Source organism: Pistacia vera, unplaced genomic scaffold (genome assembly GCF_008641045.1).
Source record: "Pistacia vera cultivar Batoury unplaced genomic scaffold, PisVer_v2 Contig1086, whole genome shotgun sequence".
In the NCBI taxonomy this organism is placed as follows: domain Eukaryota; kingdom Viridiplantae; phylum Streptophyta; class Magnoliopsida; order Sapindales; family Anacardiaceae; genus Pistacia; species Pistacia vera.
In genome coordinates, this window is record NW_022195122.1 from 1 (window position 1) to 133642 (window position 133642).

A 133642-nucleotide genomic window follows, 5' to 3' on the forward strand; every position below is an offset into this window, starting at 1 on the left:
TTAGCGTCTAAATGTGACTTTCTGCGTCTAATTTTGCTAGACGCAGAATGCCAGTTTTCTTGTAGTGAGATGAAGCAATGGCCCTTGATTAATCACCAAATTATCAATACGTAGCGCCTGGAGAAAATTGTAATTCCAAATGGTTGACTGGTAATTTGCAGATCGTCGTGGATGTGGAGCAGTGGAAGTTTGTGTAGTCACTGTCACTGAACATCTAACTTGTGGAATTATTAAAACGCCATCATGCGCTGTTTGTATATGGTATCTAGGTCGACCTCTGTAAAGACTCTGAACCTGGGGCTGTGAATGAGGCATAGGCAAGCAAGAGAGATGGAGTGCCATTGCAGTTGTTGCTAATGTTTGTAGTTCAAATGATCAAGTTAGAGTTAGTTTGGAATAGTGTATGTTACTAATTCAGAGGTGTTATGGTATTTTGATTAATGCCTGAGAGTGTCCAACGAGATTCACATGCGTGAATTAGGTACTGACAATATGCATGGAGTCAGCATTTTACAAGGTGATGCATTTTACACAATGACAAGGTGATGGTTAGTAAACCGTAAAATATACTCCCTCTGTTTCTTTATAAAAGTCATTTTGAGAGTATTAATTTTTTTCAAAATGATTGACGTTCCCTTCTTTCAATGTTTTCTGACTCACATCTTCATTCTCCACCCTGCCCCTCATCTCTTCTCTCTACCTTTTTCTCTACCCTGCCCCACAATCCTCTCTCTCTTTATCTATCTCTTCCCCTTGTTTCCTCTCTTTCACAATTTCTCTCTCTTTATTTTAATATTTCACACGTGTTGCAGTGAGGAAAACAAAAATTTCCCACCTGCAATACTGTTAAGAAAAATGGGTTATTTTGTTTTATTGTTTATTAAGGGTAGATTTGTCTTTTCATTATTTCCTTTGTTTAGCCTATATATATCTTTGTATTTAGGTTAAATCATAATTTTTTGTATTCAATTGCATTGTGCAGTATCAATGAAACCCTAGCCTCCTCTTTTTATTATTTCTTTGGATTGTTTAACATGGCATCAGAGCAAGGTTTCATGGGATGAGACTTAATCTTAAACACAGCTTACGCGGATCCAACTGTAATCTGGTATTTCGTTTTCCTTTCTTTTGCATTCTGGTTTTCTTTGTTTTTTGAATATGGCTACTGAAAGAGACGTTCACTTTAGTCTGTGAGTGTGAGGTTAGATGACAGGAATTATTCGTATTGGAGTTATGTGATGAGAAATTTTCTTAAGGGTAAAAAGATGTGGGGATATGTTAGTGGAACTTTTGTGAAACCTAAGAATACTGATGAAGGTTATGATGCTTTGATAGCTGTCTGGGAAGCAAACAATGCAAAAATTATTACTTGGATTAACAATTCTGTTGGGCATTCCATAGGTACACAGTTAGCAAAGTATGAGACAGCAAAGGAGGTTTGGGATCATCTGCAAAGGTTATTTACTCAGTCAAATTTTGCAAAGCAGTATCAATTGGAGAATGACATACGAGCTCTTCAGCAGAAGAATATGAGTGTTCATGAGTTTTATTCTGCTATGACAGATCTTTGGGATCAATTGGCTCTTACAGAATCTGCAGAATTAAAGGCATGTGGTGCTATATTGCTCGTAGGGAGCAGCAACGGTTGGTACAATTTTTAATGGCACTTCGCAGTGATTTTGAAGGACTTAGAGGTTCAATTTTGCATCGTTCTCCACTTCTTTCTGTTGACTCAGTTGTCAGTGAGTTATTGGCTGAAGAAATATGTCTTAAGTCTCATTCTGAAAATGGAATTCTTTCTACTTCTAATCCTTCTGTGTTAGCAGTACCTTCAAAACCAGTCTTTAATAATCAGAATAAGCCTTACACAATGGTTGCCTTTGACGAGTGCCGTTTCTGTAAGCAAAAAGGTCATTGGAAGGCTTAGTGTCCTAAGTTGAGGCAGCAGAATCAATCGCAGCAGCAATCTTAAGCTTGGAAGCCTGGCAACCAGTCACAATCTAATGCTCATAGACCACCTCAGGTTACAAACCACCACAATCTAATACTGCAGCAGTAGTTTCATCAGGTCCTTTCACCGATCCTAGTACTCTGGCTGAGCAATTTCAGAAGTTTCTCTCCTTACAGCCATAAGCTATGTCTGCTTCTTCTTCCGTAGGTCAGTTCCCTCATAGTTCTTCAGGTATGTCACATTCTGTATGGGTTTTGGATTATGGTGCTTCACATCATATGTCTCCGGATTCTTCATCTTTTGCTTCTGTGTCTCCTTCGTCTTCTATTCCTGTCATGACTGCTGATGGCACTCCTATGCCTTTAGCAGGTGTTGGTTCTGTTGTCACACCTCACTTGTCTCTCTCTAATGTTTATCATATTCCAAAACTTACATTAAATCTTGCTTCTGTTGGTCAGTTATGTGATTCTGGTAATTTAGTCACCTTTTCCTCTTCTTCTTGTTATGTGCAGGATCTACAGTCTCAGAAGCTGATTGGGACAGGCCGTAGGAAGGGGGGACTATATATTTTGGATGAGTTAAAAGTGCCAGTTGCTGCTGCTGCTACTAGTGCTGATGCTGCCGCTACTAGTGTTGATTTGTCTTCTTTTCGTTTGAGTCCTTCTTCTTCTAGTTTTTATTTATGGCATTCTCGTTTAGGTCATGTTTCGTCTTCTCGTTTGAGATTTTTGGCATCCACAGGGGCTTTAGGAAATTTGCAAACTTGTGATATTTCTGATTGTAGTGGATGTAAACTGGCAAAATTTTCAGCTTTACCTTTTAATCGAAGTATTTCTGTTTCTTCTTCTCCATTTGATTTGATTCATTCTGATGTATGGGGACCTTCTCCTGTTGCCACAAAAGGAGGGTCTCGATATTATGTTTCTTTTATTGATGATCATACTCGTTATTGTTGGGTTTATTTAATGAAACATCGTTCTGAATTTTTTGAGATATATACAGCCTTTCGAGCTCTTGTCAAAACTCAACATTCTGCTATTATCAAATGTTTTAGGTGTGATTTGGGTGGGGAATACACTTCTAATAAATTTTGTGAGTTGCTTGCATTAGATGGAACTGTTCACCAAACCTCGTGTACAGATACTCCTGAGCAAAATGGTGTGGCTGAAAGAAAACATAGGCACATTGTTGAAACTGCTCGTTCTCTCTTATTGTCTTCCTCTGTTCCTAGTGTGTTTTGGGGTGAAGCTGTTCTTACTGCTGTAGGTTTGATTAATACAATTCCATCTTCTCATATTTCAGGTTTTTCTCCTTTCGAAAAGTTGTATGGGTATGCCCCTGATTATTCTTCCTTTAAAGTTTTTGGTTGTACTTGTTTTGTTCTTCGTCCTCATGTAGAACGCAGCAAGTTGTCCTCTCGATCTGTTATTTGTGTCTTTCTTGGTTATGGTGAAGGTAAAAAGGGGTATCGTTGTTTTGATCCAATAACTCAGAAACTTTATGTGTCTCGTCATGTTGTTTTTCTTGAGCATATACCTTTCTTTTCTATTCCATCCACTACTCATACCTTGACTAGATCTGATCTAATTCGTATAGATCCTTTTTCTGAGGATTCTGATAGTTTGTCATCTCAGGTTCCTAGTACTGATCATTCTGCAGGTACTGACACTTTACTCTCCAGCACACCTGAAGCTCCCTCTTCTCCTATGGTCACTCAAGCTTCGTCTGAGATTGTGGATCCACCTCTACGTCAATCCATACGCATTCGTAAGTCCACAAAGTTACCAGATTTTGCTTATTCTTGTTATTCTTCATCTTTTGCTTCTTTTTTAGCTTCTATTCATTGTCTCTCTGAGCCCTCTTCCTATAAAGAGGCAATTCTTGATCCTCTTTGGCAGCAAGCTATGGATGAGGAACTTTCTGCTTTGCATAAGACAGGTACTTGGGATTTGGTTCCTCTACCTCCTGGTAAGACTGTTGTTGGTTGTCGTTGGGTGTATAAGATCAAGACTAATTCTGATGGATCTATTGAGCGATACAAAGCTAGGTTGGTTGCAAAAGCGTACTCTCAACAGTATGGTATGGCTTATGAGGAAACATTCGCTCCTGTTGCAAAAATGACTACTATTCGTACTCTTATTGCAGTAGCTTCGGTTCGTCAGTGGCATATCTCTCAACTTGATGTTAAAAATGCCTTCTTGAATGGAGATCTTCAAGAAGAAGTTTATATGGCGCCCCCTCCTGGTGTTTCACATGATTTTGGGTATGTTTGCAAGCTGAAGAAAGTGTTATATGGTCTTAAACAAGCACCTCATGCTTGGTTTGAGAAATTTTCTATTGTGATCTCTTCCCTTGGATTTGCTTCTAGTAGTCATGATTCTGCTCTTTTTGTTAAGTGCACTGATGCAGGTCGTATCATTTTGTCTTTATATGTTGATGACATGATTATTACTGGTGATGATATTGATGGTATTTCAGTTTTGAAGACAGAGTTATCTTAATAGTTTGAAATGAAGGATTTGGGTTCTCTACGATATTTCTTGGGTATTGAGGTAGCCTACTCACTTAGAGGTTATCTTCTCTCTCAATCGAAATATGTTGCAGATATTCTTGAGCGGGCTAGACTTACTAATAATAAGACTGTAGATACTCCGATTGAGGTTAACGCAAAGTATTCTTCTTCTTATGGTTTACCTTTGTCAGATCCTACTTTATACCGTACTGTTGTTGGGAGTTTGGTATATCTCACTATTACTCGTCCAGATATTGCATATGATGTTCATGTTGTTAGTCAGTTTGTTGCTTCTCCTACTACAGATCATTGGGCAGCTGTTCTTCGTACTTTGCGATATCTTCGGGGTACAGTCTTTCAGAGTCTTTTACTTCCATCCACCTCTTCCTTGGAGCTGCGTGCATACTTTGATGCTGATCATGGCAGTGATCCCATGGATCGCAAGTCTATTACTGGTTTCTGTATCTTTTTGGGTGATTCTCTTATTTCTTGGAAGAGCAAGAAACAATCAATTGTTTCTCAATCTTTAACCGAAGCAGAATATCGTGCTATGGTATCTACTACCAAAGAGATTGTTTAGTTACGTTGGTTACTTGCAAATATGGGAGTTTCTTTTTCTCATCTCACTCCTATGTATTGTGACAACCAGAGTTCTATTCAGATTGCTCACAACTCGGTTTTTCATGAACAAACTAAGCACATTGAGATCGATTGTCACCTTACTCGTCATCACCTCAAGCATGGCACCATTACCTTGCCATTTGTTTCTTCTTCTTTGCAGATTGCAGATTTCTTTACCAAGTCGCATTCTATTTCCCGTTTTCGTTTTCTAGTTGGCAAACTCTCGATGCTTGTAGCCGCCACATCGTGAGTTTGAGGGAAGATGTTAAGAAATATGGGTTATTTTGTTTTATTGTTTATTAAGGGTAGATTTATTTTTTCATTAGTTCCTTTATTTAGCCTATATATATCTTTGTATTTAGGTTAAATCATATTTTTTTGTATTCAATTGCATTGTGCAATATCAATGAAACCCTAGCCTCGTCTTTTTATTATTTCTTTGGATTGTTTAACAATACGAGGAAAAACATCAATTCTCTGTACAGTTTTTTGATTTATTAAAAACTGTGTAAAAACTTAAAACAACAATTATATTGAAACGGAGGAAGTATTATTCTTGGAATCATTTCCATTTTCCAACCACAAGAAAGACATATAATGATTTACTAATTATAATAATTTCTTTATCATCACCTTTCATGGAACACTGTTTATAAACTCATTTTGATAGAATTTGAAGTAATAAAATTTCAGAAATATGTATAATCTCAAACTATTTATGTAATTTAAGTTGTTAATGCTGATTAAAATTTTTATTAAAAAAAAATATATATTTAGTTCACTCTATATAACTGAAACGAAAAGATGAAAATGAGATGATACATAATTTCTAATGACAAAAAGTTTGAGATATTATTTGAGATGATTGAAAAACATAATGTAAAATAAAAATTATAAAATATATTTTGAAAAGTTTGAATTCAAACTTGTAATGGAGAGCGACTAAAGATATTTAAACATCCAATAAGAAGTAAAGATAATGATTAAGATTTAAGTGTAAACTGTAAAAGATGAAATGAGTTGTTGAAACTTGAAAGTGAATGAGTTGCTGTCATTAGCTCGTGTTGGAGATCTAAATGTTATTTAAGTCAAACCACTTCAACAACATTGTATTAGTGTTACGGTAATGTTACAGTTACCGACAGGTGTGTACCGAATTTATATACCGAATGACGTAGTTAAATCCTGACTGTTTATTTATTATCAGTTAATATTAATCAATAGTCAGGATTTTGTTACGTCATTCGATACACAAATTCGGTATAAACTTTTCGATAACTCTATTATTTTCCTTAGTGTTACTGAAAGTCTGAAAAGAAGCTTCGAGCCTTTGATGACGTTACTTTAAAAAAAAAAAAGACAATAAATCGTGGCCCAAAATCCAAATATGAATAACGTGTACTAATAAAAAAAAAAAAACTATACATGAAATTAAGAGAAAACGTCTTTTCAAAGATTTATGTGTGTTTGTTTTATTAGTTTGAACAGCATTTGTTTTTTTAAATTGAGGTGAATGATTATCACGAGGATAAAATTTAAATTAAAAAATGTATTTGATAAGATAATATTTTAATCATCTATATTTGTTAATTTAGTTAAACACCCTCTATAATAAAAGTTTTAAAATTAATAAAAACACTTTTACCTGCCTACTAAATGCCAACAGCTAGCCATTACCGACAGAGGGTGACCAAAAATCATCGGAATGGCGCACGACCGGTTGGTTGGGGGTGTTTAATTAAATTAATAAACTTATCCGTTTAGTTCTTTATTTTCTACCATATTCCCAAAATAACTGTTTGTTTTATTATTTATGAAATACTATTATATTTTATTTAATTCTTTAGACCCCTTAAGTTTATTAATTTAATTAAACACCCCTAGAAAAAAGTTTAAAAATTAACAAAAATATCCCCACCCACCCATAGTTGTCAGATTCCGACAACCACCATCGATAGTGGCCGGAATCTGTCACAACGACGTAAAAATGACCGGAATTGGCCGGTAATTCACCGATCTGACCTTTTCTGGCCAGATCCATGGTGGATCTAGCTGTCAGCGACGGCCAAAGAAATGGCCGTCATTGACAGTCAACGACTGCCATCTCTTTGGCTGTCTCTAACAGCCAGATCTGGCTTTTGCGACCGTCGACGGCCAAATCTGGCCGTAGATCTAGCATTTTTTGACCAGATCGAAGCATGACTAGCCAGATCCGATCGGTCTGAGTCTTAACGCCAGATTCCGGTGGTAGTGGCCGGAATCTGGCACTGTGGGTGGGTGGGTGTGTTTTTGTCATTTTAAAAAAAAATTATATATTGGGGTGGTTAGTTAAATTAGCAAACCTATTAGGTTTTTTGTTAAATTTTAAATTTTATCTCGTAATAATCACCGTACTCAACTATCCAAAACTATTTCCAAGATCCTATCTAAAATAACAAACCAAACGGATTTTAAGTTGAATAGAATATAATTGGATTTTGAAAATAGTAAAACAAACACAGCCAAATTTGTTATTTAATTCATTAAAGTACTAACATCATTATGTAATACTTGAATTCGATTTAAAATCTTGTTAATTTGATACTTTAATTTTAAAAATATATATATATTTATTGAAATCTTAAAAGATACTAGAAGAAAATAAATTTGAAAAATTAATGTATGAAATTTAAAATATCAAATAGGTATAACCGTATAATATTAATTATACTTACAGCTTGAGCACTGGTCAATGACTGCAAGGTGTCATAATTCCAAGTGCTTGGTTGATAATTGGCTGACCGTCGGTTTACTGTTAATTGGGAATTTTGAGGAGCAACTGAACAACAAACCTTGAGACTGCCATGACGATCTCTGTGACTGTGTGGCGGATAAAATGTACAAGGTTTGTGAAACAAAGAGCAAGGATGCTGCAAGCACAAAAGCTCAGAAACCATTGTTTATGCACTAATACTAATGCAAGTATTTAACTTTGGTCAAATTAATGGATACTGCGTGTGTTTGCTAAGGCACGTAAATATATAGAGGGTGAAATGTTACTAGAACCTACACCTCTCAAAATCTGGGCCTCAAAATTTTGCGTGCTCCTAATTCACTGTAATTTCAATTCAACGGATAAAAAAATCTAGGTATGTGGACGAGGTTATGTGTGGAGTGGAGCCAAAATTGTGTTGAGAATCTAATTAATCATCGAAGTACGAAAGATTGATGGCCACAGAAAGTTCCTGAAGATAATAGCAATTGAACACTCTCACTTAGTCACACCATACTTACGTTTTGTTCTACGTGTCTGTACTCTGTAGTCGTGATTGATGCGTCTCCATATTTTGTGGTCGATTTGAGTAGTTTAATTTTTTTTTCAATAATATCACATCCATAACAATTTATGTCATACTTAAATATTCCTTTTTTTTTTTCTTTTTTCTTTTTTTTTTTTTGTGTTGGATTTATTTAACAATCTAGAAACGTTGAACCTTGTTTACAATAAAATTATTTTCAAAATAAAAAAAAATAGTATACATTACTTTCAATGGCATATACTGAGCGGTGAGCACTTTCATACCCAGTCCATACCTACCAAAAAATTTGATTTTAATCATCTTTAGAAACTATATATAGCAAATAACAATATTGAATTCACCTATAAACTCATAATAAGGTATTCATAATGTTAATAGAACTTGTTCATGACGTATGAGATAGCTCAATATAAATCAATCGTTATTGAAGAGTATAAAGTATCTTATCAGAGATTTATAATTTAACGAGGTTATGTGTGGAGAGGAGCCAAAATATTGTGTTCCTCAAATCGTTAGGCAGTGTTGAGAATCTAATTAATCATCGAAGTACGAAAGATTGATAGCCACATAAAGTTCCTGAAGAAAAGAGCAATTGAACACCATACTTGCGTTTTGTTCTACGTGTCTGTACTCTGTAGTCGTGATTGATGCGTCTCCATATTTATGGTCGATTTGAGTGGTTTAATTTTTTTTCAATAATATCACATCTATAACAATTTATGTCAGACTTAAATATTCCTTTTTTTTTTTTTTTTTGAATCCTTATCATGTTTGAACTTTGAATCATTACTGGTCACCTTGTTTTTACTTTTATTAGACTGTTTCAAGTATTGCATTACGGTAGAAGATGTATAACCATCCGTCCATCTTTATGGATTACAATTAGGGGTGAACACGAGTAGCGGATAGAATCGGAACCGAAACTGGAACCTACCCAGAACCTGCACTGTGCAGGTAGGTTCCGGTTCCAATTTTTTGGAACCGCTACTGTGCAGTTCCGGTTCCGGTTCTTGCATGTGGAGGAACCAGAATCGGAACCGAAACCTGTAAAAAGGGTACCCTGTTTGGAACCTGTAAGGGGTACCCGGTTTGGAACCTGTTTTAGAACCTGTTTGGAACCTGTTTTGGAACCTGCTTTGGAACTTGTTTTGGAACCTGTTTGGAACCTGTTTTGGAACCTGTTTTTGGAACATGTTTAGAACCTATTTTGGAACCTAGACTATAATAAAATATTTGTGAAATGTAAATAATGGGGGAGTTTCTATTATTTTACATATAAAAAAAGTTAAAATAGAAAAAGTTAAATTTTTAGAATAACCTAATTAAATAAATATACGAATACAATTATACTTATTACATATAAATTACACCATATTAAAAGCTTTAATATATTATAATACATTAATATTAAAGTTTTGATCAATTAAGTGAATAATTGGAATTATGATCCAATTAAAAGTGTTTTACATTTTTAATGTTATTAAAAGAATTATTTTTGAATAAAATAGTATATTTGATTGAGTAATAATATATTTAGTTATTTACTTCAATTATCAAGTTCTAAGTATATCTATAATAAATTAGTAATTAATTAATTATATATGATAAATTGATAAACATTAATAAATTTAATTACTAGTTAAATATCATACTTAATCAATTATAACATTACATTATAGTTAAATGATTACTTAATTAATTATAATTTTATAACATTACTTAATTGATTTATAGTATAATTAATTATAGCATTACATTAATTGATTACTACTTAATTAATTGACTTATCATTAGAAATTTAATTATTATAGCATTACGTTATAGATTTATATATATTACTTATCAATTATAATATTTATTATAAATATTAGTACAAACTTAATTAAATGATTAAAAATTTATTAATTATAATATTACATTAAAAATTTATAGTATGATTACTTATAGTTATTCACTATAACATTACATTAGTATGATTATATATTAATTATAACATTATAATATTAAATAATTACTAATTGATTATGTCTTATATTATAATATAGTAATTACTATTTCTACATAAACATTAGCATAATACTTAATAAATGATAAGAAATTTAATTAATTATAACTTACCTTATAAACATTTCATTATAACATTACATTATAGTTAATAATTCTCAATTAAATTATAATTTATTATATACTATATATTATGATCACTTACTAATTATAGCATTATATAGTTAAATGATTACATAATTAGTTATGAATTATAACATTACATTATAAACATTAGTAATTTATAATTTACTATATTTTACATTACTTAATAAACGATTAAAAATTCAATTAATTATAACATTACCTTATATATTTTAATATGATTACTTAATCAATTATAACATTCCATTTAAACATTAGTATATTAATCAATGATTTGAAATTTAATAATTAAATATTAAATTATAGATTTTAGTATGATTACTTAATTCTTATAACATTACATTATACTATTATAGTATGATCATAAATTATAAACATTACATAATTAAATGATTACTTATTGATTATGATTTTGTATTATGTTTTAAACATTAGTAATTACTAATTTATTACATAAACATTAGCACAATATTTAATTAAATGATAAGAAATTTAATTAACTATACATTACCTATAAACATTTCATTATAACATTAATTAAACTACATTATAGTTAAATAATTACTCATAAATTATAATATTATTATATTATATTATATATTATGATCACTTACTTAATTATAGCATATATAGTTATTGTACATGATAATAATTAGTTATGAATTTATAACATTACATTATAAACATTAGTAATTTACTATACTATTACATTACTTAATTAAACGATTAAAAATTTAATTAATTATAACATTACTTTATATATTTGTAATATGATTACTTAATCAATTATAACATTCCATTATAAACATTAGTATATTAATTAAATGATTTGAAATTTAATTAATTATAATATTAAATTATAGATTTATAGTATGATTACTTAATTCATTATAACATTACATTATACTATTATAGTATGATCATATAATTAATATAACATTACATAATTAAATGATTACTTAATTGATTATGACATTATATTATAAACATTAGTAATTTACTAATTTACACAATACTTAATCAAATTATTATAATTTTATTAATTATAACATTATATTATAAATTTATGGTATGATTATTTAATTAATTATAACATTCTATTATAAACAATATTACAATACTTAATTAAATGATTAACAATTTAATTAATTATAATATTACATTATAATTAAATAGTATATTACTTAATTAATTATAACATTGTAGTATGATGAATAATTGTTTGTGTTTTGGTTTTGATTGACGAATTTTATGTGAATTGTGATGAATTGATTGAATTAAAGTGTTGCTTAGAGATTATAGGTTATGAGTTACATTGGACATAAATGAATGAATAATGAAAATTTGTTAGAGGTGTATTTGTAAACTTATAAGGTGTTTTTGTTATTTTTTAAACTAATAGGGAGGTAATTGATTTTTTACAGGGTACCCTGGAAAGGAACCGGAACCTGCATTTTAGGTTCCGGTTCCTTGAATTGAAGAACCTGCACTGTGTGGTTCCGGTTCTGGTTCCTTTTTTTGGGAACCTGCACTGTGCGGTTCCGGTTCCGGTTCCCTCGGAAAATACAGGGTACCCAGAACCACTCACCCCTAATTACAATATTTGAAAAGCAAAATTTCCCGATTAATTATTTTTGATATAAGTAGGAATCCAGAATTCTTCTTTAGAATCATTTTTAAGAAAGCAACAAACACTTGCATAGTTGTTTCAATCAATTGCCTGAAAAAATTAATAGGTGTGATAGAATTTGATTGATTTCCAGTGAATATTTCTTCCATACAGATTATATATCTTATGTATTTAAAATTCACAATTTGAACGACATTATAATAATCAGATCACTTCTAAAATTAGAAAATATATATAATCGATATTTGCATGAGTTATTTATTTATTTATTTCTTAATTGTATTGTTCTTTTATTCTTCTTACTAATGCTTCATGAGTTGGATAAGTTAAGGAGACAATTTTTACAATGAAAAAACTTTATTTTGGATAAAACTATTTGTATTTGAAAACTATCTTGAAGACTTCTTTATAAAATATTTTAAAGGATTTTTAACACTCAGCAAATGAAATTTTTTGACATTCCGGCCCGACCCATTTAATTTACAGCATTAGCAGCAAGAGATCGTTGATTCGGGTAGAGAAAGCAAACGAAGCGGGAGAATACTTCTTCGTATACGGACGCTCCACCAGAGTTTTGATTCGCAACAACAGTAGAAAAAGGTTAAGATTTGGCCTTGCCCGATTTGGCCTGTAGATTTTGCAATTGAGATTCTATTGAAGTGAAGCTTAAACGGTGCTCTTGGATACTAATCCAAACACTGCCATTTCAAGCCAATTCAAGAGTCAATCTTGGCCATTGCTTTCAACCCAATCTAATGGTCTTTATCAATCAAACAAGTCAACCTATTTAAGTAACAAAAATTGGAGATTTGAGTTCTTATTTGATTCTTCACAATAGAGCCTCTGTTAGGGTTATTCAAATCAGCTAAAATTCTTGTAATCTTTTGCAATCTGTGTAATCATGTGTTGGGGGTTTTGTTGTTCTTCAATGGTTGAGAAACAGGGTTAGATTTCTCATAGGAAAGGGGTTACAATTAGGATTTGAGGGAGTTAGTAGAGTGTGTGATTATTATGTAATTTGGAGAAGTTATACATCTTGAATCTCTTGATCTTTAGTGCAGCGAGTCCCAAGTTTACTTGAGCTCAACGTGGATGTAGTCTATCCAACATTGGATAGGTGAACCACGGTAAAATTTGGTGTGTGTTGTTTCTGCCCTTTTTCGTTCTTGATTCTTGATCTGTGGTTGTGAGGTTTATTTTGTTGGTTTAGGAAGTTGATAATATCAGGTTTAATATAACAGTGGTATCAGAGCCCGTGTTTGGGGGTTTGTCAATCTTAGGGTTTATGTTCTTCAAATCTAGGGTTGTCAATTTTTTGGGGTTTCTTGTTAATTAGCCTCGGGGTAACCTAGGGACAATAAATTCTCAAATTAGCGTTATTAATTTCTTAGATATAGAAATCAATCTTGATTTCTTGTGAGTCTTCTTGGTTTCTTTGGTTAATCAAGAACTCAAACACTTTAAATTACCATGAGTACTACTCGAGTCGAGATCACCCAATACGATGGGAAGATCGACTTTAACAATTGGAAAAAGAAGATGAAGGCGCTACTATCCCACAATAAGGTGGCACTCGCACTGGAAAAAGACGCGACTAAATGGTCTGAGGAGAAATTGAAGAAGAAGGCAGAGATTGATGAGGAAGCTTACAACCTCATCATAATGAATCTCTCCAACAACGTTTTGAGAAAGGTAGATGGTATTAAGACACCAATTGCTCTCTAGGGTAAGCTCGAATCCCTTTATACTTTACAGTATGCACTTAATTTAGCATATTTGAAATGTGTGTTATTTTCATATAGAATGGATAATTCTAGAATTGTGGAGGAAAATTTGGACGAGTTCTTGAAAATGACCATAATTGGGAAGGGTACTGATCAAGAATTCAATGAATCTTGTTTAGCAAAGATCCTGTTGAACTCACTTACAGAAGAATATTAGGTTGTAAAAAATGCATTGCAATACACTGGTACAGACCCTACTCCCTAGCATTGATTTAATTGTCTCGGGTCGAAAAGCTAAAGAACTAGAACTTAGGGTTCAAAAAAGGAATGAGAATAACTTGTTTGTAAAAGCAAAGGCAGAATCGAGTCAGATGGGTAATAACACTCACTATAACATTGGTCCTAGGAATAAAAAGAAGGGTAAAAACACACACAAACCAAAAGGGGAAAGTAGAAAGTGTTTTTATTGCAATAGGACATGACACTTAAAAAAGAACTGTTTTGAGTGGATTAAAAAATAGAAACAGAATAATACTAAGAGTAATTTAGTCACCACTAAAAACAATATTGATGAATCTGAAGTTCTAGCTGTGTCTAGGATGAGCTTTCCATGGTGAAAAATCATACCTTTGAAGTACTGAAATCATTGCAAAGTCGAAAAATCACAGATGGCCAGCGCAACAGACTATGGTAATTTTCTAATGAGTCAAGTGCCTCCCTGGTGATATTTTGATTCATTAAAAAGTAGGAATGAACCAGAATTAGAGTCCCCGATACTGATCGCCACGCATTGTCAAGATATTCCTCGAACGTTGGCGTGTATTTGTTGAAACTCCATTTTGCTTCTTGTAAAAATGCTTTGCACATATCAACCCACTGAATCAACAGAAAAAGTTTCATTTCTTCGCGTTAGGATGGAGAAATGATACAGAATGCCAACGATACAAGAAATTGAAATTAAGCATTCAAAGAATACTGCTTTCTTTAGGTACGGAATAATGTTCACTCCCTTTTCTTTTAGAGTGTCATAACCCATCTCATTTACACTGTTGTAAAGAGCTAGGAAGCACAATTTCATATAATCTGGAAGTTGATTTACGCAATTGATATCCCATCTAAAACCACCATTGACAACTTGAATATAATTATCAAGTAAACAGAGAATTGATGAAAATAACTCAGATATGGAAAAATGATATTGAATTCATTTTGAATTAAGAAAACAGAGTACAGCAGTGTATTCTTTATATACAGCAGACNCACATGGCCACAATAACAAATTATTGAACACAAATTCCAAAAATTAATTTCTAACAAAATTAGCTTTCGAAACGAATCATACAAAAGATTGAAGTCAGTGACGGATCCAGGAATTTTACTCGATGGGGGCCAAAAAAAAATTTTAAAACCAATCATATTCATACTTTTTTTTTCATTATGATGAGCTTCAACAAAAAGTTATAAAATACAAATAAATATCTTCAAAAAACACAATTTTTGTAAAAATAAAACAATTTTTCTACAATTGTCCTCGACGAGTTTTCATATTTTGTTGTAAAAATAAAACAATTTTTCTACAATTGTCCTCGACGAGTTTTCATATTTTGAAAATGTTGGATAATTATCTCATCATGAATTATATCAAATACATCTTTCTCAATATAGGTGACCAAGCAATCATTCATCCATTGATTTCTCATTCAATTGCGTAACCGACTTTTCACAAGATTCAATTGTAGAAAAAGTCATTTCAACAATCACAATCGCAACTAATAAACCAATGCAAGTTTCACAAGTTTAGACACCAACGAATACAAAATGTCTTTTTTAAACTGAACTAAAATCTTAGCCAAACCACCAATTCCTTCTAAGTCAGTAAAATTCATCATAAGAACGCCTGCCAATAACATAAGTCCTAGTATGATTCTCAAGTACCATTAACTCAAGTGCAGAAAAATCAATTGGATAAAATTGGGCAAAACGGATCAACTTATGCTTGTCAAAAGCAAGGAATGAAATACTTGGATCTAAACATGTCATACAAAGAAGCAACTTAGTACTAACCTTAGTGAAACGAGTCCTAAGTTCTTGAAATTGCATATCTATTAGTGTATAAAACAATTCAACTCAATAGTGATGCAAATTTTTCATGTGCTCAACTCTTCATCGTGACCGCCTTTGAATCACAAACATATCATCCATCATCCATTATCCATATTCAAAATGGCAATATCATGTTTTTGACAAAATGAAGAAATTTCAATCAACAAAGATTTCCATCCTTCATCTCTCAACAATTGTAACCATTGTTTTAGAGACTTTGACTAGGGCCATAGCATTTACAATGTCTTGATCTTTTCTCTACAATGCTTGTGAGTTGTGACAACTCATTAGTAATTGCCGATATACTTTTCATCATATGCAAGTTAAATGCAAAATCAAAGGAATAGATTACATCTAATAGATTTAGGGGTGAAATCAAATCAGGTTGAGTACTTGGTAAATCGAACTCAACTCAATCTCTATAGTACCGAGTTCAAGTTCGAGTTCAAGCCTGATCGAACCTAAGAAATCAAGTTCAAACTCGAACTTGGTACTTGAAATTGGAAATTGAGTTCAAATTCAAGTTCGTATAATCGAGCTTTTTTCGAGTTTTAATCGAGTTCAAGTTCGAACTCGATTTCAAGCTCATCTAACAAGGGTGGATTTGCAAATTTTATAACTTTTAAATTATATATGACCCTTATTACTTTAAAAACTGTCAACTTAATCATCGAGCTTGGAAATACTCGCAAATATATTGACTCGAGTTTTACTCGATTAACTACTCGAACTCGACTTGACTAATGCGGAGTCAAGTTCAAGCCAACATCAAGTATAGTTTGAGTGGCTCGACTTGATTTTCACCCCTAAATAGATTACATGCTTCACCCCTTTCTTCAGGATTTAAACCATTACGTGCAAACCCAACTGTTCTTATTCCTTTCATTTTCACTCCCAATCAAATTAAAAACTAATAGATCCCCGTGCATAAAAATAAAAATCACAAAGAATATGTAATAAATATATTAGAATTAAAAACGGGGTTTTACAAAACAAAATCCAAACTTACCGTGGGGGCCGGCTATTCCGTTCTCCAAATCTCAAAGATTTATAAGGATAAAATTTAAATAAATAGAAATACAAATACAAAAATCTGAAATTTTAAAAAATTCAGTGGGGGCCGTGGTCCCCACTCGTCATTCATTAAATCCGCCCCTGATTGAAGTTCACATATTAAATATCAAAAAAAAAAAAAAAAAAAAATTCCTTCAAAAGTTAGCAAACAAAATTTTCAGCATANCGTTGAACCTTGTTTACAATAAAATTATTTTCAAAATAAAAAAAAAATTGTATACATTACTTTCAATGGCATATACTGAGCGGTGAGCACTTTCATACCCAGTCCATACCTAACAAAAAATTTGATTTTAATTATCTTTAGAAACTATATATAGCAAATAACAATATTGAATTCACCTATAAACTCATAATAAGATATTCATAACGTTAATAGAACTTGCTCATGACGTATGAGATAGCTCAATATAAATCAATCGTTATTGAAGAGTATAAAGTATCTTATCAGAGATTTATAATTTAAAAAAGAAAATTCCCTGCCCGTGGATCTGGGTAATGTAAATGTAGTTCATAGAGCTGCCAAACGCCACAAAAAATGACCAGTAGAGCGAGAAGAGATACCACACACACAAACATTACTAGCTTCTAGGTTCTATACTTTCTATTCACGCAGTGACAAAATATCTCTTACTCTGCCATTTACACATTGCCACATGGCCACAATAACAAATTATTGAACACAAATTCCAAAAATTAATTTCTAACAAAATTAGCTTTCGAAACGAATCATACAAAAGATTGAAGTTCACATATTAAATATCAAAAAAAAATCCTTCAAAAGTTAGCAAACAAAATTTTCAGCATAACCAGAGAAAGCAAATGAAAAACTTTCAAGAGCAAAAAATAAAATGACGAGGAATACAAAGCAGTAACATATTCTAAGCACTCTTGTCAGCCTTTGCAGCAGTAGCTGCTGCTTGTCCTCTAAGACGACCAGTCCTCCTGGCAGCAATGAGACCAACCTTTTGGCCAGGAGGAGCATCTCGGCGAACGGTACTAGCATGCCCAATGTGTTGGTGGTTACCACCACCATGGGGATGCTCAACAGGGTTCATGGCAACACCACGGACCTTGGGCCAGCAGTTCCTTTTCACTCTGAACTTATGATATGCATTTCCTGCCTTCAACAATGGCTTCTCAGTTCTGCCTCCACCTGCAACCTGGCCAACCATAGCACGGCAACCACTTGGCATAATTTTCTTGGCACCAGATGGAAGCTTAATCCTTCATAAATACAAAATTTGAAACAACAGTTAAAAGCCATTATAAAGTAGGAACAAGATCAGAACGAAGAGCAAGAGAGCAGGGAGATAAAACATGCAGAGATAAAGAATCGGCTGAAGAAGAAAAATTCAACAGCAACACACAAAATTTAACAAATTCTCAACAGAAAGATGACACCTAACAAAGTGATACAAAACCTCAACAGAAAGATGATATCTAGTAGAAATATTAAGTAATGAAGATAATTGGCATAATGCTGACCAAAGCCATTATATTAAACAACAGATTAAAACAAGCATACGTATGCATGCCTGCAAGAGTCCACCAAAATGCTAGGACAAGTCATATAAGTCACTTATGAGGAATCACACGGTGATATCTGCCAAATGAACATGTAATTTCTCAAGGAAGTTAGAACCAAGTATAAGGCAAGAGTAAACTGAAACCACCCAAAAGAAAAGGTGCAAGACAAGAATTTCACCACATTGGCCTAAATGGAAGTTATAAGAAAATTAAATTTAATATCAATTGATGAAGCTTTGGTTTAACAGATAGAGGAGTCATTATTCATAGGAACAGCATCTTCTTACATCCATCTTAAGACACAAATGATGAAACAATTAATGGCTCAGGTAGGAATAACCCAACTGCACTAAACAAAGAAAATACAAGGACCATACTTTAACAAATTAATTTTATGTGAAAAAGAACTTCATAGCTCTAAAGAAGTAACTATACTACATGTATGATGTACCACATTGGCCTTCACTCAATCCTTCTTAATTGTCGCTTTCAAAATCACAACAGAAATCCTAAATAGATTATGGAAGAACAAATCAAACAAAACAAAACTTCAAAATACCTGGAGGTTCCATTATCAGGATTATGACTGATTACAACAGCATAATCTCCCGAAGATCTCGTGAACACGCCGCGATCACAAACGTGATGCTCCACATTACACACAACCGCACCTTCAGGAATCGAACGCAAGGGCAAGACGTTTCCGACCATCAGATTTGCCTTCTTTCCGCAGTACACGAACTGCCCGGTGTACATCCCTTCAGCCGCCACGAACAGCTCCTTCTGGTGCTAGTATCGAAAAGGGTATCGAAATGTTACACGAGCTAAAGGTGCACCCCGACCCGGATCGTGGATAATCTCTGTTACCACCCCCTTCAAATACCCGTTCCTTTCACCGAAATCAAGCGAACGGAATCGGGCTGGACCCTTACGGTGGTGGGTGTGGGACTTGAAGACAGAGCCAGCACCCTTTCTCTGAGCTCGGATGACTCGACCCATTGAGTCGAACCGGTGACTCGATGGTTTTAGGGTGTTGGGGGCTTTGAAAGGGGCAGCAGCGGCTGGAAGGGTGAACGGGGGGAGGGTTAGGGCCTATACATGTGCAGGGTTTATGGTTTTAAGGTTACTTTACAGTATTGCCCTTCATTGTATTAGATAATTTAGATTTAGGGTATTGAGATTAATCAAACTTAATTAATGAGATTCAGATAATCATTTCGATCTATTTTCCAAATAATATTAGATAAATAAATAATATTTTAGGACGGAATTGAATTTTGTTTTGTGATACTAGTCTTAAGGACATTTAAGAATAGGAAAATAATACAGTCACCGACGGTAGTGCACTGAATTTGTGCACCAAATGACGTAGCAAAATTCTGACCGTTGATTTATTTTAGCTTAATATTAATCAACGGTCAAGACTTTATCACGTCATTCGGTGCACAAATTCGATACACTACCGTCGATGACTGTAGCATTACTCTTAACAATATCTTTATATCATTTCATTCACAATTTCTCATAGTATAACATATATTGTCATTGAATTAATTCCACCATTCTATGTTTTCATAGACTTTTTTATATCTTATATAGGCAACATTATTGTATTTCCATTACTATATAATAGTTAGTGACATCCCTTTACCAAATATTTGGCAATGGAAAATGAAGGGCATTTGAAAATTGAAATTGCATTTGCGTCCATAACTTAATCAGATTCTTTCTTCAAGATGGTGGGTAATCCAAACTGACAGTGAAATCAAGGAGACTACGTAATGTTAAAAATATTGATGATGAAAAAGAGAGCACCAACTGCCACAATTCAATTATTGTTTACTCCATTTCTGACCTTCCGTTTAAATGTATTTAACCAAAGGTTTCTAGAACGATATGATATTCTGGCCTGGAAACTAGCTCCTTTTGGAGTGGTAAATCGATTCTACGACCTACTTTCTATATTGAGAAGGCCTTTTCTAATTTATAACTGGATGAAATCTAAAATAGAACCTATCCCTCATTCTAATGCTTTATAGAGGCTTTTCTTCCAAAGCTACTGAAAAAAAACGAAATGCTTGCAAACTTCCAAGCAACCCCGCCCTATATAATGAATAAGGGTCAAGAACTATCCCCTGCTGGAGATCCTTTACTCAAAACCTGGAAAGCCTTGCCACGAGCTGGTCTCGAACCAGAGCTTCCGGATGCGAAAAGCATTCTATTTTGAATCTGGAACGGGGATCGGAAGCTCCTTGTTACTTCTCACCAGGGATATTTGGAAAGGTCTACTTCTTTGGTTCACTAGTTGATTCTATGGATTTCTGCTTCACTATTGAATCTTTATCATGTTTGAATCATTACTGTATTAGACTGGTCACCTCGTTTTTACTTTTATTTGACTGTTTCAGGTATCAATAATGTTACACACCGATATTTTTACACTGAAATCTTATACCGGTCTACGTGTCCCGTGATTCACACCAACAAACTAGACACGTTTTACGTTATTAAATTTTTTTCTAGTGAACGATCGTTCATCAACTATAGATGATTGTTCATCAACTATGGATGGGAGTTCAATTTAAAGGACGCCCGCCCATTATTAATGGTTTTAAAAAATTAAAAAAAAAAATTAAGAATTTTCGTTCATCAATTATGGACGGTCGTTCCTGAATTTTGGACCGACGTCCGCAAATAAGAGACGCCCATCCATAATATAAATATCAGTCGTTCATTTTAAGTAGACGATCGTCCATATTATATGGATGATCGTCCACCTATAATGGATGTCTGTCCATAATTTAAACTAAAAAAAATTAAAAGCAAAAATCATGGATTCCCGTCTATATATTATGGATGGACATCCCTACTAAATAAATGGGTGTCTTTATTAGATGAATGTCTGTCTATGGTTTAAATTTTTTAAAAAAAAAAAAAGCATTAGACGGGCGTCCATAGCACCTGCTTTATACTTTATTTTCATGGCACCTGCTTCTTGACTTTTTTTTCCATGGAATTATTCCCAAACCTGTAAAGAGTCACTCTTTCAACAACTAAAGTTGCTCTGACATTTTCAACAAACAACACTCAAATTCAGGCCTGCTTTTTCAGCTTACACAACTTTGATCGGTGCTTTTCTGCAGTTCATGAATCTGATCTCATGCTTGCAGATGCTTTGCAAAGAAAAATTCTTAGTATGGACGGGCGTCCAAGTCAAAGAAGTTGAGGGAAGCTTCTTTAAGTATATAATGCCCATCCATTATTTTTCTTTTAAAATTTTGTGGACGAGCGTCTATTCTTTATGGATTGTTATCCAAATCTTTTTTTATTTTTTAAAAGCATTGTTAATGGATGGACGTTCGTTATGAACGCCCATCCATTAATTTTGTTTAATAAAATTTTATTATTAAAACATTGGATGGACGCCCGTCCATTTTTTGGGACGACCGTCCCCAAGTTATAGACGGTCGTCCCTTAATTTTGTTTATATTTTTTATTCCATTTTACTGATGGACGGACATCCTTTAAATGGGGACGCCCGTCCATAGTAAATGGACCCCCATCTATATAATATGGACGAGAGTCCATGTAAGTAAACGGCCATCTATATTTGATAAACGGCGGTTTACTAAAAAAAAAAAATTAATAACGTGAAACGTGTCTAGTTTACTGGTGTGAATCACGAGACACATACACCAGTACAAGATTTCGGTATAAAAATGCCGATATTTGTAGCATTATTGTTCAAGAATTGCCTTACTGGAGAAGATATATAACCATTGGTCCATCTTTATGGATTACAATGTTTGAAAAGCAAAATTTCCCGATAAATTTTTTTTTTTTTTTTTTTTTTTATATAAGTAGGAATCCAGAATTCTTCTTCAAAATCATTTTTAAGAAAGCAGCAAACACTTCCACAGTTGTTTCAATCAATTGCCCGAAAAATTAATAGGTGTGATAAAATCTGATTGATTTCCAGTGAATATTTCTTCCATACAGATTATATATCTTAAGTATTTAAAAATCACAATTTGAACGACATTACAATAATCCAATCACTTATGAAATTAGAAAATATACTATAATCGATATTTGCATGAGTTTTTTTTTTTTTTTTTTTCTTAATTGTATTGTTCTTTTATTCTTCTTACTAATGCTTCATGAGTTGGATAAGTTACGGAGACAATTTTTACAATGAAAAAACTTTATTTTGGATAAAAATATTTGTATTTGAAAACTATCTTGAAGACTTGAGGATTTTTAACACTCAGCAAATGAAACTTTTTGACGTTCCAGTCCGGCCCGGCCATTTAATTTACAGCATTGGCAGCAGGAGATCGTAGATTTGGGTAGAGCAAGCAAACAAAGCGGGAGAATACTTCTTCGTATACGGACACTCCACCAGAGTTTTGATTCGCAGCAGCAGAAATTGGCCAGTAGATTTTGCAATTGAGATACCATTGGAACTTCAGTACCTCCGAAGTTGCTAGTTACGTCGTGCTCAAACTAGGACCATTTTTTTGTTTCTATTATTTCTTAAAGGTGTCTTTCGTAATTGAATTTCTTGATGTTCTTACGATTAGTCAACATCTCATTCTCCAGTTACTATTGCAATTTTCCATGTATTAGAGATATGCGAGTTCACTTGTTTATTGATTTTAGTTCTCATTTCAATCCAAGTGTTAATGAAATTTGTCACTGTAATTTGTGCTATCGTCCTATTGTCATAGTTGATTTCTTTTAGTTTTGACCACTGATGAGGTCTCTTCAGTATCTGTTTTTTGATGTTGTTAATTTTGTTATTGATATATGATAATTACTGCTGCCTTCTTAATACTTATGCTCCCATTGTTTCCGTTGTCATTGGCTTGTAGCCAATTAATTTCTGATTTTGTTGTTTGTGACTACTTCTTTTATTTGTGTTGCCGTTGTTTCTGAAATCCTGTTACTGACGGTTACTGCTATTTTTTTCCATAAGATCGCTAATATAGCCTTGTTGGTAATGAAATTTTAATGTAATGTCAGCTGAGCAAGGAATTTCAATTAGTGAAGTGGTTTAATGACATGAAGAACCCAAGTTTCAAGTGAACTGAAATATATTCGAACCCATTATGATTTTGCAGTCACTTTTGTAATTTTAGTATCTGAAATTGTGAAGTTATTAAAATAATTGTGGTACAGTTTTGGATGCCAGATGGGGGAGCTGGCAGTTGATAAACATGTAAATACATAATATCAGTGGAAAAGGTGTGTGTTAGCTTACTCCACTCAAACACTTCCACACACATCCATTAAGATATACAGTTGAGGTTGTTCACCAGAGTGTTATGGTTATATATTCATTGTTTTCTTAGAAAAATGATACTTTTGAATCTGTAGTGATGGAGCATTTGAGAATGAAAGGGGCATATTGGGGATTGACGACTCTGGATCTTTTAACTTTTAAGAAAACTTGATATTGTATATAAACAAGAAGTTATTTCATGAATGATGAAGTGCCAACGTGAGTCTGGTTTGTAGAGAAGCCTATTTTTATACAAACATTGATCTTTTATTCTAGGCAATCGTGACAACTCTCTCAATTTATCCATAAATGCTCACATTTCTTCACACACACACATATATACATATGTATCTGGATGAAATAATTAATGCTTATTACTTGACAGTTCAAGAAATCTAAACCATACAGCATTGACTGATACATTTTTCATATTATTATCAGTTAAGAGATCAGGGTGTTGATAAATTCAGATGATAATAACAAAGGGATGGATGATGGAAATTTTTTGTTATGTAGGTGGATTTGCTGGTAATATTGGATATGATCCACATATACTGTTTACCCTCAGTGCTGTCAGATTTTCTTGACATTGATAAGCCAGATGTTCTTGACATTGATAAGGTGTCAAATTGTATCCTTATTGTTTGGAATTGGAAATTTGTTTGTCGGATTGTCACTCTTCATTACAAAGCTACTTCACCATGCAATCTATAACACTTTGCTTCTCAGAAAATCTTTGAAATACAAAGTTCTAGTTATAATCATGATTTTCTTTCCACATATGTAGAATTCATTTGATTGACATGGCAATTAGTGAACCGTGATTGTTATAGTTGTCACTTCTGTTATGTTCTTGCTTACTCAAGTATGAAGAAGTAAACAGGCAAACAGATTGGCTGCCGGAACTTTAAATTTTAACCCTTTGTTTCACTTAAATTTCAAGTCAGATATTGCTGGGCTGCAAAATGAAGATGGATCCTTTCCGGGGACGTGGGGCAAAGTGGATACACGGTTTGGTTTGCCAGATTCTTTGTTTTACATGCATCCAGTGCATTTTTTCTCCTCCACCATTTTCTTTTTCTTTTGTAGATTCTCATGTATTGCCATATGTTGTCTCTCAAATATTACACCGACTAGAAAAAATCAATGTAGATAAGGTTGTGAACTACATAGTGAGTTGCAAAAATCTGGATGGTGGATTTGGATGCACTCATGGTGGGGAGTCTTATGCATGGATTTCCATCATCTAGGGTGCTCTTTATTATTCTGTACTTCAGGATAGAAAGCCATAGAATTTGCATGCTGATTCTTATATGACAACAGCCTCATCAACTATGATAATGGGTTGAATTTCCTGTTATCTCTCGGAAATTGTTTGATCTCTATCTCCGACTTGTCCTTGTAAAATTCTTGCTGATTGCAATATTAGTGTGCAATTCTCCCAGTCTGTTTAGTCCTTTAGTATCTCATTTTCACTGTAGTCTTACTTTTATCATTTGGGAATTTGCTCTCCATCCCTTATCAAACTGCCAATTTCCTAATTTCAATGCAGTACTTGTAAGAATAGTTTTTACAACTACAGAAGATTCAGACTATGAATTAGAAATTTATTAGGAAAAACAGGGCTTACTACAGTCAGCTGACCTAGAACTTTTAAGTGTTTACTCAATTTTTTTCTTTATTTATTTATTTGCGGGGCTGGTTGAATATTCTCTTTTCTACTACACCCCCTGTAACTTATTGGTTTCAAACATTCAACAATTGTGAGACATTTCATATACAGTATTTTGCATTTAGTAAATTTCATTTACCAAGGCTAAAGTCTTTTTTGTTTACCATTTGATGCAGGACTTTTATTTCTTGAATATCCTGAATTGAAAGCAATTGATCCAGCTTATGCTTTGCCTGTTGATGTTATAAATAGGATTTTCTTTGGCAAGTAATGGATATATCATTTTATAGTGTTAGCAGCAATTCCCGTACTTAAATTATTTCTCTGATAATCGCGGTAACATACATATGTTCTCGGTTTCTCCATTTTGTTTGTTTTCACACAAGATGGACCTGAACCAATCATCTCTGAGGCGATAATAGATCTTGGATCTCTGATGAAATCACGCTCTATCTACCACTGAGTGTAATGTTCCTTTAGCATATCATCTTATCTGCTGGTTAGGACACCCATAAATCTCCAACGGAGAATTTTATTTATCCCCAAGCCTAGGAAAAGAGATTTTTGTGCCCCCATTGCTGTTGGCAACACGTAAAATAATTGTGAGACATATATCAGATCAGTGGTTCTCAATTGGATAAATGGTGGTGGATCCTGTCACGTTCATCCATGGTCATTAGTTCACCGACGGTGATGGTGGCTCCCACGATTTGCTTTTGCTTTTTTTCTTTTTTTCCTTGGACTATTATATCAGTCCGGAACACTCACAACGAAAGATGAAAAACTGATGGCTTCAATTTCAATGCGGGCTGGTCGTTGAGCCCTCCAATGCGAAAGTGGCCACTGTAATTTTATTAGTACGAGTTCAATTGTTTGGAAATTACATTCACTTTGGTTTCTGTAGTGTCTCCAACAAAAGATTCAGCTGTTTAGTGTCGAATGTGAAGGATTTAACTCTCTTCATTTAATCTTCCCCATGCCAACTGAGATCTACACCCAGCTATTGGCAAATTATAGTTATAAAGGAGAAAGACAAACTGAAACAAGACTAGAAAGAAAAGTAGTCTTTGAATCGTATGGAGATGATAAATCTTAAGCACATGAGAGTGACCAGAAGATCCAAACATATTTAATGTCGGTACTGCAAGCAGTGAAGATTGTTATTCAGTTTTGTATTATGAATGAAGAACTCGCCATAAACATCAATTTCATAGCTAGATAATTGCAAGAACAACATCCGAACCAAATTAAATTGCTTGCTTCCAAATCCAATTCCACTGTGTGTGGTACAATAATGGAGGGTTTGTTTACTTGTGATCTCGTGAGACAGGATGATCCCCAAATTCCACAACATTGAAACTAATAAAGCATCACGTGCGAAATTGTGCAGCCTCCCTCCTAGGCTTGGCTAATACAATACAAGCCGTCACCACCGTAATATAATATATAAAAATAAATTTCAAACACATTTCACGTGCCACACAGAACAAACTTGTCCATTACTCTAATGTAGGATTAAATAATTGTTTGTGGGCAGCCAAAGTGAAAGAAGTCACAGAGTTTGAGAAACAAAATGCATCAAGTTGGATAAGACACATTTACGTCAAGATGCGTGCACTCTACCACCTAATCCCTGTGCATTCACAGTCGTTTTTGTTCAATCTGATTCTGACGTCTACTCATCTTTCCTATCAAATCTAAATATTTACCTAAATTACAAGGAAGATACCCATTTTCCAAATTTAACTATTGCTAGGCTAGTAAGATTGGATTTCTTGATTTCAATTTACAAAGTGCCCTGTTGAGAGACGATACAGAAATAGAAATATGAAAGCATCAATGCAAAAACAGCTAGCTACTCTGCTCCCTTCCCTACCCTCTATACACGAGATGAGCTCTTCATCATCCATTCATTTCATCTCGAACTGTACTTCACCCTCTAATTGCATTCACCGATAATGTTATGTATATTCACAAACTTATTAATCATTTTATTAACCTTTGTAAATATAAAACATAATATGAATATCATATATAAATAAAATAGATAATGCTTTTAATGTTCCACTACAAATTCAATTTTCCATTCGGAAAACTACAGTTGTAATCATGATTATTTTAAGGAGAGAGCTCGTTTTTCCATGCACTTTCAATCTCTTTTTAAAAAAATATATCATTCTTGTGATAAGCATTAGGGGGTTCAGCACAAGTAATGATTTTTCTGACTCATACATAGGATTTTTAACTTTAAAACAAGATTAAATTAGAAAATGGGTAGCATAAACTTGAAGTTCGATCTAAAATTCAAAATGCAACAACTGGAAATAGTCCAGCCGGGTCTCATCGAGGAACGGGAGTGTACTATTTGAGTACTTGATGGTCACGAAATAAAATATCTAATTTAGCATGTCAGAAACCTTGACAAGGTTAGAAATTAGAGCAAGAGAGTGAAGATTATTCTTTGTGGATATGCGTGCTTACTTAAAAGTAATTTCCAGCTTGTGTTCGTACAATTATTGTCTTGTATCTTCATTCATGCACTATTTTCCTCATTTTACCCCTACTTTAATTTATCACTTTAGTTAAAACTCATCTTTCCACTAAAAGTCATTGTTTGACCACCATTTGTTAAATAGGTTATTGATTTTTCACTTAATTACTAACACTGCTCTTGGTCTTGGGGTTAATTCATAATTATGATTATAAAAGTGTAATGATTGATAAAGAAAAAAATGATGTAAAAGAGAAAAAATGATGATTAAAAACTAATAAAATGGTGGACCACCCTTTCCTTCATTAACCTCTAAAATATCTTTTACTCGCATATTTCCAACACCTGCTCCACCTCCACTTGTATTTTTTTCTTATTATAATATTGCACGCATCTCCACGTACCTTATATATTTATTTTTTGGAATTAAATTCCCAACTTTAAATGAAATTAAATTTTAACTGTAAAGAGATATGGCATTCTAATTCTATAATGCTCTTGTACTGCCCAGCTGGCATTTTTGTCAGCAAAGTAAAACCAAAAAACAAAGGTGATAAAGTCAGCTACTCTCTGCTCTTCCATATTTACTATACTCACTTTCCTTTATTCGTTATTTTTATTTTTCATTTTAGTTATTTAAACTTCAATAAACACTAGTTTTCTTTTTAAAACATATTAAATATTTATACATCAATTACATTTTGCCATCTGTTTTTCTATTTAAATATTTTGTTCATCCAATTAGAACTAAAGTAATCCATTGAAATTAGTATGAGATGATACTAATTTCAATGGATTAGTATAATACGGATCGGTAGAAGTTGTAAGTGGAGGAAGAGAGTAGAGTGAATTATATATCTTCGAGAGTATGAAAGTTTTATAAAAGATATTTCAAAGCGTGAGAAGAAAGGGGGACCCTTTTTTTTATTTTTAACTCATACTGCCATTGACAACTGGACACATAAGTGAAACAGCTGTCTCTCACCACTTGTCAACTCTTCATTCGTCTAGATCAATACTCCAATCCATCCCTTATTTTAAACAGCGACATGTCGTACCAAGTGCAGCCCCACTGCGTCCACTCCACAGTTCACAGCTTTGGCCAGCTAATACCTAAATCATGCATAGCAACGGCTACATTTTTAATTTTAGCTTATTTGTCAATTTATTCATGTCTCGAATCCTACGTGGGATATTACATGGCATGAGAACCGGATGACGTGGCCAATAAGATAGTAAATGGTGCTTGTTAAAGAAGCCAATAGAATTGGCTATAAAATCCCAGTGTTCTGTAAACTCTCAGCAGAGCATTTCACAGAAAAAGCTCCAACTCTCTCGGCTCTCTCTCTCTCTCTTCCTCTTCCTCTCCAATGGCTAAAATGTCTGTGCTTCTGGGTTTCTTTGTGGGTTTTGTTTTGCTTGGTTTGGTTAGCTCAAGAAACTTTGAAGAGCTATACCAGCCTAGCTGGGCTCTTGATCATTTTACTCAAGAAGGGGACACTCTCAAGCTCAAGCTTGATAACTATTCTGGTAAATAACAGTTATCTTTGTGTTTCAAGACCATTAACTTCCTTTTATGCATTATGTTGTTCATTCAGCTATTTTATCTGTTGATTGTTCTTTGAAACCTCATTATACTTTTTCTCCTGGCTTTCATTTGAGCGATGTTTTAAGAGTAATAATGAATAATGGGTTGCTGATTTCAGGTGCCGGATTTGGATCAAAGAGCAAGTACATGTTTGGGAAAGTCTCAATGCAAATTAAACTAGTCGAGGGAGACTCTGCTGGAACTGTTACTGCTTTCTATGTGAGTGTTATTCATGTCTCATAAAAAAATGAATGAAAGATTATTCATCTTCTTCTTCATATTAGCCCCATTTTAATTTTTTTACCTTAACTCATTTTCTCTACCTACTTTACTTTGATTATTTGGTAATAACTCAGCTTTATCTACTCCTTGAGGCGGGACCCGATTTAATAATGTTAAACGCAATTAAGCCAAACCATTGAAAAATTTTCATTTACAGACAAAACTCAAAGTTTGGCTTTATTTGGAGTCATGAAATAGTTATAATAGCCAAGCTAATAACTAGTAACACTTCGTCTAGCACGGTTACCGACTCCTGTCACCCTCATGAACTTCATTAATGTTAATATTTATTTAATCACAGTCCCATCATAGCCCTGCAACCAATAATATCATTTCGAGCTGCATCTTCTCTTCTACCCTTCGTTTGAGTAATCGTCATCACGGAGAACCAAAAATCAATGTTCTTTCCATATTAGCTGTAGAACTGTTAGGCTCCATCAATATCCTTTACTCTCTTGTTCTGTTATAATTATTCCTTGTGTGTTTAATTTACATGTTTCTGACTCTGATATTTCTTTTATGAAACCCAGATGTCATCAGATGGTCCAAATCACAACGAGTTTGATTTTGAGTTCCTGGGGAACACCACAGGTGAACCCTACCTGATCCAAACCAATGTGTATGTGAATGGCGTAGGTAACAGGGAACAGAGAATGGACCTCTGGTTCGACCCCACCAAGGACTTTCACACTTATTCAGTCCTATGGAACCAGCGCCAAGTTGTGTAAGCACCATCTTTTTCTTCTTCACTAAAAATATATAAAATTACAGGCATAATATTTGTATTTGTTATGGATGTACTTGTATATTTGGGTGCATATTAGCTTTTTTTTACCTTCAGGAATCTGAAAAGCTCTAAATAAAGGGGAGGGGAATAATAGTGCAGTATTAATAATCAGTGACAAGTGAAGTAACATAAACAAATTATTTAACATGAATCGTGTGTGCACAGTGGGTGACATTAGATTTTGGTTGGTATAGAAAGGTCCATAGGAAGTAACAAACCCACAAAAAGGGAACGAATCTTGGATGACTTATACATGCCCCTATGGGTCCCATTCAGATCTACAGAGAAACATGTACACTCTGTAATGTTTCCTATATTCACCGTGGCTTATCTCAATGTCATACTCCACCTAGTTTCTAATGATTCCTACCGACTCCTCTGTGAGGTGGGGTAGGAGATAACTCAATGCATTTTCACCTAGGTCTCTGTGAAATGAATTATGTAATGTTCAAGGCGTCATTAAATTTGGTAGGTAAGGATATTGTATATTTAGTGTAACATCTATATAACAATGTTTGTAATTTGGGTATCTGATATATAGTTCAATGTCTTGATTTTGTTCAGATTTTTGGTGGATGAGACCCCAGTTAGAGTGCACACCAACTTGGAACACAAAGGAATTCCCTTTCCTAAGGATCAACCCATGGGAGTGTACAGTTCAATATGGAATGCAGATGACTGGGCCACACAAGGTGGCCGGATCAAAACTGACTGGAGCCATGCACCCTTCGTAGCCTCATACAAGGGCTTTGAAATCGATGCGTGCGAATGCCCAGTATCAGTAGCAGCAGTTGATAATGCAAAGAAATGTAGCAGCAGTGCCGAGAAAAGGTACTGGTGGGATGAGCCTACAATGTCCGAGCTGAGTTTGCACCAAAACCACCAGCTTTTGTGGGTTCGAGCCAATCACCTCATCTATGACTACTGCGCTGATGCTGCTAGGTTCCCAGTCACTCCCACAGAGTGTGTGCATCACCGCCACTAGTTGATGGTTGGGTTTTGGTTGTTTGGCTATGAAGAAGAAGATGATGATGACGTTCTGGTTGTGTAAAAAAAGGGGTCGGAAAGTTCATAGTCATAAACATGAACTCCATGTTGTTTTGTTCGTTGTGGTTGTAGATTGTATGATAGTACCAATAAGATTAATGTCATTTGAATTTCTAAAATTTATTACTTGCCACCAAGTTACCAACCATACAACTTAAACATTAAATGTGGAAAGGGTCCCTAAAGCTTTAATAAAATCTAGTCTCCTCCGCTCATGAACGGTAGATATGGAGATTTGAGGTAAATCATCAAGAGGAAGAATATAAATAATTATGGTGTTGTGGAGCCCATCGCTTTTGTGATGCAGATTGAAGCTTCATCTCTTATAGGATGATGTCTCCGTAGCGTAAATTCCTTTTAGCTAATGCAAAAAGCAAAAGTAGAGGGGACCCTATAGATGAAAGTAAGCAGACAGATGAGAAACCAGTTTTACCAGCTATATTGTTGATCAACGTGGACCGGTTTATGGCCATAATACAAAATTCAATGAATGTTAAAAGAGGGTACAATTAAAGTTGCGAAAGTTGGATTGCTTTTCATAAGTTAAGAATTAACTATTTTATGAGTTCGGACTTATTTAGAAGTATGATCCAAATAGTTAGAAAAATTGGGGTTCTTAACAATTATTCTAAGAAATGAAAGTGAGAAGGTTAATTTCCCAAGTGATGGAGCCCTGAGGTAAGTCCAAGATTAATTATAAGTCAATGTTCTGGAATTACTCCTTAAGTCTGCCATACTTTGTTTCACACTTTTATCTTGTAATCTTCGATAACAAACGAAGGGTTGATATAGACAGGAACTAAATATCTCGTACTAAAAAACACCAATGCTCCATATTTTAAGTAGCCAACCTGAAAAACATCTATATATATTTATCATAGTAGTGTTTCAAGTTGGATCTGGAAAAAATCTATGTAGTTGGATCAGTTTGCATGACCGGAATTCAGTAAGAAAAAAGTATTGCAATCACTTATGCCATGTATTGATTTCCGATATGGATCTAACAGAGGCACATGAATATCAAAATATAATATTTTGTTTGACACATCAATATCCTCAGCTGCTAGGTGTATATTCAAACTGGTTGTCATTAATCTTTCAATTTCAATAAAAGATTAGTCATTTATATGTGTGGTTATTATCTGCTTCGTGCAAAAAACAAAGCTCCTCTCCTATTCCTAACAATGACTTGTAAAAGACCTTTGTGTTTGAATACACCTAAATAATGCAGATAGACAAAATAATTCAGGATTATATCAAATCCTGCTTTGTTATTAGTGATCCCGTTCTCACCCTTTTTTCCAAGAAGGAAAAACATGTGTCAACTGAATAATTAAGTTGTAAACATTATTTAGAAAGTGGACCCTGAATTTACCTTTTATTTTTGGGAAATGGGGTCAAGATGTTCTTCTATGTGACTAATGAGAGTTGAGCTCTGCACTAGAGCGCTCCCCCCTCGGAATCACTCATTGCATTTATATTAATAATTTTAAAAGCAAACTCAAAAGAACAGACCCCATGGACACGCCAATATTAAATATGATGGGTGGTGAACGAATTTACTCAATGCCTTTAATGAGACATGGGTGTGGCAAAAAAGTTTGATAGGGGTCAATTTTAAGAATCAATTGGTTCTCATGCTCTGCCTCTGGAGGGCCCTCTTGATCAATACAAAGAATAAAATAGAAGCACACAGAAACCTCAAGTGGATTTGTTAGAAAAAAGAAAAACAGCTCAAATGAAAGAAATATTACTGGTAATTGAAATTCACAACCATGTGTAGAAGAAGAGAGGAAAAGGTTAAAGACTTGAGAGATCAAATCCAAATACAAGTGAAGCCCACTTAAACTATGTTAAATGATGACTGAAATTTTTTATTGGAATGGAGTGAAAGAGGTAGATTAGACATATGAAGGTGGCAGAAAAAGCCAATTTTTTAATCAATTCACTCGAATTATTGGAGGATTAAGATTAACTATTAGTCTATAACTAATACAAATTCTTCTACTCTGTCTCTGTCCATAATGGAAAAAGTCTCTCAATCATAACCAAGGATAAGGGTTAAAAATAAGCAATAATGGTAGCCTATAATGATTTATAAGAACTGAAGCAGAGGCATTAATGAGGTATTGGCTGTCATCCAACATTTAAGAATCAACTTCAGATAATTGTAAATGATAGCATATAAAAATTCTAAAGCCATACTCATTAATAAAATATAAAACTAAAAGCATTCGGCTTACATTTATCATACTCTAATTAAAATTTTGGTGATAAAGAGAACCTATTAAACACGAATCAAGTTCCTTTCAACTAATTTTTTATAGTAGCTTTAGATCACACAGAAAACTACTGCTACGCCTGTTGAGCACTGAACCTGAGAATTATTTGGCTTTTAAACAACTTGAAATGATAGCAGTAATGCCCCTGAAACCACAAATCATTTCAGTTTTAAATTAATACTCCCTCATCATCAACCATCTTCAAGCAAATCCAATAAACCAGTAAACACCACTTCTTAAAAGATATGTAATAAACATTAAACACATGTCAATAATTGTCTCGATACTGCTCTGAAAATCATAAAAGTATTTAGCGTATCTAATGCATAGATCTTTGATCATCAGAATATACTTGAGGCTGTGTAGATTTCAAAATGTTATGCTACAAAAAGGCAACATAGTAATAATATAAGGTTAACACGAGTCCACACCACAACAATGAAGTTGAAAATAAATAACTAAACATGAAAAAGATGGAGAAAACAAGAAACACATACACGATAAATAATATGAAATACATATAATTAATTTTTTAATACATGCCTGTAGAAGCCTCCACACCGAAAATCAACTACGCTTTTACATAAAACAGAGCGATGGAAGATATAAGAATAGATTCATTAACTTTTGAAGCGTATTTAGTAGACGTGCTAGGATGATCAGAATTATATAACACAGACTAAATATGATAAGCATATGGAATACACATAAAGTGTATGTATGAAAATTAACTTCAATGTGTTTGTATACATGAAACAATGAGAGAATCCAATGAAAGATTTCGTTTAACACATGGGAGGCAGAAAGCCTAAATAGACTTATACACATCACACATCCGCTTGATCAGTATATTCACACCATAAATTCACAAAAAAACATGATACGAATACATCAAAATTACGTGCATCAGTCTGGATACGTCGATGTCACCGTAGAAATAGAGGAACACTCCAATCAATCAAACATCATTTTTCATCCCAAATCACTTGATAGACCCTGCTCACACTAAAAATGAGTAAACGCATCATAGTAAGTCAAATATAATCACTGAATTACAATACACACCATAACAAAATATATTAACTCAATCATGCAACCTGATTTTTATTAATTTTTTTTGGGGTCATAGAGACAAATCAAATCCACCATAAATCCTCTCCCACTTTTGTAAATTTACCATATTCTAAAACCTGATTTAATATTATTATTTTAGTTAGTTCATTTAGGTGCTATTATAATGTGTTTAGTTACTTGTTTTCACTTACAAATTTGAAGGAAAAGGATACTTTAAATTGAGATAGGTAGGTTTTCCGGTTGAAAGCCGAAATAAAGGGATGGGGACTAAACAAGAAACAAGTAGGGGCGGGATGTTTAGCGTCATTGTTAAATAAAAACAAAGTGGACCAATGGGCCAATGGGCCGCATTGTAGCAATGGCAAGCAGCAGCAACCCCAGTGATGGATATTGTTTTCGTGATTCCAAACAAGAAATTAAATTGTTTTAACACAGTTTAATCACATGGAACTCCACAGCCACATGCATTACCACAATCGTTTCAAGGCTCATAATCCGAAGATCAAAAATGGGCCATCTAGTTCAGGCCCTGTTACTTTTGATTGCATTCTCACATCTACCAGGCACCCAAAACCCAGCAAAGTTTGCAGATTGGTTGATAAGATTGAGGGTTCTTGTCTGCACCATTATATCCAACCATAAACATGTGGAGCACGTACTATGCTTCCACTTCCAGACATTTCATAAACATAGTTCTACCATTCTTACGACACCAAGCATTTTCATTTTAACATAACAATCACTTAATGATATTTACCAAAAGTATAACAATTTAGATTGAAGTCGGCCACGGTTAGTGTTCCAATATGTATTCTCATGACCTATACATATCTTGATACGTGATTTTAATACCAACGATTTCACACGTGTAAAGTGATAAAAGAATCTTAGAAGTTACACGTAATATGATTGTGAGAGTTGTATATGATGCAAAGATAATCTTACATCCACTGTTATTTTATTATTTTTTGACTATTTTTCTAATATTGCCTGTAAGGCATATAAAAATGGCGTAATGATTTATTTACAGAGAAAAATAATGGTTGAAGCTCACATTTGTGCCCAACTCTCATATGCCTAACCCTCCTTTATTTCATGAAGAGAGTTGCTAATTTATGCATCTTTGAGCTCAACGTAATGAATGTTTTTGCAAGTTGCCTTGACACATGAAGAGCTCTCAATCATCCTGATGCTTTATTTTGATAAAGGTGAGACATGTGTTATATAATATCTCTTTGATGCGATTTAGATTTTTGACAACTAATACCACTTTGCCTTTAAGTGCTTGTTGAGCTCTGATTGGTGGTGCTAACATCATTGTATATTTTTGGCATAATGAAACCCTCCTAGTTTTTAGAGTGTGTAATGACACTTCAAAAACTCATGTTTTCGATCTGAATTATGTCTGGAATGATTGGTTGCTAAGAGTTAGGACTGCAATCTGAGAGCTTGGAGTGATCCAAAGCTGATCACGATCTGATAACTGACATAAAATGTCTAGCAGATGAATTTCTGGAGAGAGCTGACGTCAGAAGCCCAAACAGACGGTTCAGAGGTCCTAAACGAACATGTCAACTTAAAACAACTATAACTTTTGATCCGGGAGAAGTTTTGGAGCCCGTAAGATAATCATGGAAAGCTCGTTCCGAGCTCTACGTCATGGCAGCAAGGGAACTTCGTAGGGGCCATTTTCGGGGCCAAAATCCATTGTTTCGGTATGTTTCGGGGATGTTTTAAGTTTTTTACGCGTTTTTTCTCACGCTGGCAGTTGGTCGCGATCTGAGAGCTGAGAACTGATCGCGATCTGAGGTTGTTCATAATCCCAGAGTTGAGAGTTGATCGCGATTTGAGAACTAGGAGCTAATCGCGATTTGATATGGGCTCGATCTGAGAGCTTAAGGCAGGCGATCTAAATGATCTGAAGCGCACAATCTGAGAGCTTAAGGAGCTCGATATGTGCATGTGATTAAGCAATCTAAAGCACGCAATCTGAACGATCTAATGCACGTGATCTCAAGTAAATGAGTGAGCTTATGAGCTCGATCAGAGAGTATATGGAGCTCAATTAAAGAGCATAAAGAGTTCGATCAGAAAGCGCGAGGCTTGATCTAAGAACACAAGAAGTTCGATCAGAAAGTGCAAAACTTGATCTAAGAACACAAAAAGTTTGATTAGAAACGGCAAAGTTTTATCTGAGAACATAAGAAACTTGATCAGAAAGTGCATATCTTGATATGAGAACACAAAATTATCGATCTGAGTGCTCAGAAGCGCGATCTAGGTGCTTGGAAGCATGATCTGGGTGCTCAAAAGGGTGATATGGGTGCTCAAAAGCATGATCTGGCCATTCGAAAATGCGATCTAGGTGCTCGAAAGCATGATTTGGGTGCTTGGAAGCACGATCTAGCCACTTAGAAATGCAATATGGGTGCTCAAAAGCACGATCTGGCTGCTCAAAAGCACGATTTGAGTGCTCGTAAGCGCGATCTGAGTGCTTGAAGCATGATCTGACTGTTTAGAAACGCGATATGACCACTCGAAAGTATAATCTGAGTGATCTGAACGATCTTGAATGCGTGATCTCAACAATCTTGAATGCATGATCTCAAAGATCTTGAACACGTGATCACAATGATCTTGAACGCGTGATTTGAGAGTTTTGAGAGCTCGATAGCTTGGGAGCTTGAGAGCTTGAGAGATCGATATGATCTGAGAGATCTGATGTGCAAGATCTAAGCTATCTGAAACACGCGATCTGAAGCTGAAGATCAGAGCGATCTGAGCATGCAATCTAAGAGCTCTGATGTGCGTGATGTAAGAGATTTGGCCATGTGATCTGAAGTTGAAGATTAGAGCAATCTGGCTACACGATTTGACAGATTTGATGCGCGCGATCTGAGCCATCTAGCCATGCGATCTGGCAGATCTGATGTGTGCGATTTGAGCGACATGGCCACACAATATGACTGATCTAAAATAGGCTTCATTATTTTGACGATAACTTGAGCTTTAGATCTCGAATTTGGATGATTCTTAAACCATCAGAAAGCTAACTCAAAAGTGCTACAATTCTTGTGTTTGCGGCTTCTCCAGATTCAGACTTTATCCTGCTCACATTTCTACATATGATAATGTGATTCTAGAAAAAGAAACTAGAATTTATTGAAGAAGTTGACACTTGCTAGAAAAACATGGAGAGCTGATGTGAATCAGACCCTCCTTCTAGCACCAAACTGTTGATGCGTGATTTTGACATCAACGACCTCGCACGTGTAAAGTGCTAAGATGATCTTAGAAGTTACATGTGATATGATTGTGAGAGTTGTATATGGTGTAGAGATGATATATGTTTGAAAAAACATAAATAAAAGATTGACAAGAGGGATTTTTGTAGTGATTCGGATGCTTAAAGCGAATCATACATCCACTGTTATTTTATTATTCTCTGACTATTTTTCTAATATTGCCTATAAGGCATACAAAAATGGTGTAATACTTTGTTTACAGGGAAAGATAATGGTTGAAGCTTACAGCTCTCATATGCCAAACCTTTCATTATTTTATGAAGAGAGTTGCTAGTTTATATATATTTGAACTCAACATAATAAGTGCTTTTGTAAATTACCTTGACATATAGAGAGCTCTCATTCATCCTAATCCATTGTTTTGATAAATGTGGGACAAGTGTTATATAATATCTCTTTAAGGCGGTTTGAATTTTTGACAACTAATATCACTTTGCCTTAAGTGTTTATTGAGCTCTAATCGGTGGTGCTAACATTAGTGTGTATTTTTGGCATAAAAACATATTTCCTAGTTTTTACTTTTTAATTCATCCTTATTGTATCTATTTACAAAGTTTTATTAAATTTAGCATACTAAAATAGAGTAATTAATAGTAGGAGTCTTGTATTGAAATTTTTCTGGAATAAGCCAAGTGAAAAGATTTGAATGTAGAAATTCGGAAGCTGTCCAAGGCATATCAGTAACCGACTTTCAAGATCCCCATGCAAATTACCTACTCTCTCATATAACAATTGGATCCAGCTCAATGAAGATCTTTATGAAGTCAAACGTGTGAACTTTGTCTAAGCGATTTCATTAATTAAAATAGTAAAAAATACTGTATAGAAAACTATATAGATGTTACGGTCGCAGGCAGGCGGTAATAGTATTATCATACTGCACGAATCTTCATATATCGAGAATTAAAAAAAAAAAAAAAAAAAAAGTGACCGTCATTTGAAAACGAACAAAATAGCTAGTAGTAATGGGTGACATCTTGGATTGTGGAATAAAAAGCAGCCGACGCAAATCTTGTATTCAAGATGCCAAACAGCACGGGATCCTTATTGAAGTAGACGATATTGATAACCCTCTTTCGACTGAAATTAAAAACAAAATTGAGGTCATATATACATCCATCTTATCCATTCTTGAGATTTTCTCAATAATTGTTTTTATATAGCCATAAAATACTACTTCACGTGAAGGATTGCATGCCCAAACCCACCACCGAAAGGAAAGTTTCATTGTACGTTGTATCATATTTATCTTTATAATTAAGTCAGAAATTCTTAACATATCAATTGAAAGTGGGCATATTAAGGGGTAGAATTTAGAAATTAGAATTCTAAAGTAAGTGATATAATAAGCATTGCTGATTATAAGATAAAGTAACAAATTGTTGTGTTAATTCAAACTTATATTAACACAATAATTATTTATGCATTGCACATATTTTGTGAGGAATTAGTCAACATTGAAGTGGATTCCTGAGCATATAATAGCATTGAGGCGTCGACAGTAAGTAGTTGGGTCTTGGGTGCATACTGGCTGTCTATAACCCACTTACTACCGACTCTACGCATAACGCTTTAATTAAAACTAACCACCAGTAAACCAAAACTCTTGACTTTTCATTCTCGAATCTACCTTTTACAGTTTTACTTTCATTTTTTAACTTCCCAATTAAGGTAATTTATGAAAACCATTTTTATTCGATAAAATTAAAATCAATTTTGAAACTAAATTCTGTAAAATTATTCAATTCTATCAAATGTAGTTTAACTTTTTTATAAATAATTTTGTAAAATAAATATGAAATGAGTCCAAATGAGTCTTATATCACATCAGAGCCCAATCAACAGGATCAATTGTGACGATTGAATTACCTTAAGTGATCAAGTAGTTGAATAGAAGTTTTTAGATATTACACAAGTGGTTTTAAGTTTGATTTATCTTGATAACCAATAAAAATGATCACTGGTTAACTTCAAAACCTTAAAAATTCGTTTAAAAAAAATAAAAATAAAAATAAAAATAAAAATAAATAATAACCACAATTGATCGGTGAAATTTTAGAAGCATGAGAATTGACAATGACATCATATAGACCCCACGCGTCCCAGCTGGTGTTGCCAACTTGCCTCAAATTTTGTGAACCTATCATTTAAAATTTAAATAAAGTTGTTATAACTTGGATTGCAAATACTGTACAATTACACTTAATCAACAAAATTTGGGTAATATTTTCTTCACAACTAATGTAAATATATACTCTAATATTTTTAATTATACCCACATTCTGCGCTACAAAAGGGTTTTTCTTTATTTTTAATGATTATCTCATGGCACAATGGTGGAAACCATTGAAAAGAAAAGTAAACAACGAAAGTAGAAAATTAACGGAAAGTTCCTCTTAGAATCCGTTAATAGTTTGTATAAGACAGGTGTCCCCTTAAAATTCTCCGAGTCCTACGTTTGGCACCTGGCTGTGGCAGGGTGTGCCCAGCTTTAGGAGATCAATTCAACTCAACTGCTGACATGGGTCCACACCTATTCTAGCTCACTGAAATTTCTTTGCTGTTTCTCAACCACACGTTCATTTCAATCCAACAATCTTAACCACCGTTTCCTTCCTCTCTATATATACCCTTCAACCACTTCACAATCTTCCAAATGCAAGCAAATTATATATCACTTCTCAATTTGCATTGCGAATCTGATTTAGATTCGGAGCCTAAATCTTTCTTGTCTTTGCATATTCTATAAACATGCTAGACTTGTCCTGGTTTTGTTTATTGTTGTTGGGATCTTGGTGTTGCAAGCGGTGGCTGAGAAGTCTGAGGTGAACCCATCTGTAGTCAAGTCTCAGAGCGAGGATGAACCAGCTGGAATATCAGATCAACCTGCTTCAAGTCCCTCAAGTCATCATCTGATGAGTCTACAGCAGCTGAGCTCCGGAGATCAGACGGTGGGAAAGCATCATTCATCTGATAAGTCAGTGGCTGGTGGCGGAGTCATCATTGGGGCTTGTCACTGCTATTTTGCGCCTGTTTTTTGCTACATCAGAGTAACTAGAAGAAAAATGGTGCTAGTGACCAATCTTGGTGATTCTTTTGGATATTTTCTTTTCCCTCTTCTTGCGTAGGGTGGGATGATTTTGATACGAAATTATAATGTGATCTGAGAAATTAGCAGAGATTTTTTATACCTTAATTAATGTGAATATTAGATTGAAATTTCTATATAGTAAATATTATTTGTCTGCATTTTGTTCTTTGCTGTCCTCTCTCCTGCCCCCGCGTTTAAAAATGAAAATCTGGGAGATGGTATAAAGTTAATGTATAATGGTATCATGAATTGTCCCCCCCCAAAAAAAAAAAAAACTCTTCATGATTAAGCTTTAGGTGCCTACTCTGTAATCTTGATAACTAACTGTAATATTGTTCCTCTTGTAGCAAAAACGAACTGATTTATTTAATGTCTTTCATTCTTGTCAATGGAATATTCTCAACTCTGAGCAAATTAGTCTTTTCAACATGGCAGATCCGTTTTCGCAAGCGATTTCTGTGATTTCTTAGTTTAATGAAGTCTCTATAGGCCAACCAGGAAGTAGGATGAGACTTTGTTATCAGTATATAGATGTGCAATTTCCTAATGTGGTGGGAACACCACAAAAATCAGATCATGACCTTACAACCCAAAGCTAGGATTTGAATGGGTTTCACATTTGGCCTTGGTATCATAAAAAGAATGTTAGAAGTCAAAAAAGTGGCAAAGATGCAGAGTTCAGAATTTATTTTTACATTAACGAAATAGACCGTTGTATTGTTGTGTCTAGAAGGTTGTAGAAGTCATAATTGTCATCCCTGTAATTCAATTCAACTCCTATGACATTAAAAATTGGGTCTGCACCCATAACCATATTGGAGGTCTAGCGTTTAACAAAAGTGATCCCTTACTTAATTTAATGCTACAATAACTTTCATTTGTTGGAATTAAAGCAACCAAAGATACAAAAGACATCACATGTCCATGATATACAGTTTAACACATTTTGATCATCAAATTCTCAATTCTAACACTGTAAAATCGTTTAATTTGATATTAATTATATCCCCAGGTAGCCATTAGACATAGTTGGGCTTAAATTTCTCTTAACCCGGGCTAATTTGAAGTGTAGCATGCCCTTATTTTTTCCATATACAGTATATACTCAACGGTTTTTCTTCCTTTTCCCTGTCGACTAACAAATAACATAAACCAAGAAGCATTAAACTCCTTCAAACCTTGCTCTACAAATGCACTTTCTCCTCTCTGTCTAAACTCTAAACCATAACGTCAAACTGAGCAGAAATGTCGCCTTCTTGTTCACAATCGTGGCAGGCACCAATCTACTTCACCCTCTCAGCAGCAGTCTTGGCCTTCATGGCAATCTCAACAGCCATGCATCATACCAACACTGCAACCCCAGTAACTAATCCCACCACCTATCAGCTCTCTTTAAACGCCTCCAGAGCTCTTAGAAGATCAGGCTTCAACATCATTGCCACTCTTCTCCAGGTTTCGCCTGAAATCTTCATGTCTTCTCCAAACTCAACAATCTTTGCCATCAAAGATTCTGCCATCTCCAAAACCTCTTTCCCTCCCTGGCTCTCGAAAGATCTTCTTCAGTACCATACCTCTCCTCTCAAGCTTTCCATGAATGACCTCTTAAAGAAGCCTCAAGGTAGTTGCTTCCCAACCCTTCTTAATGGACAGAAGATTGCCATAACCAAGATTGGTGCAAAGAAAAGACTTTTGGAGATCAATCACGTCTTGGTGTCACATCCTGACATGATTCTTGAAGGACCCTTGTCAATTCATGGAGTTCTTCGGCCATTTTCATCTTTTAATGCTCAAGATTCTCTCCAGGGTTGGAATTACATGCAATCACCAATATGTGATTCCAATTGTAGACTAGTTTCTGATTCCAACGAATCAAAGAATGTAGTCGAATGGAGCCGAATTATCCGTTTGCTAAGCTCAAATGGTTTTGTTTCATTTGCGATTGGTTTGCATTCTGTTCTTGGTGGGATTCTTGAAGATCACATGAACCTAAATTCAACAACAATCTTCGCTCCACTAGAGTTCTTGTTTGTAGCATCTCCTTCTCCATTGCTAGACAGAATTGTGAGATTTCATATACTCCCTCAAAGATTTACTTACAAAGAACTTGATTCTTTGCCTGATAAAGCATTATTGAGAACAATAGTTGCCCATCAATATCTTGAGATCACTGCAGGCGTTAACTCTACCCAAGGATTGTGTGTTAATGGAGAACAGATCATTGCACCTGACATTTTTTGGTCCAAGAAGTTCGTGATTCATGGAATATCTCAAGCTTTAGGAGATGGCAGAGCTTCCTAATACATCAAGATAGCAGAGTCTCGCATCACTTAGAGCTGGTAATGACGTATAGAAGAGTGTGCTATTGTGTTAGTTTAGATTGTTAACTTTTCTTTGTTCCACGTATGATGTCTCAGATAGAATAGTTTTTATGTGTCTCACTTTGTAGATTTTAAGTGTATTCCTTTTGGATGGTTTATGTTACCTGTCTATGGCCTCAGCTCTGATTTTTTTACTTGGATTTGTTACGACACCTGATTGTTATAATAGTTGTAAGATTAAACTATGACGCTTCTTTTGATGGCTTAACATATACTATACAATCTTTAACTTCAACAAAATCGGTTCCCAGAATCCTCATATCCTATTCCTATGTCTAAATCAGGGAAATTCTATAGCAAATCTGGCAAATTTCGTGTAAGAGAAGTTTACTCAAGAATGTTGATTCTTCTATTGCTAATGGCCCGATAAACCTTAACGATTCACATATCCTTTAATTATGCGGAACCAAATGCATTGGACCAACTAGAAGATTATAATGGTGCAAACTGTTCGAATATTACTGGAGAGATACAGGTATTTTGCATGTTGGGACGATCACTCATGAAAGCATTTGAGTTTGATGAAGTTTGATCTATTGGTATAGGCTTCAGGCTATGCCATTGGGCTGAGGCTAAACAGTCAAAAGGTGCAGCCGTGGAATGGACTGATAGCATCTTTCTTTCTTTGATATTCTTAACTAGTAGTACCACTACCACTGCCTGCCATTATACTGCTACAAGAGAGACAGTATGAAGGCCGGAAAAGCACCAAAGTCCACCGCGTGTTAACCTCGGACATGGGGCCACTGCAATATCCAAGTTATCCTTGTTAACTAGAACTGTCATTGTTTTTGTGGCTACTTCCTGGCTGTATAATTGAAACCTCTCTCCAGCCAACAGCCTTTCCCCCATGGACAGTGACCCTTTATATGGTCCCATCTCTAGAGAAAACAGTACAAATATAACAAAAAAGTAAAGAAAAACACCATACCATTTTGAACATGGTTGATAACATATGGTTACCCAAAAATGTTTTCAAGTATGACCAGGGAACTCATGGTAGAAAATGTGGCATCAGTTTGAGGTGGAAATTGACAAGAATCAAACTTATTTGCATGAAAAGATAAAATATATAAGATCATATGTCTGAAAACCCACACAACATATAGGAATACGGGCAGAAACAAGAATCAATAGAAGTTTATGCCCATTTTGAAAGGAAAGCAAGTAGTGGCAAAACTTCAATCTATAACTACTGGGGAAAAAATCAAAAGTACCCCTCTTCCGGAGAAATCTAAAGATCTTAAAGAAGGCTACTACTCAAACACAGACAAAAGTGCGTGGAGAGTTACATTTTTTTGTCTTGTAAATGCCTGTGCTTTCTTGTTTGTATGGAACTTAAGTGCAGGATATCAAACTCCAGCACTCCACTTCCTACATTTTCTTTTTCACCAGCTCCCAAACTATCTTCAACATTTGTACATCAGTGTATAATTTTGAACGTAGAGAATGTGATGCAACATCACCAACAAAAATATCTATAAGTAAACACACAAATCTAAGTTCGTCAAGCCATTAACATGAATACAAGATTCAATTTTCAATTTAATCCTCTCACATTTATATTTTCTTACTTCTCAAACAATAATTAGAATGAGGCATCAGAAAGATTTATGCTATACTCACATAGTATAATCCACCAAAAGGGAAGCATGAAGTTTGTCACTTGAGTTAGAAATTGAACTTACCGCGGTACTTGACTGTGCACATACCCATATTCACAAAAGTGCTTGAAATTCAAATGCTGAAAATTCCAATTGCTAACTTAGTAAATACAACAGCGAGCAGTAAATTGATCCTAGCTCTGAAGAACCTAACTTGCTCTACTCCAAGCATGATTTTTATCATCAAAGAACATGCAGTATATTCAAATTTGCAAAGGCCACAATCAGCATAAATCAAATAACACTGCCATGAATTACAACTCACAGAAAATACACACTTTATTCTCATCAGGTTTTGATCAAGGCAAAATTATATTACAAATTCCCGAAAGTCAGTAGATACAATTTATGATGTCTAAAATACCATGTAAACCAATCTAGCTAATTCTATATTACAAAGTTAGGAAAATTAATTCATCAGCAACAGAGCATAAAATTCAATTGAACTCTACAACAAATAACGAATGGAATGAAATTCAAACACTCAAGCAGAAACTCTAGTTGTTCTCATTAGAATCCGAGTTATATTAGACCCAATAAACTTAATATTAACCGCATCAACAAAACTTGACTTTCTAAATAAACCCACGATCTCCTTGAGCTCTTGAGCCCCACATTGCTCCACAAGAACCACACACAACCCATCATTCTTAACCGTCCTCTCCATCTCGTCAGCAAACCGTGATGGAAACAACGCCTCCGTCAAATGCGCCGTAAACGCCACGTCAAACACCTCATCAAAAAAGGGCAAATTATGCGGGTCGGCCCTGCTCACTAACGGCAACGAATCCATCAACTCGACGCCGGTGACATCAGCCACTCCGATTTTGTTCAGAGCCATAACCTCGTGGCCCGCACCGGCCGAGATGCAGAGGACTTTGGAGTGGTTAAAGAGAAGGCTGAGGCGTTGGAGTTGTTGAAAGTGTAGCATGTGAGCGTGGACTTGTTGGTTCCATGACTTGGTGGACCAGAGACGTTGGTTTTTTTTTTCGATTGGAAGGTGTTGACGGTGCGACGAGTCGCAAGATGATTTTGGGAATTTGACCATGGGTGTTTTTTCGATGATGCAAGTTTCAGGGGTTTGGAGGATCATCATTAATAGAGTAAATGTTGCTACGGTTATCGCTCCGAACGAGATTTTTCTTAAGATATCCTCTATGTGTTTCTCCATCTTCTTCCTCAGATCGCAAGCTTTTGTTTTTCTCTCTTATGTTTCTGCCTTCTGGCTGAGCCAACGATGCCACCGCTGATCTGCCAATTTTTATTTTATTTATAATTTTATTAAAAAGTAATATTTAAATTAATAAAATAAACTAAAAAATGTCTTAAAAAATTAATATAAATTATAAAGTTCGAATTTAATTTTATGTTGGGATAAAAATTGGTTTATAATCCATCTTATAATTTTTTTCTCGCAATCGCTAACTCATAATTAATTAGCTCGTAATTAAACAGATAAAACTTATTTACGAATTAACCAATTATAAATTACTATGTCAAGATTGTAAGAGAAAGCTATGAGATTGAATTATAAATATAGTATATTAAAAATATATTTTAAAATAATTTTATCAATACCGCTAGGTGCGTTTGGTTCATTATTTTGGATAGGATTTTAGGGATAGGATTGGATAGTTAGATAGGGTTATGATTACGAGAATAGGATTTATAGAATATATGTTTGGTTGAGTATTTTGACTTGAATATTTGATTAATATATTTTTTATAAATGATTTATTAATATAATATTTTGTTGAATTTATAAAATATGTGTTTGGGGAGCTGAGGTGGGTTGACGGTGGCTGGGGAGCTGAGGTGGGTTCACGGCTATGAAGATTCAGTAGTTGAGGTGGGTTGATGGTTGGGGAGCTGCAGTAACTGAGGTGGGTTCACGGTTGTGAAGATGCAATAGCTGAGGTGGGTTCACGGTTGGGGAGCTGCAGTAGCTGAGGTGGGTTCATGGCTGTTGCGATGCAGTAGCTGAGGTGGGTTCACGGCTGTGAAGCTGTAGTAAAGAAAATGGTGAAGAATGCAGTGAAGAAAATGGTCCACGCCTCAGTCAGATGCAGAGCAGAAAATGGTGAAGCAGTGACGAAAAGTGAAGAAAGGTGAAGAATGCAGTGAAGAAAATGGTTTAATTTTCTCAGTCAGATGCAGCGCAGAAAATGGTGAAGCAGTCACGAAAAGTGAAGAAAATGGTTCACGCAGTGCAGAAAATAGTTCACACAGTGCAGAAAAATGAATAAAAAAAAAAATTGAAACGGTCAAAATCTGAGAAAGCTGTGAAGATGCAGACAATTCAAACTTATGTCAGAATCATGTTTTGGGGATAAAGTTTTGAAAAAAATAAACTAAATATTATTTTAATAATCCGATCCAGAATAGGAATAAAAATAATCAACCAAACATGCTGGCTACTCTTTTCCCATAATTATTCTAAATTAAGAGGTAGTTATAATTTATTTATTAATTTTTAATGTGAATTACATAAGAGAAGGTAATAAGTAGTGTGACTGTACCTACCGTACGTAGGCTAAACCTTAAAATCAAATAAATTTAACTCTATTAAATATAAATAATATTTCGAGAAGCAAATGGCTCTAAATCCTCCTCTAATTACAAAAATTTTAACCATTCATCGTTCAACTTCTCCACGTCCTCTTCCCGCAAAAATCTTACAGCTCGGTTCGGCGTCTGGACTAACATTTCAATTTCCCGCGCCCCAGTTCGAATTTCTTAAACAGATTTCTTCTCTATCATCGTCCCTTTATTTGGGTGACTATTATGACGAACATGAACTCTATTTCCCCAGTTTCAATCCTGACTCGTTTTACGCGTCTCTTATCGATGATTCAACCCACCGGACAAACTTAAATCAAATTCATGCCCGGTTGCTGGTATCTGGATTGTGTAATAGCGGTTTCTTAATTACGAAACTCATTAATGTGAGCTCAAATCTTGGAGAAATTCGCTATGCGAGAGAACTGTTTGATGAATTTACTGAACCAGATGTCTTTTTGTGGAATGCTATTATTAGGTGCTATTCCAGACACAATTTCTTTAGTGAAGCTGTTGAAATGTATTTAAAAATGCAAGTGGCGTGGGTGAGTCCCGATGGCTTTACCCTCCCACTTGTGCTCAAAGCTTGCAGTGGCTTGCCTTCGCGTGAAATAGGTCGAAGAGTACATGGGCAGATATTTAGGCATGGGTTTGAGTCGGATATATTTGTGCAGAATGGTCTTGTGGCATTTTATGCTAAATGCGGCCAAATTGTGTGTGCTAGGACTGTGTTTGATTGGTTGCGTGATAGAACAGTTGTTTCTTGGACTTCAATCATTTCTGGATATGCACAGAACGCACAGCCTACGGAAGCTCTGAGAATTTTTAGTCAAATGAGGAAAATGAGTGTGGAACCTGACTGGATCGCTCTTGTGAGTATTTTGAGGGCTTACACTGATGTAGGAGACGTGGAGCAAGGGAAATCTGTTCATGGTTTTGTGACTAAATTGGGTCTTGAACTTGAACCTGATTTGCTTATTTCACTTACAGCCATGTATGCTAAATGTGGGCAAGTGACAATTGCAAGATCATTGTTTGATAGGGTGAAGATTCCAAATTTAATTTTGTGGAATGCTATGATTTCTGGTTATGCAAAGAATGGTAAAGCAGAGGAAGCGGTGGAGTTATTCCGTGAGATGATCTCAAAGAATATAAGAACAGATTCTATCACTTTTAGTTCTGCTATCTTAGCTTGTGCTCAAATGGGATCTCTTGCATTAGCAAAATGGATGGAGGATTATATCAGCAAGAGTGAGTATAGAAATGATATTATTGTTAATACTGCCGTCATTGACATGTATGCAAAATGTGGAAGTGTAGATTTGGCTCGCCAGGTTTTTGATAGAACAAATGATAAAGACATTGTTATGTGGAGTGCAATGATTGTGGGATATGGATTGCATGGTCGAGGCCGAGAAGCAATTAATCTTTACCATGCGATGAGGAAATCTGGGGTTCACCCAAATGATGTCACCTTTGTTGGTCTCCTCACAGCGTGCAACCATTCAGGTCTTGTAGAAGAAGGATGGAAGTTTTTCCACAGCATGAGAGATTATGGGATTGAGCCTCGCCACCAGCATTATGCTTGTGTCGTCGATCTTCTCGGTCGTGCAGGCTACTCGACTCGGGCTCATGATTTTATTATGAACATGCCTATTGAACCAGGAACTTCTGTATGGGGTGCACTTCTGAGTGCTTGCAAGATCCACCGCAATGTAGCATTGGGAGAATATGCTGCAAAACGGCTTTTCTCATTAGATCCATACAATACAGGGCACTATGTGCAGCTGTCAAATCTCTATGCTTCAGCACGCTTGTGGAATCATGTTTCAAAGGTACGAGTATTGATGAAGGAAAAGGGACTAACTAAAGACCTGGGGTATAGTCTAATTGAGATTAATGGAAAGCTCCAGGCATTTCGAGTGGGGGATAAGTCACATCCAAGATATAAGGAGATTCTTGAGGAAGTTGAGATATTGGAGAGAAGGCTGAAGGAAGCTGGATTTGTTCCACATACAGAATCTGTTTTGCATGATTTGAATTATGAAGAGACGGAGGAGACACTTTGTAATCATAGTGAGAGGATAGCAATAGCTTATGGGCTCATTAGTACAGCTCCTGGAACTACTCTTAGAATAACAAAGAATCTGCGGGCATGTGTAAACTGTCATTCAGCCACTAAGTTTATATCAAAGCTTGTAAACAGGGAGATTATTGTAAGGGATGCAAATCGTTTTCATCATTTTAAGGATGGAATTTGTTCTTGTGGAGACTATTGGTGAAGAGGGTGCTTAGCTTTTCAGATGTATTTTGAGTTTCTGGTTCAGTTCAAGTCAAAATTTGTGGAGGTAGCTTATTTATGTTCAACTCACAAAATGTGAATTTGTTATAAAAATGATATAAACAAGGCTAAATGATATTACTAGTTGGCTTTTAGTTTGTCTTAATGTTAATTTTAAATTTTAAATATTTTTTTTTTCTGCTGTAGCAAAAGCTAATATGTGGGCACTCAAAAAATTATTTCATTCTTGAATGCTTTGGCGAACACCAAATCAACAACCTTTTATTTTTTTCAGTCCACTAGTCCTGCTCTTGGTCTTGTAATTCAAACTTATTACATTATTATTTTTCTGCAAATTCAGTTCTCTGTTATTCAGTTTTGTTTTTTCTCTGTTTTTTCCCCTATAAAGGAGTAGCTTTTTAGATCTGCAAACTATGGGACATCAAAGCACTCAAACTGGGTATATGTACTCTCTCTTCTGACATGGTAAGGATTATGTGCAGGATCAAAAACTACCTGGATGCGTCGGCTTATATTACCATGGTGGGATCTCAGCGTGGCCAAATGGATGCTATAGCTCTGCTACTAAGCTAGCCCATTGTTGGCATTTTCTGCTAGTTTGATTCTTCTGTCAAGGTAATTTTCTAAGCTGTCTTTCGCTTACTTTTAGATACAATTTTGTAATTATATGTCACTCTTCTATAATATTGCTGGTGTTTATAGAAATCGCCTATCTGTCAACTGAAATTTCTGCAAATGTTGTGGCTCAATAATTAGGAAAATGTTGTATTGCAGACAGCATTACAAAGCTTGGGTATTTTTTTGATACTGTGAAAGTAGTTTCACTTAGATTTTATTTTCTGCTCTCAGGACTAAAAGAATGATTTATGTGAGATTTTATTTTCAAATTTGATGTTTACAGTGAGTTCATTGCATCTAGAACAATAGTATTGCTTCAAGCGCTTGATAATGTCAGGTCATTGTTGCATTAATTGGAGGTTTCATCTGGCTATACCCACTATCAAGCCACCTCTGTCAAAAATTTTAACATAAGTTTTGAAATAAGGCTTGAATTTCTTTCAGAAATGTATACATTATCCAAGTTTGTTATGTTGACTGATCAAAACGGATGCAATTACTCTGTGGAGTGCTATAAATACCTGCCTTATGACATGCTATGATACCTCCACTTGTTCTTGGTTCCTCGAAAGTGAATCTAATGTATGCAGATAGTAAAGCATTTTTGAAGTTGAAACATGATACCAGATATTTATTCTGTCTAATTTACTTGATTTATTTGATGCTACTGGATTGGAAAAAGTTGACATAGGGCCAATCAAAAGTATTGAATAGGTTAAATTTAGTACTTATTTATACTTATATAGTCATAAAAATGCAGCGTCTGAGATCAATAACAGGATAAGTTTTTTCCTTCTCTTTTTCTTCTTCATCGGTTTTTCCCCATAAAAATTCCTTATCCTGACCATTTTCTAAAATTGTATTTCAGAGATGGAAGGGAGAATTGTAGGACAAATGCAAGTTGCAGTGACTAACACCGGAAATAGCCGAATCTCAGACAAAAATTGGAAGTTCATTTTAAGATCCCGAAGGTGGTGTCCCAGGATGTGCAATTATGAGAATGCGATTCATCTTTTAAGGTTTCTTCCTTGCAATAAGTGACTTATTAGTTCAAATGCAGTGGAAAATTCCATGAAGGATTGGTCTAGGGCATCTCCAGAGCAATTTCTTTATATATGAATTTATAATATGCTTTATCCTCTTATGGTTAACCCTTTTCTTGGCAAACGAACTCAACCAACTTCTCCTAAATTCCTTTTTTTTAAAATTGCTGAAGTCCCACTTAGATGCCTCGACTTCGAAAAACATGTAGCTGATTATTCAATACAAATGATGAACAAGCTAAATTAAGTACACCTTATCAAAGTTAAGCTCCAAGTTGCACATTAATGTTGGTTGGTTTCTAATTAAGTAGCACCAAATAATCACTTTTGTCATATCGGTTTAAATTAGTAGTTGGTAAACAAATTGAAACTAATAAATGTCTCAAGGGCTTAAATTAAAAGCTATACACAAAATTGTAAATAATAATCATACTGAGAACCTATAGGAAAATTGTTAATTCATCTCCCAAATTAATTATAAAGTCATGTTATCGGTCTCCCATATTTTATCTCTTTTAGATCTTAATTAATATTAAATTTTTAATTACAGTTGTATCCCTTATTAAAATTACTATGGGTGTACATATTTAAAAATTTTATTTCTTCTTTTAATCATAAACCCTAATTAAATAAACCTTAATTTTATTTTCAAACTATGACAATGAGATTTATGCAATTGAAAGAGTTTGATTAAGATCTTGTAAGTACAATAGAGATGAAATTTAGGCGTTGCGATTTGTTAAATTTTTCTTTACATTTTTTTTTTTTCACTTCTCCAAAATTTAAAAGTTAGTTTGATGCATTCAAATTTCGTATTTAGTATTTGTACAATCTTAGAAGTAAAAACATATGTGAAGGGATTTGATCCATGAACATTACATTTAAAATAAGAAGCATAAAAAGTACTAAGATCGAATATAAATAAAAGGATATTTTAGGAACCAAGTGGGGTTTATAAAGACATTTGCATATACTAAAATATTTTAATACGGTAAAAATAAAAAAATGAGAGCCAATAACATCACTCTTAATTATAATTAACAATTAATCTTTGATAATTATAAATTAACATTAACCTAGGGTTACTCGTTAATCACATTCGTGAATTAAATAGTAATTACAAATTAATGTTAAACAAACTCAAACGCCGTTCTCGTTCTCCTTTTGAAATATTCCAACCCTAGTATAACCTTCACACAACACAGACTGAAGACTATCTACACAACACAACACTGGAATGGAAACAAGATCTGCCAAGCGAAGAAAGCTTTGGTTTGTTGAGAATAAAATTGAGGTTAACAACAATGGCATCGACAGAATCAGTGATCTCCCCGACGTTATTCTTCATCAAATACTCTTCCTCCTCCCCATCAAATCCATCGCTCAAACCAGCACTTTATCAAAACGATGGAGATACCTCTGGTCCTCATTCCCTGACCTCGACTTTAACTCCATTAACCCACTTGGCATTTCTCCTAACGCTTCCATCACTTCAAAAAGGCCAAGCGTTTTATCTTTTAAAGAGATGAATTTGATTTCCCAGGTTTTAGCTCTCCGTGATAAGCATTCCGATATAAGGACCCTTCGTTTTCGTGCTCATTTGAGTTTTTCTTGTCTAAATGGCTTGATTCGTCGGGCTGTAAGGCACAATGTTCGTGAACTTGATATTGAGGTCGCTACTGATGATTACTTTAACTTGCCACGTTGTGTAGTATATAGTGAATCTTTACGAGCTTTCAAGTTGAAATCACGTTATCGTGGATTCAGATTACCTCCTTTATCAATGATGAAAGACGGGTTTCGATCACTCCATACTTTGTCACTTTCTCTTGTCATTTTATACACCGAACCCTATCTTCTTGATTTGTTTACGGATTCGTCATTTCCCCACCTAAAAAAACTGAATCTTGATGCTTGTTCTGGGTTAAAGAATCTTAAGGTTAGTTGTCGAGCCCTTGAAGATTTAACCTTAGAGAACTGTATTCAGCTTCATGGTTTGGATATTTTTGGTACAAACTTAGAGAGATTGAGAGTCGCGAGTTGTTTTGATCCTTACTGTGATAAGAGTTGGGTGAAGATTAATGCCCAGAAACTCAACAGTCTCCGGTGGGAATACAATGCTATTACTGGAAGTAGTTCTCTAGAGAATTTAACATCTTTGCATGAGGCCTCCATTGGATTTATCGTACGTCATGAAGACGTGACAACTGCAAAGCTTCAGAGCGTGTCCAATTTCTTATCAGGTCTTTCCCATGTCCATTGTTTAACACTTGAAAGCCCTTGCATCGAGGTACTTCTTTATTAATTATTATTTGTTTGTACGTCAATATTTGTTTTATTCAGTTGATTCATGAGAAATCAAATTAGTACTACTGCATAATTTAATCAATTGACGACAATAATTTCTTTTTGACTACGAAAATCTTCTTGAATTCAGGTAAGTCAACATTCAGTTTTAACATTTAACTCCTTGATGATCAAAAGGTATCTATGTTAACCTTGAGAAGAACTACAATTAGTGATTATTTAATGGCAAATGACCATATTTTTTTTTCGGAAATTAAAACCGTATACTACTTTTATTATAAATTTGAATCTAAAATTTTCGGTATTGGAACTTCCGTATTATTTGATACACTAATTACTGTGGGAAGATTAACAATATTACTCTTCTATTTTTGTATGGAGTATTTGGTTGAGTTTTTCTTTCCTTTAACAACCATCCAATTGCAGCAATTCTGGTACGTCTTAATTGTGCAGCATTGTACATTGTAGCCTAGTTTCACATGAGAATACTGAATGTAAGATAATTGCTTTCAATTTGCTAAATATAAATTTAGGTGTGCCTATATAAGATAAAGTTGTTTCCTTTGTTTATTTCCAGTTCTTTAGTTAAATAGCTCGTGAACTAGTGATATTAATTTTAATCTCTTTTTAAACTTATATATTATTCAGCAGATCCTCTCGAACAAGAATTATTTAGCGCATCTGCAGCCATTTGACAATCTCAAATCTTTGGAGTTGCATACTGGCTTCAACAAAAATAATGTCCACGGCTTAGCATGCCTTTTCAGGAGCACTATCACACTTCACACTCTCATTCTCAAGATTATTAATGATTATAAGATTGAAAGGCGAGTAAGTACCAGAAATTACTTTATAATTTGTTCACTATGCGATACGTAACATACATAGTTTTCAATTTGAGTTAAATTCAAGTTTTAACAGTTGCTTAATTTCACTACTGTGTTCTCTTTTCAGCAATGGAATAGGGACTTGTGGGACTTGTATACTTCAGAAGAAGAACAATATTGGCAATCTCAAACGCAAACGTTGAAGCCTTTCTTAAGCCACCTTAATGTGGTAGAGATCCATGGGTTCCTAGAATGCGAGAATGAAGTTAGTCTAGCAAAGTTTTTGCTCAAGAATGGAAAGGCCTTGCAAGAAATGACTCTTTGCACAGGACACTGCAATTACAGAGATTCTCTGAGACGACAAAAGATTAGGTCTCAGATGATGGGTTTCTCCTGGGCTTCTTCTAACGCTAAAGTTGCATTTCACTGATCTCCCAAGAGGCTTATATTGTCCTCAAGTCACTTGCTAACTTGTTAATAAAACTGTTCAAGTGCACAAAACATTCTTTTTGCATTTCTCTCTGTGTGGCAGATATCATTATATGTAGATTGAATTGAGCCAATGGGTGTTCAAGAGCTTTATTGATTCCAGCTAGTAGAAAAATATTATAATAATGAAATTGGGTTGTTGTCAAACTCATAATTTTTTGCATTATTTAGTACTTAGCTTTATTAATATTGACGTACTCTAGCTTGTAACTCAGTTCTACATAGTGGGCAATTGATTAAACAGGATTATGCGGTTTTGCATGGTGTTCAACAATTGCTTAGAAGAGATTAATGGGCCATAATCATTATCGGGTAAGACTTAAAAAAGTGTGGTGACATGCCAGACAGGGCTCATCTTTGTGTAAAAATATGCTTAGTACCAAGCTAGCTGGTTCTCACCTTAATCCTTTTTTGTCCGTATAATTTACAACATATTTCTCATATTGTAATCATAATTAGTCATCTAGTTTGACTCGCAGTTTCCAATTAGTTTATTTCAAATACATTATAAAGAGTTAATAGTTATTTTGTCTGACAATTGCTCAACACCTTTGGAACTCAATTATGAGGTATCGATGTGATATGAAATTGGATAACTTATTATATATTATCCTCAAGGACTTGGCTGCTTAAAGGTTTGTCTTAGGATGGTACTGATTAACTTTAATTCTCATGTAGTTATTAATTAATTGGGTTTTAATTCTCATAGATTTTATTAAGACAAAAAGTTCAAACTTTATGTTGCATATGTGTCGCTATTTCAGAGAAAGGCACACAGTATTTTGTTGCTCTAAAGTAGTCCCATGTCTGATGTCTCTGTGATGTATTTGCTGTTTGGGGCACATAAAATAAATTAAACCATATGCATAGATAGAGTCAGAGATTCAGAAGATATCCAAATGGACAAAGTGACCTGGAATTAACAAGAAGCTTTTTTATTAGAACAACGAACTGATTTATATGTGACTAAACAACATTGAGAGGGATTAAACGATTCCTTAGTTTTTCCGCAACACAGTTCATGTTCAAATTCCACTAGTTTTACCGAAACCTATGACGCATAAAAGTTGCAAAGCCCTCTCTTTATTCAGTTCTCAGTGCACCACTGCTTATGACCCGGCACCCATTTCGGACATTTAGGACTAAAATAACTTGACACAACCCTCGAGTTCAAAAGTTCAACAATGGGAGCATATTTTACACACCGTGGTGTCTTGTACTGGTTTATTGATGCACCCTCACTAAGAGCAAAGTCCATGAGCTTGTCAAATGTCCCACTCTCCACAATCTTGATCTCCAGAGGCCCAATTGACTTATCTGAAACTCGGCCTTGGCGGTAGACGCTGTTCAGTGATTCCTCAATGGTGAGGCAACAATCCTCAAAGACTGAAGGAGGAATTTCGCCGCTAGGGCTAACTTCCCAATATAGCACATAGTGACCAGGGATGTTTGATGTATCAGCATAACTTGTATACTCTATGAGAGATGCATCAAATGATGAAAGATGATTTGCCGCATTCTTCACTGCATTTTGTAGCTCAACTTCATCTGTTTTATCAGAATCAATGCTCAAAACAACATTTTGTCGGCATACAAAGTTAAATTGAGGGGCTTTGTTCTTGAATCCGGCCACTTTGAGTATGTCTCCAACTCGATAACGGTAGAGCCCTACAAAATCAAAAGTAAATATCGTGTATGTATTCTCAAATCCTACACATATTTGAGTTGAACGATTCTATTAAACAATATTATTTGAAGATTAAAACTGTGCCACGTAATAAAGATAATCTTGAAACTTACCGGCATAAGTGGTTACCACAAGCTCGTACTCTTGTCCCAGTTTAACATCAACGAGGTCAGCCAATTGTTCACCAAATTCTTTCTCATTGAGGGATGTTGGGCCAGTGATGAATCCATCATTATTTCTGTTGACAGGCAAGAACTCAAAATATGCCATGGTGGGAATGAGGGTATAGGCCACTTCACTTGGCTTGCACATAGGATTAAGGTTAAGGCCAAAGTAGCACTCTGAAGAAGCATACATGGTGCAAACAGTGGGAAGGCCATTGCTATAATAATCAAGTATAGGAATATACTGAGACATAGTTCCTGTCACAATAACATCAATATATTTGGTGTTAGGCCATAACCTTGTTATTATACCTTTCCATGACTCTTTACCACATTCCGCCTCAATAAAATCAGCAAGCTTGGGGTTTGGTTTGAGAATTTTTAAGACAGCCTCTCTAACTGATGGATCAGTGATTTTGGGGTCTATGGTTCCAGTTCTAATGTCATTAGAAAGAAGAGGCCAGTGCTTTTCAAGGAATCGGATGGCTCGAATGAAGCCAGAAGCAAAAACAGCACCTACACGAAGGACTTGATTGTTAAGATAAAGGCCACAGAGCAACTGAGAATACATACTCTGGTAAGAATCTTGGCAGAGAATAGTTTCGTTTGGGCTAGTGTAGTTGGTGTATGGATCATAAGGCCTGTCCTTAAAATATGCGCTTTTGTAGTAACTGGTTAAAACTGGACGAGCTACAAGTCCTCCTGGGGTCTTAGCTTCTGCTTTTATGAACAAAAAGTACATCCCTTTCCCTTTGTCCAAACCAGCAACAAACTGGTCCATCACTGGCATCAAAAGGCTATAAAGCAACGATCTTCTCCCCAGTTCTTCTTGGATTGTAGGCATCAGTTTCCTCTCTCCACCAGATGTTCCAGAGCTACATATATCAAACAAACCCACTAAACAAAGTAAGAATTTCAAAAACCATTGAAAAGGATTAAGAAAAGAATTGGAGAAGCTTATATATATATATATGCATATGTACATAAGTTCACCTAGTCAAGAACTCTGATATGGGTTGTGAGCAAAGAATTGGAGAGGCATCGCCATTGGCAATACGATCAATATCTGGCTTCAGATCCTCATAAACCACAACAGGCATCACTTTCTTGAAAGTTTCTCTGTCTACATGCCCATTAAGGCCATGTCGTTTCAAGTACTCAACATTGGCACTACGAGAAAGGATTTCAGCAAGAACACGCTCTTGCACTGCATCAGCATGAATCGTAACATTCTCAATAAACTGAAAAGCTTTCTTATTTTGATCAGAAATCAAACTATCATGATTATCAATTCCCTTAACAGAGTTTTCAGGAGCTTCTGGCATGGCTTCGACACAGAAAGTGAAACTAAGGAAGATTTAAAGAGAACCAGTAAAAGAAATGAGTAGTGCTAATTATGGCACACAGAAAATGAAGCGAGGCCAATAGATATATATATATATATATATATATATATAGACCAGTGAAGGTGGCTGTACCCCACTAGCCTATACAAAATGTGTTACTCTACCAACAAAACGTAAATTAGTGCTAATTAATCCCACATTTACTTTTCATTAATTTAATTACACATTCTAACTTTTGTACGTTAGGTGATATAGGAGATATTTCATACATTTATCAGTCAATTATATTATGTGCTTGGTAGCAAAGTTTTTTGCTCAAGAATGGAAGGCCTTGCAAGAAATGACTCTTTGCACAGGACACCAATTACAGAGATTCCTGAGACGACAAAAGATTAGGTCTCAGATGATGGGTTTCTCCTGGGCTTCTTCTAACGCTAAAGTTGCATTTCACTGATCTCCCAAGAGGCTTATATTGTCCTCAAGTCACTTGCTAACTTGTTAAAAACTGTTCAAGTGCACAAAAATTCTTTTTGCATTTCTCTCTGTGTGGCAGATATCATATATGTAGATTGAATTGAGCCAATGGGTGTTCAAGACTTTATTGATTCCACTAGTAGAAAAATATTATAATAATGAATTGGGTTGTTGTCAAACTCATAATTTTTTGCATATTTAGTACTTAGCTTTATTAATTTGACGTACTCTAGCTTGTAACTCAGTTCTACTTAGTGGGCAATTGATTAAACAGGATTATGCGGTTTTGCATGGTGTTCAACAATTGCTTAGAAGAGATTTGGGCCATAATCATTATCGGGTAAACTTAAAAAAGTGTGGTGACATGCCAGACAGGGCTCATCTTTGTGTAAATATGCTTAGTACAAGCTAGCTGGTTCTCACCTTAATCCTTTTTTGTCCGTATAATTTACAACTTTTCTCATATTGTAATCATAATTAGTCATCTAGTTTGACTCGCAGTTTCCAATTAGTTTATTTCAAATACATTATAAAGAGTTAATAGTTATTTGTCTGACAATTGCTCAACACCTTTGGAACTCAATTATGAGGTATCGATGTGATATGAAATTGGATAACTTATTATATTTATCCTCAAGGACTTGGCTGCTTAAGGTTTGTCTTAGGATGTACTGATTAACTTTAATTCTCATGTTTAATTAATATTGGGTTTTAATTCCATCGATTTTATTAAGACAAAAAGTTCAAACTTTATGTTGCATATGTGTCGCTATTTCAGAGAAAGGCACACAGTATTTTGTTGCTCTAAAGTAGTCCCAGTGTGATGTCTCTGTGATGATTTGCTGTTTGGGGCACATAAATAAATTAAACCATATGCATAGAGAGTCAGAGATTCAGAAGATATCCAATGGACAAAGTGACCTGGAATTAACAAGAACTTTTTTATTAGAACAACAACTGATTTTATGTGACTAACAACATTGAGAGGGATTAACGATTATCGAATATAAATAAAAGGATATTTTAGTAACCAAGTGGGGTTTATAAAGACATTTGCATATACTAAAATATTTTAATACGGTAAAAATAAAAAAATGAGAGCCAATAACATCACTCTTAATTATAATTAACAATTAATCTTTGATAATTATAAATTAACATTAACCTAGGGTTACTCGTTTATCACATTCGTGAATTAAATAGTAATTACAAATTAATGTTAAACAAACTCAAACGCCGTTCTCGTTCTCCTTTTGAAATATTCCAACCCTAGTATAACCTTCACACAACACAGACTGAAGACTATCTACACAACACAACACTGGAATGGAAACAAGATCTGCAAAGCGAAGAAAGCTTTGGTTTGTTGAGAATAAAATTGAGGTTAACAACAATGGCATCGACAGAATCAGTGATCTCCCCGACGTTATTCTTCATCAAATACTCTTCCTCCTCCCCATCAAATCCATCGCTCAAACCAGCACTTTATCAAAACGATGGAGATACCTCTGGTCCTCATTCCCTGACCTCGACTTTAACTCCATTAACCCACTTGGCATTTCTCCTAACGCTTCCATCACTTCAAAAAGGCCAAGCGTTTTATCTTTTAAAGAGATGAATTTGATTTCCCAGGTTTTAGCTCTCCGTGATAAGCATTCCGATATAAGGACCCTTCGTTTTCGTGCTCATTTGAGTTTTTCTTGTCTAAATGGCTTGATTCGTCGGGCTGTAAGGCACAATGTTCGTGAACTTGATATTGAGGTCGCTACTGATGATTACTTTAACTTGCCACGTTGTGTAGTATATAGTGAATCTTTACGAGCTTTCAAGTTGAAATCACGTTATCGTGGATTCAGATTACCTCCTTTATCAATGATGAAAGACGGGTTTCGATCACTCCATACTTTGTCACTTTCTCTTGTCATTTTATACACCGAACCCTATCTTCTTGATTTGTTTACGGATTCGTCATTTCCCCACCTAAAAAAACTGAATCTTGATGCTTGTTCTGGGTTAAAGAATCTTAAGGTTAGTTGTCGAGCCCTTGAAGATTTAACCTTAGAGAACTGTATTCAGCTTCATGGTTTGGATATTTTTGGTACAAACTTAGAGAGATTGAGAGTCGCGAGTTGTTTTGATCCTTACTGTGATAAGAGTTGGGTGAAGATTAATGCCCAGAAACTCAACAGTCTCCGGTGGGAATACAATGCTATTACTGGAAGTAGTTCTCTAGAGAATTTAACATCTTTGCATGAGGCCTCCATTGGATTTATCGTACGTCATGAAGACGTGACAACTGCAAAGCTTCAGAGCGTGTCCAATTTCTTATCAGGTCTTTCCCATGTCCATTGTTTAACACTTGAAAGCCCTTGCATCGAGGTACTTCTTTATTAATTATTATTTGTTTGTACGTCAATATTTGTTTTATTCAGTTGATTCATGAGAAATCAAATTAGTACTACTGCATAATTTAATCAATTGACGACAATAATTTCTTTTTGACTACGAAAATCTTCTTGAATTCAGGTAAGTCAACATTCAGTTTTAACATTTAACTCCTTGATGATCAAAAGGTATCTATGTTAACCTTGAGAAGAACTACAATTAGTGATTATTTAATGGCAAATGACCATATTTTTTTTTCGGAAATTAAAACCGTATACTACTTTTATTATAAATTTGAATCTAAAATTTTCGGTATTGGAACTTCCGTATTATTTGATACACTAATTACTGTGGGAAGATTAACAATATTACTCTTCTATTTTTGTATGGAGTATTTGGTTGAGTTTTTCTTTCCTTTAACAACCATCCAATTGCAGCAATTCTGGTACGTCTTAATTGTGCAGCATTGTACATTGTAGCCTAGTTTCACATGAGAATACTGAATGTAAGATAATTGCTTTCAATTTGCTAAATATAAATTTAGGTGTGCCTATATAAGATAAAGTTGTTTCCTTTGTTTATTTCCAGTTCTTTAGTTAAATAGCTCGTGAACTAGTGATATTAATTTTAATCTCTTTTTAAACTTATATATTATTCAGCAGATCCTCTCGAACAAGAATTATTTAGCGCATCTGCAGCCATTTGACAATCTCAAATCTTTGGAGTTGCATACTGGCTTCAACAAAAATAATGTCCACGGCTTAGCATGCCTTTTCAGGAGCACTATCACACTTCACACTCTCATTCTCAAGATTATTAATGATTATAAGATTGAAAGGCGAGTAAGTACCAGAAATTACTTTATAATTTGTTCACTATGCGATACGTAACATACATAGTTTTCAATTTGAGTTAAATTCAAGTTTTAACAGTTGCTTAATTTCACTACTGTGTTCTCTTTTCAGCAATGGAATAGGGACTTGTGGGACTTGTATACTTCAGAAGAAGAACAATATTGGCAATCTCAAACGCAAACGTTGAAGCCTTTCTTAAGCCACCTTAATGTGGTAGAGATCCATGGGTTCCTAGAATGCGAGAATGAAGTTAGTCTAGCAAAGTTTTTGCTCAAGAATGGAAAGGCCTTGCAAGAAATGACTCTTTGCACAGGACACTGCAATTACAGAGATTCTCTGAGACGACAAAAGATTAGGTCTCAGATGATGGGTTTCTCCTGGGCTTCTTCTAACGCTAAAGTTGCATTTCACTGATCTCCCAAGAGGCTTATATTGTCCTCAAGTCACTTGCTAACTTGTTAATAAAACTGTTCAAGTGCACAAAACATTCTTTTTGCATTTCTCTCTGTGTGGCAGATATCATTATATGTAGATTGAATTGAGCCAATGGGTGTTCAAGAGCTTTATTGATTCCAGCTAGTAGAAAAATATTATAATAATGAAATTGGGTTGTTGTCAAACTCATAATTTTTTGCATTATTTAGTACTTAGCTTTATTAATATTGACGTACTCTAGCTTGTAACTCAGTTCTACATAGTGGGCAATTGATTAAACAGGATTATGCGGTTTTGCATGGTGTTCAACAATTGCTTAGAAGAGATTAATGGGCCATAATCATTATCGGGTAAGACTTAAAAAAGTGTGGTGACATGCCAGACAGGGCTCATCTTTGTGTAAAAATATGCTTAGTACCAAGCTAGCTGGTTCTCACCTTAATCCTTTTTTGTCCGTATAATTTACAACATATTTCTCATATTGTAATCATAATTAGTCATCTAGTTTGACTCGCAGTTTCCAATTAGTTTATTTCAAATACATTATAAAGAGTTAATAGTTATTTTGTCTGACAATTGCTCAACACCTTTGGAACTCAATTATGAGGTATCGATGTGATATGAAATTGGATAACTTATTATATATTATCCTCAAGGACTTGGCTGCTTAAAGGTTTGTCTTAGGATGGTACTGATTAACTTTAATTCTCATGTAGTTATTAATTAATTGGGTTTTAATTCTCATAGATTTTATTAAGACAAAAAGTTCAAACTTTATGTTGCATATGTGTCGCTATTTCAGAGAAAGGCACACAGTATTTTGTTGCTCTAAAGTAGTCCCATGTCTGATGTCTCTGTGATGTATTTGCTGTTTGGGGCACATAAAATAAATTAAACCATATGCATAGATAGAGTCAGAGATTCAGAAGATATCCAAATGGACAAAGTGACCTGGAATTAACAAGAAGCTTTTTTATTAGAACAACGAACTGATTTATATGTGACTAAACAACATTGAGAGGGATTAAACGATTCCTTAGTTTTTCCGCAACACAGTTCATGTTCAAATTCCACTAGTTTTACCGAAACCTATGACGCATAAAAGTTGCAAAGCCCTCTCTTTATTCAGTTCTCAGTGCACCACTGCTTATGACCCGGCACCCATTTCGGACATTTAGGACTAAAATAACTTGACACAACCCTCGAGTTCAAAAGTTCAACAATGGGAGCATATTTTACACACCGTGGTGTCTTGTACTGGTTTATTGATGCACCCTCACTAAGAGCAAAGTCCATGAGCTTGTCAAATGTCCCACTCTCCACAATCTTGATCTCCAGAGGCCCAATTGACTTATCTGAAACTCGGCCTTGGCGGTAGACGCTGTTCAGTGATTCTTCAATGGTGAGGCAACAATCCTCAAAGACTGAAGGAGGAATTTCGCCGCTATGGCTAACTTCCCAATATAGCACATAGTGACCAGGGATGTTTGATGTATCAGCATAACTTGTATACTCTATGAGAGATGCATCAAATGATGAAAGATGATTTGCCGCATTCTTCACTACATTTTGTAGCTCAACTTCATCTGTTTTATCAGAATCAATGCTCAAAACAACATTTTGTCGGCATACAAAGTTAAATTGAGGGGCTTTGTTCTTGAATCCGGCCACTTTGAGTATGTCTCCAACTCGATAACGGTAGAGCCCTACAAAATCAAAAGTAAATATCGTGTATGTATTCTCAAATCCTACACATATTTGAGTTGAACGATTCTATTAAACAATATTATTTGAAGATTAAAACTGTGCCACGTAATAAAGATAATCTTGAAACTTACCGGCATAAGTGGTTACCACAAGCTCGTACTCTTGTCCCAGTTTAACATCAACGAGGTCAGCCAATTGTTCACCAAATTCTTTCTCATTGAGGGATATTGGGCCAGTGATGAATCCATCATTATTTCTGTTGACAGGCAAGAACTCAAAATATGCCATGGTGGGAATGAGGGTATAGGCCACTTCACTTGGCTTGCACATAGGATTAAGGTTAAGGCCAAAGTAGCACTCTGAAGAAGCATACATGGTGCAAACAGTGGGAAGGCCATTGCTATAATAATCAAGTATAGGAATATACTGAGACATAGTTCCTGTCACAATAACATCAATATATTTGGTGTTAGGCCATAACCTTGTTATTATACCTTTCCATGACTCTTTACCACATTCCGCCTCAATAAAATCAGCAAGCTTGGGGTTTGGTTTGAGAATTTTTAAGACAGCCTCTCTAACTGATGGATCAGTGATTTTGGGGTCTATGGTTCCAGTTCTAATGTCATTAGAAAGAAGAGGCCAGTGCTTTTCAAGGAATCGGATGGCTCGAATGAAGCCAGAAGCAAAAACAGCACCTACACGAAGGACTTGATTGTTAAGATAAAGGCCACAGAGCAACTGAGAATACATACTCTGGTAAGAATCTTGGCAGAGAATAGTTTCGTTTGGGCTAGTGTAGTTGGTGTATGGATCATAAGGCCTGTCCTTAAAATATGCGCTTTTGTAGTAACTGGTTAAAACTGGACGAGCTACAAGTCCTCCTGGGGTCTTAGCTTCTGCTTTTATGAACAAAAAGTACATCCCTTTCCCTTTGTCCAAACCAGCAACAAACTGGTCCATCACTGGCATCAAAAGGCTATAAAGCAACGATCTTCTCCCCAGTTCTTCTTGGATTGTAGGCATCAGTTTCCTCTCTCCACCAGATGTTCCAGAGCTACATATATCAAACAAACCCACGAAACAAAATAAGAATTTCAAAAACCATTAAAAAGGATTAAGAAAAGAATTGGAGAAGCTTATATATATATATATGCATATGTACATAAGTTCACCTAGTCAAGAACTCTGATATGGGTTGTGAGCAAAGAATTGGAGAGGCATCGCCATTGGCAATACGATCAATATCTGGCTTCAGATCCTCATAAACCACAACAGGCATCACTTTCTTGAAAGTTTCTCTGTCTACATGCCCATTAAGGCCATGTCGTTTCAAGTACTCAACATTGGCACTACGAGAAAGGATTTCAGCAAGAACACGCTCTTGCACTGCATCAGCATGAATCGTAACATTCTCAATAAACTGAAAAGCTTTCTTATTTTGATCAGAAATCAAACTATCATGATTATCAATTCCCTTAAAAGAGTTTTCAGGAGCTTCTGGCATGGCTTCGACACAGAAAGTGAAACTAAGGAAGATTTAAAGAGAACCAGTAAAAGAAATGAGTAGTGCTAATTATGGCACACAGAAAATGAAGCGAGGCCAATAGATATATATATATATATATATATATATATAGACCAGTGAAGGTGGCTGTACCCCACTAGCCTATACAAAATGTGTTACTCTACCAACAAAACGTAAATTCTTGCTAATTAATCCCACATTTACTTTTCATTAATTTAATTACACATTCTAACTTTTGTACGTTAGGTGATATAGGAGATATTTCATACATTTATCACTCAATTATATTATGTGCTTGGATTTCAAGTAAAACTGGGAAACCGTTTGGAACGGTCTCCTGGATAGACCATTTTCAAAGGAAGGGAGCCGTAAAAGGAGGTGACTGGACGGGCAATATCCTGTAAAACTTGAGTACATGCGTGCATGTACTTCGGATGTTGTTAAAAAACCGGCAGCAATCTGGTTAAAAATTAATTAATAGCCTTCTTCTTCACGATATATCCTTCCCCGCCGACACTAATTTCTCACGCTTCTTCAACACCAAGAGTGGAGATTTATATTTGATTTCTTGTTTCTAACTTAATTTATCTGAAGTTATTCTACAAAGTTTTTAGATTTCCATGCCATGTTAAGCTTCGAGGCTCTAATGGTTCATGGTTTAAAGTACACAACTTTTTCACTAATTAGCATGTGCATCGCATTACATTTTTGCTGTCTATTGTACATCACTTGAGGGATATTTATCCCCATATAATGAACAAATTAAGAAAAAAATTATTTATACTATGTTGGTTATAAATCCTTAGTCATTTTCTGGTGCGTATTAAAATTTGCTCTTCTTTTTTTTGTAAATCCTTGTAAACTCATTTACATGTGTCAATATTTGTAACAGATTTTCTTTCTTGAGATTGCCTACTTAAATAAAGCAAAGATATATGAGCGATTTGATAAAGTTATGCTGGAAATAAGGTCACATAATAGATGCTTAGATGTGTGCTTGAATATGTGAGACAGAGAAGAGCACTATTAACCACCACTAGGCTGTTAACTAGAATTTTTGAGTGTATTACATAAAAGATTATGAGTTTGATCTACCTAGATTATTAATAGGAGTGGTCACTGAGGAGATTTATCAGGTTTTACAATATAATTAGCAATTACTTATATGGCTCATTCCTAACTATTTTTCCATCTTATTAGATTACCTATGAACATATATAACTATGTAAATTTCAACTACCCATATTAATGGGTATTTTCATTAAGAAAATGTACTGCTGCTTTTTCATTGATTTAATATTATAAGCAGCAGTCTTTTTCTTTCTTTAACCAAGAAAAAAGAAACATCGAGACGCATTATTAACTCAAAGAAAGAAAGACATAGTTTGTATTTATAAACTGTTTTAAATCTCACGAACGTTTTGTGACTCTAAATACATAAATATTTATCAAATACGCAAAGCCCTTATTTGAATTTTATAAAATACTGATATGATCAAACACATTATTAATTTCAAAAACTTATTTTCAAAGTTTTTTATTGAACAAGTCTTTCAGTTTCAGATTAATTTTTAAATTAAGCAAAAGTTTGACTTGTGAATATATTAATTAAAAAACATTGAGTACTTAATCAAAACCTGAAACTTAAATTATGAGCAAACAAAGATGAGGAGAATAATATAGTAGTAGTGACGTTATGGCCCTATATATCAGAAAATATAAAGAGGTGGATTAATTGAGATAGAGATAGCATGCAATCTGGTGGAGGCGTTGACTTGAAGTCCCATCCCGCCCTCATCTCCGGGTGTCTCCTTTGCGTGTGCAGAGTCATTTTCAGAAGCCAAGTGTTAAACACACATTGGTTGTCCCCACCCTCATTGCCTATAGCTATGTTTCATAACATTAACCCAAGAAAAAGGCCAGTTGCTTAGGCTGCAGAAATGGAGGTGGAAGAGCCCCCACCACCAAGCCAGCGATGGCTAGCTTTGCCTTGTGCTTGGTGAGATTGTTTTCAGATATGAAGATTTTGTGGAATGTTTACATGGGATTATTGTCTTCTTGTTCTACTGTAGGTTACACTATTCCTTTCTTTGTTATTCTTGACCTTTGACTCCACATATTTTTTATCCTCTTACATTATTGAGATCCACCATGATTACTCCTTTAATAATGCAGTGGAAGTGTGGTAAAAAATACGCATTTAGAATTATTTTTATAAGATTTTTTTTTATATTTTATTTACTAATGTTTTCCTGAAGGTATTAATAAGTTTCTAATATATATATTATATAGCTAGTAAACGTATATATATATATATATTTGAACGAAGGTGTTCACTTTGACATAAAAAATTCACATTAAAAATTTGGAGAATCAATTCGTGGCCCAGTAGGTTTCGAGTATTTGAGGCAGTTCTCGCGCGCATCTCGAATAGGAGGTCATTGTGTTTACATATTTTCTGTAACTGTACCTTATATTAATCTGATTTACAACTCGACTATGTAATATTTGCTTTTGATTGGGTTATTCGGGTTTAGGTTATTTTTGGATCATCTGAACTCATTTTGTTTAATAATTTGTTTTTAGGTTTTTCAAGACTTCTGGTGCATGATCTTTAATTTGGTTTTGAAATTTATTTTCTTATATTTCCAGTTGGTCATAATATATTCTCTATGTAAACTGAACTTGAGCCAAGAGTTATCGGAATACTCTTCAATTAAGGAGATTTGGCCATCTTGAAAAGCTTTATCAAGTGTGAATATCATATTTTTGGTCTGATAACATCACTAAGCTTTAAACCCATCGGAATTATTAGTGGATTAATTTGAATAAAATTGTAGAAAACAATTAAAACCATTCTAGTAAATTATAAATACGGTAGCAATAGGCATTAGTATGCAGGAATCAGATTGCAATTATAGCGCCTTCTTTTTAGAGTTGCAAGCTGCAATGGGGACCCTTATACAACTTTTGCCCTTACTTACACCGTGAGATGAACTATCAATTCATACCTAATATTCCCCGCTTGCTGCCCCAGAATAGTGTAAGTTTATCAACAACCGGCAGGCCATCTCTCGGAAAGTGTGCTATAATTTATTTTGGTTGAAAACCACCAAACTTTGGCCCACTCAGAAATACTATACTATACTATACCTATGCCTTTTTTTCGGCTAAACAGCCTTTAAAGTATTGTCAAATCCAATCAAATTTCTTTCGTGTGCCCTAACTCTCAGCCCATATTAGCTGTTAGCTACTTGGAAAGTGATGTTAGTTATCAATTTTTATGATCAAGGCGATGAATGTATCGCAATAAGTAATTGTCGCTTGATGGGTTTGAAGTCTCATTCTCAAACAAAAGATTAGAATTTAGTATTCTCACTGGTTCTCGCCTATGTCAATCAATTGAGTGAGACCACAAGATCGATGTTTTTATTACATTTGGAAAAAGTTAGCAGTTTCGATAATTTGATTATGTTGTTAGAAAAGAATACTGTGTATCTCAATTATACATATGAAAAGCATTTTTACATTCAAAAAGAACTTGTATAATATCAGCGAAGTACTTCCACAATCACCCCACACTTAAGTTTTGTTTCCACTTTCTACATGTGAATGCATTATTATGCACGTAAACTTTTGGAACGGAGCTAAACGTGTAAGGCACAGGTGAACTGTTTGTGAGCACAAAGACGTGGCAAGCGTATTGCCAATCAACATCTCAGTACGTGAATTCTACAATTCACTAACATGGAATGCATGTTTTGGATAAAAAATAACCGCATCTAGAAATATATATCTACCTTTCCGATCCGATCAACTCATTCTGACTCCACAATGTATATAGACAATGTCGATTTTTTTTTTTTTTTTTTTTTTTTTTTAGAAGATAAGGACACTACTAAAAACATAGTGAAACATCAATATTATTGAAGATTTGGTGATTCTATGTTGTTACATTTTCTGCAATTTTTCATCCGATGCCATCCTAGTTTCCGTGTGGAGAGAATTCATTGCCTCAAACTTTCTTTTCTTATCCGGATAATAAATTACTCCATGACTTTGTTACTTGATGTGATGATTAAGTACATGTTTTTGTTTTCACTTTCATGGGATATAAATCTTCACCTTTACTCAAATTTCTGGGTTCCAGCACTGGCTGGCGTGATAATGGATGTCGGTACCTGTCTGTGTCTATCAACTGTAACCACACTCTTCTATGTCAACTGCTATAGCATTAGGCCACTATTCATTCATTCATGTCTCTGCAATCAATCCTACTTCTAAGAAACAATCCAAATTATTGATGTGCGATTGCCTTTACTTGGCTAATAAAACCAAATTTAGTGCAAATGGTAATCTGCAATGTGTGGTCAGGTTTAGAACTATAACTTTCTAAACATCTAAGAGCAAATACATAACGTTACGCCATATTAAATTTAAAATTGACTTATCATATTAATTGTTAACGTCAATAGAAGAAAATACATAGACTTATCATATTAATTGTTAACGTCAATAGAAGAAAATACATATATATATATATATATATATATATATATACACACATCGAATTCTTGTACAATTAATATTCGTGGTGTTTTGGACCTTAATATAAGTTATTGGTGCTAAATCAAAGATGTAAACACATGGAAGCAAGCACGTAGTTTTATAGTTTTGAAAATTTGCAATGACCTTTTCTAAGGTTTGGGAAGTATCAATTAGACTCATAAACGTTTTTTTAATGGTGAGGAGACTTCCCTCAAGACTACTAACTAACAAAGTAGAGGAATTTTGAATAAGATCAAGGTAATCCTATCCAATTAATTATATATTTCTTTATATTGTATATTCATCTTTAATTTACTAAATTTTCAATATAAACGAGATCAATATCATCTGAATTTCATCCTTCTATTGCGAAATATTGATCTTTCACTTGCTATTTGAGCAAAACTGATGTCAAATTAAGACTTTTTTTTTTTTTTTTGGGAATTAAATTTGCAGATACATTTTTATACACAAATTTGTTGTCAAACTTTTTTATCTTAAGTAATGTGTTACTAATCTATAATTAATACATCATTTACCATTTAATTTCATTATTCACGTGCAAATATATATAAAATCAATAACATATCTCTTGAGATCTAAATTAGAAAGACACAATTAGGATACATAGTATTATTCTATGTTTTAATTACTTCTAGAAAACCAGACCGGCCTGGGTGATACCAAATTTTTTTTCCGGCGAGTTTCATATATGTAGTGGGATTTCGTTTTTCCTCTTTGTACGGCTACTTGGTTAGACAGTGATCGAAATTGAGTTTGCACAAGAAGTGTAGGTTTCCTAACAAACCCACAAATCAACCAAACCTTAGCTTGATGAGACAGGTTTCAAAAATTTTAATTTTCAAGTGAAATCACTTTGGTGTCACCATTAAAATAGTATTGTTGGCACCAAATTTTTTTTCCTAAGATCATAATACCTATCATGTGACAAAGCAAACGGAAAGGAAGTTGAAATCTTCTAAGTAATCATACAAAGACTTTATATCCCAATTTCTCTGATCTTGAGGGCCCAAGGAACACCTCTCACCAAGAAATATAGGATTGTCGGCAAATTTATCAGGTCATAACTTCTTTAATGAAGATATATATAAAATTTTATCTAAAGTCAAAAAGCATGACTTGATGGTTCAACACGAGTATGTGGAGATTGACTAGTAATTTGTTAATTACAAGCCAAAAGCTTTCTTGATCTGTAAGCAGAAAATTAATATAATAATAACCTTTTCGTATCTAACTTAATCCAACCTAAAATTCCTTCAAAACCCTAGTGATTTAATGTTCAAGGGAATATCCAAGCCTATAGAAGGAGATGTAGCTTTCTGCCTATCTTCTCATGTTGCCATTCTGGCTAGCATTAGGGGCCTAAGTATCCAACATTAGCTTGACTACAAAGTACGCACAAAGTGTTAAATGTCTTTTTGGAAGATAATTGTGGACATGGAGGAGACAAGTCTTTGAACTAACTTTAATTTTTTATTATATAAATATATGAGATTTTATTTGCTTTTAGCTTTTTACTTTTCACAGAGATCAGCATATATAGGTGGGGAGCACATTTATTCGAAAGTTGAGAAGTAAACATATCCAAACAGCTTATGGAACAGTGTCCTTGGTGATAATGGGTGACTCAAGCTTCCAATAGAAATAGTAAAGATGGCATGTGTTGTGCAGATGTTTGTGTATATATATATGTTAGGCCCCGCTTGCTGGATTAAATGTCTAGATAGTGCTAGAACTATACAGATACTGCTGTATCTACACAAAAAACTGTCATCAAAAGAAAATGAAAATAAAATTGAAGGCTAGGGTTTTAGAAGAAATGGGTCCATGTAAAGTGTATCTAAAAAGATCAGAAGTGATCGTCATGTCTCCCTGATATTGATCCTCTTGAGGAATTTAAGGGGAAGGCATGATTATATGTGTTGTTTTTGTTTCACTCTTTTGTCCCCTACTTAGATCTCATGAATTCAACTCATTGACTTACCTGTCACCACCCTTTGTTTTCTTCCACAAGTTTCCAGAGATATTTATCCATTATTTTTTTCTTTTGTCAAAAGAAAACTGAGACTAAGGGAAGGATATCAAGCTCTGCTCGATCGCTGCTATCTATTGAACTTTGAAATGTGAATAGAAGTCTTTGTATAGTCAAGCACAATGGCAGGCAAACTATCATGAAAAAGGATAAGAGATATAGCATATTGTTCAGTCTTCAGACATTCTGTTTATTAGATGGTGGTTGTGGGATGAGAAGACTTGACAACTTGCCAAGTTGACAAGAACTTGTATCTCTCCTATTTCAGAGAAATACAAATATATAATATGATCTGATTCTGACCATTATTCAATTTCTTGAAAGAAAACGTATCAAAGATGTAATTGCGTTGCCACAATGATAAGTTGAGGTGCTTCTTGACATCACAATAAAAGACATGCTGAGGTGTATTTTCATAGCAGGTTCTGCTTCAGTAGGCCTCTTGCCAAACCTTAAGTTTCGTAAATAAATGCCAGCTCTCGGGACTTTTTAGTCCAATTGTCTGCATGAGCTGTAAATTATTGAATTGATTTTGTAATTACTTTTAGGAATATGTTAGTTGACCAATCTTGTATCTAAGTATAGGAACAATTTGTTTCCTTTTTTAGGATGCAAGTGGTTGTCTGAGCTTATGAAAATTAGTTTATAAGCAACAAGTACTTATATAAGTATTTGAAATTTTAAGTAATTACGTGTTTGGTTAAATTACTTATAAGTGACTGATAAGTAGTTGACGTGTTTGGTAAAATGTGGTTTATAAGTACATTTTATTATAAAATGACTAAAAAGGGTACTACATTAAATAAGGGTATATTATGGAATTTTAAAATTAAACAAGGATAATGTAGTAATATACTTGGTCAAACTAACTTATAAGCAGAGTACTTATAAGAAGAAAAAAAAAGTACCTCCCCCTCAACTTATTTTTTTTTTGGCTTATAAGCTCAACTTATAAGTTAAAAAAAGTTATAAATGTCAGCTTAATTTTAGAGCTTATAAGCTAGTTTGACCAGCTTATAAGCTTAGACAAACACCAAAGCTTAAAAATTAGCTTATAGCTTATAAAAATTAGCTTATAGCTTATAAGCATTTGAAATTTTAAGCAATTACGTATTTGGTTAAAGTACTTATAAGCGACTGATAAGTAGTTGAAGTGTTTGGTAAAATGTAGCTTATAAATACATTTTATTATAAAATGACTAAAAAGTGTATTACATTAAACAAGGGTATAGTATGGAATTTTAAAATTAAATAAAGATAATGTAGTAATATATTTGGTCAAACTAAAGCAAAAAAAAAAAAAGTACCTCACCCCCAACTTATTTTTTTTAGCTTATAAGCTCAAAAAAGTTATAAACAAACAGGTCAGCTTAATTTTAGAACTTATAAGCTAGTTTGACCAGCTTATAAACTTAGACAAACACTCCCATAGTATCAGAGCAGGTTCATCTCCAAGAGAAGCTGTGTTAACTATTGAATTTTTTTTTTCGTTTCTTTCGAAATTCATATTCGTATTCTGAATATTCACCACTGTTGTGAAGTCTATGGTTGCTATCACAGGCGTCAACATATCTTATCCCACCACCAGCACCACAAGTTGTTGTTCATCAAGACAACTCAGCATTTCCAACCGGAATCACTCTAGATGAGACCAACTACTCATTATGGTCTCAACTCATGGAGATGCGGAACGGTGCTCGCAACAAAGCTGGTTATCTTACTGGAGAAATGAAGAAACCAGCACCTGGAGATCCTACTCTTGGATCATGGATTACTGAAAATCACTTAGTCAAAAGTTGGTTGATTGATTCAATGAGTCCATCGCTGATGCAACGATTCATTCGTCTCCCTACAACCAGAGATATATGGGAGGCTGTATCGAAAACATTCTATGACGGAATTGACGAAACCTGTATTTTTGAGTTGAATCAGAGATCTTTCTCTACCAAACAGAATGGGCGACCATTACCAACGTATTACAATGAACTGGTTGCCATTTTCTAGGAAATCGACCACAGGACTACCTCTCAAGAAGGAATAGTTGAAAGGGTGTTACAACTACATTCTGCAATGGCTAGGCTTCGAGTTCATATTTTTCTAAGAGGACTTGACTTAGAGTTTGATCAGGTTCGTGGAGAAATATTGCAAAAAGATTCGAAGCTTGATTTGGAAAGCACGTATGCTTATGTTAGAAGGGAATACCAGCAGAGACAAACAATGAGAGGCTCTCATCCGATTTCTGAGAACTTCGCCATGCTAGCCAGTCAAAATCGATATGGATCTTCAAAAAACCGGGCAATCAATCATCTAGCAAGGTTAACAATCTGGTGTGCACTCACTGCGGAGAAAAAGGTCACTCACAACAACGCTACTATGAAATCATTGGCTATCCCGAGTGGTGGGATTTCTCAAAGAAGCCCCGTAAGAAAATGGCTGGGAAGGCTATGGTGACAGCAACAAAGGACGAAGAACAGCCATTGCCTACAGCAGATGTTGCCCACCCAGGTATTATTGGTAAGGCATCTGTATTTTTTGTAACTTCTAAGAATAGAACTTTGATTATTGATACAGGTGCATCTGATCATATGACTAGAGATTCTGGCCAATTACAATCTGTTCTTCCATCTTCTCAATCTATTATTTCCACTGCAAATGGTAGTACTTCTCCTATTGTTGGGGAAGGGTCTGTTACCTTGACTAATACTCTTACATTAGATACTGTTCTTGTTGTCCCATCTCTTGAATACAATCTTTTGTCTGTTAGCCAAATTACCTCCACACTTGCTTGCACTGTAACTTTTTGGCCCACTTTTTGTGTCTTTCAAGACATCGTAACTCGGAAGATTCTTGGTTATGGTGTTAGACGAGGTAAACTCTATTACTTGGAATTGACAGAAAATGAGGGACAAAATATCAGTCAAGCAAATCAAGCTACCAATGAATATTGAACTCGGGTAAATGTTTGGTTATGGCACCGGAGATTAGGACACCTTTCTTTTGGTTATCTTAAGAAATTACAACCACATATTTTTTCAACTCTAAATGATTTAGAGTTTCATTGTGACATTTGTGAAATGGCTAAGAGCCATCGCACCTCTTATTTACCAAGTTTGAATAAAAGTTTAGAACTTTTTGTGATGATTCATTCTGATGTTTGGGGTCCTGCAAAAATTTCTTCCCTTTCTAAAGCTCGTTATTTTGTAACATTTATTGATGAATGTACTATAATGATTTAAGTGTCTTTACTTATCAAAAAAAGTGATGTGTGTCTAGCCTTTCAAAAATTTCACAAAATTGTAGGTACTCAATATCAAAAGCAGATTTCTGTACTCCAATCTGACAACCGTACTGAGTGTAGGGATGCCTCTCTTGGCAACTATCTAAACATTCATGGAATTCATCATCAAACCTCATGCACTTACACCCCACAACAAAACGGACTAGTTGAGAGAAAAAATAGACAACTTTTAGAGGTAGTTCGTGCTTCTCTTTTTGGCATGAACATGCCTCGTTTTTATTGGGGAGAAGCTATAAAATCTTGTAACGCCCTACTTGAGGTACGTAGTTTAATTGTGTTATATTACTTGAATGTTTATTATTTTGTCCTTGGTTGAATTGATATTGTGTGTTGGTTGAGTGATTGCCCTGAAATTTGTAAAGACTTGGCGAATTTTTGTGTTACAGTCTTCGTTGGGGCGAAGAAGAAGCTTCACTACGGCGATGAGGCCTTGCAACCTACGGTGTAGGTTCTAGAAGTTTTCGCCAGGGCGAAGAAAGAGTCTTCACCGCAGCGAAGGGCATGACAAAATGTTTATTGAGTTTCTAGAGAATTCTTCCTTTAGGGCACAATGACCATTCTACCTCTAATTTGTAGGAAAAGTGGGGAGTGAAATGCAAGGAAATTGCAAGAAGAATAGTTTAAATGGGGGTGCATTTGCAAAGAATTAAAAGGACAAAGGTGGAATTCCTAAGAAGAGTAAGGGTAAAATGGGAAAGAAGGTGTAAAATATGAATAAATAAGGGTTAAGTCTTAGAAACCCTTTCATTCTTCTTCTTCCACCACCATACTCATTCACCATTTTCTCTCTACTTTCCATCCAATTCTTCAAGGATTTTAAAGGGCTTTCGAGTAGTTTTGAGTAGAGAGGTGATTTAAGGCATCCTAAGGTAAGGATCTTTATTCTAGATGTAAATTTAGCTATAAAGGTGCTAAGATCTTATTGTGTTATTGTTTAAAAGTGTAGAGAAAAGACATCTACCAAAAGAAAAGAGAGGTGCTAGTGGAATCACACCATCACAAGGTAAGTAAATCCAACTCAAGCTAAAGTTTAAGAAATCCTTGAGTAGAGATTTCTTTATGCATGTATAAATGATGCTTGTTGAGAAATTGAGTAAAGATATATGTTTGTTTGTTGAGAAATTGAGTTGAGATGAGTATTCATGTTATGTTTGTTGGATATATTTCATTTATGGGAAGTGTTGATGTGTGATGAGTTTGAGATGAAGTTGGAGGAAATTGAGTAGATATATTGGGGAGTGTTCTTCTATGATAGGAATTATAACCATAGAAGGGAGTTTCTTCCCATTTTGGATGGTTACAAAGAGAAAGAGAATTATAGTTAGAGAAGAGTTTTTGTATGCACATGAGTTGTTTGATAAAATGCCTAAGAGAAGTTTGAGAATGAGTTATGAACCTTAATTCTTGCAACATTGTATATTGGCATTTCCTAAGTGCATTAATGAGCATGAACCATCCATATGCATTAATTGTGCATTGAGAAGTAGCTTGAGAAAGAGTAGAGAAATTCTACACTATGAGTATTAGCTTGAGAAAGAGTAGAGACTTTTGTCTCTAAGAGCTAAAGAAGAGAATAGAGAAGGTTGTGTGATGGGGAACTCGTGAGTGATGAGTAAAGTCACGAGAGTGGGTGCTTTGTGATCCCCAGCCGTGCCTCCGGTCAGATGAGGTCTTGACCGTCACGAAGAGTGGAACATGAGGTTCCAACCGTGCCTCCTGTAAGAAGGGGTCGTGACATTTGAGAGATAGAGAGAAAGCATGTACACTCACATGGCCAAGGGTTCCGAATCCATGCATAACCGAATCCGATCGGTACAGAAATGAGTAGAAGTCACGTAGAGTGGGAGAGTTCCCGGCCGGCCTCATGAGGCCGTGACATTCCTATGAGTAGAATGGGAAATAGAGAAATAGAAAGAACAGAAAGAGAAAATGCATAGAGTCACGAAGAGTGGGTTGAGTCCCCAGTCGTGCCTCCGGTAAGATGAGGCCGTGACATACACCAGAGAGTATATAGAAAATAGTATGAGAAACAGAAACAGAAATAGAAAGAAAACAGAAATGAAAAGAGAAGAGAGTAAGGAAAGAATTAAGAGAAAGAGTTACGGGGATAGACGAGCAGAGGATTTACTTACTGAGCATTATTTTGCTCACCTCATTGTTTTTCTGTGTTTTTGCAAGTTCTAGATGAGGACGCAGTCGGATGGATGTCGACGGGCGAGGAGGAGTAGTTACACTGTCCACCACATTTTTGAGAACTTTTATAAAGGATACTGACTTTTGTAAAAGAATATGTATATTAAATAAAAGAAAAATTTGGGCCCAACTATTTTTTATTTACATATTTTGTATGAGTATAGTAGTATCGAGCAGTTATTACAAATCTGCAGCTTATCTCATTAATCGAACCCCTTCACGAGTGATAGATTTTCAAACTCCCCAACAAAAAATGCAATCCTTACTTTCAGTTCCTCATCTTCTTAATCTTGAACCCCGAGTCTTTGGTTGTATTGTTTACGCTCACATTCCAAAAAGTTTACGAACTAAACATGATCCATGTGCCACACGCTGTGTTTTCATTGGCTATTCTGAACTTCAAAAAGGTTATAGGTGCTATGATCCCAAAACCCAAAAATTACATGTGACTTTGGATGCCTCTTTTCATGAATTAGAGTCTTATTATTCAAGGGGAGTCTTTGACCATTCCCTCTAGGGGGAGAGTTCTAGTGAAGAGAATGTTCAACAACAAAATGGAGGAGGAGGTGAATTTGTAGAACTAGAAAACATAGTCGAAAAGCTTCAAAATCATGATGGAAATGAGGTTCAACAAAAGTGTGATCCCCCCAATTTTCTAGACATGTCTGAAGCACTACCAAGGCCGCCAGAGTTACCCATGTCTATACCATTAACTGAAGAATTGACCGAGAGTGTTCCTCCTCAGGTAATTTCAAATCCAATGTCTAATGAGTCTAATGAAATACCTGTTTCTGCAGAAAATATAGATCCTAGATATCCACAAAGGTCAAATAGGAATTCCAAAGAAACAATATGAACCTGATCGCAAAGCCAAAAATAAATACCCAATTAGTAACTATATGTAATCTCATAGGTTGTCTAAATCATATGCACTTATTATTAATCAATTATCCATTATATCTATTCCTAGTAGTGTACAGGATGCTTTGGAAGATCCCAAATGGACTAAGGCGATGAATGAAGAGATGGCAGCTCTACAAAAAAATTCCACTTGGGAACTTGTTTCACTACCTAAAGAAAAGAAGATAATTGGATGTAGATGGGTGTTCACTGTGAAACTCAAAGCAGATGGAAGTATTGACAGGTATAAAGCGAGACTAGTGGCAAAGGGATATACATAAAGGTATGGAATAGACTACCAAGACAATTTTGCACTAGTAGCCAAGATAAATACCATTCGCATTATTATTTCTATAGCAGCAAATCGAGATTGGCCCTTGAAACAATTCGATGTTAAAAATGATTTTCTCAACGGAGACTTGGAAGAAGTAGTTTACATGGAGCTACCTCCTGGTGTCAAACGTAGTTCCATGCGTGGAAATGAAGTATGTAAGTTGAAGAAGTCCTTATACGGACTAAAAAAGTCACCCAGGGTGTGGTTTGGGAGGTTTTCAGCGACAATGAAGGCAGCTAGTTATAAATAGAGTAATTCAGACCATACTTTGTTTATAAAACACAAAGAAGGAAAGGTAACGGTGTTGATAGTGTATGTTAATGATATGGTATTAACAGGAAATGATTTGTCCAAAATGAAGGCACTATAAGAACATTTGGCTGCTGAGTTCGAAATGAAGGATCTTGGGCAGTTTAAATATTTCTTGGGGATTGAGGTGGCAAGATGGAAACATGGAATTTTTCTTTCACAACGAAAATACGTGTTAGATCTTCTCACTGAAAGTGGAATGCTTAATTGTAAACTAGTGGAAACACCTATAGAGATGAATCACAAGCTTGAGATTCTACTAGATCAAACTCCAACTAATAAGGGTCAGTTGGGAGGTTAATCTACTTATCACACACAAGGCCAGACATAGCGTATGTCGTAAGTGTTGTAAGCCAATTCATGCATACGCCAAGTGAAGAACATATGGATGCAGTCTATCAAATTCTGAGATATTTGAAGTATGCTCCAGGGAAAGGTTTATTGTTCTCAAAAAATGATGTCTCAAATATTAAAGGATACACGGACTCCGATTGGGCAGGTGACCAGAAAACTAGAAGATCGACGTCAGGTTATTTTACATTTGTTGAAGGCAATCTCGTCACTTGGAGAAGCAAGAAGCAGAAGGTTGTGGCAAGATCAAGCGCTAAAGCTGAATTTCGAGGAATGGCCCTAGGTGTATACGAGATGTTATGGATCAGGACCATACTTAAAAATTTGGGGATTGATTATGCAAAACCCATGAATCTTAACTGTGATAATAAAGCAGCCATAAAGATTGCCCAGAATCCTATACAACATGATCGCACAAAACATGTTGAAGTAGATTGTCATTTCATCAAGGAGAAGCTTGACGAGAAAACTATACAGTCTCCATTTGTCCAATCAGAAAAATAGTTGGCTGATATGCTCACGAAAGCAGTATTAGCAAGGGTGTTTCATGACTTAATTGACAAGTTGGACATGATAGATATCCATGCTCCAACTTGAGGGGGAGTGTCTGCATGAGCTGTCAATTATTGAATTGATTTTGTAATTACTTCTAGGAATCTGTTAGTTGACCAATCTTGTATCTAAGTATAGAAACAATTTGTTTCCTTTTTTAGGATGTAATTATCTTCATATATTACCTCTGATTTGGAGAAGAATACACACAAAATTATTCAGCATTGAAACTTTTGTTTGACACCAATCGACAAGACGATCTCGAGTGAAGATGGGAAGTCTGTTTAGTTTCTCTTGCAAATCTTAAACTTGAAATGACAAAGTGTGATAGAATTAATATATGTATATCATTTTATTCTAATGAGTGGATCCAACGATATTTATAATTATATTAGGATGATTCTGATTAGAAATTTTCATTTAACATATATATATATATATAATGAATATTATTTCTCTTATAAAGTGTGTATATAAAAAGTCTAGTATAAAAATGATTTATCATATTATAATTAGGAGAGTGAAAATGTAAAATTCATTAAACTAAGATAAATGATGTATTATTTTATTTTATTAGTTAAAAAGTTATTAAATAATAAGATTTGAAAGTAGGAACAAGATATTGACCAAATTTATTTTTATACAACGAAATTAAGTAAGAATGTCTAAATATTTTCAGCTAATTGTTCCAAAACTCACCTTTGGTTGTTTGGAATTTTGGATCTCCAGCAATGGGTTTTTTTGGCTCGGCTACAGGTTGGTACTTCTAGCCCATCGTTTTCAGTGAAAAATATATGGGCCCTCGGGGTGGGCTAGACGTTGATGCTTCTGTGTATTACAGGAGACAGGTTTGAGGTTATGATTTCATATAACCAAGGCCTCTTTTCAAACTTGCTGGCCCAATATGTACCAAAGAAAAGCCATTTTAGAGTTTAAAAAGAAACAAAATGAAGGCTGGCGATGAATATTAGCCAAATGGCATGTATTCAGCCTAGTAGCCTTTGCATATCTTTTAATTTTAGTGACGCATAAATTGTAAGTGTTCATTATTAAGATACTGATTAGACTATGATTTTAGGTTTACGTGTATCTTAATCTTCCCTTCAATCCTCAAGCTTTCAAAATGGGAGTAGAATAGAAATATCCTAAATGTAGCATGTGAAATCGTTGGACCTTCGGCGCCTTTAACAATTAGCATAGCTGTCATGACTAAAAAAGTCATGACTAGCGTAAGCTTACATCAGTAAGCACTAATCAAAGTTTAGGAAAGCTTTGCGTTATTTAGGATCTGTCACGTCGCCTCAAGACAGAAAGGATTGACTGTCATCAACCCAACAGATTCAGGTTTTGTCTATGAGTGAATGAGAATTGCACACCTGTCCAAGCCTCAGATATTCTTAGGATATTTTCTAAGTTATCAGCCAATGAGAGGCAAGAAATGATTTGCACAGCACCTACCTACTTACAGATTTGTAATCATTACCTTGAATTCAGCTACTATAAATATATTACTCCCCCTCATTTTCGGGATCTTTAATCTTTACTTTCATAAGCAATCAATAGCAAAGACAACCTAAGAAAAAGAGACTAAGTTGATATTCTCTCTGAAAACTCAGTTATTGTACATTTGCTCGCTGTTTACTATATGCAATCTCTTATAAACTCTTATATATAAAAGAAACAGTGGACGTAGGAATAGCTTTAGGCATCCGAACGACTTTAAAAATCACCTCTTTCATTTATTATTCAGTCTTTGCATTCGATAATATTGTTTAACCTTTTTTTGATTCTTGAATCAGTTAATCACGTGTAATTTCTAAGAATAACTTAACACTTTACACGTATGAGTCGTTGGTGTCAAAATCACATATTAAGATAGCTATATTCAAAAAAGACATAACAATTAGCAAGTGATATATTTTAGTATTAACACACCATACCTCCACCTTTTCACACCCAACTCTTTGTCTATCAATAAATCAAGTCAAAATTGTTGTGACATTACCAATAGCGGAATATACGCTTGTTTGAACAAGTTTTAGTCTATAACGACGAAGATCACTAGCTTCTTTTGGGGAATTTCTATTGTAAACTCTTAATTTTCCCCAGGACTAGATCTCATACCAATATGATAAAATCAAAATTGACTTCCATAGTTTCATCAGATTTAAGTCTAAATATTAAATAGTAATAATAATAAGCAAGTTTTAAAAACCGATTCTATTCGCATTAAAATAATAAATTTAATGAATACAGGAATCTTTAAAATAGTTTGAAAGATCCAATGCATTTCTGTTTATCAAAATTCTATACAAATTTATCTGATGATTGCCATTCCTGATTATCAAGAGATTTTGTGGTTACGGTTAATTGTTTTATTTTATGTCTAAATTAGTTGTTGCATGTTGATTCTGTTCTTGATCCAGATTTTAAATGTTCAAAATTCCACTTGATAAATAATTCTGGTTGTAAAGTAACTAATGTTGATTGGATCTAAGTTTCTGTAGTGCATGTACAGTCGATCCATTGGATTTGCCCCCTCTGTCAAGTTTTTTCGTTCATTGGATCGTTCACATTTTGGTGAAAAGAAAAGTAATAGAAATCCATTAAGAAAACTACCAAGAAACTTGTCACGAGGCTCACGACAGATTCCTATGCATAAAGTAATATATAGAGAGGAATAATTCCAACTGGTATAAAAAAGAAAGGCCATAAACAATAGATGTTAAAAGGAAAGCACCAATCTCCTTCAACAAAACATTTTTATTTGTAAACTTTCTCTATATTTGATAAAGATAAACAAAGAAACAGAAGAAGAGGAAAAAAAAATTTATATAGAGGGAATGAATGCTTTGACACTGCATTAATAATTCTGGAAACAATTTATGTGATAATTAATCCTGCTGATTTACAAACATTAAACGGTGTTATTTCCCTCCATGTGTTGTTAATTTGTCACTGCAAAACATTGCCCTGCTGCAGGAAACGTAAATTAGATTCCATCAAAACCCGGCATTCTTGAGCTCCTCCTCTAATGCTTCTTCAAGCCAGAACTGCGATTCTTCCATCAACTTAGGGCTTAATCTGAACATCAAGACGCAAAACTCCATTTCGTTTAAGGCACCATCACCATCAAGGTCACCTTCTTGAACCATGCTCACAAGCTCATCGTCGCTCAATCCTTGTAATCCCAGAAGAGCAGAGTTCCTCTTCAAACTCTCTATTGTGATGACCCCCTTTGCTTTATCCATCAATACCTCAAACCCATTACAAAGCTCCCTTATCAGCCCTTCACCGCCCAACTTATCTGCCATTACAGGCAACAGATCCTCAAAACCAGCCTTCTTGCTAATCCCTTCCATAACAATAATAATTGTTCTTCAACGATGTAAATATTTGAGAGAGAAATCAAATAAGCTTTAGAGATTGTATTGCAATTCAACAGCATGAAAATGTGTATGTATATAAGAGAGGAAGGTGGGGAGAGGTTCTTCTTGGAAAGAGAGAAAAGAGGCGTCACGGCTTCCTTGTGGATGACAGAAAAGGAACATGTAGTTAATAGCTGGTTGGCTTCTGCCTCTGTTGGTCTGCTGTTGCCTCTCAGTTTCTGAGAAGTTTGTCAGGGGTACTTTTAACATTTAGGTTTTTTTTTATGTTGTTCTGACTTTGGCCGGAGGATATTATGACACATTAAGGGGTATTGTTGTAAATTTGGTAGATTTTGTTCTCTTTGACTTGGCCCAAATCTTGCAGGAGGATTTGCATTTCAAGGGTAACATCGTCATCTCAACGACTTTATTAGTTTTGAACTGAATATTTTGTAAGAAATTACACGGTATAGATTTAGATTTCAAATGCCATTTTTCTTACAAAATGTATTTTAATTAAAATTTTATGATCAAGTAGTGTGTGTGGCATCTTTCTAAGAAATTTCTATTGAGATTATCCTATTGGTAACCACGTTAGTATTTATCTTATTATTTCTTCTGAATAGGATCGGAATCTAGCTACTCTTTACATCCTTTACTTATATATTATTTTGAATTTTCATTCTATAACGTGCAACTTAATTGTTAACACCAAAAACTGAAGGAAGATCTCGGAAAAGCAAATAATATTAGACGCCCTCTGAGGCTGTAGTTTGAAAATAAATAAACTACGACCACCGTATAAATTCACATTTTCCCAGAAGAAAAGAGGTTGGCAGAGTCAAAAAATGCTGATATAATATTGAATAAAATGGACAATGAGCTTTATTATAACCTTTTGCAGTAAAGGCTTTGAAATGGAAGTGCATGAGTATGAACTAGGAAAACCCACAACCGATTCGCGTATTGGACGTGTATGGTAACCCCCCAGGCCCCCACCTCATAACAATCCTTACCCAAGTACCTCGTGGACTATAAACCACACCATACCTCCACTTTTTCCCTTTTTTTTTTTTTTTTTATCATTATTATTATTATTATTTTCTTCAAACTTTCCAACTCAAATCCTCTCGCATCCCATTTCTTTTTCACAGTTGGTCATATTAATTGTTAGTCAACTGGTATAATGGCATCCACCAAACATCCCAATTCTTCGAAATAAAAAAGAATAACGTTATTCATTCCAAATTCTTATCCCCAATTTCACATCTTAAAAGCATCTTCAAAAGACTCTTTATATGATTCAAACTCTTTATTATAAAGAGTTTGTCTATAAAAACAAGAGTCTAACAGACTCTTTATCTTTAAAATATAAATTAGAGAGTGGGTTTGACTCTCCACATTTAGAGAGTCAAATTTCACTCTCTATCATAATTTTAATGAATAAACTACAAGTTTCTATGCATTTTATTAATTAATTCTCTCTCTCATTAAGTCTCTTTCTTAAAAATAAAGAGCATTTTCATTAAATTTAAAGAGTCTATTGGATTTGAATAAAAATTGTGTTCTTTAAATTTTAAAATTAATAAAGATGTTCTTTATTTATATGAAAGATGTTCTTCAAAATAAATAGCACCATTGGAGATGCTGTAAATAATGTGTCATCATATCATATTATTTAATACATCATTATTTTATTTACATCTCAAATTCTCAATGCAACATATGATGACATATCCCTTAGGATATGGAATTTGACATAAATTTTATAAGGAGTGGTATTATTGAATAAAATATATATATTTATGTTGAAAACCTAAATTATAAATATAAAAATTTCCAAAATCTAGTATGTATGAATTATTTAGCTTGCTCATATTTTTTTGTCAACTTAAGAATTTTGCCCTTCTCTTATTTTTCTAACAACTTTTAAAATATATTTACTTCATTTCACTGGAGAAGAAGCTAATGCAAAATAATTTTCTATAAAAAAGAATGGAGCAAAGGTCATATGCTACCTAAAATAAGTTGAGAAAACAATAGCAATAATCTTTAACTCGAAAATCCATGGTTTACAGTTCACACTCACTAAGTGACCAATTTTAATTTATTTATAGTGGAATTTTCAAGAAAATTATTTTCATAAAAAATATAAATCCTTTACAATTTATATTTTATCAATCATACATATTTTTAAATAAAAATTATTATAAAAATTAATATATATCCATAAAAAATTTTTTAAAAAAAATATTATTTCATGATATATATCTCTAAAATTAAAGATAAGAAAATAATTATAATAATTAAAAAAAAAATTGAATTTATTGATTAGTATAAAAACTTCATTATTAAACAAAACAAATAAACAAGTGGAGGAAGAAAAACAAAAATAAAAATAAGAACTATTGAAATGAGTAGTGCAAATTTTAAAATACATGGGTTAAAGTGTCAGATTTTTTAAACACGAACGATGAAATGTAATTATTTTTGGATGACATGTAAGCAAAGGGTATAACAAATAACTGTAGCATAGGCATGCACGTCAAATACGTGAATTGGTTAATATTTATAATAAGTTTTTTTTTTTTTTTTTTTAAATACGTATGATTAACAAAATATAAATTTTAATTTAAGGATTTATATTTTTTATGAAAATAATTTTTTTGAATATTCCATTATTTGGAAACCATTGGGTGGTATTATGAATTTTAGAATCAGTGGGTCAAAGTGTTACTACTCTAAACTATAATGGAAAAATTGCATGTATAAACTTCATAAAAAATGACCCACAAAACCCTCCTGGATGAATGGTGTACAAATTGATGCAGAGAAAAAAAAATCCATCTTATAAATTCACATTTCCAAGAAGAAAAGCGATTTGCATGGTAAAAAAATGCTGTATAATATAGAGTGAAATCAACGTTTGGAGTAAAAGGGTAAAAGGCTTTGCAATGGAATTGTACGAGTCTGAACTACGAACCCCACAGCCAATTCGCGTATTTGACGTGTTACGGCTATGCTAATCCCTCATCCACCACTTGGCGGAGTTGCCCCAAGCACCTCGTGTACTGCAGGGTGTAACAATTTCCCCCTTGTGGTTTGAGAAAAATAACAAACATACTCAAAATTAGTTTATGGCTTATTAATAATAATTAGTTTTAACCAAATTTCCCCCTTTTGTCCAATTTGGAATGCTGTAATTTTCAAGTTAACCGTTTATGGCTTATTGATAATAATTAGTTTTAACCAAATTTATTGCATTGTATAAACTTCACTTGTAAAATTGTTATGCTCTTTAAATGTTATGAGTTATGTATGTCTGGTAAATTTCATTACCTTGTTACAAATATGATAACTAAAATTAACATATTTTAACTTATAAAATAGTTTTTTAATAAATAACAATAAATATTTATTATCCTTAATTTGATTAAATAAATATTAATATCCATGAATTTTACAATTTTTATGATATTAGTTCAACAGCTTTACTAACTGAGTTTTACCCTAAGTCCGTATCTATATAATTCATATCCAAAATATTATTCATGCGACGCAAAAGTTGAAAAGAATTTGTCTTTCTCTTAAATTTGTTCTACCAGTTTTAAGTTTTTATTAGATTTTTAGTTGAAATAATATTTAGTCATTAGATAGCTTTCTCATAAATAAAATATCTTCATTTTTTTTTTTTTTTTTGGGTACATTAAGTTTGTAACGTAATATTACCCAAAAATAACCAAAAAGTGAAAACTATTAGGGTTTGTTTGGTTGGGGGTAATGGACGACTACTAAGGTAATGTTATCTTATATTACTTTATTACCACATTTGACTATCAAATAATATCAGATTCCGATAATCTTAGTAATATAGGAGGTAATCTGAGTATTTTAAGATTTCTTAGGTATTTTAAGATTACTTTATTATCACATTTGGCTATCAAATAATATCATATTCCGATAATCTTAGTAATATAGGAGGTAATCTGATTACTTTCATTTTCTTAGGTATTTTAAGATTACTAAGACCATTTTTGGGTAAGCTTATGAAAATTAGCTTATAAGCAGCTAGTGCTTATAAGCTAATTTGAGCTTATAAGCATTTGAAATTTAAGCAGTTACTCTTTGGTAAAATGTGACTTATAAGTACATTTTATTATTAAAATGACTAAAAAGAGTACACATTATTTTATCAAATAATAAATTATATTAACTCAATTTTTTACTACAATATTATCAAAATATATTTCGATCATATTACAATATAATTTAATTTTAGAATTAAATAAAAAAATACTTTGTATACAAATGTTTTATTAAAAATTTATATGAATAGTTTTTAGATTCTTTATACAAAATAAATTTATAAACAAATTGTGTGGGCAAAAAATTGTCTTGGGCCTTCTCAGGCCAAACAAGTGACTTTGTTGTGTAGGCCCAAGGTCGTGGCCCAATTCTGGTCGAGCCCACGTTAAGACTCATGTCATGGGCCAGATCCATGGCATAAGCCCAGCTTCTCTTTATATTGGGCATCACCATTAGCCTACTTAGGGCTAGGCCCAATGGTCCATGATAACTTCTAAGGGATCAGAATCTCACTAAAAGCCCTAATACACCTAATTCCTATTTGGGTTTTGTCCTAATTCACTCAAGATCTTGTATCTTACGCGAATTAGGATGCTCAATCCTACTAAGGCTAGTAAATTAAGGTTTTTCCTATTTACTAGTACTCTGCCATTACGGATTCAAAGTCTATTAGGATTCGAAGATCCTATGACCACTATATAAAGAGAGGTCCTCCCTCTCATTAGGCATTCAATCTCAATACCATCTACTTGCTCCTAAGCTCTTGCTCCTAAGAGTTATACACCTACGCCATAGTTCTAACTTCCCGTAACCCTTCCTTCCCTTAGCCCTTACTAAATAGCCTCATTCAACTTTACTGACTCAAGTGTCAAAGTGCCTATAGCAGACACCACATCGGTGTTTATGTAAGCTTTATGCTTGTTTACTTTATATGCAAATTCAGCGGATTGTCAGTGACCTCAACCTCACAGGATCAGACCTCTTTCCGTAACCATAGATTTTAGCATCTACACAAATATAATGAATTATAATTATACTCAAAAAAATAAAATTTCAATCAAAATATTCAATTCATGCCTCAATTGAATCATATTAATCCATTCAATTTGCATATGAGAATAACCATATGATACAAATTTTAGTTGCAATCAAATCATGCATAACCATCCAATAAGCAGTATTTTCACCATATGCATTGCAGTAATTATCATTGGTAAAAGCCTTATCTCTATCTGATGAGAGTGCTCCATCTCCATATAATGAAGGCATATATGTTTCATTCTCAACTACTTGAAAAGCCATATCTAGTGTGTTCTTTTGTCTAATGTAGTTATGGATTGCCATAGTGGCAAGCACAATATCTTGTTATGTGTCAATATGGAAGTTAGCCATATCTCTTGTAAAATCCCTCCCTAGCCAGGTATTTGATGAGTGCTTGGAAGTGCACTCACACTTAGTGATTTTAATGGTATTTTGTGAGGGAATTAGGGAATTAGCTACGAACCCCACAGCCAATTCGCGTATTTGACGTGTACAGCTATGCTAGTCCAGTAATCCCTCATCCACCACTTGGCCGAGTTGACCCGAGCACCTCGTGTACTGTAGGGTGTAACAATTTCCCCCTTGTGGTTTGAGAAAAATAACAAACATACTCAAAATTAGTTTATGGCTTATTAATAATAATTAGTTTTAACCAAATTTACCCCTTTTGTCCAATTTGGAATGCTGTAATTTTCAAGTTAACCGTTTATGGCTTATTGATAATAATTAGTTTTAACCAAATTTATTGCATTTTATAAACTTCACTTGTAAAATTGTTATGCTCTTTAAATGCTATGAGTTATGTATGTCTGGTAAATTTCATTACCTTGTTACAAATATGATAACTAAAATTAACATATTTTAACTTATAAAATAGTTTTTTAATAAATAACAATAAATATTTATTATCCTTAATTTGATTAAATAAATATTAATATCTATTAATTTTACAATTTTTATGATATTAGTTCAACAACTTTACTAACTGAGTTTTACCCTAAGTCCGTATCTATATAATTCATATCCAAAATATTATTTATGCGATGCAACAGTTGAAAAGAATTTGTCTTTAATGTTGAAAAGAATTTGTCTTTCTCTTAAATTTGTTCTACCGGTTATAAGTTTTTATTAGATTTTTAGTTGAAATAAATTAGTCATTAGATGGCTTTCTCATAAATTAAATGTTTTCATATATTTTTTTTCTTGCGTACATTAAGTTGTAACGTAATATTACCCAAAAGAGAAAACTATTAGGGTGTGATTGGTTGGGTTAATGGGGGACTACTAAGGTAATGCCATCTTATATTACTTGATTGTCATGTTTGGTTATCAAATAATATCAGATTCCAATAATCTTAGTAATATAAGAGGTAATCTGATTACCTTCATTTTCTTAAGTATTTTAAGACTACTTGGAGCCTTTTTGGTTAAGCTTATGAAAATTAGCTTATAAGCAGCTAGTGCTTATAAGCTAGTTTAAGCTTATAAGCATTTGAAATTTAAACAGTTATGTGTAGAGGTGGAAAAGCAACCCGCCCGGCCCGGCCCGCGGCGAGTTGCTGTTAATGGCGGGTCGGTCTTGACCCACCCGGTGACATTGGCGGGTCAGGTTAGGCTCGCCAATATTAAGGAATTGGCTGGCCCAACCCGGACCTCCAACCCTAACCCGTCGGGTTAGGCGCGGGTTGGGCCAGGTTAACCCACTTTTTTATTTATTTATTTATTTTTAATTTTATTTTGTTTTATTTTGTTTAAGTTTAAATGTTTAATTAACTTTTCAAATGAATAATTAATAATTTATAAATGAATAAATGTAAGTGTTTTTAGTTAATTGTAAACTTCTTTTCAAAAATCAATAATTAAACTAAATTAAATTTTTTTTTTTTGTTAACATTCCAAATATTAATTCAATTTTAATACATTAAAATTGTAATATAAGAATAATTAAATTTATTCATTTATTAAAAAATAAAATAAGAAATTATAATAATTATTGCCTAGTTAAAAACCTCACCAAGAAAAACCCAATAGGACAAAAACTTTGTAAGGAAAAAAGAGTGCAATAATTGACAATTAATTTGTCAAGTTACAATTTACAAAACAACTAATTTTGGGGTTCACTAGGACCTCCCTCATCTGTATCATCTACATTACAAAATTGAAATGATTCTATTAAAGTATCATCGACAACCTCGTATTAACCTTGATGGCGCAACCGTTCCCAATCTCGAAGACATGTAAGGACTTCAATCAATTGTGGTGAAAGTTTAGTCCTCCTTTCATTTAAAATTCTTCCACTTGCACTAAATGTTTGTTCAGATGAGACGGTTGAGACAGGAACAGCGAAAACATCCAAGGCAAGTCTTGATAATACCGAAAAAATACATTTTCTGGCTCTCCAATAGTCTAAGAGATCAATGTTGGCTCTCTGTTGTGGATCTACTGGTAACATTTCAGGGGTTGCCAAATATTGTTGAAGCTCATTACTCTGCGACTGCATGGAAGACAGTACATTAGTTGTTGTTGTTGGTGGAGCTTCTGAAGAGGAGGTTTTGCTTCGGATTCGGGTCCTCTTCGGCCTATTCAGTGCACCCCAAGAGTAGAAGTCTTCATTTGTTTCTTCTGATGCAACTTCCCTGGATGTTTCGCCTCTTTGCGGGTTCCCATACCTGTTTTCATACTGGAAATATACTTCGAAAAGTGTATTTTTTACCTCTCCTATTTGATTGGCATATACTTCGGTTTGTAAATTTTCACATAAATTGTCAAAACCATTTTCTAAACCTGCTAATTTAATTCTAGGATCAAATATAGCACCTAAACAATAAAGAAAAGGAATGGGTTCCCAATATTTTTATAAAAAAAAATTCCATTGCCTTTATTGGTGCATTTAAAATTACATTGTCTTTGTTTTTTATAAATAACTCGGAAATTTTTATAATTGTATGTATTACCAATGGACTAGTAGGATAATACACACCAGAAAGTTGTAAAGTGGATTGGTAAAAAGTTTTAAGAAAAGAATGAAATACTTTAGCTATTTGCCAATCATTTTCTACCAAATAATGAGGACCTCTATTATTTGCTACAAAATAACTAATTATATTAGCATAAGGTAAACATGAATCAAGCATTAAATAAGTACTATTCCATCTAACAGGCATGTCTAATGCAAAAGTTCTAGGAGACATATTTGATTTTATACAAGCGTCTTGAAATTCAGCATTTCTTTTATTACTACTAGTAATCCAAGCTAAACAATCTCTAATTCTATTAATATTTTCTTTAATTGTTTTCATACCACTTTTCACAATTAAATTAATAACATGGCATGCACAACGTTGGTGAAAAAACTTCAAATTGTTATATAAAGGATAATTACTTTGAAAATAATCTATAGCTTTACTATTAGAACTTGCATTATCTAAAGTTAAACTTATCACTTTACTAACAATATCATAATCTTCTAAAACTTCAACAATTTTATTATAAATTTGTTCACCACTATGATCAACATCCATTAATCTAAATCATAATAAAGATTTATTTAATTTACATTCATTATCAAAATAATGACTAGTCACACAAATATAATCTTGTTTAGCTCTACCACTCTAAATATCGGCAGTTAGAGCCACACTAACATGACAAGTATGTATTTTATTTTTTAATTCTAATTTCATTTTTTTAAACAATTTTATTAAATCATTTCTAGTTGCAGTTTTAGAATAACTTTTAAATCCTGGAAAAAATGAATTTTGAACAAATCTTTCAAAATATTTATCTTCAGCCATATTAATAGGTTGATCAGTTGCAGCAATATATAAAGCTAACTGTTCCCTATATACATCAGAATTATAACGCCAATTAGTACCCATATTAGTTATTTGAGTTTGATTGCTTTCTCTATTTCCATGTTGATTAATATGTTTATTAGCATGCCTTTTTAAAGTACTAGTACCATTACCTGAATCAGCTTTATAAATATTTCCACAGTATTTGCATCTCGCTTTCTTGACTTGAACGCCATTTTCTGTCTCGTAAAACTTGTCGAAATGCGCCCAAACGTCTGATGTGTGTCTGTCTTCGCTTTCGACGGCAGTTGATGATCCCGCCTCAGCTTGAGATGAAGTTGGACGAGCACGACGATTACGAGGATGACTTCTAGAACCATCGGGAGCTGTTGGAATCGGGGGCATATTTTGAGGTGTATCGGATTCTGAGAATGGGAAAGCGGGACTATTTGAATCTCCTCCTGCATTTATGTTAGTAAAATCAGCGGGACTAGGACTAGGATAGTAGTTTCCTTCATCATTGTAATTGATGGGAGAGAAATATCTATCCATTGTAGTTGAAAAAAAAAAAATTGATGTAGAAGAAATAAAAATTAAAGAAAGAGAATTGGAATATGGAAAATTGGAAATATGAATTAAAAATTGCAAAAACTAATAAAAATTAAAATACGAGCAAATTGATAACAAAGAGATTAAGAGAATAAATGAATAATTGAGAGATTAGATATTAGAGAGAATGAGAGAATGAGAGAATTTGAGTTGTGAGAAAAATGTAAGAGTTTAGGGCCAATTTATAGGAAAAAATGGGAAAGAAAAATGACGAAAAAGACCCCTCCAATGGCTGTATTTCAAGGGTAAAGGGGTAATTTGAAAAATAAAATAAAATTTTTTATTTTTTTGGGCCAACCCGCCAGGTTGGCTGTTGCAACCAGGCGGGTTGGTCGTTACAAGTTGATTGGTCTCTTGCAAAAGAGACAAAACAGCAACCCGCCGGGTTGCGGGTTGCCATTGTGCAACCCGGCCCGCCTGGGGGTTGCTGCGGGGTTAGGGTCAACCCGGCCCGCCATCTTGGCGGTCCGGGTTTAACCCGCGTCTTTACAGGCCGAGTAAGGGTTGACCCGCCTAACCTGGCCCAAATGTTCCACCTCTAGTTATGTGTTTGGTAAAATATAGTTTATAAGTACATTTTATTATTAAAATGACTAAAAAGGGTACACATTATTTTATCAAATAATAAATTATTTTAACTCAATTTTTTACTATAATATTATCAAAATATATTTCGATCATATTACAATATAATTTAATTTTAGAATTAAATAAACAAATACTTTATATACAAATATTTTTTTAAAAATTTATATGAACAGATTTTAGATTCTTTATACAAAATAAATTAATGAACAAATTGTGTGAGCCAAAAATCGTCTTGGGCCTCGTCAGACCTAAACAAGTGACTTCTGTCGTGTAAGCCCAAGGCTGTGGCCCAATTCCGGTCGGGCCCACGTTAAGACTCACATCATGGGCCAGATCTATGGCCTAAGCCCAACTTCTCTCTATATTGGGCATCACCATTAGCCTACTTAGGGCCAGGCCCATTGGTCCATGATAACTTCTAAGGGTCAAAATCCTGCTAAAAGCCCTAATATACCTACTTCCTATTTGGGTTTTGTCCTAATTCACGCAAGATCCTGTATTTTATGCGAATTAGGACTCTCAATCCTACTAAGGCTAGTAAATCAAGGTTTTTTCCTATTTACTAGTACTCTGCCATTATGGATTCAAAGTCCTATTAGGATTCGAAGATCCTATGACCACTATATAAAGAGAGGTTCACCCTCTCATTAGGCATTCAATCTCAATACCACATACTTGCTCCTAAGCTCTTGCTCCTAAGAGTTATACACCTACGTCGTAGTTCTAATCTCCGACTAAACTTCCAATAATTCTTCCTTCCCTAAATAGCCTCATTCAGCCTTACTAATTTGAGCGTCGAAGTGCCTACGGCATACACCACATCTTTGTTTAAGCTTTGCGCTTATTTACTTTGTGTGTAGGTTCAGCGGATTGTCAATGACCTCAACCTCACAGGATCATACCTCTTTCCATAACTGTAAATTTTAGCATCTACATAAATATAATGAATTATAATTATATTAAAAAAAAAAATTTCAATCAAAATATTCAATTCGTGTCTCAATTGAATCATATTAATCCATTCAATTTGCATATGAGAATAACTATGGTACAAATTTCAATTGCAATCAAATCGTGCATAGCCATCCAATAAGCAGTATTTTCACCATATGCATTGCAGTAATTATCATTGGTAAAAGCATTAACTCCATCTAATGAGAGTGCTCCATCTCCATTTAATGAAGGCATATATGTTTCATTCTCAGCTACTTGAAAAGCCATATTTGGTGTGTTCTTTTTTTCTAATGTAGTTATGGATTGCCATAGTGGCAAGCACAATATCTCGTTGTGTGTCAATATGGAAGTTAGCCATATCTCTTGTAAAACCCCTCCCTAGCCGGGTATTTTCTAAGTATCCATTGGCTATTGAGAACCTAGAAAACGCATACCTAGGAAATAAGTTTGTTTTAAAACCCTATTTAAAGAATAAACCTGTAATTTAAAAACTTTTTTTTTTTTTTTTTCCAAACTATAACAAATTCATTGTATAAGTCCAATAATATAGTTACCTTTCTTGGAGTAAATTATGAAATATATAGTAATAATTACTAGAACATACACACTTTTACAAACTTTACTAGCAATTTGATTTCCTTTATTAACACAAACATATTTACTGCATTATAGAACATGAACTACATTATGAAATATGAACATAATTACTTCACTAAATACTAGCAAAACCATTCATTTCAATAGTCATCATTAAAACCAAGTTCTCAAAATCCCATAATAACATCCCTTCATGCTCGTAGCGTCGCTTGGAATCCTCTCCCAACTTCATGCTTTAATCCTTACCTGCAAAACATATAAACATCGTGGGGTGAGCGCTAATCGCTCAGTAAAGGGATATGACTATTCTAACTTTCATGAATTTCTTACACATACAAAACGTTCATAAATTCACAACATATTATTCATTGTCAATGTCATAAATCATAGTCATGATATTCACATTGACTTTCTTATACATATAAGTCATAGTATATTTAAAACATCCTAAGACACTTAACATATAGGACTCATGCAACATTCACAAACATGACATGCCTATTTCTTTTATCTAGGTATTTGACATTTCGTTTATCTCTATGAACCGATCGGATTCATTTGAATCATTACCTTGTTCTTGATTACCACCTTAAAGGACTCATGGTTTCCATAAAATTTACATTACTCTGATCTTGGTTTCAAACCTCAAAAGACTCATGGAATTCATATACCATTACTCTGGTCTTGGTCTTACACCTCAAGAGACTCATTGAACTCATATACCATTACTCTAATCTTGGCCTTACGCCTCAAGAGACTCATGGAAACCTTTCTTTAACATTTCATAAATCCTCTATAAGTCAACTAAACTAGGCTATATACGTTATCACTTAGAATGCATTCATAAGGGATAACATCTCCCTTGAACATACATAAACATTACATATGCATTCATCATACATGTCATTTATAGCTAACTTATGGACACACTTATTCATAACATTCATTCATCTAGCATATACCCATGACCACTTTCATAAATCTTTAGTCAATTGAGCAAAATTCTTTGTCATGAATATTTTCTTAATATTTTTCATTTTCTTAATTCGCTCAAAATTTCATGATACATAAAGAATTTCACTATGTGTCTTTTACCGTTCTTGTTCATGTTAGGCCATAAAATTTATTTAGTGCCTTAGCCGAATTTCCAAAGAAATTTGGATTTTTTTATTTATTTGGAAGGTGGATACCTCATTCTTTTGCATGCCGATTATTCAATTATCATTCAAGCATTTCTCAAACACAAACCAAGTCATAAAAGTCACATAAAACCCTCCCTTTCATATTCAAACAAGTGCCAACCATCATCCAACTACAAATCTCTTAAGTGGCAATATCCTCCTCGTTTTCCAACACAAACCTCAACCAATTAACACCAATTCAAACAATAAATAAACAAACCATAACTTTATACATCAAATTAACGTAACAAAAATTAAGGTTTACTAACCCTAGGTGTTGATACCATAGTTTAAAGAGAGGTTTTCCCCTTACCTTTGGCAAGCGACACACACACACACACACACACAAAAAGAAACTCCTCCTTGGCTCCAAATAAACACCTTCACCTATAACAAGCATTAACACTCATGAAATTGCTTTAATACATTCAAACTCATCAAGCTAGGGTTTTAGGGATTACCTTAACCCTTCAAATTGAATCTCCTTAAGGTGTATCTTGATCTCCTTAAAGAAATTGCTTGAAACCCTAAGAAAATTTGGGAAGAAAATGTTTGGATAAGTGGCTTTAATGATGGATTTGAGTGAGGAAGAAGAAGATACCGCATTTGGAGTGTACAAGGCCGACTCTTCTCTCTTAAAACCTTATAGAGTTTATTTCATTAATACTTTATTGTGATTGGTCATTAAAAGTTAGATAAAAGGGTCATTTGGCATAAACTTTTCCTATAAGGGCGTTTTGGTCATTTCTACCACAACATAATGATTAGCACTCATTTAATGCCATTTAGCTTCTTTTAAACACTTGGTGATTAAGCAATCCCATTAGGTAAATGACTAATTTACCCTTGTGCATTTTTATGGATACTTAATTCATATGGATTTGTGTGAAAAAACCATTATACCCTTGGTTATCGTCTAAGCCATTTAACACTATCAATCTACTTTATGATCATTCTACCCTCATTTCTCTTCAATGACATTTACGCTTTATAATGGCCATATCTCGAAATGCATGCAAAATGACAATTTTACCCTTCCATTCAACAAAGAAAATTACCTGTAATGGTAGAATTTCATACCTTAGGGCATTAGAATAATGACGCAGGGTTTACATCTCTCAAAATAGACCAACGTGCTTTCCACACACCAAAAGTTGTTCAACAATATTTTTGCACAAAGAATGTAGATAGTTGAATTTTTCTTTCTTTCTTATTGGTGCACTTAATCGCCTTGTTTGAGCACGCCGAAAATCTTTCAATGATATCTTACATTTTCTCCCTTTGTATGGACTCATATATCCCCACGTATGGGGATATCCAACATCTACCAAATAATATTTGTTGCTTGTTGGACGGGGAAATTCTAACTCTTCTCTATGGAGTGCCTCAGAAAATATGTGATTATCATGTGTAGCACCTTCCCATCCAGCCCATGCAAATGTAAAGCACATATTAAAATCTACAACTACAAGAATATTTTGAGTAGGTTACCCGTTACATCCAATGTAAAGTATTGTTTTCCCCTCAAGGCAATTTAATTTAGCTTTCATATGTGTGCCATCTAATTGTCCAATACAATCCTATTAACATGACAAAAAATAAAAAATTATTGCTTCATACAATTATAATCATGAATCAAATTAATAATAATAATTTGAAAAAATATATATTGCGTAATAATCGTTACTTACATCGAAAGGTTTGTATTTAGGATTTTTTGGTTTGTGAAATTTCTTTCCTCGATTGTATTGTGGATGTGGTCTAATAATATCTTTAGCTAAAAGAAGTAAAGCAATCAACACCCTATTGAAACGGTTATGAATGGTTTCACCATAATGATTAAATATTTCTTGAATCAATCTATTCCCCCAATTGTGAGCACAAATCATTAAGAATATGTCTACTTCCTCATATACCGACATCCCTCGTGTAGGCTTCATACCATATTTATTGGTTAAATTGTGAAATAAATCAAGGAAGACAAATTTTGTCAAGCGAAAACCTTGATAACAATGATTTTCATTCCCCTTCAATATTTCTTGGATCAACATGTGACCAGTTCTTATAAAAGTATGACATGGGATTTTATCAATGTAATTCATATAGTATAAAATAATGTACTTAACTATTATCTCACAAATAGTCATCCAACTACAATTTTGTTCTTCCCAGTGACTCACCAAAGCTTGTAATTCATCCTCTTTATCGCCATGCTCATCAACCACAAAATTGTAATTAGTAGAAACCAAATTTGAAATATCCCATGGCTCCACTAAATAAAAAAAATAAAAGTAAAATACATGTCTTCAATAACAAAAAAAAAATAACAAATATCTTGATCGCAATGGTCACTCATCACAATTATCCAAACAAATTTATCATTCAGCAAACAAGTTATTTTGTTTGAAACACAATAACATTAATAAAAATAAAATGAAATGACCAAAGAATCCTAAGTATAAGACATAAAAGAAATAAAAGAAAATACTATGGACTCTTTCCCTTTGATTTCATGTAGTTACACTTCAGTCAATTCAAACGAACTACATTATCATCATAACAAAAAAAAAAAAAAAAAAAAAGGGTTATCTTTCTTGGTAAAGAGGTTAGAGGCATAAAAATAAAGAGGACGCGATATTTCAATTCCAGACATCTTCTTTAGTATGTCCATACATTCTTTTATTGTTGGTTCATGCTGCAACGGACTAGAAGATTCGGCAGTACTCTTATCACTAAGCATAACAATAAGAGAATCTATATTCTCTTTCAATGATGATGCAACCGAGCTTTTCCCTTTCTTCATATTGTTATTGGTTCCTCCAATTTTTCTTTTGTTAAGAGATGAAGATGGGAATTTGATGGGGACATGTTCAAGTTCTTCTATATTTCTTCCTACCACATCATTGTCATAATCTCTTTCAAAATCAACATTGATTTCTTCATCTCTATTTTCACTCATCCCTAATGATTCACCAGCAAATTCATTTTCAATGTTAAGGGCATCAATTTGGCTAGGTGCCCTTGATCGATCACCAGTGGCAGTAATATTAGAAAACAATGCATCATAGCGGTACCATATTAATGACAAATCCTTGTTTTTAAATTTCTTATATTCTTTATTCACTTGCAATATTGTTAATTTAGAAAATTAGTGACATTTCAAACAATTGATATCAATTAAAAGAAAACATAAATAAATAAATAAAGCTGCAATATCTTTATTTTATCATTCCACCATTCGTCATCAACAATGATTGTTTTTCTCACATCATCCAAACCTAAACTTGCCTCCCCCTCGCATCAATTGCTTGAAAAGAGTCCAATCTTTTTTCACGGCATCCCAATGATTTCTCATCTACTTTCTATTATAATTAATACCAATCATTTCATTGAATGCCTTGACCAAATTGTTCCATCCAACATAAGATTACAATTTGGTCGATTTCCTTTTCTAATTTCTTCTTTGCAAAGTTCAATAAAATTAAGGTGGAGCATATCATCCCATTTTGCTAATACTTGAGATTGTGTTACTTTTGTCGTAATTTTATCCATCTAGAATTTTAGATTGAAAGATGGGAAAACCATACAACATCATTCACAAGAAATGGATCAGAACTGCAAAACAAATTATCTACTGAAGTGCAAACCAATCTACTGAAGGAATATTGAATCAAATATTAAGATGGGAAAACCAATCTACTGAAGTGAAAACATGATAATATTAAATCAAATATCCCATATAAAGTCATTCACAAGAAATGGATCATAACTGCAAAAGAAATTATCTCAGCACCATCTCTAATAAACTAGTACCTGCAAATAAATTCACAATTCTCATAAAGAATAAGCAAAAAAGTTGCAAAAGTTTTAACAACACTAACAACTTTCTACATCATCTTCCTCTACGATCACAAAATTCTAGGTAGACATCAATAAAAAAACTGGTCCTAGTTGGACTGTTTCTAGTGGACATGCCCACACTTGATCATAAAACTATATCAATCCATGTTCAACAACCTAACACAAAATGATAAATCAAATTCATCTCAAATTCAAAACTTTGAAGAATAAATAACAACAAAATCACAAATTTGAACACAAAAGAAGCATAATTTTAGCTCAATTAAACTCTAAAACCTTGATTTCAACATGTAAGTCAAAATCAAGCAAATGGGTCATATCAAATTCACTAAAAAAATCACATAAGAAAACTCGAAAACAACAATATATCAAAATTAAACAAATAGGTCATCTCAAATTCCACCATTAAACTACAAAATTACAAGAACAAAATATCAAATTAAAAAAAAAAACGAACCATTAACAAGTTCAATTAAGGTAATTCTTCTTATTTAAATAGACCCAAATGAAAAAAAAAATTGAATAAAAAAACAAAGCTTAAAATAGGGATATTTGAACATAATCTGAAATGGGTTTTACATAGATTATTGCGAAAGAGCATTACTGAAGAGAGTTCGATGGGTATTTACCTTGTTGATGAAGAGAAAACAATGAACCCTAAACCCTTCGTATGAACAGGGAAGAAGATTTTTGCAGTAAAAAGGTTGTCTTTTACCTTCACAAATCGATACGCAAAGACAAACAGATCTATAGTAACATGACTTGCTTGAAATATAAAAATAAGGGTATATGATAGAATTTTAAAATTAAATAGGGATAATATGGTAATATAATTAGTCAAACTAACTTATAAGCAAAAAAAAGTACTTTCCCTCCAACTTATTATTATTATTTTTTTATTTTTTTATTTTGCTTATAAGCCCAAAAGAATTATAAACAAATAAGTCAACTTAATTTTAAAACTTATGAGTTAGTTTGACCAGCTTATAAGCTCATAAAAGCATCCCCTTGGCAATCTTATTTTTGTTACAATTTTATCCCTTATTAATAAATTTTTTGGACAAAAATACCCATATTATATGCAACATTAAACCATATACAAAATGCATGTCTATGATTATTTTCTTAATTATGATTGACTTGTTTTTATCATAAAAAGAAATCTAGAAAAAATTTATGAGGAATCTTTATCTAAAAGGATTGTATAACCACAATTATATAAGCATGTTATTTTTTATTTTCTCATGGCCAATACAAACTCCTAAAAGTTTAAATGGTATTTGTCCTTATTTAGTTAATTGATAAGAGGGGTTTCATAAAACTAATCCAAAAAGTTAATATTAAAATAATTATAGCATAGTGTCCCTGGTGTGGCAAGTGGACATGAAGGAAGGGCAAATGGTAAAATGGACTTTTGGCAAATGAAAAAGTAAAACCTTGGCATATTCAGGTGTGTAAAGAGAATTGTTTGGCCGTTGCATTGAAAACTGAATTGTTCGCTATCCACGAGATAAAGAATCGTTGGCAGTTGGAGGAATAACTATCTTATTGCTCTAACTTTGGCCTATCCTACCAATTTCCAATAGAAAATAGCTTCACCTTATTCTAGGATTTCTCTTCATCTGACTGAGAGCATGGAGGAGTTTGAGGAAGTTCAGGCGCTATAAGCAAGCTTTGGAGGTATAAAACCTAATTATTTTAGTGCTTTGTTTGGCATTTATTTGTTATTTTCAGATTAAATGGATTGGTTTTTAGTGAAATTGTTGCTATAAGCAAGGTTTCGAACAATCGAAGCTTTTTTGGGGTCTTTGGTTTTTGTTTTTGGTGCATCTTGTTTTATGGGCATTTGTTATTTCAGTTAAAGTTGTAAAACCTAACCTCTCTTCAAGTTCATAATGAATCTTTAATTGTGTTGATGCAATTTTTCACACGAACGAGAAGTACACAAGCCTTCGAAAAGTTTGCACAAATGATCTTTGCAAGATCGTGAATTGGATGGATTTAGTGAGATTTGTGTGTAGAAAATGAGTGATGTGCTGAGTAATAAATGCAAAAGAATAAATAAAAAGTAGGCAGGAGCGATTTTTAAAGTGGTTCGAAAGCAATAAGCAATTCCTATGTCCACTAATATTTTATTATTGAGATTACAAAGAAAAATGGTTTTTAGAGTAAGAAGATGTTGATGTATCTCTTGTGTGGGGTAAGGACCCCTTATTTATAATGTTCTGGAGCCAATCTTGGGTATGAAGTAGTTTACATGTAAATGGACATGTGGCGTTGCATTCTTCTTTTGATGGGTGAAGTAATTCTCATGCAAGCGGACACGTGGAGAGATAACTAGGCTGAATTCTTATTGATGAAGCTCTCTTCATGCAAGATTGCACTTGGTTCTGGCAAGGGTGTCTTTGTTCCTTCCCTTGCAAGCTTCTTCTGCTAAGTGAGTGTTACTGTATGTCGTAGGAACCAATCGTGTTGTCGGTTCCAAGGCATTATGTTTTGTGTATATATGTTAATGTATATATTTTGTATATCCATTTTATCTTATCAATAGAAGAAAGTGTTCTTATTTCACATGTGGTTTATTGTTTCATTTATATATATGTATTACATGTGAAATGTCTGGATGATACAAATCTTTTAAGATCAAAATCATCAAAGTATTCCCTACATAGGTAATATTAATTGGACAATAATATTACATAGTAGGCATGATGAATGCCTCCGTAGAATATCATGTGATGGTATTAGTGTGGGTGATTATAAAAGTTATATCACTAGGGCATTAGCATGGATAAGCAGTTAGTGAACTATATATCGAATATGGCCATTTATGATGAATCACATGGATATTTAAAATGTAGTCAATGATTTATCATAAGATCATACTAGTGTATTATTAATCCTTAGACCTGAGATATCACGGTTGGATTATGCATAAACGCATATGGTGTATAAACACGAGGCTAATCATGTCATGTGTTAATAAGCCAATTTGCCCATGTGTTGTTTATATGTGAGGACAAGTGATAGTCAAGATGGGATCCGTTGACTTGGTATAGATTGATATCAAGTTCCTAGATAGATGTCAAGATACATTGGAAAGGGTAAATCTTCGGCCGAGGTATATAAAATATTACTTGAAGGGTTGTTTCATGGTGACACATTTCATATGTATTGATTTTCAATTTGATATAAAATTAAGATAAGGATTTTGACATACCATGAATCCATTCTTAATTAGGATTAGACAATAGAAGGATTTGATTATATAGCGCGTATGATTATAAAAAGGTTCATTGGAGTATATCTTCATTGTGACTTAGGGGTTATGGAATATTGCTAGATGCTTATCATAATCAGTGGGAGTTTTGTTCATAAAGATTTGTGACAAAACATATCGAAATAGACTATGATATTAGGCCCACAGCTAGGCCACAGTGAACCTAAGATGTCACACATAAAAACTAAGGAGAATGGAGAAATAGCCAAAGAGAGTTGATTATCCAAGGTTGGCTAGCACCTACCAAGGGTGATCAAGTTATTTATATTATTATCATTGAATTAGATTCAATGGAGAGTTATATTAGTTATTATGAATAATTTAAGAGTTAACTTGCCAATTAGAATTAAATGGAGTTCCAATTCATAATTAATCATTTTCTTTATATTAAATTGAATTTAATAATGGGTTGTAATTGTAAACATATGAACAATTTAAGGGTTAAATTGTTATGTAAACAATTTAAGAGTTAAATTGTTAATTGTGATTAAATGTTAATCCAATGTTATTATTGAAAGAAGTTTAACAACTTCATAATAATTATGGAATTATTTACAACTCCAAAAACAATTATGGAATTGTTTAAGGAAGTCCAAAACAATTATTGAATTGTTTACAAGGCTACATATATAAAGAAAATGATATATCAATTTTTGTGTAGAGATCAAAATCTCTAAGAACCCTAAATATCTCTCTTGGCCTAATTCTTCTTCTACCTTGGTGTGGATACTCTTTTGTTTAATTTCTCTTGAAATTAAAAGTCTCCAAGGTTGCTAAGGACTTGAGGTAACAAGTTATACCTTACTTGTTTTCAATTTGATTGATTTTTTTTGCAAAATATGAATATACATGTTATAGTATCAAATGCATCACTCTCCATGTATTCCATCTTTCAATGAGGACCCACCTTGAGGACACATGTCGATTCTTTATTTTGCATGCTTTACCATCCAACAATTACCCCCTAGTTTTCGGAGCTCGAACTCAAGCTTCAAAAACTTTACCCTTGACGACCTGTACCTACGAATTGTCTGTCACAAGCTATTTTAGCGAGCTCCTCTTGATGTGTGTGAGCTGCTCATCACAAGCTACTATAACGAATTCTAATTAGTATCCATGAGTTATTGATAACAAACTCTTATTACAAGCTGTTATGAATTATAGAATTGCGAGCTATTTTTATGGATTGGTGGGGAACATCTAGCAACATCATCCATCTCAAGCCCTAGCTTCTCATGAATTGTTTGTCTAAGTCAATGCTTTGTATCTCAAGACTGTTGTGTCCGTTGGGGTTGGCCTTCTATCTTTTTGTTTTATCTTTCGAGATGTGATTGACCGCTAGGTGGACACATATGACCACATTTAATGTAGCCTGGTTGGTGTAATGAGTATATGCAGACCTAAAACGACATTCTCTTTTTGGACATTTAATGTTTATCAGGCGGTTATACATTCTCCCAAGTTTTTTTCCAGTTACCTACCCCCACTTCCTTGATTATGGTCACGTGTGTGCCAATTGTGTCCACGTGTGGTAAATGGATGGTTAGGGATGTGTTTTTGGATGAGTATTTAAGAGGGAAATGGAATGGTTTTATCTATTCTCATTCCTTTTCAAATTTCGTTTTCTCCCTCTCTCGTCTAGTAAGAACCTTAACACCATTTTCATTCTAAGGATCCCTCTCCTTCAGGATCTTCACCTCTATCGTACCGTTATATCAAAGTTTTGTATTCTCTTTCGTATATTTTTCATTCTAGTGGAAAATTGGTTGTGAGCTTTGTTGTTGCATGTGTGGGTAAAGGAGTGTCTAAGTATACTGAGTTTATACTACCATTGGTGTAGTAGGAGTTTGTTTTAGGTTTGGGTGATAGAGGGAGTCTTTTTTTTATATGTGGTTCTTTGTGTGTCTCACCAGATGAGCGATAATAATTCTAACAATGTTTGTCATTATAATGAAGGAGACGACGGTGAGCCTTTGTCATCTTCTTCTTCGTTGGCTTTGTCATAAAGAGTAAAATGACCTTTAGAGGGAGAAAAAGTGTCTCCTATTCATGCCGCCCCTCCTCTTTCCACAGGATATCTGCGAAGGGGTACTCCTATTGATAAGAGCTTGAAAATACATGTGTACTTAGTGGTTTATGAGAATTACTTATGGGAAATTAGGTTTAATTTATTCAATCTAACTTAATTATTTCATAAATGTTTTTTATGGGATCACAAGAATATTTTGAGTGTTTTCAGGTTATAAGTTCTTAAAGATAATATTCAGATGAAGATTATATCGATGATGGAATTTGGGACGACAAGAATCAAACGGTTTGTGATTCGGAGCTGAAATGAAGAAGTTATGGCGATTTGAAGTTGAAGTGAAAGTCTTGGAAAATGCTCAAGTTTTGAACATGCATAAGTAATTCAATAATAACTTGAGCTGTAGATTATGGACCGAGATGATTCTTAGACCGTTGGAAAACTGATTCAAAGGGCTACAATTCATATCTTTACCACTTGCCAGATTCAAACGTTATCATGCTAAAAAATCACCGTCTTTTCAAGATTACAAGTTCTGGGGCAGAATCAACTATGCCTAGGCACGGTTGCTGCACAACTTTGATTCTGGAATTTTCTACATTAAATTTATGACGTGTATTTCCTATTTTAAGAGTTCTAAAGTGATTAGGATAGTGGGAATGATAACCCTAAAACCCTAGGAGTATAAATATAAGTCTTTAGCTGATTTTTGGGGGAGATTAGAAAGGAAAGAAGTTTAGCCGCTCTTTGGAGATTGCAAATTCCTGCAATTTTGGGTCACCAATTAGAGAAGTTTTTCTATTCTTTCTTATACTCATGTTTATGAATACAATGGTTGGTTTTATTATTGAAAGTATGAACTAATTTTATTTTCTAGGGCTAAGATGTAGCCTAATTTTATGAATATGCATTGAATTATTTGTTGCTAATTTTTATTAAGTTTTGTTCTAAGATTTATTATTGCACTTAAAGCTCTCAATTTTTAAGGGCCCTAGAGTTGGATAATTTTATGGGTTAGGTTGAGATCGAGATATGAAACCTAATCAGTCTAAGGTAATAAAACTATAGATTAAGCAAACGCTAGAGATAAGTTACCACAATCTATGAGGCTTTGGTAAATTCCATAGAACTTAATGATCTCCAATTGTTTAAATTTGATTAAAGATAATTCGGGTTAGTAATTAGAAATTAATTTATTAATTTTTCGAGAGAAAGTTAGCAAAATATTAGGGAGTTTAGCCTTTAGAATAAGCTTAATTAGGTTGACAATAATTGTCAATGCATAGGAATAAATTGGTGTGAAATCTATACCTTAGGTTTAGTCATATTGATTTCCTACCAAAGTATTAATGAAATTCTATTTTTGTTTTGTTTCTAGTTTGTTTTATTTTTCATTGAATCATTTTGAAAATCTAATAAATCAAATAGCAATAAGATAGGTTAGTGTGGTATTTGGTAGTAGTAATTCTCTTGGGATTCGACACTTGTTACTCGAGCTTTATTACTTGCACGATTCCGTACACTTGCAGATTTCACAACACATGTGCAACAAAGAAGGAGATGTGACAGGGGAGGAATGGGAGCTGGTACCTCCAAGACCAATGTGGACAACTTAAGAAGTGTTGCCCTTTTTTCCATGTTTACTCATGTGTCAATCGAGAGCAGCCAAAGGCATGGGGGTGGTAGTTCTTCATCTTGGCACCTCCCTGTTCCAAGTTCATTTACACCGACAACCTTTCGGAGGTAAAATTTGAATGAATAAGGTCCCAGTATGGGATTACATTGCCCATAATTCGTTCGACAGATTATCTTGCATATGACCATTCTTCTGGATACAGCTCCACTGAAGTTCTTTTAAAGTGCGGCACGAGAATACCACTCCACCCCTTTATTTGGGCGGTGTTAGATTATTTCGGGATTGCATCCTACAGTTGAGCCCTAACTTGTACCGATGCATTATTGGTATGTACATTGCATACCAAGAGCATAGTCTGGGTGAGCTCACTGTGGAAGAAGTCGCCCATCTGTCTACTCTGAAACCCAACACGGGAAAATGTATAAATTACCTTGCCAAACGTGCGGCCAAAGGTTTGAATGGAGCGGTTGGTACTCCCAGTAATACTGGAGACTGGGAGTCTAAACCCTATTTCTTCAAATATGACAGAATCGAACACGTTAGAGGTGGATGTAGGTTCCTGCGACCTCCCCTTCTTTTCCTTTCTTTTTATTGGCCTTTTTAGTTACGCTTCTGTTAACAGAATGTATTTTTCTCTTGTGCAGCAGACTTTACCCAGCTCGTAGATTGTGTAAGATCAAGCGATTTAGTGGGCTTTCCTCAGGGATTCAAAATATAACGAATCTACTTGTTGCTAATAAGTTAAAGAAATACAAGTTTTTGGATACATTGGTAACTCTAGTTCGCAAAAGTAAGATTTCTTTTGTGTCTTTGATTTTGCATTGGTTGATAGTTGATGAACTTCCTTTAACTGTACAGAGACTTCACCAAAGGATCCCTCGAAAGGAACTGATTGAGAATCTAAACCTGTGAATAGAGTAACTCTTCATATCCCGAAGTTATCAAAACGAGTTGAAAAGGTCCCTTCAACCCCTCATATGAGAAAGAAAATGTTGTCCGATCATCATAGACTGAAGCGCAAACTGAGGATAGACGACATAAAGTCTTCTCCTTCTCCTCGAATTGTAGATATTTGGTCCCAAAGAGCTCCTAAAGAGAGGTCTCAACATAGGAAGACTTTGGAGCGAGTTGAAGCCCCTATTTCTCTAGAGGGACTCCTACTGCTAGAACTCATAGAGGTAGTCAGATGTCGACGACACCTCCAAAGCCGAGGAGACCCTTCACCAAGGAAGAGAAAGGAAAGAAAATTTAGATCCCAGATCTGAAGAAAAGAAAGAAGCACTCTACTAGTCCTGTTCCCAGGTAGAGATTGAACATGCCTCATTTTTATCGTGAGGATACTCCTTGTATTTTTTAACATTCCCCTCTCCAAGAGTGGATTGGCCCCTCTCGCGAGGTTCCCATAGAGCGATTTGCTTCTCCTCTTAGAGGTGGTGATACTTCAATCCCTGGGCAATCAGGTCTTACACCTCAGAGGCCTTCTAGAGTCATAGGTGACTGCCGAAGGAATAACAAATAGCTTCTAGAGTACATGTTGATCCCTAAGCTCATGTTGGTGCACTGTTTGTTTGAGGAGTTTTAGGGAGAGGTGAAAAGGAATAACTATATTACCCTTCTTCAGCGTTTTATGGAATTGCATAGCCAGGTACTTAGTGATTTGTCTCGGGCGTTTGCTTGTGTCTTTTTGTAAGTTTAACTTAGTTGTTCATTTGTAGGCCTATGCAGTGGTGTCCACGCTATTCTAGGAGATCTTTACTCCTTTGGGTAACTTGAATGTTAATCGAGAAAATTTGAACAAAGTTGAGGAAAAACTTGCTGAGGTGCGACGAGATCTCGAAGTCGTGCGTACGTAACTCGAGGAGAGAGATCCCATCCCTAAAGAGATGCAAGAGATGTCACGAGAAATAAAGGACAAGAATAGATAGCTGAACCTCTTTGCCATGGTCTTGCTGTTTGTTGAAAGAAAGATAAAAGAGGTCAAATGAGAGCGTGATCACTTTGACAAGCACGCAGATTTCAAGAGCGATCAATTGATGGCTTGTGAGCCTAAACAAGACCAGGCAGTAGCTGAATCTAGTGACCTTAAGAAAGAACTAGAGGTAACAATGAGGTTGATGGAGGAAGCGAAACGGTCTGGAAAGGAAGTAGACGGGAGAGTAAGACATCAGCTAAAGAGGTCGCGAACCTTAAAACAAGCCAAAAAACCTCGAAGACGATGTCGAAGGGGAAGCTATAGACCTCACTTTCAAACTTCTTAAGTTGGTTTATGAAGCTTATCCGGATCTTGATTACTCAGTGATCCCGTCATATTATGAGGAAGAGCTTAAGAAGTGGTATGCTTAGAGAAAACTCCTGCCCCAGATCCTTGAGAAGAGAAGAAATGATTGTGGATCTCTTTTTCCTTTTTTCTCTTTGTTTTTTTGCTTACATGTGTAGATCCCTTTGTAATTCCTTTTTGATCTAATGGAACAAACTTTTCATTTTGCTTCCTTACTGGTTAAGATAATAACTCTACAATAGGTATTTTCTTGTACCTCTCTTTTGATCTCAGTTTATCCCGACCTCATGTTACTGCTTGTGGCCTTTTGCTATATTTATGACCTCTAGTTTTAGCCACATAGGGTTTTGCTTTAGCCTACACTAGGAGTGAACAGGCACGCTGGGTTTGTGCAGCATTAGCATACCAAGCGTCAACTGTTGGGTCGATTCTATAGCATAGGTACTTGTCACGGATCAATGACTTATGAAATCTTTGGGAGGATGAGGAGATCATACCTAATACAAAAACTTAACATACCTGCGAGCAATCCTTCGCGAGGTGCATTTTGTAAGCTCATTAGCTATTTGTACACCAATTCTTAGAGGATGTTCCAAAGTAGTCAAAGTCTGTGCCAGCAATTTGCATTCATTGTGATAATCAATCTGCAATTGGAAGGGCACATAGCAAGTCTAGACATATATATAAAATATGTATAATGGTGAGTCTAGACATATACGTCGTCGACATAATACCATTAGACAACTGCTCTTAACTAGAATTTTCTCTATTGTTTATGTGAAGTCAAAAGATAATTTAGCGGATTCGTTAGTTAAATGGAGAGGTTATTGAAAAATCATCAAGAGGAATGGGACTAAAGCCCATGAAATAATAAGTTGATATAATGGAAACTCAACCTAATTAATTGGAGATCCCAAGATTTAGGTTCAAAGAGACAACTTAATTATAAAGACTTAGATAGATTACTATGAGAGTTACTCTCAGTTCGTTCCTATGATTAAATGAAACAGTGATGCCCGTAACGAATAAGGTTAAGCAAAAGCTTTTAATGATTCTTATGCGTCGGGTATCCGAGCAGAGTAATGCGGGTTACTCTTAAAGAGGTCACCTATGTGAGAAAGAAGTAGGGCCGTTTCTAAAGGGAATTGTATAGGGCTTGATTCTTAAGAACTTCTCGCAGAACCAAATGTATGTTCATGGCCAAAACGAACATAATAATGAGAACTAAATAATGTCAGGGAGGGTTCATGTGTATGTCATCATTTACATAAATGACAAATTAGTTCAAGGACATCATGTCTACTAATCAGTCAGTAAAGTAAACATACTTTCACAAGGGAACGTTCAAAGGGTAACACCTACCTATCCTATGCAAATCCAACCGTTTAAACTCCATCACTGTGTCTTATGTCTAGATCTATCAATTTCATTAATGTGGGGGATTGTTGGAATTTATTAATTAAATTGAATGAAATGAGTTGTGGTGGTGTAAGTTGGGAATTTGAAAGATGAAATGTTAGTGGATTAATAGAGAAGGTTTTAAAGTTGGAAAGTGAAAAGGTTGAAAATAATGGTGGAATTTAATGTTTTGTCCCACCTTGAATAGTATAAAAAAGTGTTTTTCCTCTCATTTAGAAACACACAAAAATTGAGAGCTCTTTCAATCTCTTATTTTTCTCTATTTTTTTAAGGTTTTTCTTTGTTGGAATTAAGACTTTATTCAGTTCGTAAGAATAGAGGAGTGGTGCTTCTCTTGCTATTCATCTATCGTTGTATCTTGGGAAACAAACGCTGCTCAAATCTTTGTGCACTCGAGTGAAGAGGCGAATCTGTTTTAAGGAAACTATGTGTTACATAGGCCTCAACATTCATCCTAAAGTTGTATTCTTTATCGGATCTTTTCCTATCATTCTGAAGGATTGCCTACATGTGATCACATTGTTGGTATTGTTATTTTATTGACATTTAGTTATATTGTTTTTATATTCAATATGTCTATACTCGAAATTTTCCCAATAGAGGACAACCTCATTCATAGTGCCACTGAACTCATAAACAACTAGAAACAACTGCTATTTTTTACTGTAAACTATGTACTTTGGATAGTATTCCACATTACTCGGAATCTGAAACTGGAATTTATCATAAGGGACACTGCACTATACAATAAATATACATTATCTTAAGTTCAGGATTTGGGAGAAGAAAAAGGAGATGTAGAAAATGGAGGTACCTCAATCATCAGTGATTAGTTGGATGACCAAAGCAGAGAAAAGAGAGAGGGAGAAGGAAGAAGAAGGAGAAGTGAGTCGGCAGATGAAGAATAAGTTAGGGTTTCTGGATTTTTTTCAATTTTATATGTAAAATAAAAACTACATAAACTCCCTCATACTTGTAAAATATGCGTATATACCCTTTCAAGCTCGTGAAGGCTCGCAAGTCATCGAGCCAAGTACTAGCTAGCTCGGGCTCACCTCGAATGGGCACTTGAGCTCAATTCAGCCAACACCCTATCTACAGCCTAGGTCAAGGTCATCTTAGTTTTGTTTATTTTTGCTTTTTCTTATGGTCCTAAATGGTAGATGCCAAGCTATGTCTTGCCCTCCAAAACGTGAAATAAATAGGACTGCTTTTTTTTTTTTTTCCTTTTTTTCTTTTTTTTTTTTTTTTTTTTTTTTTTGGGTAAAAAATTTTTTTTTTTTTTTTTTTTTTTTTTTTTGTAGGGGAAAAAACATTTTCATCCTTTAGGTTTAAGTTAAGTAATATTGCTGCAATAGTTGAAAAGTAGAACTTTTATCCTTAAAGAACATACTAAGGGTGCATTTTGATCAGAGACATATAAGATAACGAGGGTAATCTTTGTTTATTTTGCAAGATTCCGGTGTTTGGTTTGCAAGTAATAAAATATTACAGGCATCTTTTATTGCAAATAGTGTTTACTGTTGATAATGTAGGGGGTAATCCGATACCCTCCCCCACCCTTGGGATTAAAAGATCACCAGGTAATCTAATTTTTATACCTATTTTGCCTTTAATTAAATGTCATTTTAAACATAATTGTCCTCAAATGTCTACCAAATAATAGTTACCTAGCCCCCCTACATTTGAGAAATTAGCTAAAACACCACAACCACAAAAAAGTTTAAAAGTTAACAAAATACCCTAGCCACCCAAGACCATCACTGGCGTCTATCACCGTAATGGTGCACGACCGGAGGGATTTGGCTGGTCATGCATTGGTAAGGTCTTTTTCGACCATGGATCTATGATCCATGACAAAAAAAGGGCCAGATCTAGTCATTTCTATGGTCGTTTCATGGCCAAATCTGTGGCTATTTCATGGTCATATCTTTAGCCATGAAATGGCTATGGATTTGTGATCTATGGCCGAAAATAGCTTTGCCAGCACATGGCCGACCATATACAATCAGTTGTACTCCATTCTGTCAACTGCCAACGGCGGTGGCTGGCTGCTGGTAGTGGCTTGGGGTGGGTGGGAGTGATTTTGCTATAAATTAAAGTTTTATATGGCTAGGGTATTTTAGCAAAATTCTAAATGTAGGAGTTAAAAAAAATTTCAAAAAAAATAATATTATATTAATATTTAAAAGGTGGGCAATTTAGCAATCTATATAACTTACCCACTCATTTATCCTCTTAACCAAACATATTATTCACTAATTTATACGAACCAATTACACACATTTTCTAAACATTCTCAGTAATCTTCATGATGATCTATCTTTCTATTAATATAACATCTCCTCATAATAAAACATTATATGATCCAAATGCCCCATAAGATATAACTAGGGATGAAAACTTTATCCCCAATTTTAGGATCATATTTGATTAAACGGATTAGAATTGATAAAGATTATATATAATATTGTCCAATGTTTGACAAATATCTCCATAACCACGAACACACATTATAAACATGGGCAATTCATTAAAGAATAATAAAAATACAAGCCAAAATACATCACCAACAACAATAGTAGATGAATAGTAGAGTAAAAAGTTCTCAGGTTCTCTTCTCACTTTTTCAAAAAAAAAAAAAAAATACATATGGGTGGCACCAAAACAATTAAGATAGTAAGAGTAAGAACACAACCCCTTATTAGTCTCATATGTATAGCAGTTTATTATATAAATCCAACACCAATTTAATTGGTGACATACATAATATTAGTTTATACTTTATACTCATATCCTGGGTGGTAAAAAAATAGGCGTATTATTTAAAAACTCCCTAATCTTCTAGTAATCACAACTACCTCTCCTCAAGTATTAACTTTTCTCATCTAGCTCTCCTGAATACCGTCTTTTAACGGTAAGAAATTAAAATAAAGGGACAAATCTGTCTTTTGACAGCTAAAAGAATTTAAAACCAAAAATTACACAATCAAAAGTAATTTGGAATTTTAAATTATAAAATAAAATCTAAAATTAAGAAAATAAATTAAAATAAGTAAACCCATCCCAGAAGAACCCAGCATCCAACGCCTCAACCCAGCACCTCTGCATCTGCAACACTCCAGGTCTAGAAAAACGCAGCAGCCGGCATCGCTCCTCGCCCGGTAGAATCCGGCAGCCGAAAACAGACCTTGCCAAGTAAAACCCGGAAGCCGCTAACCTGCCTAGTAAAACCAGCAGCCGGCAACACATCAACCCCCAAAACCCAGAACTGAGACACACACCCTCCACTCTCACAGCCAGCACCAATCTCGTAAAACGCATCACCCACACATGTTTGTTCTTTTTAATTCTTTGTTCAAAACTTTAGATATTTTTTAACTTAATTTGTGGGTGGGTTTAATTTGTAATGTATTATCGGCTTTTGTAAGTGCGCAAAGTTTCAATTTTTGTAAGTTGTTATTGTTGTTGAACAAGTGTTTGATGAATTGCTTGAACAACACATAGTTTCTAATGAGTATGCTGTTTCTTTTTTCTTTTAATTTTTGCCTCACCCTAGTTCTTCTTTGCTTTTTGTTTGGTTTTGAGTGGATATAAAATGAAAAATTGCTCTTAACGAATCTCCACCGGCCGGGCCATGTCACTTAGATTTGGCTGTTCTGGCTGGTCGACTTGGCCAGAGGGGTTAGGAGTTTCTTTATGTATACGATTTCGACGTTTGGATTTCGTAATTGTGAATTTTTATTTATTTATTATTATTCATCTTTTCTGGAATTTTGTTTCAAAACTGGCGAGAACGACATTTTACCACCAAGGATCGGCGAAAACCACGCTTTCTCATCAGCCAAGTTTAAAAATGACACTTTTCCATTTGGATCATGTTTTGTTAGTATTTTTTATTAATATTTAATTAAAAAAACGAAAATAATTTTAAATAATTTATTATAAATTAAAATTTAGTTAAATCAAAATTTTTACTTAATTATTTATTCAAATGTAAAGATATTTTTTTCCCTTTATTTATTTATTCCTTCGGTTTTTATATAAGTGTCATTTTGGAGGTAATAATTTGTTTCAAAATAAGTGACATTCTCTTCTTTCAATGACCCATTTTTTCATTTTTTACCCTTCCCCTCATCTCCTCTCTCTACCTTTTTCTACCCTGCCCCACACTTCTCTCTCTTTTTATCTTTCTCTTCCCCTCATCTCCTCTCTTTCATGATTTGTCTCTCTCTCTTAATTAATATTTCACTGTCTCACACACGTGTTGCAAAGTGAGAAACAAAATTTTCCACCGAAAAAGTCAATTCTTTTCACACTTTTTTATTCCTTAAAAACTGTGTAAAAACTTAAAACGACACTTATATAGAAACAGAGAGAATAATTAATTAAGAATATTGATTTTTATGTTAATTAGTAAAAATAAAAAATATTATATTATAAAAAACATTATAAATTTAATAGATTATTGAATAATAGTGATGAGATATGGGTGAAATTATAAATAAATAAATATTAAACAATTCTTTTCAATTTTAAACAATTTCATAATATTACTCCTAACTTTTTAGGTAGGGTTAACAATTTTTTTTTTTTTTTGACCTTTTAATATTTGACTTTTTGGGTAATTAAAAAATAATAATAAAATTTATAAAATCAAATATTTAAGGTATTCTTGTCTTTTCAGTAAAATATTAACGAAAAACATAATAAAACCTAACGAAGGGTGAGAAAGTGTCATTTTGAAACTTAAAGGGTGGGAAAGTGTTGTTTTGCCAAAACTTGGTTAGGAAAATTTTGTTCTCCCTCAAAATTGTTCTAAGTTTAACTCTGGTTGCCGTGAAGTTATGTCGATAAAGAACTAGTGTGTTCAACTATGAATGATTTTAATTTTATAATTCGATTTAAATCTTTTCAGGGGATTTAATATGAATACACCAGTGTTGGGTTTGATGCATATTTGTTACATAATGTTAAATGGATATATATTGTTTAAAAATTAAAATAGGCTATGGAAATGTTTTTTTGGTTTTATTGACTTTATTTATGAGATTTACAAAAATGATTCCGAGTTGTAATGAATTCTTTGTAGTCTTGTAGAGGTAACAGTTAATTGTTTAGGACATATTCACTAGTTTTTGAAATAAAAGAGTCCTGAATTATTGAAAGCGCCAGGACCAAATAGATTTTGTTACTTTGGGTATTATCGACTTTTAACAGTCACCGTTAGAATATAATGTTAAAAAACGGTATCCACTATCCATGGGAGGTAGGTGAGAATTTCTGGAACGTCAGGGAGTTCATTAGCAACCCTTAAACCTCAGGAGGTTGATGATAATACGCCTAAAAAATAATTAAGGTGTATAAATGTATTAGCACGAATGATTTTTTTTTTTTTTTTTTCAAATATAATGCAAACTAGTTAACTATCTCATATTAAACATTATATAATCAAGAAATAATGCATGAAATATGACACACATCAATCAGACTCCTCACAAAATGTATAATGTATGAATTTTCTTTCTTTTATTTTTAATTTTTTAAAGTGGAAGATATTGACACATAGGTGTTACTGTGACATATCATATATTTCCTTGTAGTTTTAATTATCATATGAACCTATTGAAACAACAGTAGAATTATATAAAAAAAAAATTTTAACGAAGTTTTATTTATTTATTTATTTATTGATCATGTTCATGTACGTATATCCTCTATATGAAGATTCTCTCGTGATATAAACTTTTTAATTTAGCAGATATAAGGAAACTATCGATAGGAAATAAAAATAATATAGCTAATATAACAACAGATGTTTAAAAACAAAGGTATGAGATGAGATGCACAAGAGAGTAATACTCAAGAGACTCAATTAATAATTGAATCCTAATATTAGATGTGATATTTGGATCATGATATTACAAATTCATATTAGTGAAATTATAGGCCATCTGATACTTCAAGAGGCAATCCCTACAATAATGAAACTTAAGGATATAAACCACAACCCTGAACTTTCTGTAGAGAATAGTTATTTGATGCACAAGAGTTCTCCAGATTGATAAATAAAAGGACAAAGACAATAAGAACTATCGACCTGTTAAACTAACAGTCAATTCGGAATTAATGTCTAGTTTACTGGAGGAAGAGGCTGAAGTGGAAGGCCCTCTCCTTATAACGAAGGCTGGTCGTTTAGGAGTTGTAAGGGTCGCAGTTTCACTGCCAAGCATGATAACAACATTGGACATGGTGGGCCGATCATTTGGGTCTTCTTGCACACATAAGAGTCCAACATTTATGCACTTCAAAATTTCAAATTTGTTGAAACTTGGACTTAATTTTTGGTCCATTATATCCAGTGCCTTGTCTTCTTGCCACAATCTCCACGCCTGAAAGTTTTAAACTGAAACAATATGAAGAAATTGGCCAAAAGGAGAATTAGTTACATGATAATACAGGTTTAGCCACTTACATAGCCTAGAAGACTCAATGCCTCTTCTGAGTTATAAAATCCCGTGTTCTTTTTTCCACTTACAATCTCAAGTACAACAACACCAAAGCTAAAGACATCCGATTTGATTGAGAAATATCCATCTAATGCATACTCTGGGGACATATAGCCACTGCATCAATTAAAATAATAAAATTTTATCATGATTTATTGGATTAATTACAATTATACATATTTTTCCCAATTGAATTGGAGAATTGTGAAAACTTACTAAGTTCCGACCACTCGATTTGTGCTACCCTCTGTTTGTTTGCCTTCAAAAATCCTAGCTAAGCCAAAGTCAGATATTTTAGGATTCATTTCGTGATCTAGTAATACATTACTTGTTTTCAAATCTCTATGAATGATTCTTAGCCTAGAATCTTGATGAAGATAGAGAATTCCTCGAGCAATTCCTAAAATGATGTTGAAGCGCATCTCCCAGTCCAACAAAACACTGCGTGTAGGATCTGAAATTTTTTTGTTTCATATTAAAAAACATATGTCCGTGACTATGGTAATTTTCAATAAAGCAAAATATAAGTTTGATCAATAGATAGTTCGGACATGCTAGTCTCGTGGCTTACCAAATATAAAGGAGTCTAAGCTTTTGTTGGGCATATATTCATAGAATAAAATCTTTTCACCCACTTCTAAGCAGTAACCCAAAAGATTAACGAGATTACGATGTTGAAGCCTTGCAATCAACACTACTTCATTCTTAAACTCCTCCAAACCCTGTCCTGAAACGCTTGAGAGCCTCTTTACAGCAATTTCTTGACCTCCTGGAAACTTACCCTGCGATCAAATTTGTTATGAGAATGATTGTACATATGACTAGAGGTACTGATGACTCCTGTGAATATTTACCTTGTAAACAGGCCCAAACCCCCCCTTTCCGAGCATGTTTGATTCTGAGAAATTATCTGTAGCAGCTAGTATGCTTTCAAAATCAAAGAAAGGCAAATCTATGCCTTTTTTATCTTCTTTAAATTGGTCCGTTTCTACCAAGTCCTTGACATGTCTTGCACTGTCATAGAAACGAGCAGCCATATTCTGTCGAATGCTTTCCCTGTTTTCTGAGTTAAAAAAATTTAACAGCATATCTCAGCAATGTGCTATTTAAATGGAAGAACCCATAAATAATTCAATTATAATTAGTTTTTTAAGTGCAATGTACTCAATGCATACTAGTTACCTTGCCTTTCGACGGTCTTTCTTCGTAAGTAAAAATAGACAGTGGTGGAAGACAAAATCATCACACCGGCAACAGTCACTCCAACAATCAGCGTCCATTTCTTCCTTCCTCGCTTTGGGTAACCACCTCCATCTTGCGTAGTATTCCCATTTTCTACAAAATGAATTTGAATTGTCTCACTTCGATATAACAATGTATACAGAAATAACCTTTGCATATTTCCCAATGTCAAAGACAAATACAAGATATGCAATTAAAAGAATATAAAAATATTTATAACAAAATACGTTTGGCCGAAATGATTTCAAAATAAATACCAGTTGGAAGGAAATTTTACTTCTTTTGTGTATTTTTATTAATTAGATAAGATACCTTTACCTCATCGGCCATTGTCATTGTTTGAGGTAATTCAAACATTTTTTTAGGGGGTGAGAGATACCTGTGTCAGAAGCTGCCACACGGACATGGAGGTCAGGACCATCATTGCCATATTCTTCCTGAATACCACTGAGATCCTCTGTCCAAAGCAAGCACGTGGTAGTACTTGTTGGGTCGCCTCTTCGTGTGCTGTTTTTGGGTTCATCATATGAATATGCTTGGCACTGGCAAGTGTTACGGCACTGCTCCAAGCAGTCTGTTTCATTTGTGGCCGGAACCTTGGAGTATTCACTTTCCACTTTCACCTTTTTTAAACTTAAGAACAAATCCTTTCCGGGACAAAATTTAGTTTTTCTTTGGCATCCACCTGTATAGTCTCCAGAATCCCAATTTTCAGGTGACACTGGCATGAAGCCTGGCAAACATGTGCACTCCAACTTATTGCTACTATTACAGATGCCAAAATTCCCACAATGATTTATTAAACCGCATCTGTCTCTTGGTTTCCACCAAATCAAAGACCATCCCTTCACTTTATCTTTGCTCCATAACTGTATCTGCCCAGTAAAACTCATAGTCAGCCTCGAATTATTAAGGTCAATGGTTGACATATTTATATTATCAAAGGGAGATTTGGAATTGGAAGGTTTGACATTCAGGTTCTGGCTCAAATTTGATAAGAGTTTGGTTATGAAGGGAGGCATTTCATCTTCAGTAAAGGATTTCCCGGGCTCCCCACTTTTCCAGTATGGAAGATATTTTCTCAAGATATGATATTGGTTGTCAGCTAGGACAGCCCCAAACGTGAAATTCCCAACTGCCGGATCATCTTGACTAATCCACGAAGTCAATGTTAAATTTTCATCCATCTTCATGCCGGGAAGAAATGTATCAGTTGGTTGTTTAAAGCTTTCCCATGAACTCGTCGCCAAACGATCATCAGTGAGAACCAAGTTTCCAGAATCCATGAGCTTGGCCACCCGGGATGGAGAGGAAGACTTTTCACATTTTGTGTACCAATGAACACTTCCGTTTGCGTCGAATATCTTGAGATTGCCATCATCTGCAATAGCAAAAACTCCTATAGAAACTGGAAGAGGGTTGTCCCGATTGGCAACCCATACAACTACTCGTGGATTTGACTTGTAGTACCATATTCCAACGTATCTTCTGTTCCCTTCAGATCTTTTAGTTGGGTTAAAGAAGCCCAGTTCAAATCTGTTTCCGGCTGACACAAGTGTTTCTCCATCTTTAAGCAAACTGTCTACTGTTATAGTATCCCTAGTAGAGCAACATAGAACAAAGGAACATGACAAAATCGTGTACAGAAAGCAGATGGTAGATGGCTGGTTATTTGGATTTGGAGGCCTTCTAACGGTTACTCTTCTCTCGGGCCTTTCCATCCTTATACTGTCCTGTAGCAGTTCTTCAATTCTTGCAACAATTTTGCTCAGTTACTCTTGGTAATTCAATGCGCCTCTGCTATCTGATTAGCAATTCATGTGGATACACCCTTTTCTTTCTCTATTACCACTCATGCTTAATTTTAATAGGCAAATGCTTCAACACGTTGTTGACAGAACTTCAAAAGGAAGCGGAAGCTGGGGCATCTATGAAACCGAAATATTAACAATGGTCTAATGTGAAACACTGTGGTTAAACTTTTCATATGGCATTTGGTACTAAGTGCAAGAGCAAAAATACAGAGTTTTATTCTTTTGATCGCTAATGGAATCATTCAATGTTAAGGTATCTTTCGCAGAACAGAATGGAAGATGAAAACAGAACAAAAATGTATATAAAATGACCACAGTACGTAACATCTGAATCTCAGTGCATCTAATGATAGTTCTTACAGAAGGGTGTAAGCAATTACTTACAGAGTTTTCTTCATAGAAGAAGACTTGAGTCGTTTGTTCATTCACCAGTGGCCACAAATTCTACTGGCATCCACATGATTTTCAAGTTGATTTACAGCGGACATGATCTTATGTTAACTCTGATCTGCAAGTTTCACTTTGTCTATGTGGTGTGAGATAAAGGTATGTCCACATTTAATGAACTAAAACTAACAGAAGGTGAAATTGCCCGTTGACTAAAAGTCTAGAGTACATACCCAACAAACTAGTCCTGTATGAGGGCTAATAATAAAATTACCAAAAAATATAAAAGAATTGAAAATTCTATTGGAAATTTACTGTTAAAAAAATATTACAAGATCTCATTAATTGATTTGACATATCGATAGCATAGTAAGATGTGAAAACCTTGAGTGGCGTTTGGTTTAAGAATGTTAGATTATTAGGAATATTGGATTACTGAAAAAATAGATTACCTTCGAAGATTATTGGAAATCTTTAGGAAAATGTGTTTGATTAATTTATGGATATGTTATATTAATATGTTTGATTATGGGAAATAAATTAGTAGGTATGTTATTTAAATTACTAAATCGTACCTTTTTAAAATATTAATATAATATTATTTTTATTATTAATTTTTGAATAATTTTTTAACCCCCAATATTTCAGATTTAGCTAAAACATCCCCGTTTATATAAAACTTTAATTTATGATGAAATCACCCCCACCTCCTGCCGCCACAATAAACCACCGTCGGAAGTCTCCGAAAGTTCCCGTGAGTAGCTCACAGTGACTAAGATGCTTTGATATGGCCGTTTCTGGCCATACTGATGGTTGAAAACGGCCATATTAGACCAGATCTGGCTGGAAATGGCCAGATCTATTCTGGCCATTTCCGGCCAGATCTGGACGAGATCTGGCCGTTAATGGCCAGGGATCTGGCCGTTAACGACCAGTTCCAACGATCTAGTCGGAAATGGCCAGAATAGATCTAGCCATTTCCGGCCTAATATGGCCATTTTCGGCCATTAATATGGCCAGAAACGGCCACACCGAAGCCTCTTAGAGCCTCCCACCGAATCTGGTTCTTTAATAGGGACTCTGGTGACTTTCCGGTGGCGGTCTGTAAATTATTTTAAACACAAGGGTATTATTGTCTAAAATTTTAATTAAACGAGGATAAAATTGAAATAAGATATTATTGTAAATTTCTTTTAAAATAGGGGTATTATTATCGAAAAATTTTATTAATAAGGGATAAAATTGTAACAAAAAAAGATAAGTCTGGTAATCTCAAAAAACCTAAGAAAATGAAAATAATCAGATTACCTTCAATATTACCAATAATAATCATTATTAGTATTTAAAAATTACTGATATCTTATATTACTTGATAATCAAATATGGTAATAAGTAATATAAGATCAATTACCCTAATAATGGCAGATACATCCGAATCAAACGCCCCTTTAGGAAAATGAATAAACACAAAGTTCCAGAAGCAAATCTGGGCAATATCATCAGAAAAAAGACCACACGATAAGGTTCAGACGTTGATTGGTAGTATGTTAAAGCTGAAAATAGACTAATACTAGAAGAAGCTGGCAACCGAGGTCAAGGTCGTCTAAGTTTGTCCGTTTTACTTTTTTTTTTATTTTTTTATTTTTTTTGGTAGGGTCCTTAAAGATAGCTATTGCCTATTGGACGCGGCTTCCTACATATAAAAAACTAAACAGGCCCTGCTTCTTGCTTTAACTGTGAATGTTCTTTGACCTTTTGTTGGTGACACTCGAGATTGATGCCAGGATCACACATTACGCAATGATGATACCCAGTAACTTCCACTTGCATTTACACTAGTCTGTATCGTTTTAATATTCATGCAATCTTAAAAATTAAAATTAAAGACTGCTCCTTTTTAAGTTGTTATAATAGTATTTTATTCTGATATAATAAAATAGGATAGGATTAAGATAATATGTTTAATGTATTTTTTTAAAATATTTTCTAAAAATATTAAAATTATTTTTTAAACCACTTTCATTGGTTAATTTAACTGAACACTCTTACAATAAAAGTTTATAAATTAACAAAAACACTCACACTCACCCAACTATTATCGATAGTAGGCCACCACCTAGGGGTGAGCACGGATAGCGGGCAAAACCAGAATCTACCCGAAACTAATTCTGTACGGGTAGGTTCCAGTTTCATTTTTTTGGAACCGATACTATGTGGTTCCGGTTCCGGTTCTGATTTCGATTCTTACATGTAGAGGAACCAGAACCAGAACCTGCAACGAGTACCTTGCTTGGAACCTGCAGTAGGTATCTTGTTTTGGAACCTTGGCTAAAATGAAATATCTGTGAAGAATAGGGGGTCTCTTGTAATTTTACATATAAAAAAATTAAAATTAAAAAAAATTAAATTTTTACAATAACTTAATTAAATAAATATACAATTATACTTATTACATATAAGCTACACCATGTAAGAAACTTTAATATAATATAATATATTAATATTAAAGTTTTGATTAATTAAGTGTATAATTGGAATTAAAGCCAATTAAAAATATTTTAATGTTATTAAAATAATTATTTTTTAATAGAATAGTATATTTGATTGAATAATAATATAGTATTTAGTTATTTACTTCAATTATCAAGTTCTAAATATATCTATAATAAATTATTAATTAATTAATTATATAAAATAAATTGATAAACATTAATACATTACTAGTTAAATGATTACTTAATCAATTATAATATTACATTATAGTTAAATGATTACTTAATTAATTATAATATTCCATTATAAACATTAATATAATACTTAATTAAATGATTAAAAATTTATAGTATGATTACTTAATTCATTATAATATTACATTATAGTATAATCACATAATTAATTATAACATTACATAATGAAATAATTATTTAACTAATTATGACATTATATTATAAACATTAGTAATTTACTATATTAGTACAATACTTAATTAAATAATTAGAAATTTAATTAATTATAACATTACATTATAAATTTATAGTATGATTACTTAATTAATTATAACATTATGTTATAAACAAATGATTACTTAATTAATTATAATATTCCATTATCAACATTAGTACAATACTTAATTAAATGATTAGTAATTTAATTAATTATAATATTATATTAAAGATTTATAATATGATTACTTAATTTATTATAACTTTACATTATAGTATTATCACATAATTAATTATAATATTACATAATGAAATGATTACTTAATTAATTATGACATTATATTATAAACATTAGTAATTTACTACATTAGCACAATACCTAATTAAATAATTAGAAATTTAATTAATTATAGCATTACATTATAAATTTATAACATGATTACTTAATTAAATGATTACTTAATTAATTATAACATTCTATTATAAACATTAATACAATACTTAATTAAATGATTATAAATTTAATTAATTAAAATATTACATTATAATTAAATAATTACTTAATTAATAATAACATTACATTATATTATAATTGCTTAATTAATTATAACATTACATAGTTAAATGATTATTTAATTAATTATAAATTTATAACATTATATTATAAACATTAGTACATTACTTAATTAAATAATTAAAAATTTAAATAATTATAACATTACATTATAGATTTATAGTATGATTACTTAATAAATTATAATATTGTTTTATAAACATTAGTACAATAATTAATTAAATGATTAGAAATTTAATTAATTATAATATTAAATTATAGATTTATAGTATAATTATTTAATTAATTGTTTGTATTTTGGTTTTGATTGAAGAATTTTATATGAATTGTGATGAATCGATTGAATTCAAGTGTTGCTAGAGATTAAAAGATTTATGAGTCACATTAGACATAAATGAATGAGTAATTAAAATTTGAAATGAATGAGTAATTAAAATTTGTTAGCGGTGTATTTGTAAAGTTTTAAGGTATTTTTGTCCTTTTTTAAACTAATAAGGGGTAATTGATTTTTTATAGGGTACCCAGAAAAGGAACTGGAACCTACATTTTAGGTTTCAAGTTCTTGAATTTAAGAACCTGCACTGTACGGTTCCGGTTCATTTTTTTGGGAACCTGTACTATATGGTTCTGGTTTCAGTTCCCCCAAAAAATGCAAGGTACCCAGAACCGCTCACCCCTACCACCACCGTTGAACGGTAGTCGGAAGTCACCGAAATGGTACACGATCGACTAGATCTGGCCGATCGTGTGTCGATTTAACCTTTTTCGGCTAGCTCTACAACCAAAGATCTGGCCGTTGACGACGGTCATATCTTGGTCAATATAGTCGTTGTTTGGTCGTTAACGACGACTAAGATATGACTATTGTCAATGGCCATATTTGGTCATCAATAGCCAGATTCGACCAAATCGGTACACAAACAATTAGATATAGTCGGTCATGCGCCATTCCGATGACTTATGACCATCGTTCGATAGTGGTGGTCGGTTGTCGATAATAGTTGGATGAGTAGAAGTGTTTTTATTAATTTATAAACATTTATTTAGAAAAATAATTGTTATATATTTTAAATTGAATATAATAAAATTGTATTTTAAATTAAATAGTCAATATTAAGAAAAATATGTATTTGAATAGAATAATACGAAAAGTTGTCGTTTAAAAAGTTAAACAAGGGGGGGAAAATCCTTAACCCAGGTGCCCCGGCAGGACTACGTATCACGTGTGATTTGTTGATTGTTTCTGCTTCCATTATAAAGTATAAGCTACACTGTACCTCCACTTACTTTTGTCCACTTCATTTTGCCTTTTGTATTTTTTTTTTATTCCAACTCAAATCCTCTCGCAATCGGCAATCCCATTTCTTTTCTGGGAGAACGACAATGTCCCACATAAGGTTTGGCGAGATGACACTTTCCCACTCATCAAGTTTCAAAACGACACTTTTTCACCCATAATTATCTTCTGTTAGAAAATTCTGAAGAAGGGCAGAATGGCCAATTTTACTTGAAAAGCATCATAAATCCAAATTTTAAAATTAAAATCTCGGTCCGTGTAGGTGAAGTTTTTCCCTTTTATCTTTTCTTTACTTTTCTTTCTCTTTTTTTTTTTTTTTTTCCTTTTCCTTATCTTTTCTTCGTCATCATCTCTTCCTTCTACGCTGGAGGTTGCAATGCCGGCATAACCTGCAACCGCTAGCTGGGTTGGCAGCGTCGCAACCTTCAATCACGAGCCGACCTCCTACTGGCGCCACAGCCGACCTCTCTCGCCGCTTCCGACGACTTTGCATGCCTCTCTCACCAGCTCTTCATTGCCCCAAACCCATTCTGCTTACCTCTCCACCGAGCCGCCGCCTCAAAGACCTCCACTCTCCTTCGTAGTTGCAGCACCCCGCGACTGCAAGCAGCCGCATCCAATGCCCCCACCATCCGCCGCCACCTCCATCTACCTCATCGTCCCCCACCGATCGCTCCCCGTCATCTCACACCTCCACCCCTGCCTTTGTCGCCGTTGTTTGGAGAAGTTCGTGTTTGATGGTTGAAAGTTGATTGTTTTGTTGATTTTGTGGAGTTTAATTTGGTTTTGAAGTGTTGTTCTTATATCTACTTTGTGGAGCATTTGGGTGATTTCTGCGATTTCCAACCCATTCATATAGTTACCTTGCCACGTCGCCCACTACCCGTTCAACAAAAAACCCCACCCAGCCCCCACTGTATTGTTAAGTTGCAGTTCCTATTCTCAAATTTTTGTTCTGTGGTGTAACTATTCAATCTGCTAAGCTTGGTTGAAATATTTTAACCTTTGATGAGAATAAAAGTGCGAGGTTTTTTGTGTTTGTATTTTCCTACATGTCCTTTTGTGCATGGATACTAAATAGAGTGATGAAGCAGCTGGTGAGAGTTTTGTTCTTGTAATTTGATAGTGCTATGGATGTTTTGATATTAATTCCGCGCATTTGAAAATTTTAATGGGTTTGTTGAAAGTTGGTAGATCTTGTGTTTTTTGAGTTTGTGAAAAAAAATCGTATATAATTTTTTGTTAAATTCCAGTAAAACATTATTTTTTAAAATTGGAGGGATTGTATTTGTATACAGTAAAAGGCATATCAATAATTTCATATTTAAAGAGTATGTAATTAAATCTGTTAATATGACATAAAATAAAAAGAAAAATATTTAATCAAATGGTAAATGATATTTTTGTCTTTACAATCAAATAGTATCGGATTTTGCTAACAAAAATAACAGTGGATGAGAAAGTGTCGTTTTAAAACTTGATGGTTGGGACCAAACCTTGGGTGGGAAAAAGTCGCTCTCCCTTCTTTTCCACAGCAGGTCATATCAACTATTGGTCCAAGTGGTATAATGACATGCACTAAACATCCCAATTCTTTCAAATAAAACGGAATAATATTATTCATTTCAAAGTCTTATCCCCAGTTACACATTTTAAATAATGTGTCACATTATCACAAAAGAGCAAAAGGTCTATGAATTCATGAGTTCAAATATATATAAACTGACATGTACATTTCCGATCACAAAAAAGAAAAAAAAAAAATTATCATAATATTCAATACATCATCATTTTATTTTATTTACATCTCAATGCAAAATGTTATGATTTTGTTGTTGTTGTGAATTATAAGTGAACACATAACATATTTATACAAAAATGTAATAACAATGTAAGAATAAAAAATATTAAAATAATGATGTAATCTCTGCAATAAAGAAAAAAGAATAATATCTCAAAACACGGGTTATGGCCATCCTTATTTTGCATTTTGCAATATCTGCAATTAATTATCTGCCTTGCAAATTCATAGTAGTATATGCTTTCATGATGCAAACTATTCTTTAGACTTCCAGGTGATAATCCATTGTAATTACTCTAAATTGATTTGTTATTTTATTCTTAAGTCGCGTCCTGGGATTCTGGCATTTAATGGGTATGAATATGTTGCAACTAACAGAATGGAGAACACTATAATTACAGCATGAAATCAATGATTTAGTTTTATTTGATTTGATGAGTGTAGGAAATTGGCTAAACGCAAAAGGTTCAGTCAATTCTGGACAAAAGCTTCCCATAGATGGACCAGGCGACAAGGTTCGTTCAACACAGTTGAGTGGTATTACTTGCATGTGAAGAGATGAATTTAAATTTTCTGCAATCTAAGTCAAGGTCAAGGTCATCTTATTTTGTGTATTTCTTTTTTTATGGTCCTAAAAGCTTTGATATGAAGGCTGTGTTTGGCCATTTGGAGCGTGGAATCCATTGGACTAATTTTTAAAATCTTATTTGGCTGAACTGGGTAGAATAGAAGAGTATATTTTGTACTATCACATAATTGGTGCAGAATGAATTTTAATGATCATTTTTTTGACATGAATTACTTTATAAATTTAGCTGTAAACCAAACTTGCAATTCAAATCAAAATTGACATGTGCAAAGAATGATTACAAAACGAGTTACAACTAAATTTATAGAGTAATTTATATCTCCATTTAATATTCTAATTAATATTAAAATTGATCGATGTGACGTATCTATATCATTCACCACATATTTACACTTTGGTCTAATTTATTAGTTCCATCACGCTATAATTCTGAAGCTTGAATATACTTGGGAATTGGGATTCATCTCTTCGTCTAATAGAATGTTGCTCTCTGCTGATAGATCAACTTAATTACTGAAATATAAGAATCTCAAAATCGATATATATCCACGAGGGAAGAAAAGTTATCAAACAGCTTCCTAGAGGTTCGATGAATTGATGCACATAAAAGTTTACCAAGATTGATATATGGAGAAGGATGAAATGCATAATAATTTGGTTATCGTCTACCGACCTTCTAAACTGACTGTCATTTCTGGTTTAGTACAAGAAGAAGAAGGCGTGCCAGAAAGTCCTCTCCTTAAAACGAAGGCTGGTGGTTTGGGAGTTGGAAGGGTCACAGTTTCACCGCCTAGCATGAGAATAACGATGGACATGGTGGGACGATCACCTGGGTCTTCTTGCACGCATAAAAGCCCAACATTTATGCACTTCAATATTTCATTTGTTTTGGAACTTTCTCTTAGTTTCTGGTCAATTAAATCCAATGCCTTGTCTTCTTGCCACAATCTCCATGCCTGGATGTTCAAAATTTTACAAGTTGGTAAGAAGATAAAATTGGCCAAAAGGGCAATGTGTATAAAAGTCAGACTACTTACATAACCTAGAAGGCTTGAAGCTTCTTCTGAATTGTAAAATCCAGAGTTCTTTTTTCCACTTATAATCTCGAGTACAACTACACCAAAGCTAAAAACGTCGGATTTGATAGAGAAAAATCCATCTAATGCATACTCCGGGGACATATAACCACTGCATTACAACCATCAATATAATTTTTGTGATTAGGCAAAAATTGTATTATCTTTTTCCTAATTGCAATGGCGAACTGAAAAGCTATGCTAGAAAACATAAAATCTGCTTTGATAAAATTATTAATGTTCTCATGTCAACTTACTAAGTTCCCACCACTCGATTTGTAATCCCCTCTGTTTGTGTCCCTTCAAAAATCTTTGCCAATCCAAAATCAGAAATTTTAGGATTCATCTTATGATCCAGTAGAATATTGCTCGTTTTCAAATCTCTGTGAATGATTCTCAACCTAGAATCTTGGTGAAGATAGAGAAGTACTCAAACAATTCCTAAAATGATGTTAAAGCGCATCTCCCAATCCAATAAAATACTGAGAGTACGATCTGGAAAAGTTTTCATTTCCCAATCGAAATCATAATATTAATATTAGTACTATGGTCATTTTGTATTAAACAAAATACAATATCGTTTATTCGCAGACAATTAGACTTGTTAGAGGCTGACCGAATATAAAGAAGTCTAAGCTTTTGTTAGGCATATATTCATAGAGCAAAATCTTTTCGCCCCCTTCTATACAGTAGCCCAAAAGTCTGACAAGATTCCGATGTTGGAGCTTAGCAATCAACATAACCTCATTCTTAAACTCCTCCAAACCCTGTCCTGAAACACTTGAGAGCCTCTTTACAGCAATATCTTGACCTCCTGAAAACTAAACCTGGAATGTGCATTATTTTATAAAAATACATAGATTATTAAACTTATGACAAGAAACTAGTAGCAACAGTATCAACAAATCTTGTGAACAATAGTAGTGTATTACCTTGTAAACAGGGCCAAAGCCTCCTTTCCCAAGTTTGTTTGCTTCAGAGAAGTTATCTGTAGCAGCTAATATGCTTCCGAAATCAAAGAAAGGTAAGTCTATTCCTTTTTTATCTTCCTCTTTGAACTGGCCATAGTCTATCAGATCTCTGACATGCCTCTGACTGTCATATAAGTGAAGCGCCAGAGCTCTTTGCCTGTCTTCTGAATTCAAAATATTAATTATTCGTAACTTAATCAGTCCTATTTAAATGGATAAAACCCTTGTCTATTTAAATATAATTTGTATGAATGCATTCAAATTAGTTACCTTGTCTGTTGGCCTTTTTCTTTTGTATGTAGATATATGCAATGACACATGCCAGAACAGTCAAACTTGCCATAGTCACTAAAGCAATCAAAGTCCCTTGCATCCTTGGATTATAAAAGCCTCCACTACTGTTACTGTTAGCATCTACTTCTGCAATAAGGAAAATAGACTAGTCTCGCTCAGAAATCATGGTGTATGGCAAGTGATTAGAAAAACATTTGATGGTAAATTCTTCCCTTCAAGCTCCCTCTCTTGCCTACGATTATAAAAAATTGAAGTATGCTAACTTACAAAGTTAACTATAGTTCAATTGATCCTTCAATGTAAGAGCACACTAACAAAGTTTTGTTCGATACAGAAACGAAAAGAGAATTACCTGTATAAGGCAGCAAACGGAGATATATGTTACGGCCACCATCTGTGAATTCCTCCTGAATATTGTTGAGATCTTCAACCCAAAGCCAGCACCTGGATATTCTTGTATTGTCTCTTTTTGTTATGTTTGTTGTTTCAAATGAATAAGCTTGACACTTTGCACTTTTTCAAGCATTTCTCTCTGCATCCATTTTCACCTGTGGTCTCAAGTTCGGTATCTGGCTTTCCAAGTTTCATCATTTCTAACATCGAGAAGTTTCCATCGCCAGACTTGTTGCATAGAAGAGGCGTTTTTCTTCTGCAGCCATTAGAAAAATCACCTGGTGACACAGGATCAAAACCACCTAAACACCTGCACCCTGTCTGGGTATTGCAGATTGCAGAGTTTCCACAGGCTTTAAACACACTGCAGTTATCCCTCGGTTCCGACCAGGTCAAACGCCATGAAGCTGACTTATTGTGTCGGGAGAAATATTGTATCTTTCCATCAAAACTCATAACCAACATCGTATTATTTTTATTGAAGAGGGAAGATGATGTCATGTTACACCGGCTGGAACTGTTACAATTCTTCAATATATTTCTTATGTTGGAGCTAGATTTTTTAAAGTTTGATAATATAAAGGATATAACAAGGAAAATATCAGACTCGATGAACTTTCCAGAAACTCCACTTCTCCAGTAATCTAGATCCCTGGCGTTCTTTTTTATAATGTACTGGTTTCCGCTTTCTTCATCCTTCTGGAATATAAAGTTTCCTGGTGCTGGGTCATCAGAACTTTTCCATGCAGTCAAATTAAGGCTACCATGCATTTTCATACCAGGAAGATATGTATCAGTTGGATAATTGAAGCTTTGCCAGACAACTTTTGATGTGCCGTTGTCTTCTTTGCTTAGAACGAGGTTTCCAGAATCTAAGAGCTTCACCATCCCTTTAAAGGGAGACCATCCTTGAAGATTACTTGACCATTTTGATTTGTTATTTTCATCAAGTACCATGAGGTTACCATCTTCAGTAATGCAAAAAATCCCAGTACTCTTATCCAGCCAAGGAGATCGATTCGCAACCCATACAATTCTCCTTGGATTAGACCCTTTATACCAGATCCCCACATATCTTCTCTTATCAGATCTTCCATGAGGGGTGAAAAATCCTAATTCAAATCTTTCACCAGCTGAGATGAGAGTTTCATTCTTTTGATCGCTAATGGAATCATTCAATGTTAAGGTATCTTTGGCAGAACAGAATGGAAGATGAAAACAGAACAAAAATGTACATAAAATGAACACAGTACGTAACATATGAATCTCAGTGCATCTAATGATAGTTCTTACCATTCCCCGCTTCCTCTCCATTATCGAAGGGTGTAAGCAATTACTTACAGAATTTTCTTCATAGCAGAAGACTTGAGTCTGTAAGCAATTACTTATCGAGTTTTCTTCATAGCAGAAGACTTGAGTCGTCTGCTCATTTACTAGTGGCCACAAATTCTATTGGCATCTACATTGTTTTTTTTTTTTTTTTTCCATGCTTCATTATAACACCAACCACTTGCACATGCAAATGCGAAGTTGCTCTTAGAAATTATATATGAATGATTAATATAGTAAATAAATAAAAAATAATTTTTAAAATGGTTCGGATGCTCAAAACGAATCTTACGTTCACTATTTTTGTATATATGAGAGATTACAACCAGGTCGCGTATAGCGAGTTGAGATACAATTGGAGTATAGTTTTTACAATCAGAATCCTGAAAATGAGAGAGAGAGTCCTCTATTTATAGTCGAGTGATTCAAGTTAATAATTACAAGTCAGCAAATGGATAGGTAATGTTCAATTCCTATCTTACTTCCCATTAACTGATTACATAGGAGATATCCTTAAAACGTGTGGGACTTGGACAGGTGTGCAGCCTCTATTCACTCATAGACAAAACCTGAATCTGTCAAGTTAATGACAGTTATATTCTTTCTGTCTTTGGACGACATGACAACTTTTAAACGGTACAAAACCTTTCTGAATTTTGATTAACGCTTGTTAACGTAAGCTCGCATCAGCCCCTGATTTTTTAGACATAATAATTTTTAAGTTCATATACAAGCGACATGATCTGCAAGTTTCACTTAGTACATATGGTGTGAGATAAATGTATATCCACATTTAATAACTACAACTAACAGAAGGTGAAATTGCCCGTTGACTAGAAGTCTAGAGTTAAAATGAAAAAACTAGTCTTGCTTGAGGGCTGATAAAAAAATCACCAAAAATATAAA

At 34.1% G+C, this 133642-nt stretch overlaps 12 protein-coding genes and 2 pseudogenes across 12 annotated transcripts; 7 read left to right on the plus strand and 7 right to left on the minus strand.

Annotated features, from left to right (window-relative positions):
- The first annotated feature begins 4461 nt into the window (after nucleotides 1–4461).
- LOC116134961 (uncharacterized mitochondrial protein AtMg00810-like) lies at nucleotides 4462–5334 on the plus strand. The gene is made up of 2 exons (XM_031420639.1): nucleotides 4462–5016; nucleotides 5113–5334. Exons 1-2 carry the CDS (start codon nucleotides 4462–4464, stop codon nucleotides 5332–5334), a joined length of 777 nt encoding a protein of 258 aa, XP_031276499.1.
- Nucleotides 5335–17710: 12376 nt separating this feature from the next.
- Nucleotides 17711–19591, minus strand: LOC116135011 (annotated as a pseudogene).
- A 4195-nt stretch (nucleotides 19592–23786) lies between these two features.
- Nucleotides 23787–25819, plus strand: LOC116134969 (annotated as a pseudogene).
- Nucleotides 25820–29326: 3507 nt separating this feature from the next.
- LOC116135032 (xyloglucan endotransglucosylase/hydrolase protein 9-like) lies at nucleotides 29327–31864 on the plus strand. Its single transcript, XM_031420741.1, has 4 exons — nucleotides 29327–29569; nucleotides 29746–29846; nucleotides 30440–30633; nucleotides 31261–31864. Exons 1-4 carry the CDS (start codon nucleotides 29410–29412, stop codon nucleotides 31679–31681), a joined length of 876 nt encoding a protein of 291 aa, XP_031276601.1. The 5' UTR covers nucleotides 29327–29409; the 3' UTR covers nucleotides 31682–31864.
- Nucleotides 31865–42386: 10522 nt separating this feature from the next.
- Nucleotides 42387–43801, plus strand: LOC116134913 (fasciclin-like arabinogalactan protein 21). The gene has a single exon (XM_031420601.1). It carries the CDS (start codon nucleotides 42741–42743, stop codon nucleotides 43791–43793), a length of 1053 nt encoding a protein of 350 aa, XP_031276461.1. The 5' UTR covers nucleotides 42387–42740; the 3' UTR covers nucleotides 43794–43801.
- Nucleotides 43802–45820: 2019 nt separating this feature from the next.
- LOC116135025 lies at nucleotides 45821–46767 on the minus strand. Its single transcript, XM_031420730.1, has one exon. The coding sequence runs from the start codon at nucleotides 46706–46708 to the stop codon at nucleotides 46022–46024; it is 687 nt and encodes a 228-aa protein (XP_031276590.1). The 5' UTR covers nucleotides 46709–46767; the 3' UTR covers nucleotides 45821–46021.
- A 1364-nt stretch (nucleotides 46768–48131) lies between these two features.
- Nucleotides 48132–52173, plus strand: LOC116134975 (pentatricopeptide repeat-containing protein At3g12770). The gene is made up of 3 exons (XM_031420662.1): nucleotides 48132–50444; nucleotides 50881–51013; nucleotides 51885–52173. Exon 1 carries the CDS (start codon nucleotides 48132–48134, stop codon nucleotides 50376–50378), a length of 2247 nt encoding a protein of 748 aa, XP_031276522.1. The 3' UTR covers nucleotides 50379–50444; nucleotides 50881–51013; nucleotides 51885–52173.
- A 1123-nt stretch (nucleotides 52174–53296) lies between these two features.
- Nucleotides 53297–55623, plus strand: LOC116134933 (putative F-box/FBD/LRR-repeat protein At4g03220). The gene is made up of 3 exons (XM_031420614.1): nucleotides 53297–54349; nucleotides 55018–55197; nucleotides 55321–55623. Exons 1-3 carry the CDS (start codon nucleotides 53297–53299, stop codon nucleotides 55621–55623), a joined length of 1536 nt encoding a protein of 511 aa, XP_031276474.1.
- Nucleotides 55624–56618: 995 nt separating this feature from the next.
- LOC116134998 (indole-3-acetic acid-amido synthetase GH3.6-like) lies at nucleotides 56619–58912 on the minus strand. The gene is made up of 3 exons (XM_031420699.1): nucleotides 58527–58912; nucleotides 57483–58408; nucleotides 56619–57350 (listed from the first exon to the last, which is right to left on the minus strand). The coding sequence occupies exons 1-3, from the start codon at nucleotides 58856–58858 to the stop codon at nucleotides 56770–56772; spliced, it is 1839 nt and encodes a 612-aa protein (XP_031276559.1). The 5' UTR covers nucleotides 58859–58912; the 3' UTR covers nucleotides 56619–56769.
- A 1767-nt stretch (nucleotides 58913–60679) lies between these two features.
- LOC116134944 (putative F-box/FBD/LRR-repeat protein At4g03220) lies at nucleotides 60680–63006 on the plus strand. Its single transcript, XM_031420622.1, has 3 exons — nucleotides 60680–61732; nucleotides 62401–62580; nucleotides 62704–63006. Exons 1-3 carry the CDS (start codon nucleotides 60680–60682, stop codon nucleotides 63004–63006), a joined length of 1536 nt encoding a protein of 511 aa, XP_031276482.1.
- A 995-nt stretch (nucleotides 63007–64001) lies between these two features.
- LOC116134996 (indole-3-acetic acid-amido synthetase GH3.6-like) lies at nucleotides 64002–66241 on the minus strand. The gene is made up of 3 exons (XM_031420686.1): nucleotides 65910–66241; nucleotides 64866–65791; nucleotides 64002–64733 (listed from the first exon to the last, which is right to left on the minus strand). The coding sequence occupies exons 1-3, from the start codon at nucleotides 66239–66241 to the stop codon at nucleotides 64153–64155; spliced, it is 1839 nt and encodes a 612-aa protein (XP_031276546.1). The 3' UTR covers nucleotides 64002–64152.
- Nucleotides 66242–83586: 17345 nt separating this feature from the next.
- Nucleotides 83587–84338, minus strand: LOC116135015 (calcium-binding protein PBP1-like). Its single transcript, XM_031420718.1, has one exon. It carries the CDS (start codon nucleotides 84160–84162, stop codon nucleotides 83803–83805), a length of 360 nt encoding a protein of 119 aa, XP_031276578.1. The 5' UTR covers nucleotides 84163–84338; the 3' UTR covers nucleotides 83587–83802.
- Nucleotides 84339–117516: 33178 nt separating this feature from the next.
- LOC116134951 (G-type lectin S-receptor-like serine/threonine-protein kinase At4g03230) lies at nucleotides 117517–121626 on the minus strand. Its single transcript, XM_031420629.1, has 7 exons — nucleotides 119649–121626; nucleotides 119210–119362; nucleotides 118882–119090; nucleotides 118599–118809; nucleotides 118244–118481; nucleotides 117994–118144; nucleotides 117517–117910 (listed from the first exon to the last, which is right to left on the minus strand). The coding sequence occupies exons 1-7, from the start codon at nucleotides 120988–120990 to the stop codon at nucleotides 117611–117613; spliced, it is 2604 nt and encodes an 867-aa protein (XP_031276489.1). The 5' UTR covers nucleotides 120991–121626; the 3' UTR covers nucleotides 117517–117610.
- A 7492-nt stretch (nucleotides 121627–129118) lies between these two features.
- On the minus strand, nucleotides 129119–132804 carry LOC116134986 (G-type lectin S-receptor-like serine/threonine-protein kinase At4g03230). The gene is given in 8 exon segments (XM_031420672.1): nucleotides 129119–129629; nucleotides 129711–129861; nucleotides 130007–130244; nucleotides 130366–130570; nucleotides 130682–130884; nucleotides 130991–131140; nucleotides 131367–131523; nucleotides 131525–132804. Coding segments are annotated over 8 exon segments (2592 nt in total). The 5' UTR covers nucleotides 132722–132804; the 3' UTR covers nucleotides 129119–129338.
- Between the last annotated feature and the right edge of the window lie 838 nt (nucleotides 132805–133642).

Bases quoted from the DNA above. Each gene is read 5' to 3' on its own strand.
- LOC116135025 (XM_031420730.1), bottom strand. From the start codon at position 46,708: ATGGAGAAACACATAGAGGATATCTTAAGAAAAATCTCGTTCGGAGCG.
- LOC116134998 (XM_031420699.1), bottom strand. From the start codon at position 58,858: ATGCCAGAAGCTCCTGAAAACTCTGTTAAGGGAATTGATAATCATGAT. The intron at 58,409-58,526 runs GTGAACTTATGT...TGATATATGTAG, and splicing joins ATATCAGAGTTCTTGACTAG to CTCTGGAACATCTGGTGGAG. The intron at 57,351-57,482 runs GTAAGTTTCAAG...TTGATTTTGTAG, and splicing joins TGTGGTAACCACTTATGCCG to GGCTCTACCGTTATCGAGTT.
- LOC116134944 (XM_031420622.1), top strand. From the start codon at position 60,680: ATGGAAACAAGATCTGCAAAGCGAAGAAAGCTTTGGTTTGTTGAGAAT. The intron at 61,733-62,400 runs GTACTTCTTTAT...ATTATTCAGCAG, and splicing joins TTGAAAGCCCTTGCATCGAG to ATCCTCTCGAACAAGAATTA. The intron at 62,581-62,703 runs GTAAGTACCAGA...TTCTCTTTTCAG, and splicing joins ATTATAAGATTGAAAGGCGA to CAATGGAATAGGGACTTGTG.
- LOC116134951 (XM_031420629.1), bottom strand. From the start codon at position 120,990: ATGGAAAGGCCCGAGAGAAGAGTAACCGTTAGAAGGCCTCCAAATCCA. The intron at 118,810-118,881 runs GTAAATATTCAC...ATTTGATCGCAG, and splicing joins GGTTTGGGCCTGTTTACAAG to GGTAAGTTTCCAGGAGGTCA. The intron at 117,911-117,993 runs GTAAGTGGCTAA...TAAAACTTTCAG, and splicing joins CATTGAGTCTTCTAGGCTAT to GCGTGGAGATTGTGGCAAGA.
- LOC116134913 (XM_031420601.1), top strand. From the start codon at position 42,741: ATGTCGCCTTCTTGTTCACAATCGTGGCAGGCACCAATCTACTTCACC.
- LOC116134961 (XM_031420639.1), top strand. From the start codon at position 4,462: ATGAAGGATTTGGGTTCTCTACGATATTTCTTGGGTATTGAGGTAGCC. The intron at 5,017-5,112 runs GTATCTACTACC...TGTGACAACCAG, and splicing joins AAGCAGAATATCGTGCTATG to AGTTCTATTCAGATTGCTCA.
- LOC116135032 (XM_031420741.1), top strand. From the start codon at position 29,410: ATGGCTAAAATGTCTGTGCTTCTGGGTTTCTTTGTGGGTTTTGTTTTG. The intron at 29,570-29,745 runs GTAAATAACAGT...TGCTGATTTCAG, and splicing joins CAAGCTTGATAACTATTCTG to GTGCCGGATTTGGATCAAAG. The intron at 29,847-30,439 runs GTGAGTGTTATT...TATGAAACCCAG, and splicing joins GAACTGTTACTGCTTTCTAT to ATGTCATCAGATGGTCCAAA.
- LOC116134975 (XM_031420662.1), top strand. From the start codon at position 48,132: ATGGCTCTAAATCCTCCTCTAATTACAAAAATTTTAACCATTCATCGT.
- LOC116134996 (XM_031420686.1), bottom strand. From the start codon at position 66,241: ATGCCAGAAGCTCCTGAAAACTCTTTTAAGGGAATTGATAATCATGAT. The intron at 65,792-65,909 runs GTGAACTTATGT...TGATATATGTAG, and splicing joins ATATCAGAGTTCTTGACTAG to CTCTGGAACATCTGGTGGAG. The intron at 64,734-64,865 runs GTAAGTTTCAAG...TTGATTTTGTAG, and splicing joins TGTGGTAACCACTTATGCCG to GGCTCTACCGTTATCGAGTT.
- LOC116134933 (XM_031420614.1), top strand. From the start codon at position 53,297: ATGGAAACAAGATCTGCCAAGCGAAGAAAGCTTTGGTTTGTTGAGAAT. The intron at 54,350-55,017 runs GTACTTCTTTAT...ATTATTCAGCAG, and splicing joins TTGAAAGCCCTTGCATCGAG to ATCCTCTCGAACAAGAATTA. The intron at 55,198-55,320 runs GTAAGTACCAGA...TTCTCTTTTCAG, and splicing joins ATTATAAGATTGAAAGGCGA to CAATGGAATAGGGACTTGTG.
- LOC116135015 (XM_031420718.1), bottom strand. From the start codon at position 84,162: ATGGAAGGGATTAGCAAGAAGGCTGGTTTTGAGGATCTGTTGCCTGTA.